At 40.0% G+C, this 104296-nt stretch overlaps 3 protein-coding genes across 4 annotated transcripts; all 3 read left to right on the top strand.

The window, feature by feature from the left end:
• Positions 1-1230: 1230 nt before the first annotated feature.
• On the top strand, positions 1231-15379 carry LOC113009363 (glutathione hydrolase-like YwrD proenzyme). 2 transcript variants are annotated; one of them, XM_026147625.2, is made up of 12 exons: positions 1231-1430; positions 4285-4438; positions 4516-4669; positions 5337-5543; positions 6794-6946; positions 7028-7118; positions 8173-8344; positions 9245-9401; positions 9994-10176; positions 12182-12266; positions 13359-13454; positions 14619-15379. In XM_026147625.2, exons 1-12 carry the CDS (start codon positions 1331-1333, stop codon positions 14762-14764), a joined length of 1698 nt encoding a protein of 565 aa, XP_026003410.2. In that variant the 5' UTR covers positions 1231-1330; the 3' UTR covers positions 14765-15379. The 2 variants fall into 2 exon arrangements, with proteins under 2 accessions (XP_026003410.2, XP_080147567.1); XM_080291441.1 differs by lacking the exon at positions 1231-1430 and adding an exon at positions 1534-1686.
• Positions 15380-17607: 2228 nt separating this feature from the next.
• Positions 17608-25062, top strand: tm4sf1 (transmembrane 4 L six family member 1). The gene is made up of 4 exons (XM_026148336.2): positions 17608-18212; positions 21159-21227; positions 21776-21918; positions 23865-25062. Exons 1-4 carry the CDS (start codon positions 18033-18035, stop codon positions 24061-24063), a joined length of 591 nt encoding a protein of 196 aa, XP_026004121.1. The 5' UTR covers positions 17608-18032; the 3' UTR covers positions 24064-25062.
• An 886-nt stretch (positions 25063-25948) lies between these two features.
• Positions 25949-40157, top strand: cp (ceruloplasmin). The gene is made up of 24 exons (XM_026147082.2): positions 25949-26262; positions 27910-28154; positions 28249-28461; positions 28721-28894; positions 29036-29127; positions 30244-30406; positions 30498-30636; positions 30726-30865; positions 32021-32161; positions 32248-32292; positions 32394-32608; positions 33157-33307; positions 33459-33671; positions 35152-35356; positions 35900-36039; positions 36236-36364; positions 36585-36691; positions 36776-36831; positions 36930-37001; positions 38504-38595; positions 38703-38842; positions 38926-38982; positions 39720-39825; positions 39914-40157. The coding sequence occupies exons 1-24, from the start codon at positions 26102-26104 to the stop codon at positions 39937-39939; spliced, it is 3222 nt and encodes a 1073-aa protein (XP_026002867.1). The 5' UTR covers positions 25949-26101; the 3' UTR covers positions 39940-40157.
• The last annotated feature ends 64139 nt before the right edge of the window (positions 40158-104296 follow it).

Below are 104296 nucleotides of genomic sequence, written 5' to 3'. Positions count from 1 at the left end.
GGAGTGGAACATTATTATGAGCAATGTTCATCATTAATCACTGTAGAAGTGTCAGAAACACCCAGTAGAAGTACAGTGGACCACAGCCTTTCTTGTAATAAATTATCTATCGATTAAATACGAAAGCTTGTCGGGTGAATAACATGTGAATTCTGTCTTTAATCAACTCTCATTGTAAATGAAGGCATCTATTGATGTTGATTGGTTAAATTTAATTTGGTCTTTTCAAGGTAATCTGGGTGAACTACTTAACAACAAGGATCTGGATTAGACATTGGTCTCTGATATCTATTTTTGTGTGAACCTGTCCCTGTGATTTTAGTTATGATAGAGACATTACAGAGAAGCATCAACTATTGGATCTTAAGCTGGCCTAAAAACCCTTCCACAACATCATATGATTGTGGATACCACACTATAACTTCCAGTTTTCATATCAAGACAAACAGTGAAATTAAAGACTACTTCGCAGTAACTGTTCAATTAAATTCCTGGAGATGTTTCAAGATGACTGCTGAGCAATCAGACTTGCTTCTGGAATGATTCTGGCTTTTAATATAGTGAATAAGAAGAAAACATGTTGACAAAAGACATCTAGTATCACATAAAAAGCATTCCTTGTTTGGCAGAAGTAAACAAATACAGTAAACTATATTTGGCTTCCTCAGGTGGATCTACAGTATTTGGTCAGTCTCTTTACACATTTTTAAATATACCTGTTACTATTGATAGCGACAATTCTCCATTACTGTAAGCTTTAAGTGAACTCCCAATAAAAGGCTAACAAATGTGAGTAGCTGTTAGATAACTATAAAACTTTAAACACTTGGATTGTGAATTGTATTTTCTGGCTGTTATTTTGTATTTAGTGAATTATTAAATTAAATTAAATTATTAAAATTCCATTCAAGTACAAAAGTGCATTTTGTTATTTATTTATTGTTTTAATAGTCCGATTTAACCTTTGTTCCATCTTTGAAAGAACCCACATATCTAATGGAAAAACAATTTCCATTAGATATTCCATTATGAGATTCCGTTGTAGTTTTTTCTGTTAGTGTTGAGATTGTGCCAGTTCTCAGTTTTCCGAGTGAAAACTTAACCTTAAAGCAATTCATAAAGTGGCACATAAACGCAGCAGTAACAACAAAAACAACAATAATACTGATTATCCCGCCGATCAATGATCGATGTTGTCTGCGATACGCTTATCTTGTCTGCCTTGTCGACATCAGAGCAATCGATCAGAGGAGTAAAGTCCAGCTCTCTTTTTTACTCGTCCGTCATTTTCACGTAGTTTCTGCCTCAGTCGCTGATATTTGAAACCAGAATGGGAACCGACTTGACTTTTTCCTCTCGTCGGTCCCCTGTTGTGTGTTTACACGGCTGCGTGGCCTCCAGCCAACCTTTAGCTTCCAGTATAGGACTGGGTAAGTGGGTGGAGTGCCGTGGAGAATTGAAACGAAAAGACAGCCAAAAACTTTTATATTCTTATTTCAAAGTATGAGCACAAAGAATCTGACTGCGTGACGCAAAATTTACCAACATGTTTGTAACCCAAAAGACAAAAAATAAAGGGTGACAGTAAAGATTCAGTTGGTATCGTAAGCGCTAATCTGATGCTATTAAACCATCAAATCTCAGCAACTGCTATGAAGACTATGCTGAGCCAAAAAGGGATTTCCGGTATGTGCCAAAACATCATTGCCCGTATTTAAACCGTTACTTGCCAATAATCTGTTAAACATATGTCAAACGTATCTCTCATGAAAGATATCAAGTCATTTTGAGCCACAAATAAGAGATCTGGCCAAGAGGGCGGCGGCCAAAAAGGGCTGGATTTATTATAGTATTGGTCACAAAGAGTCATAAAGATACTTTTCTTAATCGTATATATATATATCGATGTGCTGTGAATACTTAAAAAAAGAAAAATAATTCGACCTTAAGCTAGATGAAAACACAGGTGAAAATGTATATATATTTTTATATTGGCCACTAAAATTGGATGCACCTGTATTCCAGTCAAAATCCTTCTCCACCTATAAGCTATATGTTTGAAGCCACCTCAGTGTTTATGTTTTGTCTATAAGATGTTAGAAAGTCTTAGATACTGGTTTGGTCCAACCAGCAATTTAAGACTGAAAGATATTCAGTTCACCGATGGATCACTTTGTAAACCCTTGCAGCTGGATACCAGAACCTTATGTCAGGCTTCCTTGTGGGACTTGACAATGCATTAGTTAAAATAGATACAACAGAGCATATAGGTCAGAATCCCGATTATAGGTATAAAATTGTTATTGTGTCGATCATTTCTCGTAATGTCTTGTTTCACCTAGCTTGATTGTGATTGGCTGATTTGTTTTAAAAAATCAATACATCTCACAATATTGATTAGTATTCCAGTTAGAGTAGTATATGTATATGATCCCCTCACGGAGCCGGTTCTGTCTATGCTTTCATTTCTGTTTAATATACTGTATTCTGGTGCTTCTGAGATACAAATATAAGTAGAATATAGTTTGCAGAGCCCCGAAACTGACAATATCTGTGGAGTCCTCAGCCATTGGATATGGATCGTGGATCTTTTGAGCCAATATTGATCATGTGCCCCATCACATGAGCCAAGGTATGAAAAAAGGCGTAGGTCATTATCAGCAGAGGTTTCGGGTGAAACCATTGTAAAACTTTGCCTCACCCTGTCATGTGACCTATTGACAACACCTGACACAAGATGTGATTTGGGGTTGAGGTGAAGGTGACTCGGAGGGGATCTCAAAACTGCATTTTAGGTAAGCCACCTCCACTGATCTTTCCAAGATGGTCATTCACAGTGGACATAGATGGCCTCTTTCACTCCTCTTTTAAGCCATCTGTCTTCTCTGTCCAAAATGTGAATATTGGAATCCTCAAAAGAGTGACCTTTATCCTTTAAATGTCTTATCCTGTCAAGCTGGGGGCTGTTTGGTTTCTTCAGTGTAGAGGTCTGAGCACTCCAATGGGTAACCAATTTTTGTCTGAGGGTGTGGCTGGGTCTGAAGTGTACTGGGATATCGTGCTTGGAGATTCAGAGAATAATATCTGCATGATTAAGCTCTAGCAGTACTTAATCAAGAACAGGGAAAGGGAGCTGGTGGTTGAAGTCTAAAGCAAAAATGGTTTGCATGACATAAATGAGATGGTATTTAAATTTATTTTAAAAAAGCGTTGTGAACAGTAGAAAATTCTAAACACATTCCAGCATTACCATTTTAAAAAAGGAGTGTCAAATGAACTTATAAGAGAAAAGTGTTCAGTCACACATATTCACTTAATTGTATATTGATTATATAACCAGTTATGTGGGCCAAAAAAGGCTAAACAGTAATTACACATTTGCTTATAGAAGTGAGCATAAATCTGGTTTGTTGGTGTTTTGTGACATCTACAATAAATATATAAGCTCATTTGTAAATCTAAAAAGTTTTTTATTGGGCTGTGAGAAAAGAATTCAGCTAAAACATGATGTGGGAGTGTTCTTTTTGTCAAATTATGCTGGAGTGTATGGAGGTAAGGACCTAAATGCAAAGACGCTGAGAGTTAAATGTCAAAAGCTGTTTATTTGTAAGCTGTTGTAATAAAAAAGTGGAAAGTGGAAACAGATCGGTAACAAGAAACAGGTGAAACTAATCAAAACTAACAAGAGAGATCCACAAGTACAAATAGGCGCAGTGATTTCTATATGAATACTTTTAGAACAACAAAATTGTTGTAAAATTGCATGCAGCCAACAGGAAGAAAAAAAAAACAAACATACAAAAACCCCAAAGATGAGCATTATTACTGATGCTCATCAGGGATAAACAAAGACATTAGATGCTATTAAAAATATTTTAAACCCCCCTACTATCTGAGCACAGAGGTCAGAGGGGTTGTTCCAGGAATGGTGACACTGTGACTTGACTCATCATTAGGAGGTGAGTTTACATAACATAACATGCTTTGGACCAGGTTTGGTTTGCAGCATAAGTTACTATGGTGATGTACCCTGGTAAGAAAAGAACCACTGTCACAGTATAGAAAGCCCTGGGTTAGGTTATGTGGATAAAACCAAATCCAGCTTTGTTGTACAGGCCTCAGAACACCAAAATAAATAGTGAAGAATTAAAAGCCCAAGAAAACGCAAAACCCAGGGCCCAAGACCCCGGACCATGACAATTTCATGCTAGGAATGCTGTTGTGATCTAATATGTTGCACAAACCAGTCACATCCATCAGTCATGGGTACATATTTGTGTCCAGATGTCCTGAAGCGCGGTGGCAATGCGGCAGATGCTGCAGTTGCCATAGCAGCAGCCCTGGCAGTAACAGAGCCGTGCAGCACCGGCCCTGGTGGAGACGCCTTCTGCTTGTTCTACAACGGAAACACTGGAGAGATCAGAGGGATTAATGGCAGGTGGGGAATCCTTTGGTGCTTTCCTTGTTTTTCCCTATGTGTGCAAAAATAAACCGAACCTCTCTCTGTGTCCTCAGTGGTCATTCTCCCCGAGCACTGACCCTGGACTTCCTGGAAGGACAAGGTTACACCGCAGAGAAGCCTCCTTCAGTGTTTGATGCTCTGAATGTTACAGTCCCTGGGGCCCCAGCATGTTGGTGTGATACTGTGCAGCTGCTAGGAAGTCACAAGGTTTACTTATGTTTGTCTTCTATATCTGTGACATGGGAGTGTTTTATAGAACACTCTGGCAGCCCGTCTGAGATAAATCATTTGACTGAGGTAAATACCTATAAACCCTGCAGAAGTGACCAGCATGCACAAACATGCCTGGAAATAGGACTTGACTTTGAACCAAAGAGACATCAACAAAGAATGGAAAAGCTTATCATTGCCTCTGTAGAGATTTCCTTTATTTGGTCACAGCTGCAATAACTTGTCCATCTATGGTTAAATTTGATGCAGGTCCTTGAAAGTGGGGACAAAGTCTATCTAAAAAAACAAACAAAAAAGACTCCCATTATATTCAAAGACTCCCATTATATTCAAAGACTCCCATTATATTCAAAGACTCCCATTATATTCAAAGACTCCCATTATATTGGAAGCAACAGAGATCAATATGACTTGTTCATTACTTCTCACCTTATATGTAGGTTAAATGACGTGCAATGTAAATGGCGGTGAAGGAAAATCAAACACATTGCTTGATGACCAACATTCAAATTAGTGGAATTCCCTCAGAAAATTGTAAATTAGTTGTATCCTTTGCTTATTTTGTCACGGAGCAGTATCTCACTCTTCCTGTTCAGTTCAGTTTCCTGTTACATGCATGTGTTTCCTCTGCCTACTTTGCTAGCTGTCCTTACAGGAGGTCCTGAGTGGGGCTGTGGAACTAGCAGAGGTGGGGTTTCCTGTGGCTGAGTTAACAGCTCACCACTGGGCGAACTGGGTGTCTGCTTTGAGGGATGCTGGAAAGGAACTGGGTGTAGAATTGATGATTGACGGTCATGCGCCCAAATGTGGACAAGTATTCCAAAACACTGGCCTGGCTCGAACTTTGAAGGTAAATCCACAGGTCACTTGAGGAGCAGAAGGTCATTTATTTCTAATAACTTGTGTTATTCACACAAGAAGGAAACACAACAATGTAGAAGTTGTGAGAAACCCCTGTTTGTTCTGTGTCATTATAGGAGTTTTCTAAATTTAACTTAGCCTTTTATACTACAAGGCCTTGGATAAGCCCAGAGGTATCATAGGAAGTTAAATCTCTAAGAGAAGAGTAATGGAACAGTGGAGAGGAAGTAGTGAAAGCAGAACAACAATAGATAATGGGGATTAGATAGAAATGGATGGATGTATGTGATACTTTTAAAAGCTTGTCTTTGGGCAGAAAAGCCCCATCTGAGGATATAAGGGCAGCAAAATGGCTCATGTGGTGTCAGCATTCTGGCTGTACAGCTTGGCAAGACCTGGCAAAATTCGACAGGGTACAGTGTGTAACAAGATAGTCAGTAGAGGGAAAAAAGGATTTGTGTGATGTATTGCTTCTGACAAATAAAATGGTGATTATGTTTTAAGTGTAGTTTTAAAAGTTACTGTGAGTAATTTGTTATGACCTGAAGCCAATAAAGCTGAACTTAAGCTTTATTCAGCTACTGAAATGCGAATGCTGCTTTTTTTAGTGCCATGTGTCAGTACTGTAAGTACTCCACCTTCATGTGAATGTTCAGCCATGACTCTGTGTCTAATTTTGTATATGTAATGGCACATTTATACAACTATTGTCATTTCATAGATTCCGGAGTCAGTCAGACTAAAGAAAACCATGGCTTATGTCATTGTGTGTTTATCTGAGTGTGTGGTTGCCTGCTTGTGAGTCACCACTAAAATATGCATTGATTGAAATCAATTCAAACAATCAAGCGTTTATAATACCATAACGCAGGAAGATGGCCAAATGTGCCCTATCTCAACACCCACAGACACACGCACACACCTACACTCATGACCATGAGGCAGTGGAAAGAACAGCGATGACCTCAGCCTCATTGATGATTAGATTCTTTGATTGTTCTTCGATAGTTGTGCGTGACTTCACTGTGGGGCAAAGAAGTCACAAGCACACACACACACACACACACACACACACACACACACACACACACACACACACACACACACACACACACACACATTGACTGGAGTGAACTTTTAAACGCTGGACAAGTGTTCCTCGATATCATGTTAACCACCATCTGTAAAACGTTTTGTACTGTGGCTGAGTGAGCAGTACATGAGCTCATGTATCGACAGGAGCTCGGTGAGCGTGGCAAGCCAGCTTTCTACCAGGGCAGAGTGGCCCAGGCCATTGTTGACGTCATCAACCAAAATGGGGGAGTCATGACCTTGGGTGACCTGAGCAGCCATGACAGCGAGGTCATCACCCCCATAAGCACAGAGTACAAGGTCAGAAACCAAAGATGCCGGTCATGTGTGTATTTTAATAACATGGTCAGCAGAATGAACTTGACTTCACTGTGTGTTTAGGGTGTACGTCTGTGGGAGCTTCCTCCTAACAGTCAGGGACTGGCTGCCCTGCTCATGCTCAACATCCTGGAGAACTTTCCTCAACTCAAAGGTAACCACAGGGACAGTGAAGAAGTCCCTGCCAGGTGCATTATTGCCTGTTGTAAAATCTTAAGTATACAGTAAATATGAGTCTGGAGAAGTGGCTGAGTCATAAAAATAAAAACCATATATCTCCTACATTTTCATAAATCACATTTTATAACCCAACCCAGTTAGTTACAGTGTTCTGCCTGTTTGTCCCAGCCCAGCGCAGGGGAAATAAAAAGCTGCTCAGCAGAAAAACTAAAGAGACATTCAAAATATAAATAAAACAGTAAAATTAAAATGGATTTTCCTGCATTATGGAAGTCAGCTCGCTGGTGATTTCACTGGCCCGACCTGCCGTCCCTGTGCTGGAACACATCGCAGTGTGCTCTGATCTACCTTTGACCAAAAAGGGAAAAGGATATGCTTGTCCACAAAAACTAACCTCTATGAGGTTAATTTTTTTCCAAATAGCAGGGATGCCAAACATGAGGTCCCGGGGGCCAGAATCTGTCCAGCAAAGACTCTAAACCGGCCCCCTGGACCGCTTTGGAAAATATGAAGAAAGCTTTATCTGTAACTGTAATTGATAAGGACCTTCCCCGTGGCCATTTATACTCCACCAAAGTAATTATGTGATAGATATACAGTGAAAAGCTAGAAATCTTTCTGTTTTTTACGCTATTTACTACAGATTTTTTCCCCCCATGGGCTCCACATTTATAAAAAGAGATTTTTTTTGTGAATTACCATTTTATATTTACAGGAGAGACTGGACAATGAGCTATAGCAACTTTTTTCTATAGTTTTACACATTAATTTCTTCTAATTTAAGTCCAAAGAGTCCTAATTAATTCATTTCTTTCACTACAGCACCATTTCTTTATCACGTAACTTATGTTATCTTATGGATTAAATTTGTACTACTTCTTTACACTGACAGAAAGTAAATTGTAAAATAAGTAACTGTTTTTGTTTTTGTGCAGTCAGAGTTCATGAACCTACATACTTGGCTTTTCCTGGGCCCTATAATACATTTCTATGTGTTTGTGTGTGTGCGTATGTGTTTGTGTGTGTAGCTAAAGGCCATAACAGCTCTGACTATATCCATGTACTGGTTGAGGCTGTGCGATTGGCTCTAACAGATGCTCTGCGTTACCTGGGTGACTCAAGTCATGTGACTATCCCTTTGGAAACCTTGCTGGACAAGGGCTACAGTCACCAGCGAGCACAGCTCATCAGCACGGACAGGTGTGTGTTTCTGCGTGTGTATATCTGTTAGTACCAGTGTGTACCAGTCGTCCTCTGTTGACTTTAGATAGGTCTGTAGACTTATACTTCCCCTGACCTGAGCGCCCATCCCTTCTCGTCTCTTCCCTCACATTCACCCAGGGCGTGTGTCGTTGTGTGAGTGTATATTTTAGAAACAATGTGTTATATTGTTGAGGACTTTGAACTTGATCTGGTCTTTATCAGGGGAAAGACAAACAGACTATAAAAGTTAACAACAACACAATAATTGTATTAACATATATTGATGTATACCGGGTATTAAATCCTGCTTTTTTGAAATTGCCGAGTTCATTTCGGTGTCACTGCACCATCAAACACACAAATCCACACACTAATTCTACGTCTCGCTTCCATTGGTTGTCAACTTAACCTAAATGAGTCAACCAGGTCCAAACGAGGCGTCAATTTGATTCTGATGTCTTGTTATCCTCACAACCTCTTCACACTTTTAATGTTTAGATGCTTCTAATAAACTAGGCAATAATGGGAAGTCATATAAAAACAGGAAATTATAAATATTTTTTACTGCACTGCAATAATCTGGTTATTGTAAAAGAAATAGAAATCTACAGATAAAGGTACTTTAAGGCAGGAAAACTCCTCAACCCTCGTTCATACCTGTAATATTGTGTTTATGGAAACATTTATTGCATAAGTATGAAACCTTTCAATTATCTTTGCAAACTTGGTAGTTTGGTTTTGTTCTTAAATCAACACAAGTTTTCTTTTCAGTCTACTTGAGTCTTAATTTTTCTTTCATTTTCCAAATATTTTAATAAATCAATAGTAAAAAACAGACCTGTCAGGTGAACTTATTAATGAATATGATTGTTCTTGTATGTTTGTGTGACTCTGCAGGGCCATGGAGCGAGTGGAGCCCGGCCTGATGACAGGAAGTGACACGGTGTATTTCTGTGTGATAGACAGTGAGAGGAATGCATGCTCCTTTGTCAACAGCAACTATATGGGCTTTGGGACGGGGCTGGTCCCTAAAGACTGTGGATTCTCACTACAGGTCTGAAGGGTCAGAAAGAGAATGTCTTTATTTGTGCGCATGTAAGGTAGCAATGGCGTTTATCTGTTTGATTTACTGAAAGACTAGGAATTCTTCTAAATCATGGAAAAATGCTAAGAATTTAGTGTAATATGAGATTATGCTTCAAATAATTAGGGTCATTTTTAAAGTGATCAGCATAAAACAAGATCCTGCATTACCACACTTTCAGCTGATTTCTCAGCTTGCCTCTTATATACCGCATTAATAAAGCTCTATAGGTTTTTATAATTACAATAAACTTCCCAGTAACACAGCAGCACATATGTAAGAGAATTTTACATGAACATGAATGCTGCCGTGTGAAACTAAGGGAAAAAAGACATATAAAATGAAGCCTGGGTGGAAAAAGTTGTAGATTTTCATATTTCATTACCTTAATTTGCATGCTCACATTACCTTACAAGCTCATTTTTGTTGTGCATGTAAATGTATTGATGAAGTCATGAAGACATTGTAGCCTCCTAAACTGGAACCACATAGACTGAAGCATAAAACACAAGTGTTTAAGCTAAAAGGGTTGAATTCTGATTTCTTTGTTCTATCTCTGCAGAATCGCGGCGCTAACTTTTCCCTGTGCCGTAATCACATAAACTGCGTTGCTGGGAGGAAGCGGGTGTATCACACCATTATACCTGCACTCCTCACCGATTCAACAACCACATCACAAAAACCCCGGCTCCTTGCTGCTCTCGGCGTGATGGGAGCTTTTATGCAACCACAAGGACACGTACAGGTACAGAGTCAGCAAGCGTCACAGAGCAACAATGTGGGGCATAATTATATTTTTATTCTAATAATAGACACACACACACACACACACACACATATACATATATATATATATATATATATATATATATATATATATATATATATATATATATATATACATATATATATACATACATATATATATACATACATACATACATACAGCGGGGCAAAAAAGTATTTAGTCAGCCACCGATTGTGCAAGTTCCCCCACCTAAAATGATGACAGAGGTCAGTAATTTGCACCAGAGGTACACTTCAACTGTGAGAGACAGAATGTGAAAAAAAAATCCATGAATCCACATGGTAGGATTTGTAAAGAATTTATTCGTAAATCAGGGTGGAAAATAAGTATTTGGTCAATAACAAAAATACAACTCAATACTTTGTAACATAACCTTTGTTGGCAATAACAGAGGTCAAACGTTTACTATAGGTCTTTACCAGGTTTGCACACACAGTAGCTGGTATTTTGGCCCATTCCTCCATGCAGATCTTCTCGAGAGCAGTGATGTTTTGGGGCTGTCGCCGAGCAACACGGACTTTCAACTCCCGCCACAGATTTTCTATGGGGTTGAGGTCTGGAGACTGGCTAGGCCACTCCAGGACTTTCAAATGCTCCTTACGGAGCCACTCCTTTGTTGCCCGGGCGGTGTGTTTTGGATCATTGTCATGTTGGAAGACCCAGCCTCGTTTCATCTTCAAAGTTCTCACTGATGGAAGGAGGTTTTGGCTCAAAATCTCACGATACATGGCCCCATTCATTCTGTCCTTAACACGGATCAGTCGTCCTGTCCCCTTGGCAGAAAAACAGCCCCATAGCATGATGTTTCCACCCCCATGCTTCACAGTAGGTATGGTGTTCTTGGGATGCAACTCAGTATTCTTCTTCCTCCAAACACGACGAGTTGAGTTTATACCAAAAAGTTCTACTTTGGTTTCATCTGACCACATGACATTCTCCCAATCCTCTGCTGTATCATCCATGTGCTCTCTGGCAAACTTCAGACGGGCCTGGACATGCACTGGCTTCAGCAGCGGAACACGTCTGGCACTGCGGGATTTGATTCCCTGCCGTTGTAGTGTGTTACTGATGGTGACCTTTGTTACTTTGGTCCCAGCTCTCTGCAGGTCATTCACCAGGTCCCCCCGTGTGGTTCTGGGATCTTTGCTCACCGTTCTCATGATCATTTTGACCCCACGGGATGAGATCTTGCGTGGAGCCCCAGATCGAGGGAGATTATCAGTGGTCTTGTATGTCTTCCATTTTCTGATGATTGCTCCCACAGTTGATTTTTTCACACCAAGCTGCTTGCCTATTGTAGATTCACTCTTCCCAGTCTGGTGCAGGTCTACAATACTTTTCCTGGTGTCCTTCGAAAGCTCTTTGGTCTTGGCCATGGCGGAGTTTGGAGTCTGACTGTTTGAGGCTGTGGACAGGTGTCTTTTATACAGATGATGAGTTCAAACAGGTGCCGTTCATACAGGTAACGAGTGGGGGACAGAAAAGCTTCTTACAGAAGACGTTACAGGTCTGTGAGAGCCAGAGATTTTCCTTGTTTGAGGTGACCAAATACTTATTTTCCACCCTGATTTACAAATAAATTCTTTACAAATCCTACCATGTGGATTCATGGATTTTTTTTTCACATTCTGTCTCTCACAGTTGAAGTGCACCTCTGGTGCAAATTACTGACCTCTGTCATCATTTTAAGTGGGAGAACTTGCACAATCGGTGGCTGACTAAATACTTTTTTGCCCCACTGTGTGTGTGTATATATATATATATATATATATACATATATATATATATATCTCAAAAGAGAGAGCAGAAGGTTTGATTTTTAACATGAATATTTTGTCATTGGCAGAGCTAGTTTAATGTCACTACACTTATATCCAACTTGACTTCAGTGTCATCAGATATATGTCGTTCAATCTCGTGACCAATGCTGCTCTTGCGTTAGGTGCTGTTAAACATGATGGAGTTTGGGATGAATCCTCAGCAAGCCCTGGATGCACCTAGAGTCTATGTAGAGTATGACCACAAAAGTAGGCCTGCACAAAAACACACACACAAACACGCGCCGTTATAGCAAATGTTAGAATCATTTGCAAGCTTAAAGAGCAGAAGAACATTATGTCTTGATTAATGATCAGTAACATTGTGTGTTTAGTCAAAATATTGATTAGATAAGTCATTCGGACATTCATTTATGCCACTATAACAGATTGTTTGCATGAAGTGAAGCACTATCGCTTTGGATCAGTGCTGCCTGCTACACGGCGATGTGGAACTCGCTTCATTGTGGACAGTTATGCTGGTGTTGAGCCCTAGTGCTTCCTGGGTTGTTCTTGAACATGCTGACTGATTTCCTCTGATCTGAGGGTGACATTTGGCAAAGTGGTGACACATCAGAATAAATTGCACTTACGTACAGTCGTTTGAAATGATGATCTGATGAACTGTACTTGTGTGGAAATGGCTCAATTGGACCTTTCCAACAATTCTTCTTTTGAGAGTTTCACTGAGTTCTTGGCCTTTCTCTTTGTTCCCAGTATTGGTCAGACCAATCTTTTTATAGTGGCAAAGAGAAACCACTAGTTGTAATCAATCATGATCATTAAGTTAAATGATTAAAAGGCTCTTTGTCATGTTATGCTAGAAGATTCTTCAGCACCACAAGATTTAACTGCATTTATATTTGAACCTTTTTATCATGTGTGGAGAAAATCCAAAATAAATTCAAACTTGTGGACCCAATTCTTGCTTTTAGCCATTAAAGATGTATGCTGTACAATCAAGTGTGTTCAAGTGTATAATTGGCTCATGTGCTTGTGTATTTTTTATTTTTGTCATATGAAATGCACATTAAGCTGTTTGGTAGTTAATGTGCCATTGAAACACATGTAAACATAGCAACTAACTTTGCCATAAAATATGTTGCCATGCATTTTATTAAGTGGTTGGCTGGTAGTCAAATCAGCTGTTCAGCGTGATGTAACATCATTTGTTAAGTAGATGAGACTTTCCTTAAAAATGCTGATGTCATCTCTCATTTTTTTCTTTTGTTTTTTACTTTTGGAAACACTTGAGAAGAAAACTCCTCTAAATTATGTTGTATGTGGTCACATTTTTCCCAGCTGGTCAGTGGTTGGTTAACCTGGAGGAGGGGATCGACCAGAAGGTAGCTGAGGAACTGAAAAGACGAGGACACCGTGTCAACTGGCCAGTGTCAGGTACACATAATTAACTGTTTGCTCACTATTAATAGTTCCATTCAATTTTTCTGTGTAATTTATGTCATACTTCTAAAAAACTGATCATTCTTTTGAAAACGCTACATCCCGATGAACAGAATCAACTTTTTGGGATCATTCTCTTGCTCATTAATGAAAGCGATTGAAGAAAAGCAGGAAAAACACCTTTGTAGTGCAAAATGTCACCAAAACAGTTACTTTCGAAGGCCTTTGCTCTTAGTCGTAAGTCAAGGTAATACGTTTCAGTTCTTTAGTCACGACTTATGTCATTAAAAGTTAATGTGTGACATTAATTATTATATTGATGTGCAATACACTAACGGCAGTAAACAAATGAGACCATTTCTTAGAATAACCATGAGGTTCAAATCAGCGGCATTAGACCGCAGTTCTCATAAACCCTTTTGCTTCCTGTTGTTAACAGGATGTTTGTACTTGTTCCTCTTACGTGCTGCTTACGATGGCTCTCTGGTTTTTCTGAGTGTGAATATGATGCGTGCATCAACTTTTGCCTATCCAAGATTTTCCCACTGTGATAGTCGGATCATAGTGCGATCAGCTTCTTGTACAACTAGCAGCACAGAATATAAAATATGCTGAAGAGTTCACATTTCTGCATTTTGAAGTTAATTTTGTATCAAATTCCATGTTGTGGTTTAATGTTAATTTAAAACCATTAACAAAATTTATCATAAAAGACTCAGTTCAGGATAATTTTAATGAAATATTATTTGATAATAAAAGGTTTTAGCTAGAGGAATAAAAAGTCAAATAAAAACAATCCTCCCCACTGTCCTTGTGTTTGACTGTATTTTCTACAAAATGCTAACCAGTGAAGCCGGTTTTAACCTTTGAACTTTTTGTTTTAAGTTTTTGTGATTAATGATTTACAAATCTAAAATATCTAACTGTTCAAAACCTGTCAGTGAAGAAAAGAACAGTGCACGCATCTCCCTACTGCTCATCTTCATATCCTCTGGTTTACATGTTCTACCTATTTTCAGACTCTGACTAACACTCCAAAAACCTTGATTTCATGATGCTAGCATGCTAATTAGACTTAGAATGTATTTTCATTTGTTGTACCTACAGTCCATACAGCTCAGCGGGTTTTTGCATCTTCCTTTTCATTCACACACACAGGCCACAAGAGGTCTCAGTTTGGGCGGGGGCAGATCATCGCAGTGGGGGATTGGTGGAATCCGTCTGTCACCCAAGGGGATCGTCCTTCCAGGGTGCTTTGGGCAGGATCGGATCCCAGAGCAGATGGATGTGCTCAGGGGTACTAGAAAATGCTCTTGCCTTGTTAATGTTGTAATCAGAAGATTTCATCATAGAACTACTTGAAAAGAAATGCCTACAAATGTTGTGCAGTACACAGGTTGTTATTTGTCAGCTGATATTTGACAGTGAGCTTTATAACTCTTTCAAAAACCATTGTACCTTCAAGAAGTGCCTTGTGGAATCATGTTTTTATGCCTGTGTTCACTAGATGTTGAGTTAAAGCACATTTGCTGAATGTAGAGTTTAGTATAAATCAGCACAACCTCAGATTATTTATAATGTGAAAAGTGACAAACAGGAAGATCTTTATCTTTGCTGCATTGATGCCAAAGATGTCCTTCCTCAACTCTGTGTTTTGGCAGAGATAATTATCTGTTTCAGTCTCTTTAATTAGCTGGTGCTGATTTGAAGTTTGCTAGAAATGCAGTGTTGTTCCATACATAAACCTCCGTCCTCAATAAGTTATCATTCCATTTTTACTCTGCTCTGAATTATGTACATCAGTATTATAGTGTCATCGTTAAAAATTCTATTTTGCATAATGTTGCTTTTCCTTTTTTTCTGTGAATCATTTTCTGTTATTGTTAACATCTCATCAATTAAAACATCAGTATTTCAGATTTTCTGTCAGTGAAATACGCTTCATCAGTTCGCATTAACTTAAATCTGCCAAATACATATACGTGTGCATTTATTTTAAGTTGCTGTTTGAATCTTTGGTTCTAATTTTATAGTTGTTTCTGAATTGCTTGCAGCTTTAGCCCCTGATGTCAGAATCAAACAGCAGTACAAAACATATTTTATGAATTGTGCTTTTACACTGTTAGAGTAGAAGTACACCGATCAGGCATAACATTATGAGCACTGAGAGGTGACGTAAATAACACTGATTATCTCTTCATCATGGCATCTGTTAGTGAGTGGGACATATTAGGAAGAAAGTGAATATTTTGTGCTTGAAATTAATGTGTTAGAACCAGAAAAATGGGCAAGTGTAAGGATTTGAGCCAGTTTGACAAACTTTAATCTCCAAAACCACAGCACTTGTGGGCTGTTCCTGGTTTGCAGTGGTCAGTATCTATCAAAAGTGGTCCAAGGAAGGATGAGTGGTGAATCGGCAGCAGAGTCATCAGTGGCCAACGCTGACTGATGCACGTGACGTACGAAGGCTGGCCTGTGTGGTCCGATCCAAAAGACGACCTGCTGTAGTTCAAATTGTTGAAATTCCCAGTGCCCGAGATCTCAGTCCAATCGAGCATCTGTGGGATGTGCTGGACAAACTCAGATCCATGGAGGCCATGCATCACAACTTAGAGGACTGCAAAGATCTGCAGCTAACATCTTGGTGCCAGATACCGCAGCACACCTTCAGGGGTTTAGTAGAGTCCATGCCTCAATGGTTTAAGGCTGTTTTGGCAGGAAAAGAGGGACCAACTCCTTTATTAGTCAGGTGGTCATAATGTTATGCTTAATCAATATATTAGCTTATTTTCAAACCTACTTTTGTAGAGCTTGAGAGTAAAAACATGAAGCTGCAGAGCCTAATAAACTAGAAGAAAACGTTTCAAAAAGGGCTTGGATGTAGAGATGCTCGGGGTGATTCTTAATCATTGTTCTTGTAAGACGTTGGGACAAAAATCACAACAAATCTCTTCCCTCCTGGAAGCTGAACTTGCTTATTGCCTGACCTTTTTGGTCCGAGGCAACAAAATATATAAACATAATTATCAGAATCTCAAAGGCATTTCAGAGTGTGAGCCATTTCTGCATGTTTTCAGTGCCTGGTTTCAAGCAGGAAGGGTGAAGTGATTTACATTTGTGTATGAGCTTTATCTTTTAGTGAATTTTTAGCCCCTGGGAAACGCCCTGCTGCCTCCCAGTCTAACACACAAACAGAACACATAAAGACAGAGGCACAGTGACAGAATAAATTACAGTGCATGCTGTGGCTTCAAATCCGTGAAAAACTCTCAGCAAGTTGGTAAACATCTTGAGAACCACTTAGCTGCCAGTTCACACATACCCACCGCACAGATTTCTCTTTGTAGAATAACGATGTTGGACTTTGTTTCAGTGTTGATCTCCTTAGAGCCCCTGGAGCCACCCTGGTACCACGCATTTGCTCTCAAACATACACTCTGGTCTTACAAAATCTGCCTGAATCGATGCAGCTCCTTAGTCCAGGTTGTTAGCGGTCAGTACCAGCTTACCCTGCAGTTGATCTGGATGTGCTGAATTCCAGCTGGATTATAAAACAGCTCACAGTGTTGAGGGCATCTGAAACACACACATGTATCCATACAGAGGTCACATTATGCTTTATTGACCTATATACACCTGCTGACCTACGGCATCATTACCTGAAACAAACAGGTAAATTGTATCAAACGCTTTAAAGCCATGACTGCCTACTCTATAGCGTGGAAACCTTTAATACACATTTTGCATCCACCGATCACACAAACACTGCTGTTGTTGTCCGATGACAAAACGAGTTTACTTGTTCACAGATTTGAATATGTTTTCACCTCTTTTAGACTTTCAACTGGATTTTTTTCTCATTATGGGAAGACTGGAATTTCCACTCCCCTGATATACTAAAAATCTACACCACCGTGCAGTTTTAACCAATAAATAAAATAATTCGAGCAGCACCTTACATACCAACTAATACCAAAATAGATGTGGTAGGAAACTCAAAAAGTCCATTCTCAGCTAAGGCTGGTGCTTTGCAGTCCTGAAGGTTTTTAGAAAGCGATCTGGATTCCCACTAAAACTTCCCACTTCCCACTAAAACTAAATATTATAGACTATCCCAGATTATGGATCTGCTCTTATGATTAAGTCACTGTGAGGGAAAGTGGCTCCTTGCTGTGTAAGTATAAGAGTGCTCTAAAAGACCCTGCTATCTAAGAGGCTGTGGGAAACACACACACACGCACACACACATTTGTGGGTTTCTTCGTTATATTTGTGCCAGAGTTCTATTGGGTCACCCTCCAGCTTCCTGTGAGTGTGTACTTCCTCATACGTGTGTCATGGCAGAACCTTCTCAGCAAAGGAAGGAAAATCTAACACACTAGCCTAGCAGTTACACACAAGCACACACACACACAAACACCAGGGTCTTGTCACTTATTTTCGTTTCCTGCCTCCCCAGCTGCTCGGACCCTTCCCTCCCCTCTTTCACTCGGTCTCTGCCTTCCTCAGCCCATTCGAGCTCTCTCCTCTCCACCCTGTGGTTGTGAGCGTGGATTTTCTGGGGGGTGAGCGATGTGTTGTTCGGTGGGTTTTGCCAGGTCTCTGGGCCTGGCTCTGTTGCCTCTGGCCCTTTGCTGTATTGTGGCAAACCTGCTACTGCTGTTTCCCATGGGAGAAATCACCTACATTAAGCAGGACCGCCTGGCCAGCTACATCTGGTACTTTGGTGGCCTAGGAGGTGGGGGGCTGTTGGTGAGTACAAAAAAAAAAAACCCTCTTTGATCATCTTCTGTCATTTTTAATTTGTAACATTATAGTTTAGGGTTTAAGTCTGATTGGATCATCAGATATCTGGAGGTTTAAATCTGTTTTTAACTTCCGGTCATGATGGTGACTGTGCTCAAAGATTCATTTATTTTATACTTTGTATTACATGGAGAATTGCCAATCAATAATAGAAAAATTAGCTGGTTATTTATCTATATTTTTTGTATGTACGACATTTTGAGGTTTGAGGCTTTAGACAACACCCTGTCCAAATGCTCCAAAATAATTGATCGTAATAGCGTTTGTTTTTTCATTTTTTGCTGTTTGAACGGTTGGCAGCTGTAGTGGAGAAGAAGAAGAAACTAGAAGCTTGTGCGTCTGAAGGTTTATTTGTGTTCCATTTGATGAGCTGTTACTGAAAACGTGACATCACATGGTATAAAGTTCAATGTCCTTTTACTAAAAGTTCAGCTTGGATGCTATATAATAAGCATTTTTTTTCATACTCTGGAAAATTTAAAATATGTGGCAGCAATGTGATTTGGGACAGATGCCAGTGGTGTATCTATCTCCTTTAGATGAGGTGAAAGGGTGAAATTCAGTGATTCTCAGTGTAGTGAGATTTCCTTTTCATTTGTAGCCAGCCATTGTTTATCATGAGTCATTTTCACTGCCGTGTGTAAGAAGCATTCTCTCACCCCGTGACCATGTGACTCTGAAACACTACCCAGTTAGCAGATGAAATCCTTTAAAAGCGTGATTACAATTGCTGGATGCTTATGTCACCTTCCTGCCTCCCTCATTCAGCAGTAAGTGCAGCAGGTGCTGGCACATGTAGTCAATGGCAGTGCCACTGTGTGTAAGAAAGCCTCGCTTTTGTTGATAAGTTGATACTAGTCAGAACTCATTTATGCTTTCAACTTGCTTTTAACTTCTACTAAATTAGTTCAGTTGTAGTTGAGAGGATTTTGGTTGAGTTTTGATTTTACGTCAAAAGTTTGTTAAACTCTGGTCGTTTTCCCATCAGCACCTTTCAGACAGAGTGTTTGCAGTTGCTCAGTGAGAACAATGGAGTTTTGTGTGCATCCACAGTTAATCCGTCTGCTCTGCATGCCGCTGATCTGATGGGTTTATGCTCGGACTGAGCAGAACGGAGCTGTTCTTTTAATTTGGTTTTGTGGAGGAACAGAGGAGAGACTGTAATCCCCCCCAGACAAGACCGAGTGTGTTAATCAGCAGAACACGTGCACATTTTGAGTAAAAAAAATATGCTCAGAGTGTCTGTGAACGTGCTCAGGGTTTGTACAAGTTGTAGCATCAAGACTTTGTGAAGAACAACACGATAAAGACTGGATGTTGTGCATTCCACTATCGCCCTTGCCTATGTTTCTGGTTTTTCAGTTTGGTCTTAATTGAAATGTTCAAGCTTTCAAAAACAGGCACCACTTATGGCAGGTTTTGAACCTTTTTTTTAAAGAAAAATTCTGAGTGTGATGAGTCTGTACGGCGGCATTGATAGCTGTTGGTATGAAGGCCTGCATAGGATAAAGGAAAGAAGCCTGAAAACCATTCTGACTTACACGGTATATTCTCACTTTCCTGCTCTTTCTCTGTAATATGTCACGTCTTTAACTGCTAAAAGGTACTCAGTGTAATTACTTTTAAACAAGCCTGATAAAATACTTATAAAGGGCAGTCTGACTAAAATCCATCTTGGGCCTCTTTGTCTGAGAAAGGAATGATTTTTAGTCTGAGTTTGTGTCAGTCTTTCCCTCTCTGGGCTTTATCTTTCTCTGTGGAAATGACCAAATGCTGAGAGTCAAAGAGCAAACTGAACCAATCAGGGCATAATCTATTTTTGGGTTACTCCCTTCCTCTCCCTTGCTCTTCTGGCTTCCTTTTTCCTTCTCTTCCTTTCTCACTGTGCACCTCCCGCCGCTGCTTGTCGTCAGCCTCCCCTGCTGCCTCTGTTATAGGATGGGGCTTTAAGAGGGATGTCCAGGATGTGGAACAACACTCTGATCCCTCTCTTTGTTTCTGTTCATACGTTAATGTGTTAAACCAAGGGAACCTCCTTTCCTCTTTTACGATGTAGTAGGAGAGCAAAAGATACCGACACAGGGAAGAGGAGGACAGAAAATAAGGGATGAAGAAGATAAAAAGTAAATTCCTGAAACAAACAAATGTTGGATTGCCTTTAGTTCTTGAGTTGTACACACAAGTACACTATGTGGCAGCTGCCGCAATTCACACTGCACTTTAAATGGCCTGTGCTCATGTTTGCCCATCTCAAATTACTGGTACCATTGGGACGCAGAAGGGTCTGTCATAAAGTTATGTTTAATGTGCACTATTAATTAACTCCAGCTATAGCAAACGGTTTCTCTCTGTTAGGGCAATGAAGAGAAAGCAGGCTTATTTCATGTGGAGGTTGGCCATTTTGTTTTGGACCAAAGTCAAACAATGTATGATATGTATCATTAAAATCACTTTGAATTTGGATCTCAGGGAGAATAGTCACATTTTTCACCACCTACATGAAGCCAAGAATAGCTCTAAGACTAAGTCCCATTAAAAAACTAACAGCTGAATGAACATTACAGCTTCACGCTGATTGTGTTGAATATATGTGATTCGTTGTTAGGTGACATTTGTACAGTATTTAGTGCGGCAACATGACATTTGAGGATAGAGTGTGCCACATGTTGGCAAGATTGCAAAGCTCTTTGAGAAAACGTTGTGGTATATGCTGTATGAATGAAACACAGGATTTGACTTGTAAGCGGTGATCAACAGTAGGTGGCAGTAGAGATGCTGGTATAGAGCACTGAATTACTCTGGCAGCTCCTAGTAACCAAATGCAAAGATTGCTGCTATTGGGTGTTATTAATGGTCAATAAAACAAATAACAAATACTTTCTGTACTTTTAGATGCTGGTTCCAGCGGTTGCCTTCACCACGCTGGGGAAATGTAGTTGCTGCTGGAATGAGAGTTTAATGGTAAGAGACGTGTTAAGCTGTAAATAATGCTTAAAAATCTACAAAGGAGACGCTGTGCTGCACAGAAAATTGGGTTCACAACATGCAGGCCGTTATTTCCAAACTGCCGGCTGCCATTTTCATTTTCTAAATCTAAATGTTTTCCTTTTTTTTCTCACTACTTGCTTGATTACAAGGGTAAAGTTTTTAAGCTGCCCAACACTGTGTCCTTATGAACTGAATGCTAATTCTAAGCCAGCTATGATAACTCAACAAGGCCCCCATTGTTAGGTAACACTCAACAAAGTAAGCTTGGCTCACACCCTTCAGGCCACGGGCACAGCTGCAGATACACGTGTGTGTGTGTGTGTGTGTGTGTGTGTGTGTGTGTGTGTGTGTGTGTGTGTGTGTGTGTGTGTGTGTGTGTGTGTGTGTGTGGCAGCTGCCTCTGTATCTCATTTATGAAATGCATAAGTGAAGCAGCTTTTCATTCAGGCAGAAATAAAGCTGCACAAAAACACGAAAGCACGTGTTTAAAAATCCCTTTGTGTGCTGCTGTTCCTCTGTAGATGTGTGGGTCAGTGTTGGCAGCTGTGGTCGGTCTGGTGGGGTCTGCCTACTGTTTCATCGTATCAGGGTATGCACTCCTGCAGGGCCCCCAATGCTTCACCTCGTATGGATGGTCGTACCCCTTTGCAGACCAAAAGGGCAGGTAAGGATACATCCTAGCGCTTTGTGTATGAAGATGTAGATGTCTGCATAGGTGCGTGTTTTGTGCGGCGTTGTGTAACAATCGTTTCGTTATCAGTTAATGTTGTCTATGAAATGTCATAAAGTAAGTATTCAGGTAAGATTTTGAAATGACTTGTGCAGTCTTTCGTGCTTTTCACTTTCGTATTCAGTTTATTATTTCAGCTCTCTTACGTCTTCTGAAAGATTATCAGTATTTTGAATACAAAGGAAATTTTTTAATATAAATACCTGTATAAAAACAAAACAAACAGAAAACCAACTGTATTTTTTACTGAGCTTTCTAGTACAGATGAAAAAGTTGTAACTCTAACTTATATTGCTGCAACACTGGGTAATAAAAGAACGATTATTAAAAGCACGCTTTTACACAGAAACTGTGAAAAGAGATTATATCACATGCATTATTATTTACGCATTATTACTGTGAATTATATCAGGTAATTAAAATACAGAAGATCAGTCACCTTCAGTTGTGGGTCTCTGCCTTCACGTTTTTCTCCATTAACTGAAAAGCATGCTGGGATGAGATCAGTTAACTTGACCGTTGAAGAATATCCCGTTTGGTTACCTTGAGAAAATTTGCACTGTGCATTTGTGCTGTTCGATTAGTTTTGAAGCATTTAGCTGAAGCTGAGCAGAGTATAGCCATTTACTGGTATAGTCTGGCATTTTTGCTCCATAACCAGCAGTTTGTACATGTCTGTAAACCCTATATTTCTATATATTAAGGTCTTGACTATAGACTTGGTTAGATGTTGCAAAGTTGATGTTTTTCTGGAGTATAAATAATGTTGTCAATAATTGTATCATACACTTTAGTTATTGTCTGTGGCCTTTCAGGCTGAAATGATTTGTGCATTCATTTATTCTAAAAAAGCACCAGATTGTTGATTTGACCACTCTTAAAGCTTTTGCTCTGTCTCTGATAGTTTATTATGATTCTTCAGTCTACAAGTGACCTCCCTCACTTGCACTGTCCTCCCTTAAGGCCTCATCTTTAAAATTAGAGTAGGAAAGCTTTTAATTTAACACTTTGAATCAACTCATCACATTTTGTCTGCTTCATTTATCAGTTCGCTTCAGTTTTATTTATGTAGCACCAAATCACAACAATAGTCTCCTTAAAGTGCTTAACCCTTTCATCCATAATGGACAGCTATTCAGAGGCAGTTTTCTTGTATTTGTGTCAGTGTTGATGGTTTACTTGCACATAAAAAACCCCACATTGGACACTGATATGTCACTCCATACTATAGCCTGCTGCTCACTGGTCGTTTAAATTTCAGTCAGAACATGGTATATTGTGTTTAGGTGAAAACTAGAATTAAATTAAAGGATTTTAAGTGTTGCTTATAGTGCGGAAAATATGGCACCTAAGAAAAATTTGCAACAGTAGGAAGGAAAAAGTCAGGCAGAACCAGGCTCAGGGAGGGGCAGCCATCTGCCGTGACCAGGTCGGGGTGATTTCTGCATTTGAGTCTTTGCTGCCTTTCTGGAGAGAATGTAGCACAACAGCACTTGCTCTAATTTTCTGGATCAGTTATGCCAGGGGTGTCAAACTCAAATACACAGTGGGCCAAAATTCAAAACTGGAACAAAGTCGTGGGCTGACGTTAATATTTATTGAAAAAAAAAAAAATCTTTCTCCAGATATAAGAATGAATCTTTTCTTATGGACTCAAATAAGTTTTGCTGGAAAACTGAATATGGAACAAGCAAAGCTTAATACTAAACAATATATATATAGTAGCTGTATAATACCAGTAGGCCAGCTCTAATAGTAATTTGGTATGGCTTCGCGGGCCAAATGTAATTAAGCTGCGGGCCAGAGTTTGACACCTATGAGTTATGCCTTCACCAGTTTGTGACTTGCTCTTTGATAATCACACTTACTCTCTGTCCCAGGTATCTTCTGCAGCCAGAAACGTGGACACGGTGCCTTCAGCCGGTTAACATCATAGAGTGGAACATCACTCTGCTGTGTGTCTTACTGGGCCTGGCAGTGCTGGAGTTCATCATCTGTCTCCTACAGCTGGGAAATGGCCTAGTCAACGCTGTCTGCCGGCCCTGCTGCTACAAGCAGGAGTACAGTCTTAATGCTTAGATTCATCTGCACAGACATACCACAGATGCATATAGATACAACCATATCGTACATGTACATTACAGTAATGGACACAAGCACAAAAGGAAGTCTCCACACATAACTTCACTGCAACGTGTGTGCGTGTGTGTGTTTGATTACAGCACCACATCTCCAGTCAGCCAGGTTAGATTTGTAATCAGTTTATTTTCAAGTTCAGTCAAAGTCACCAGTGGTGCCGGGATATGTGTCTGCAACAATGTAGCTCTGTATGACTTTTTTTATTCCATAAGTAGGACATTGTAACTTACTTTAAAAGCAGGCATAGCAAGCCAACATGTACAGATAGTAAGAGAGGATGGGAGTATTAGGTTTACTGAAGTAAAGTCTGTCAAACGTGGTGCACAGGCTTGCTCAGTTTCTTCACTGTTGTTTTATGTTGTATGCTACACAGCTGTGTTAACATTTTTAAGGCCTGAAGAGAACTACGTTAATAACAGAGCAATCAGTATCAAATCAACTGCCTGATATTGTTTGATAATGTGAACATTACCTTCTTTTGGGTATTTCCTTTCCCTGGTTAATGGTGTTTTTGCAAGAAACAGTGCGTGTTGCCATGATTATAGTCTTTGAATGTGCCGTCTTGGCTAAAATGAAGCACAGTGATGTGCCCTTTATGTCTAATTTTATTTTTGTGGTCCCAGGACTTGCAGTGTGTTGGATCACACATGCAACACAAGCCGATTTTCTTTTTGTGCATGTGTGTGTGTGTGTGCGTGTATGTTTTTACATCTATTTTAATTTTCAGTATACTTTGTTGTAAATTGTTGTCTTAATGTTTCTCAGATGCTAGTCCAGTGTTAACAAACATTATATGTATATATATATATATATATATATATATATATATATATATATGTATACACACACACACACACACACATATATTTTAGTGGCATATTTTTATAATGTATGGTTTGTTTGTGCTGCCTTGAATAAAAACGAACAATTTCTGTTTTATATGTATGCATCCAGAGTTTTTTTATTATTTAAAAACAAAACAAAAAATCAAACTGTTGCTTCTGTAGAGGGGAAATATCCCAGACGCAAATGCAATCATGTCCTTTGAGGTCAAAATGTGGATTTTTTTGTGTGCAGCTCCTGTGGTGTGTTGTAATCAATACTAGTGAGTACTGAGTACTAGAGTTTCCAGAGTTGACTGATACTGATATTTATCAGATTGAGTAATTGTTGCCTTTAACCCTGAGAGCCATGCAAATTGGTGCTCATTTTTTTTTAGCAGTGTCCCCTCCCTAAACTGTGTGCACAGCGACCGTTTTCTCCTTGTTCTGAGAACCTTTACACAAAGATAAATTAGGAATAGTATTAATTAATTATCATAAACTGACTTTTAGCAAAGTAAACGCACAAGTAATGAACCCAAACACAGAGACATCTTTATTGGCTCAGTGAAATGAATCTGGTTGTGACACAAGGTCGTTTTCAACATTTAACCCCTTGCATTTAAAATCAAACATTTACTCAAAAGTCCACTTTTACGTAATTGGCTAAATATAACGTCACTGGACTTTTTTGCTGAACAGAAAAAACACTCCGATTTGACACAGATAAGAATCTTTGGATTCTTAAACGAACGATGTTGATTTTTAAAAACTTTATTTTGAGCTGTAGTGAAAATCTACAAGGGAGTAAATGATGAAGGTTAAGACTAATCTCTTGGTGTTTGGATTTACGAGAACAAAACTGTTTGTGTTCTTATGCAAGTCTCGCCTGCTGATCGAACACCTGGCAGTCTGATGGTCAGTGACCCCTCGGTCCTGCTTGGCTGACCTCAGCCTGCGAGTCATCTGACGCAGTATAAAGACACAGAGCTTTAAACGTCGCTGAGACACACTGGTTGACAAACATCCAAGACTTTTAATTCTCTGCGCCGTGGGTCTTTATCTTCAAGTTCTGCGAGAGTATTAATAATAATTCAAATAAAACCAAGAGTCATCATTATCATTATCACCACTGTCAGCTTTTATTTTGGACAAAAATGCTGAGGCTGGATTTAAGGGCTGTTTTGCTGTTGTTTTGTGTGGTAACATGTGTTTCCGGGATGAGACGAGAGTACTTTCTAAAGATAGAAGAGGTGTCGTGGAACTATGCTCCAACTGGGATGAACATCATCCAAAACCGCTCAATCCAGGACGATGAGTAAGTGCGCACGATACATTTTCCATTTTATCACAGAGTCATAAATCAATATGAAATAAAGAATCAAAATGGGTACAATTAACCCCCCCCCCCCCCCCCCCAACACGACATGTTAATATTTGCTTCAACAGCAATTGACAAACAGGAATGATCACATATGGTCAGCAGATACTAATATAAGAACACAGTTATAGCCTACTGAACGCATTGCACTGCATATGACAATATATAAGTTAATATGAAGACACTGTGATGAAAAAATGGCAACTATATATTTATAAATGTACTTCTTGGATAATTTGGTATCCTGGTGTTGCTCATGCTGAATCACTGTCATGGGTTATTGGTTCTTTACGTGTACCATCACAGTGTTGGTACACGTGCTTCATCTTGTAGTCACAGGACCAGACTTATCAGCATAAAATCAGTTTTTGGTGATAAAAAACTACTTATTATTTATTATAGAGGTGGAGCGTAAACTTTGCCCGGTGCTTTTGCAGCTGGCCTTTTGCACGTGTATTTGTAGGAGTTTTTCTTTATTTAATATTTAAACGAATCATGCAAAATTGATTCATTAAGTGTTATTCATTTGGAGCGAGAGGAAGGCTTGGAGCTGTTAGAGCAGTGTGAAAATTTTTAATCTGTCCCGTAACCCTTTCTTATTCCCAGAATCTCAGTTGTGCTCCTCTATGAAAACCTACTGGGCTTGTTACGAAATGATGAGAATCGAGCTGATCTGAACTTCACACGTATACAAAAGAGTTGTGTATACGTTGTTTTACTGTTAGCCAAGTTACTTTTTATAGTGAGCTGATAAGTTTGAAGTCTGACATTTTTACCCAATAAAACGTCTCTGCATGTCTTTCCTCGACAGTCACTCTGTATTTTTTTTCTGTCTTTCTTTACTTCTCTATGTCACCGCTGTTATATCACATATTGAAATGTCTGTCGGGGAATGTATGAGTGTGTTGGATTAAATGGTAAATGGCCTGCATTTGTATAGCGCTTTTCTAGTCCATAGGACCCCAAAGATTAATGTCTACATCTTGCAATAGCCTACATAGCAGGCTTTTCATATGCATCTCTACGCACAGCCTCACACAGCGCGCGTAACGGTGTTACTCAACACGTTGTCATCCCGACGCGTTGGTACGTTATGCTGTGGGAGTGAGAACGGTCTCGTTACTCGATGCGCACAGTCACGCAGTTGAGCACTTACTAACAGTATCATCATTAGCACTCAATTGTGTTTTATGTTCTTCTACACATCATATATCTTATTACAGATTTCGGTGTATTTGGGAAGTATTCGCCAAAGTGCAGCCTTTCTCTTGGATAAATCGCGCTCCAGTCTCATATATTTTATTTTATTCATATATATCAAAGCATAAGCATATATCAAACATATAGATTCTTTTCCAGCTTCCCTTCTCTTATCTCATTTGCGGTGCTATTTCAGGAAGAAAGATCCTGCGCATTTTTGCCATTGGGACCTTAACCTTTTAGTAAATCTGACCCATGATGTCATTTGCGAAAAAAAGAGTGTTAGAGACACTCAGTCTCTCTAGAAGCTTTACGTGTTTTAACTTACATAAGGACACATACACAAAACCACTCTCATGCATCTCTGCCTGAACCCCTCAACAGAGAAGCCTCCGTCTTTTTAAAGAGCGGTCCGCAGCGTATCGGCTCAACCTACAAGAAGGCTGTTTATAAGCAGTACAGCGACGCCACCTACAGGACAGAGTTGACAAAAGCAGAATGGCTGGGTTACCTCGGACCTCTGTTGATGGCTGAGGAGGGCGATACACTGATTGTCCACCTGAAGAACACAGCGTCCAGACCTTACAGCGCCCACCCACATGGTCTGAACTATACTAAAGGCAACGAGGGTGAGAAATGCACAAACGGACGTACTACTAGAGTGGAGTGGAAAGGTTAACACATGCGTGTGACTGTGACTGTGTTTGTGGGTTCACTCCTCAGGAGCACTCTACCCAGATGGCACGGGTCCAGAGCTGAAGCGAGATGATTCGGTACCTCCTGGTCAAACAGTGACCTATGAGTGGACCCTCGCAGAATCCCACAGCCCAACATCACATGACAGCAACTGCATGACCAGATTCTACCATTCCCACGTCAGCCCGCCAAAAGACATCAACTCAGGGCTGATAGGGCCCCTCATCGTCTGTAAGAGAGGTACATTTACTCCACTAAATTTACTTAAGTACAACTTTAATATATTTTATTTATAGTCCAGTGTCTTTCAGAGCCAAACATTCTACCTTTTACTCTTGTTAACATTATGTAACTATGTTTACATTATAGATTCATAATAGAACACAATAGACAGTTTTTAAAAACGTGTTTATTTTTATATTTATATCTATTTTTCATCCCCCTTTTCTTTTGTATTGTAAAGCACTGCCTGTCTTTCTAAATGTCCTCTCCTCTGCAGGAACTCTGGACTTACATGGCGATAGTTCAGCAGACTACCAGTATGCTCTGCTGTTCATGGTGTCAGATGAGAACTTCAGCTGGTACCTGGATGAAAACATCAGGACATACATCACAAATCCTGCCAGAAACCTGAAGGAGGACGAAGACTTCATTGAGAGCAACAAGATGCATGGTGAGAGGAAGCATCAGAATCAGAAAGACTTTATTTATCCCAATTAACATATCATGCTAACAATTAGCATATCACCAGCATGCACACTTACAAGCTTGCATTTGCATCCCTGCACCATTTTACCCTCGCTATGTATTACAGGTATTAATGGTTTGCTGTATGGTAATCTTCGTGGACTGAGCATGTGCCAAGGCAACAAGATCCAGTGGCATTTGTTTGCATTAGGCAATGAGGTAATCTATGTTATATTATCACATCTCTATTCTTAATATTACTGTTACAGAGAATATTTTCAAAATATTCAACTGAGCATTTAATCTAAACATTTAGTTCAATTTATAATGTTTACAAACATTTAGAAGAACAGGTTGGTTCTTTTAGGGGGTTCCAAAGTGGATCATTTGCCTCTATCTCACCCCGTTCCCTGCTCACACTGACCCTCCTCTTTCACTTTATACATGAATCTTCTCTGTTGTCTTCCTCTTTCTCTCCTGCCTTTCCTTCCTCTGCACATGTCCATAATATCTCCATCTCGTCTCTTGAACTTTGCCTCCAAACAGCTTAACCTGAGCTGTCCTTCTGATGAACTCATTTCTAATACGGTCCATTCTGGCCACTCCCCACAAAAATCTCAACACCTCCAGCTTGGCCTCCTGTCTTTTCATTAGTGCCACAGTCTCCAAACCATCCATCACAGCAGGTTTCACTACTATCTTGGAAACCTTCCCTTTCACTCTTGCTGCTATTCTTCTGTCACAAATCACCCTGGCACTCATCTCCAAGCACACTCCACCCTGTCTACACTCGCTTCTTCACCTTTCTTGTGTGCTGTCTGTTGTTTTGGATGGTTGGCTCCAGGTATTTAATTAAACTTGTCCATCTTCCCTCCCTCTACTCCTTGCATGTTCACCTTTCCACCAGCCTCACTCTCATTAACACACATGTTTCTGCTGACATTCCTCTTCTCTCCACCTCTCCAGGCTCTCTTCCACCTACTTTCAACTCTCAGGAGACAGTCTTTCAAAGACAGAAGGGGCTGTGGGCATTATCCTAATTGTTGCTAACTAAACCATGAGACACCTGCAAATACAGTCAGTCTCACAGCTTGTGCTTTCAAAGGTTCAGCTTTTTTAAGGATTTAAGTTTGCCTTGCTGAGACTGTTGCAGAAGTTTTCTACTGATAGTCTTTAATCAGATAAGGTTCAAGTTTAATAAAAATGTGAGCATGTGTTACTTTCTGTGGTACAGATTGCTTTCATTATTATTATTGCTAGTTTCAGAATTGCAAAAAGGATTTCTAGTACATTCACCTCCTTGTGTAACATTATTGAAATATTATTTATCTACAGGTGGACATGCATTCAGTCCATTTCCATGGTCAGATCCTGACCACTATGAACCATCATACAGACACAATCAGTCTTTTTCCTGCTTTGAGCACCACAGCGGAAATGGTAGCTGACAACCCAGGACACTGGCTGCTGGCATGTAGTGTCAATGACCATCTGATGGGTGAGATTATGAATTACAATTCAGGGAAGGATACATTTCTGCACACCGATTAATAATGTATTCAACATTGTTTTTTTGTGCTTTTGTCCAGCTGGAATGCAGGCTTTGTTTGAGATAAAGAAGTGCTTCCCCAATGTCCACAAGCCCCGGCCTTATGGAGAGCAGCGACAGTACTTCATTGCCGCTGAAGAAGAAGTTTGGGACTATGCTCCTACAGTGCCTACAGATGGGTTAGTTACTGTACAAACTGACAGGAATGTAGAGGACTGCTGGTCTGCAGAGATCTTTCTTAATTTGAACTTTGCTTTTGTGTGAGCAGTGCGGCAGAAACGTTTGTAACCCGAGGTCGAAACCGCATTGGAAGCCGCTATAAGAAGGTTCGCTATGTGGAGTACACTGACAACACCTTCATGACAAAGATGCTCCGCAGCCCAGAGGACCAGCACCTTGGAATTCTGGGTAATTCAAGCTTGCGTGGTTTTGGAAAGTTTGATGTTGCTAAAATCTGAAAACAACAACAACAAAAAAAAACAAACCCAAAACCCAGAAACGAAACCCACCCACACACACACACACACAGACACACACACACACACACACACACACACGCATGCACGCACGAACGCACGCACGCACGCACACGCACACACACACACACACACACACGCACGCACGCACGAACGCACGCACGCACGCGCGCGCACACACACACACACACACACACACACACACACACGCACGCACGCACGCACGCGCACACACGCACGCACACACACACACACACACACACACACAACAGAGCTTCTCTGGAACAAGTAATGAAATCATTTTTTGATTTTAATAAAGTGAGACAATAATTAGAGCAGCCAAGTGCCAATGTTAAAAATAAAAACACAAAACAATCCAGTTGTTTCTTAATTAGTAATTACCGTGGCTCGGTGCTGTCATTGATCAGTAAGTTACGGCCTCGCTTTATTTAATCAGTTTGACAGTTCGCTCTAAGCAAAGATTACATCAAATTTCAGAGTTCATTCATACTGTAGCGTTCCCATATGTTCTCAAGAACCAGACATTTTGATCTCAGTTTGTCCGTTTATTCGGTAACACAGGCAACTTCGGGGAGAGTGCTCTCGTACAACACCTCACTTCTGCCCCGCACAGTCACACAACAACATGGACCCCCCCTCCCCTTCCTGCACACATTAACTCCCTTTTTTCCTGCAGCACAACCAAACATGTATCTTAAAGAAATAACAACAGTGTCAACCTGTCACTGTAAAATAACATTTAACCATCGTTACAATACCTTTCGAGCTATTGCGTTTGCAGACAGAATGACACAAGCGCACAAACGCTAACAAAACCACAACTGCCTCAGTTAATTACAGGTTCTTTGAATGAATTGCTTGCCAGAAATAGAGTTATTGCAATTCAAAAGCACAGCAGAGTTGTGGAACATTTCCAAAAACTGCCTTAACTCATATTTGAACAAACTCATTTGGTTTAGTGTCTTAAACCATGTTGATAATCCCTCTAATTTTATGAGCTGTTATTATTAAAAACTATATTGCACCCTTACAGCATCTTATGCACGTTGCACGTTAATGTTTCCAGGTCCTGTGTTGAAGGCTGAAGAGAAAGACACTATCAGGGTGGTGTTCAAGAACAAAGCCAGTCGGCCTTACACAATACAACCTCATGGAGTACAGTACAGCGTGGAACAGGATGGCACACTGTATCACAATGAGTTGGAAGGTTAATGCATGTACATTCATAAGTAATGCTATCAGTGTTAATATCTGTTTCATCCATCTGAACTCCTCTTCTTTTCCTCTCTTCAGAGTCTTATACAGATAAGAAACTGCGGGAGCTGAAGAGGCTGCCAAGTAAGTGGAAGTCTGCAGTTGGAGTACCATTTAGCATTTTGTTGATGCTGTTATTATTGCTAATGAGAATTCGCCATTTCTCTGTGGAAATGCGTGAGTAGGGGTGGTGACTCCTCCCCCTGCTGCTCTGGTCAGACCTGGGATGGTGCACATCTATGAGTGGATGGTGCCTGTAGGTGCTGGACCCGTAGAAGGGGAGGCTGACTGTCTGACCTATCTGTACTACTCTGCTGTGGACCCTGTTAAAGACACCAGCTCTGGACTGGTGGGGCCACTTCTCATTTGTCGACCTAAATCGCTGAAGAAGGGAGTACAGGTGAGAGGAAAGACAAAAAAAACCCAGCAAGTCAACATATTGTGTGGTTCAGGTTACAGAGCAAGTTACATCCTCCTGAATTTGGTATTATAAAGGTAGATATATTTGGAATAAAATGATTCACACCAGGCTGTGCAGTGGACATATAAATGTTTTTTAAACTCAAATAGAATTATCAGTAAATTACACAGAAAATATTGATGACACAGGACTCGTTCTGCTGGCCTGAAACACGTGTCTTGTGTTAGACTGAAAAAATGTTGCAGTTTCTTATAACAAAAAGAATGAATCTTCCTGACATCCTGATATTCCTGACAGTGGCATCCAAAGAGGCGGATCGTCTTAAAATCAATAAAATGTGCTTTTGGCTTTAGTCATCGACTATCCACGGCTCCTGTCTCCAGCCTGGAAAATCTCTTCCTAACCTGAGTGTTCAGTCCCACTCTAACATCACAGAAAAGAAAAAAAAACAATGTTTTGTGGCCTTACTGGATTAATGAAGCAAAATCTGACACATCACCTCTTCACCTCTCTCTCTTTTCATGCAGAAAAACTATAATAAAGAGTTTCACCTCATGGCCACTGTATTTGATGAGAACCTGAGCTGGTATCTTGATGACAACATTAGGACTTTCACTACTGCTCCCAACACTGTCAACAAGGAGGACGAGGGCTTCATCGAGAGCAACAAAATGCATGGTGGGTACAGTGTGAAGTTTCATTTTAGTCACCATGTAATAGTTAAATTGGGGACAGCTATTATTATCAACTAATGTCCCTTTACTGGCTCAGCAATTCACCATAACGTACCTAATCTCTGTGTGTAATATTTCTGTGAATTTCTTTTTAGCCATCAATGGGTTCGTGTATAACAATCTCCCAGGGCTGACCATGTGTAAGGGCGATAAAGTATCATGGCACCTGTCAGGACTGGGGTCAGAGACAGACATCATCAGTCTCTACTTCCAGGGCAACCGTTTCATCTATGAGCAGAACAGACGGGACACCATCAGCGTATTCCCTCACATCTCACACACTGTCACCATGGAGCCGGACAGCATGGGTATGGAGCTTTGAACCCTTATTTATGTTGTTCTGTTTAGTTACACTTTAGGTGTGGCCCATGCATACAAAAAAGTAAAAGCCCAAAGTTCAAGTTCAAATGAAATATAGAGGAAGATGGGTTGAATTGATTTATTGGCAGCTACAGCAGCTGCCAATAGGAAACTTACATTAATCATTTGAAAATGATTGACACTACTCTCTCTTTTATTTTAAACAGAATGGCATCACAACAAAACAGATTAAACTTAATTAAAAATGTCCGACTATCTGCTGGTCTGACCTAGCAGACACATGGATTTACCTAGATGGGTGATGTCAAAGATGCACCCTGTGGGCCAGAACTGGTCTAATCAAAGGTCCACTGGATACTTTTTGAAATAAATAAATAAAATATAAATAAAACTGAATTGAATTGAAGTTGCCATGACAGCGGTGTTAAGAACCATTGAAGTGGACATGAAACACTAAATGTATTAAGGTCAATTTATCCCATGAGTGCCATGTCTGTGAAGCTGGGTTTAATAAATAAGTGCTTGAAGTTACAGTTTCTAGAGCATGTGTAGCGCCGTTTTGTCCGAGTAAAGAATGTGACATCACTGGGTTGGTCTAGTTGGCTGTTGCTATCAGTCTTACATTAATTTATTAGCTAACTACAGCAGCGACAGAACTGATAATTCAGTGGAAAACAAGACTAAAACTAAAAATCAGTCGAATGACCTTCATGCAATTTAACCCCCAGTTCTACTGAGGTTCTGTCTTTTCCCAAGCAAATGCAAACAGTTTACAACATATCATATTACTATGTGTGCATCATGCCATGAATATAAGTAGGTTTCCTACCGAAGCATGATTAGGAATCTTAACATCCATCAGCATGAGTCACTCTGATACATAAGCCTGAATCATTGCTGAATTTACATTTACAGCCTTCTTACTCAAAGACATTACCCTGAGGAAATGTGCTTAAGTCAGGGAGCTATGCTGGTGCATTTCTTTGATTTGTGACAGATTAGCATACACATATCCATTGATGGCTGCACACAAACATGCACACATTGATTTGTGACAGTAGGTTGCAGTTCTTAGTAGACTGACTCAGGGCACAAAAGCTAAAAGGTACTGTTGAAATGTTACATATTTTTAAGGCATCACAGACTGTTCATCATTTGTTTTGTTGGATAGTTCAGTAAATGGGAATGATTTCAGTAAACATGAAATACAATTACCCTTACTATGACCTTGGCCATTAAATCTTCAAGAAGTGTTGAGTGAGAAGACTTGAGAGCTAATTCCAAAAAAAGGACAAGTGTCATGATTTGGTGCATTGCAGACTGAGCTAGGAAGGTAAAAGAAAGTGTTAAGAAACAACAACATTTGGACAAAACAACAAAACCAGAGAATTTAGTCAAAAGAGCACATTTGTAAATCCAACAGTCACATTGTGTGTTACCGTATCTGCGTGTGTGTATGTGTTTTAGGTCAGTTTGAGGTGGTGTCTGCTACAGTGAACCATTACCGTAATGGGATGAGGGCCAACTACACGGTAGAGAAGTGCAGCATACTTCATCGTCAGAGTGAGATGATGTTACATTCAAAAACCTACTACATCGCTGCCATGGAAATAGACTGGGACTACGCTCCAAACCGCACCTGGGAGGTGGAGATGTTCCGCGGCATGGAGAGGTATCAGCTGTAGGGCACGAGCCTGAGAGCTGCCGTGGAAACAAATACAGTATACCAGCAGCACATATATGTAACTCTTGTGCGTCTACCTTTATACAGTATACATTATGTGTTTATTTTATGAAGCTTATGAAACATCACAGAAAACAATAACAAATTTAGTAAAGTTTAGGGAAAAAAGTGTCCCATTGTTACATGAGAATGCTCATTACTCTAAACATGCAGACTCTGAGTATCTTAATGCCTTTTATGGTAATAAACTGCTTTTGGACATTACAATAGGAACACAAAAATAACAGTGACCAACCAAACAGATGTCAGTATTATATTATAAAGTTTATTCTGTATATAGCAGAGCACTATACTATTTTTAGGATATGAAACTGTCGTAGATTGTGGTAGGAGCGCTGAGAAAGAATTAAATAGTAATGCTGGCAAATCGAGTTTTCTTTGGTTGCCTCTTATATAACAGTGAAAACTTGTTATAGTGGAACTGCAGCTGTTTTAGTAAATCAAAATGTGTTGGTGACTCTCTCGCTGCAGTCCTGCCCCCGTCTTTCTGGACAAGCAGGGTGGATTCATAGGCTCTCGTTACAAGAAGGTCGTCTACCGACAGTTCACCAGTGACAAGTTTACCAAACAGGTCGAAAGAACCGCTGACATGGAGCATCTCGGCATTATGGGTGAGTATATTGAAGAGACCACTGACACATACTGTACAAATTCATATTTTTCCATAAAGTTTTTGAAGCTCTGACGAGAATATATTGTTGGTGCAGTAAAAGCCACTGATTGTGCTACATATTGTAAATAACACATGATTAATCGTGTAACGTCTTAAGCTCCAGTTGGTACTTAAAACATTTGCCTTCTCTTTAGGTCCAATGATTCACGCTAATGTTGGAGACAAAGTTAAGGTGGTTTTCAAGAACATGGCAACCAGACCTTATTCCATTCATGCACACGGAGTCAAAACAGAAAACCCCAGCGTCCACCAAACCCAACCAGGTACAGAAATGCCTAGAAATAATAGAAGCGGATGGAACAAAGGGACACAATCAATAAACAATTTCAGTCACTGTGGAACTTTTTTATGACTTCAGCAGAATAAATGTGTTTTTTTGAGAACATAGAAAGGGCATACAGTATTCCCTCTCTAATGGATCATGCCATGTTCTTAATGTATAAATGGTGTCCAAAACATTGAAAACTACAATGTGTTTCTCAGGTGAAATTCACACCTACTACTGGTATGTCAACAAGAACACTGGACCAACAACAGAGCAAGAGGAGTGCTCTGTGTCAGCGTACTACTCTACTGTTGATGTTGCAAAGGTACGATGATGTAGGCAAGATCAAACACAGCACAGGCAACAACAAGTACTCACAGACTTACATGTTGTCCCCCTGCCCCTCCAGGACCTTTACAGCGGACTGATTGGTCCATTAGTCGTCTGCCGCCGTAGTTGGGGCAGGTGAGTATCTACATGTTCTGCTTGATGTACAGCACAGCACACATTCTGTTTATGCAGTACCACATAATAAAGTATGATAAAATATTTGCGTCTTCCAGGACTTTAGGACTGAAGAAGGAAGTGGAAGAGTTTGCACTGCTTTTCCTGGTTTTTGACGAGAATGAGAGTTGGTAAGTAGCAGATAGATTCCCTTTGAAACCTCTGCTTCCTCTATTCAGCAGGCAATACATGCTAAAATGACACAAATTTGAAGTAAAAGGATCCAACCCAATTTCTTAATTCCAATTCAAAATTACATAATCCTCCTTAAATTCACATGCTTGCAAACTCACGGAGGGTAAATCAGATGGAATGGGTGCAGCTGAGTTATGAGAGACAGGTGACATCAATCAGGAGAAGACACTTGAAAGTAAAACACAAAGCAAGGTAACTACAAAAGCAGAGTGGGACATGAACACCATAACTGAAACACGTGAAGACTGACACATGAATCAACAGAACAAAGGTTAATACAGCCATTTTTTTTTTTTTTGCCTTAGCTGGCTCGACAAAACCTAAAATTCCAGTAAGAGATAACAAGTATTATGATGGTGGTCATCAGCTTACCCTGTTAAGCAGTGATTTCCGCTTCAGGCTCTGTATGCACTCTGCGCATTTAAAGGGGCGTTTCACAAGCCACGTGACTTCTCAAAGGAGTCCACACAAAACGATTCCCAGGAGTGTCCCCTCCTGATAACTAGAGATGTTATCAGGTGATAAAATGCTGATAACATTACAATAAATTACAAATTTATGGAGATTGATTGTGCAGAAAAAACATCGCTCTTTAAAGAAAAAAAAAAACTTTACCCTGCACAGAGCTGTAAAATAAACATTTAAATTCAAGTTAACTATTTTATCACCGATTGAGCCTCTGTTTGTTTGTTAATAAGTAATCATAAGAAGTATATCAGTATGATAAGTAATTATTAGTTAATTATTATTAATTATTATTAGTTTCTTTTTTATGAAACAGAAAACTCTGACTTTAAACTCAACACAGCTCACTAAGCCATTAATCTCACTTTGTAGGACAGTCCTCAGGAGGACAGTGACTACTACTGCAAATTCATGAACCAAACCCCAAAAAACAAAAAGAATGAAACCCACTCCTAGAAAATCACAAGGTGATGGGGCGACCGTAGTTTATGTGGTTGGGAAGCTCATCTGTAACCGGAAGGTTGCCGGTTCAAACCCCCAGCTCTCTCTGTCCTGGTCGTTGTGTCCTTGAGCAAGACACTGTACCTTACCGCCTACTGGTGTTGGCCAGAGGGGCCGATGGCGCGATATGGCAGCCTCACATCTATCAGTCTGCCCCAGGGCAGCTGTGGCTACAACTGTGGTTTGCCTGCACCAGTGTGTGAATGTGAGAGTGAATGAATAGTGGCATTGTAAAGCGCTTTGGGTGCCCATATAAATGCAATCCATTATTAAAGAAAAAACAGAGCCTCAGTCACAAAAGAGGAAATAAAAACATCGATCCAACACTAAATACGCAAACAGAATTCTAAAACAGAAGCAGAGATCCACTCTGAGGACCAGGACAGCAGGATATGATGTTTAGCTGAATTTTCCTGCAGCGCCGCCTGAAACAGGAAGGGCTGTATATTTATGACTGCTGCTTAAACTACAGGTATCTGGATGAAAACATCAGAGCGCAGATCAGGAACCCTCGCCCAAATTTAAAGGATGATGAAGACTTTATAGAGAGCAACAAAATGCACGGTGAGACAAGCAGACACGTACAAAAGGATTTTTGAACGTTTTTGTTTTTTCATCTACACATAAAAATATATATTTTTTCTTTACAATGTGTGCATGTTTGTGTGCAGCCATCAATGGATATGTGTATGCTAACCTGAATGGTCTGAACATGGAGGTGGGCGATAAGGTGTACTGGTACCTAATGGGAATGGGCAATGAAGTGGACATACACACAGCACACTGGCATGGCCATAGTGTGGAATATAAGGTATATAGAAATGATTCAAAAATACCCTCTCACACAATCACACAGTATATAAACGCAGTTCACAAATGCTCTTTTCTCTGCAGCTGGGTGGAGGTGCTCACCGTGCTGATGTGTATGAGCTGTTTCCAGCCACCTTTCAGGTGAGATTTCAAAGGAATGGCTTCTTTTAAGAGCTGAGTCTTTCCTCTTTGACGTTAAGGTCTGGTGTGTTTCACTTTAACACTAGCATGAAGGTGGATGACTTTAATTGCATGTGGTCAACCATCCAAAGGAAGAGAGAAGAGAGGTTATGAAGAGAGTGCAAGCAGGGAGGAGTGGGCGGAGATGAGTGAAAGTTAGAGAGACACGGCTGAAATGCACTAAATATACACATAAGGTAACAAGGAAATGGCACACAGGATGGAGACACAGCTGAACCTAATTAGACAAGGCAACGGGGAAGCAAAACCAGATATGTGAAACATGGAAACACAAGACCTACACAATAAAACAGGAAACTGGGGAACATGACACAGGAGTGAAGAATAGGCAGACGAGAGACATGTTGGACCGGGGAAACATGGATAAACAACAAGGAGGAGAAACAAGACACAACACACATAAGCACAAACACAGAATGGGGGCAAAGACATGAGGGGAGCCTAAATGTACAACGGTAAACATGGTGGTAATCCTGAGGTTATTCTAAGAATAATAAACCATCACACAACAAGTCATAAAAACACAAGAGACACAAAAAGCTGGGTCAAAAGCACCCAGAACCATGACAACCACCTTAAAACACAAATTCTAAGCAATTTATCCAACAGAATTAGGAAATTGAACTCTAATTGTTCTGCTATTGAGTCATGTGATTTTCTATCTACTTTCTTTTCAGACAGTAAAGATGCGTCCTCAGTATCCTGGTACCTGGCTGCTCCACTGTCACGTCACAGACCACATTAAAGCTGGCATGGAAGCCATGTACACTGTTACTGAAAAACGTAAGGAACCAGTCTGAGCAGAAAAAATTCAGGCAAATAAAAACGAGGATGCTGTGTTGGTGATAACTTGTTTGTTTGTCTTTGACAGCAAAGAAGAGTGGAATCTTTGGCTGAAGGAAAAGTGAGAGACGAGTAAAAGGACGATGTCAGTGCCTCAGTTTACTAAATGCCTCCGTTAATGATGCATAGCAGAAACTTAACATGGAATCAAGCATTACCAACAGTTATTGTATAATAAAATGTCTTTTTTATAATCATTTTTGCTCAGTAACCTTTCTAAAGACTGCCAGACTGTAGTGAAAAAATAATTAAAAAATAAATTTAAAATCAAAGTTACTGTGTTTGGGTCTCAGTATCAGTACCAGGGGACACTGTGGCCTTACAGTTCACATTTATGGAGCCATCAGTCACAGTTGTCAAGATTGTCTGTTTGTGTGTGTGTGTGTGTGTGTGTGTGTGTAGTCTTTCCTTTTTAAGTATATGATTTGGTAATTGTGTTTGACAAAAAAAATATCTGATTTGATGAGATTATCAATTCGATTCGATTCAATTCAATTTTATTTATATAGCGCCAAATCACAACAAAAGTCGCCTCAAGGCGCTTCATAGATACAGAGAAAAACCCAACAATCATATGACCCCCTATGAGCAAGCACTTTGGCGACAGTGGGAAGGAAAAACTCCCTTTTAACAGGAAGAAACCTCCGGCAGAACCAGGCTCAGGGAGGGGCGGAGCCATCTGCTGTGACCGGTTGGGGTGAGAGAAGGAAGACAAGATAAAGACATGCTGTGGAAGAGAGACAGAGGTTAATAACAGATATGATTCAATGCAGAGAGGTCTATTAACACATAGTGAGCGAGAAAGGTGACTGGAAAGGAAAAACTCAATGCATCATGGGAATCCCCCGCAGCCTATGTCTATTGCAGCATAACTAAGGGAGGATTCAGGGTCACCTGGTCCAGCCCTAACTATATGCTTTAGCAACAAGGAAAGTTTTAAGCCTAATCTTAAAAGTAGAGATAGTGTCTGTCTCCCGAATCCAAACTGGAAGCTGGTTCCACAGAAGAGGGGCCTGAAAACTGAAGGCTCTGCCTCCCATTCTACTTTTAAATACTCTAGGAACAACAAGTAGGCTTGCAGAGCGAGAGCGAAGTGCTCTAATAGGGTGATATGGTACTACAAAGTCATTAAGATAAGATGGGGCCTGATTATTTAAGACCTTGTATGTGAGGAGCAGGATTTTGAATTCAATTCTGGATTTAACAGGAAGCCAATGAAGGGAAGCCAAAACAGGAGAAATATGCTGTCTCTTTCTAGTCCCTGTCAGTACTCTTGCTGCAGCATTTTGGATTAGCTGAAGGCTTTTCAGCGAGTTTTTTGGACATCCTGATAATAATGAATTACAGTCGTCCAGTCTGGAAGTAATAAATGCATGAACTAGTTTTTCAGCGTCACTCTGAGACAGGATATTTCTAATTTTAGAGATGTTGCACAAATGGAAGAACGCAGTCTTACATATTTGTTTAATATGTGCGTTGAAGGACATGCATGTCCTGGTCAAAAATGACTCCAAGGTTTCTCACAGCGTTACTGGAGGCCAAGATAATGCCATCCAGAGTAAGAATCTGGTTAGATACCATATTTCTAAGCTTTTCAGGGCCGAGTACAATAACCTCAGTTTTATCTGAATTAAGAAGCAGAAAGTTAGCGGCCATCCAGATCTTTATGTCTTTAAGACATTCCTGCAGTTTAACTAATTGGTGTGTGTTATCTGGCTTCACAGACAGATAGAGCTGGGTGTCATCTGCATAGCAGTGAAAATTTATGCTATGTCTTCTAATGATGCTGCCTAAGGGAAGCATGTATAGTGTAAACAGAATTGGTCCTAGCACTGAACCCTGTGGAACTCCATAATTAACCCCAGTGTGTGAAGAGGACTCTCCATTTACATGAACAAACTGGAGTCTATTAGATAGATATGATACCACATTATATCTGTGATATCACACAGTAAATATAAATTCATGAAATTCTCAAAAGAGGAAACTTGGATTAAAGGGATGTGGAAAAAAGAAGCTGAGGAGGCTGAAGGCCAGGTTCAGTTATGGTGCTGTGCCACATGAGTAAATGATTTGTTTCCCTGCATGCTGTGTGGTGCTGCTGGTATTTATAAGTTAAGAAAATGCGGAGCGATCCGTGTAAATTGTGTGCTGAAATCAGACCTATTATTTGCATGCATTTTGAGGGCAGTAAATATACTATATGATCCTTTGAAATAATCAACAAAAATGTATTTTAAAAAACTAAAAAAAATTGAAAATGTCCAGATTTTAGTCCTTGCATATTATTATGTTTTGAGTGACTGTGCATGTTTGTGTGCAGAACATCAGATATTAAATGTGTCTTCATTTAAGTTTTCTCAAGAAACAGTGAACAATCAGACAGTTTTGACACAATCAAATACTTTGAAGAAGGAAATAAACTCATATTAGAAAACAATAAACAAGTGGTTTGATTTTGGTTCTGAGGCTATGCAGTTGTGGCAGACTGAGGCAACCGAATACAAAATGCTCCTGTGCAGAAGGAATGGGTCACCCAGACTAGACAATGGAGGGACTCACCAAGCGGTATATTAAACAGCTCAGCAAGGCTGTGCAGCAAAACCCACAGTATACACTCAGTGGTGAGCAGCTGCTGGAGTACATCATTGTGTCAGAGGATCCAGCTGTGGCCATCACAGTTATTCAGTCTTTGAGGTAAACCTCTGTAGCTTGTTAGTCCCCATAGGGAAATAGTTCCTCTGCATTTAATCCATTCACCCAGTGAAGCAGTGGGCAGCCACCAGTGCAGCGCCCGGGGAGCAGTGTGTAGGGACGGTACCTTGCTCAGGGGTACATCAGGGTAGCCGTTCAGTGGAGTCGAACCCCCGACCTTCCGATCATGGGGCCACCACTCTACCTACTGAGCTATCCCTGCCCCCCCCCCCCCCCTTTTTTTTTTTTTTTTTTTTTTTAATTATAGGTCACTGGGTTTCCTTCTCTGAAAAGTTAATGTTTCAAAGAAACTGCAGGAACTTTTTTGTTTTACAACAATCATTACTTACTAATTACTGACCATAGGTCTGGTTTTTCTTTTTATGTGGCCTTTTTCAGCTTTATTAGATAAATTTAGTAAAGAAATGACAGGAAAGCAGGTGCAGAGAGAGAAGACATGCAGCAAAGGACTGTGGGTCGGACTCAGCTATATGGCATGTGGGTACCCACTCAACACGCTGAGCTAAAAACCCAGGTCTGGTTTTTTATCCAATTTCCAGGTCAAAATTTCTAGAAGCTAATTTCTTCTACAGATGTTAAAAACCGTTAACCGCTAAAACTTCTTAAGTTAGACTCATGCAAACATCCTCATTTAAATATCAGTCTAAGTAGACATAATGGGAGTTTTACATGTATGTTCATGTGTCATACTTTAATCATACAATCATGCTTTACGTTTAAATTAATGATTATGATCCAAAAATTGGTTAAGTAATTGTCTAAGATGTCACATCTCATTCATGTGGTTCATTTATGCTACAATTTATTTTTTAGCAAATAAAGCAAAAACATTAGTGGGAAAGTGAATTTCACAATCTAAGATCTCTAAATAATCTTAAAATATAAACAACGTTTGCAACTTTTGCACTGTTCTCTCCCGGTTACGCTTTTTAATTAGGCACTGTATTCCCTTTATCATACTTTATGTGATAAAGTATAATGAATGCCAGCTGTAAGCATGTCAGCAGTGAATGAAAACAAACAAACAAGCAAACAAACAAAAACGGGTCTTAATGGTTATGTCTGTGGGCATAGGTGTGCAATTGAGATAAAGTTCTTAAAGCACATAGAATAAACAACTTATTTAAATTTCTTGCTGTGAAACACAGCCAGTCATTTGTGACATGTGTCACAGCCAGTCATGCGGTTGTACTATAAAGCATTTGGAGTAACCAGTAAGACTGGAAAGCACTACATAAATGCCAGTCCATTGCAATACTTCAGTGAGGGCTCAGTCTGGGCCACCATTAGGTGGCAGGATTGCCACTTTAATGAATGTAAGAATTCCTGCAGAGCTGAAGACACAAATTAGTGTAAAGTAACTCAGACGTCCCAGACACGTTTATCTGTTTTACCAAGTATGAGGTCTCGTTTTCTGTAAACTTGTACATTTAATGTACATCTCTTCTTATTTCCTGCATTAAATTTACATGAGAACCATGGGAAATGTAGACTGTTTAATGCAGGTGTCACTATGCTGTATAGTATTATACTTCAAATTTCTTCTTCTGAAACCCAGGTTCCACTTTTCTTCCAGCTGATGTCACTGCTGCAGCTCACGGGGATTCTGTGATGGAAACGCAACCTTTTGAGCCTGTGTCCCACAGCGGCACCTTTAGGGTGGCTGGCTCCGCTAGCAGCAGTAAATCCACAGGTACTGATGAGAAATTCAAAACTTCAGTCGCTGCTCATCTGAAACACGCCACACAGAAGGGATCCAACAGCTCCTATAAAATGTGTCCAGAATTCTTGGAGACCATATGGTGCAAAGAAAAAAAATGCTCAGTATTCTTTAAACACAAAATGAGATGAGTTGCTTTCAGTATCCCAAACTCCTGTAGGACCCTCAAACACATTTTAAAAGTAAATATATGTTTTGACAGGCATGTGAGGGGCCAATTGTTCTCTGATTTTGCCCTTTTATTGTTGAGGGGATCTGAGATTATGAAGATTACCTATCACATTCACACAACTGGCACAAACCAGAAATGTATATGCCACACACACACACACACACACACACACACACACACACACACACACACACACACACACACACACACACACACAGACTCTGCCTTACTGAGTACAGATCAGTGTCTAAGCAGCCACCTGCAGTCCCCCATTAGCTGGCAAGGAAATGGAATTGAAAAGATTCAGACCATGAAATGTGGCCAATAATGCCAGCTCTGATCTAAACCTGTACTGAATCTCAATGATGTAGTAACAGCACTGACACATTCAGCTTGTGAAACCTTACCTGACACATCTCTCTAAGCTATGGATCTGTCCCTGCTGCCGAAGCTGGCTGAAGCTGTCACAGCTGTCCTCACTGATGCGGCTAATTTAATGCTGCGCATCAGACGGCAAACCAACAAAATCAGACGTGCTAATGTCGCAGCGGCAGCTTTATCCTTGGCATCATGGTGTTGGGTTTTTATTAAGTATTGGTAGAGATTGTGTTTCCCTTTGAGTTTGTTTGACACCTTGCCTTGATGTGCAGGTGTTATGAAATGTTGACTCAACAGTGTCCTTAAGTGTATTCTGATGTAGTTTTTTATAGTGGCCAGAGGTGGGACCAAGTCATTGTTTTGCAAGTCTCAAGTAAGTCTCAAGTCTTTATCCTCAAGTCTCAAGTCAAGTCTCAAGTAATGTCAGGCAAGTCAGAGTCGAGTCTCAAGTCACTGGTGTAAAAGTCCGAGTCAAGTCACAAGTCTGAAATTTTGAATTTCAAGTCCTTTCGAGTCTTTAAAAAAAAAAAAACGAAAAAAGAATGTTGCAGTTATGCTAAATGTAAATATTAGACCATGTAATTTTAAAATCTGTGTTTTTCTCAACACATGACAAAATAGTGAATGTAGAAAATATACACAAATTGTGAAATTGCACCTCTTTAAAATGCAGCTCAATTAAACCTAGCTCCAAGAATAATTTTCACCGACAGTTCTGAGATAAGCTGCATGTTATTCTTGGATGCGGTTGTAACTTCAGGTCACTGCAACAAGCCCAGGTACAGTTTACCGACAGATGGGTACAGGACCTTGAAATGCACCGTGTAGAACGAAAGACCATCGTACGTATCATAAGTTTACCAGTCTCACAAATCGTCTTCATAAATACACATTCGTTAACCGTTTATTAATATAACCTTTAAGCTCAACGGTAATTAATTAGTAGTGGAAATAATTTCTGGTACGCGTTACAGAAATGTAGCAGTGACAATAATATTGTATGCTGTAATCGTACTGGGCAATTAGTGATACAAAAAACCTGTTTTATCCTGTGAATAAAAGTATATGTTTTTGTCAGTGTACCATGGTAATAACAGAAGCGAAACACAATATTGTGTCAGGACAATTCACTATTTATGCACAATAAACAAAGGAGCATAGCGCGACAATTTCTGTTCAGCGCCAGACTTGCTTGTAACCTATGTCACCAATTATGTTATGAAAATGACGCATTAACTACAACAGCAGACTGACCTTTGTGGGAATGCTTGGAGCAGACTAACCTGTGAGCTGGAGTGTTCTGGGACGTTATATTTGGTCTTTGAATGGCTGCGATCCAGGCCATCCGTCGCCTCTTTGTTACTTCGGAAACATGGCTCGAACAATTTCTCTTCAACGACGTAATCCGATAACAACCGATCTCTTTACCCGTCGGCTTCCCGTGGCTGTCATGCGACCGGCTATTGCAGTTAATAATACAACAGCTTCTTGCCATTTTTGTGTTTCTTTTTTATCGCTGTGATTTCAATTGAAAGCCTGCATGCGCTAGTACCTCTTGCCACGAGTTCCCAGAATCCTTTGCGGTTTTACCCCTGAATGACGTCACATTTTCAATCTCTATATAATATGCATGTTAAATTTTATATTTGGGGTTAAATATCAAGTCTTTTCAAGTAAACCGTTCAAGTCCAATTCAAGTCCCAGGTCATTGGTGTAAAAGTCCAAGTCAAGTCACAAGTCTCAGAACATTTTTTCAAGTCAAGTCTAAAGTCATAAAATTAATGACTCGAGTCTGACTCGAGTCCAAGTCATGTGACTCGAGTCCACACCTCTGATAGTGGCTATATAAATACGGACCTCTCAAATATATTGTTTCATTAGCAAGGTTTGAAAAAGATTATAGCTTACCAGTCAAGAGAGTGAAGTAAACTGGTTAGGGAATGCAAAAATTAAGTAAAACTGATCACTATTCCTAAAATCCAAAAATGAGGACATAAATGTGGCAAGCCAAGTTACACTACAGTCTACTCTTCACTTTGATTGGCTTAATACGGATAATTAACTTCATTGTAGGGCACTTTGTTACCCACTTTACCAAGTTCATGACAAGCAGATTTTAATGAAGTAGCGCAACGTTCACGGATCGTTTGTTTGACAAATTGTTGAATGCCCAAAATGTATCTGCATATTATCGAGCTACAGAAAACGCAGCGTTAATTTTACATGGTGATCTGCATCACTCGACAGGTGCATTGATCACTTGGTTTTGTAAATGTTCACCACTTTGAACTGTGGATTCAGTGGATCCTCCTCTGAAGGAAGTAGTTAAAATGAATCACAGAAGCGCTTTTGCTTAGATTTTAAAGAATTTGACCAGCTAAGCAGGCATTTATGGGTCTCTTCACTTGATTCGGATCATTCTTAGCAATATAGACGGTTCAACCACAACCTCAGTATTGTGTCCCTCTGTCTTTAATAGATTGTCTCGTTATCCACCTGATTTTACTGCCATTCCTCGCCATCTAACTCCTCATTGCAGTTATTTTTGGATTGTGTTTGGATGGATTCTTCCAGTGTTTGCCGGACTTTTTTGTTTGTCATTAATTTCCATTAGATGTATTTTTGTTTGCATTTTGTTTGCGTAAAGTTTCTGTTCAGTGATCATTTCAGGACACATCAGACCTGGCTGGTTGTGCTTATCGCAGCATTTTTAGCACTTACTCAAAAAAACTCCAGTCATAGGCATACAGCCGCTTTTAATACTTCTTGGTCAGAACCAACATAATAGTAAAAAGGCTGCAAAATTGTAGTAGCAGTAGTTAAAGTTTAAACCAGTTCCCATCAGTTAACAAGTTCTTTGTTTGACTAAAAATATTTAAAGGTAGCAAGAGGTGAAGACAGGATTAAAAAACAAAAAAGAAAAGAAAAAAACAGCTTCCCTTCTCTCACCAATCCCACTTGGTAGAGCAGATTGCCTAGGCTCAGATGCATGTCAGTAATTAATTCATTCTGCGAACAGGAGAATTTGCAGAGAGATTTTGCAATAACAATAAACTTTCATACTGCAAACATTCAAATTCGAGTTTTTATTGTTATTTTTATTACTTTCTACATATGAAGCAAGAATATGGAATTATGTAGCAAAGAAAATATTGATAAATTGCTGTAAGTGTGTCTTATATTTTAGATTCCTCAATGACGTCGACTTTTGCTTTTTTGACCGTGCTGCAAACCCTTGGCCTTCTCTCAGTGAGCTTCATGACGTAGTTACCTGAAATGGTTTCCACTTCACAGGTGGGCCTTGTCAGGGTTCATTTGTGGAATTTCTTGCCTTCTTAATGGGGTTGGAACCATCAGTTGTGTACACAGCTGACAGTCCTATTTGACAGTTGTTAGAATTCATATTATGGCAAAAACCAGTCAGCCAAGTAAAAACAAACAACAGTCCATCATTACTTTAAGAACTGAAGGTGAGTCAGTCTTTGAATGTGTCCCCAAGTGCAGTCGCAAGAATGATCAAGTGCTAGGACAACACTGGATCACCTCTGCTGCTAAATCACCAGCCTCAGAAATCACAATTTAACAGGACCTCACGTTAGAGTCTAGATTAATGCCACACAGTGTTCCAGTAGCAGACACACCTCTACATCAACTGTTCAGAGGAGACTGTCCGGATCAGGCCTTTATGGTCAAATAGCTGCTAAGAAACCACAACTAAGGAAAAGGAACAAGCAGAAGAGATTTGTTTGGGCCAAGAAACACAAGGAATGGACATTAGACCAGTGGAAATCTGTACTTTGGTCTGATGAGTCCAAATCTGAGATTTTTGGTCCACCCGCTGTGTCTTTGTGTGATGCAGAAAAGGTGAACAGATGGTCTCTACATGCCTGGTTCCCACCATGAAGCATGGAGGTGTGATGGTGTGGGGGTGCTTTGCTGGTGACACTGTTGTGGATTTATTCAAAGTTGAAGGCACAATGAACCAGCATGGCTCCAACAGCATCCTGCAGCGACATGCATCCCATCCAGTTTGCATTTAGCCTTCAGGCTGTATAAGCGCTATTTGACCAAGAAGGAGAGTGATGGATTGCTGCGTCACATGGCCTGGCCTCCACAGTCACCTGACCTAACCCCAATCGAGATGGTCTGGGATGAGATGGACCAAAGGACCAAAGTGAAGGCCAAAGGACCAACAAGTGCTCAGCATCTCTGGGAATTCCTTCAAGACTGTTGGAAAACCATTTCAGGTGACTACCTCATGAAACTTATTGAGAGAATGCCAAGAGTGTGCAAAGCAGTAATCAAAGCAAAGAGTGGCTATTTTGAAGAACCTACAATATGAAACATGTTTTGAGTTATTTCACATTTTTCTGTATACTAAATAATTCCATATGTGTTCAGTCATAGTTTTGATGCCTTCAGTGAGAAACTACAATGTAAATAGTAATTGGAAGTGTTATCAGTGTTGCGGAAATTGGGCACCATTCACAGTAACTGTGAATGCATCAACATGTATGAGGTGAAAAAAAAGGGCACCAAAGAAACAACAGACTGAAATTCTGTACAAGGACCGGACAGCAGAAGACTGAATCAAAATGACTTTCTCTGTTGATGCCTCTTTTTGACCATTTGGGACAATATGCAAAACGTTGAGCCAACAGTGGAGCTTCCCTGCTCTCTCTGCAGAGTTGCATCTCATGCAAAACAAAGAATTTGGTGCTAGTTTTCCAGTTTGATGGAGCCCCTTGTCCCACTAGATAACTAGATAAAAAAGATAAAACAGGATCCTGTGAATTTTGATCAGCTTGGAGAACTAATAATGCAAGAATGGATCCTCATTAGTCTGGATTTGGCCCAAAGTTCTGATATCCATCATGTCACAGAGAACTGCAGAATGTAAGAAGAAGAAGGATCAACACTGTAAATATTCTTTTCATAACTTTGATTTAACTATCAATAAAATTCTTTGAAACATATGAAATGCTTATGATTGTTCTTCACTATAGTAAAGAGATCCATAAAAAATAATCCAAATAAAAACTGAATGAAACAAAATGTTTTCTTCTGCCAGCTTCTAGCTTCTCACTACTAAAGATGGATACTAAATGCTTGTTCTGGCTCCGGCTGGACAGAGGACCTATCAGGACTAATCACCTGCGACATCAGCATGTTAGAAGCAGAAGGCTGGTGTTGCCTGCAGTCATATCGCTCCCTCACCAGGCTCTCTGAGCAGATTCAACATGAGCTTAATTAATGATTTGATAACTGCAGAGGCGTTAAAAGGAGCATGGAGACGAGCATTAATCCCATATAAAAGAGCTAAACTGGTTAGTGATGTGTGGCTTCTTACATGCTCACGCTTATTCTGATTGGCTCAGTGTGAGCTCACCAGCATGCTGAGAGTAAGACCGAAGTAAGAACTAAAGAAAGCAGATGTTTACGGAAGGGTGTATCAGTGTGAACCTTCACACTGCAGGGAGCAGCGGGTAGTTATTAAATCTAGACGGAGATGCCATCTGTAAGATATGCAAGTCCGTTTGGATGAATAAAGGTGGGAGGATTGGGTGCTGTAAGGTTGTGACTGGCAGTTCAAAACACCATAGGTGGATTTCTGAAAACCTTCAATTTGCACAAGTGGTCAAGGAATCCACTGAGCTTCACCTGAGACCACAAAATGAACAGATGCGGATGGATGAAGTTTGGTTATTTCACTTGAGAGAATATATTTTTGTTGTAAAAACTTTTGCATGAAATACATTGCTATGAGTTTTTGGTACCAACCCGAGGACAATGATCACAGTTTTTTATTTGCATATGTATTTTTTATTACCTCCGGCAAACAGGTAATGCCTTTGGTAGCATTTACATGCATCTAAAACTGCTGAAGCTGCTGTGACAATCAAAGTGTAAATAACGGCTTTATAACCCATTAGCTTGACGAGTTTCAGTTTGTGGCCTTCGTCTGGATCATAAAAGTATTTGCATGTGCTTTATTAATATGTTGTTCTGTCTGAAAATACAATAGCTTGAAAAGTTTTAAATAAATTCTGATAAAACCTTATCAAATTTGGCTTCCATCCACCCAGGTGTTGAAGGTCTGCTTAACAAATTACTGGTTGAAAATTGACAAAAAGCCTTAAAACTTAAACTATGATTCTTACAAGTATGGTGTGTATTGTCAACATATAGAAAGCACTGTATTAAGATTTTAAAATATCAAGTCAGATTTCACCTCTGACCTCTTCTTCAAGGTCAGTAGATTGATCTGAATGTCAATGTGATAATAATGTTATATAGAGGAGTTTGAAATGCTGGTTCTTAATGCCGTTGTTTGTACTGACAACAAACGTGCATACAGGGAATGATATATAGTCAGAAAAGGTCAAATTTTCATAAACATTGTTTTATCTTAAAATTCTACTACCTTTGTTTGTATTGGACACGTTTAGGACATGATACTGGTATATGGAGATTCAAAAATCACATCACAGTTTGCCTCCAAATACGTCACATTCAAACCTCTGACCTCACTTTTACATTTCATATCTGTATTTCTTTGAAGTTGACCCCAAAATGTGTTATAAACAAAGTGAAAGAGAAAGAGAATGAGCTAAGGTTAGTTAGAAATGATAAGATCAGGTTATCCATGTCCAGTTGTTCTTAATTCAGTAGCTATTATTCATTATGGGGGTGACCGTGGCTCAGGGGTTGGGAAGCGTATCTGTAACCGGAAGGCCGCCGGTTCGATCCCCGGGCTCTCTGTCCTGGTCGTTGTGTCCTTGGGCAAGACACTTTACCCTACCGCCTACTGGTGATGGCCAGAGGGGCCGATGGCAGCCTCGCTTCTGTCAGTCTGCCCCAGGGCAGCTGTGGCTACAACCGTAGCTTGCCTCCACCAGTGTGTGAATGCGAGAGTGAATGAATAGTGGCATTGTAAAGCGCTTTGGGTGCCTTGAAAAGCGCTATATAAATCCAATCCATTATTATTATTAGGTACTTCTAAAATAAACATATCATACTACCCTTATCTGATTTTAACTACAGTACAAACTTCATAATATATGTTAAAAATGAAGAAACCAAAATAAAAATACATAAAATATATTATAATTCCCTTAAAACTAAATATTGCTCAGAGAGTCAGCTGCCTTTGCAGAGGTTGCAGAGTGCTTCTTGTATTTATTTATTGCCATTTAAGTCATGAATATTAATGGTTTAAAGTAAAAATAAATCACCAAACACTCCAATAAGCTTGAAGCCGAGAGATTTGACAGAGGGCAGGTGTGGTAGTATTACAGTGCGGCTCTGAACACATATTAAATGTACCACAGACTGAGCATTTAAACATTGAAAGAATGATGATCATTTATGTACAAATCTTCTTGCTGTAGAAAAAAGAGGGTTTTTGTTTGAGTCATAGAGCATGACAATGTATCGCATTCTGCAGCCAGACTGGAAGAAGCTTGGCACTTGCATCACTTCTGCTGAAACAGAGCATGGCAGATATCAGGGGGACAACATCTTTGTGGCTCTCTCATTGAACAAACCCAACGAAACACATCACATTAATTCTTTGCTTTGCCATGAGGAGGCAAAACACCAAACAAGCCAGCTGTCAGCGAAAGAAAATCCCCCCCAGGCCAGGTATAAATCTGGATAGTCCAAGAGTAAAACCACACACCAGCAGTCAGCAGTAAAATCCCTCCACCATTCAAAAGCATAATCGCCCTAATCCCACATGTATCTGTCTAGAGGCTCGAGACTTGGCCTGAATCTGTCCTTCCACTTAGCCATTCCTCTGTGTTTGTGCCTCTGCTCTGTTTGTGTAAATGCATTTGTTGTTGGGCATTATGTGGCGTCTTCATCATCAGTATGAAGCTCTGAACAAACACCTTCAGTGCTTCCCTTCACTTGACATTAAGTTCATCATTAAAATGTGTATAAAATCAAATAACCTCAGACAGAGTGCCTCTTCTTTTTAAAACAGATTTACGCTATTCATCCAAACGTATGCGGAAATAATACTCCTTGAGTAAGATTTACTCAATAACTTCATTCATTTTGAGATGCTTCTAGAATTTCTCCATTGCATATATTTTCCACTTCCAGAAGTTTTATTTCTACATAAATGTTATTTCTCTTTTTTAAGCGCTGCCTGGTTAATGTTTTATTTTGGAATGCCCGCGCCACCAAAAACAAGTTTGTGGAGAATCGATCCCAGTATGCAGAGTTCCAATGACTAATTGTGACCTCTCCAGCAAACTGCAATCACACAGTATTGACTCCATTTGTGTTTTGTCAGTCTTTGGTTGTGAGGACACTGCTGATGATCTCATTTAATCATCAGCGACATTTAAATGTCTAAATCTGGTCACATTCTAAATAGTTACTACTAATACATACACTTACTGGACACATTATTAGGTACACTTTGCTAGTACCACGTGGATCTTTTGTTTACTTTTGGAACTGCCTTAATTCTTGGCACAGATCTAGAGTTGGATGTCTCAAGACCACTTTTTCGTGGTCTCGCTCTTGTCTTGGTCTCGCTGTCTCGGTCTTGCTGTCTGAGATCAACATAGTGGTCGGGAGATTTGGAGTCAACAGTATCCATGACATACAACGTAACGTTCGATAGTGTGTCATGCGTAAAAGCATCAGCTCTAAGAGCTGTGCTTAGAGAGTGCTTTGTAGTGAATCAGAAGAGTCGACTCCTCACTTCATTTCCTTTCGCTGCTCAGCTCTCACACAGTGGCTCAGCTATGCTCCAATCCCTCCATATTGTGGCCAATCACATGCGAGGATATAGGATAATATCATTATGTGAAAAACAGAGAGGGTGAGAGATGCGACAGTCAAGTGGAGTGTGCGTCTGTCCTCTCAGTAAGTGAGTGAGACAGTAGACAGTGAGGAGGGCTTTGCAAGTGCATCGCAAAAACACATAAACATGCCTGACACCCGTAAACAGCGCAGCATCTGGCTGCAGTTTAAAGACTTTTTTGTCTCGGTCTGTCTTGGTCTTGGTCTCGATACCCCCTGGTCTTGGTATTGTCTTGGTCTTGGTTTAGGGGGTCTTGACTACAAGTCTACTCAGATCGTGGTATAGTTGAAAGATAATTTCAGTTTCTTGTTCTTAATAACAGGATTTGCACTTGGTGTGGTCTTTTGTTGCTTTGGCAGTTCTCCTTTGAAATTTGCTGCGTTGTGTGTTGAGAGATGCTCTTCTGCAAACGTTGGTTGCAAAGAATCTGCTTTATTTCTGTTCCGTTCCCATCAGGTCCTTTGACCTCTGGCTTAACAAGGCATTTTTGCCCAGAGAACTGACACTCACCAAATATTTCCTTTTATTTATTTATTTATTTTTTACCATTCTCTGTAAACCCTAGAGATGGTCCTGTGGCAAAATTCCAGTAGATTTGCTGTTTCTGAAATACTCAGACCAGCCTGCCTGGCATTAATAGCCATGCCACATTCAAAGTCACTTAAACCACTTTTCGTTCCCATTCTGACGCTCAATTTCATACGGGATTTCTTGACTATGCCTACGTGCATAAATGCTGCAAAGTGACTGGCTAATTAGACATTTCTAGCAATGAGCAGTTGAGCAGCTGGTTCTAATGAAGTGGCTGGTAAGTGTATATCATCATACAATCTGCCTGGATTCAATTTATAAATGTATACATTTAAATGTCCGCTGGGATTTGATTGTGTAGCTGGAGGGTAAATTGTGTGGTTGTCTTAGCACAAACATTTCGCAAGCAAATAAAAAATGTAAGTCAAAATTTGCTTGTAAAAGCTTTTAAAAACAAATGTGGATATTTTAAACAATGATGTCTCAATCAAATCAACCAAAATAATTTGAACCAAACAATTCAATCCTAATATTAATCTTGATGCCTGATGGACTGTTTAGACATATTTTAAACCTCAAATCAGAAGAAATAGCTCCTATGGAAAACATTAATTAATTGATGAAAGTTTACAATGGCTTTTAAAAGAAGACCATTCACCATTTTAAACCAGATTCAGACTGATTAGTAAAGGTTCTGGTCACTGTTTCCAAATTCAATTCAGTTCAATTCAGTTTTATTTATACAGCGCCAAATTGCAATGACAGTCGCCTCAAGGTGCATTATATTGTAAGGGAGACCCTACAATACAATAATGTGAATTATTCAACCACAACAAAGGCATCCAGTGAACCAGTGTTACACAAAACAGACGACCTTAAGAAACTTAAGGGACTTTGTTATTAGCCTTTAACAAAATCAGAATATTTCTTCCAATTTATTTCACTCAGTCTTTAAAAAATAACAAACATAACACAGTTTAAAAGGCATAAAATAGTCTTTTTCAACAGCAAGGTGACTCAAATAGAGGTATTAGATGAAAACCTGACATATCTTGGCATGGTGTGCAGTGGAGGACAAAAGAAGAAGTCGCAGGCTTAAAAAACAGACAAGTCTGAAAATCTTTACGAAATAGGAAAAAGAGACATGACACAGGACCTAAGATGAATCTGGATCTTCAGTTAACACATCTGCTGCTCACTGCAGTGTTAATTCTGGCAGAAAATTCAGATTCAGTTTCAGTCATGGTCTTGTGCCTAATATTTCACTTAGTTTTAGTCATAATTTAGGCATCTAAGTTTAGCTTTACTTGACTAAATAAGATTATCATAGACTACATAGTTGATTTAGCAGTCATAGATATTAAGTGTAAAAGCTTCTTATGTTTGTACCGGGTTTTGAGTTTACAAAGCACTTTATTTTCCTTCACATCAAATGCGGAGTGTGTCCGTATGTCTGCTCTTCTCTTCCTGACTTTTTGTCATGTTTTCATGAGAAAGAGGGAGCATGGAAGCTCCCCTGCCTCCCACACTGTTTGTTAGCAGCAGATCAAATGTGCACATCTAACCTTACTCAAGAAGGCAATTACTTTTGATTGGATCACTTCCAAACTCGTTCTGCCTTTCTACACAACTTAACTAGTTCTGATTGGATCTTGTCTCCAGAACATTTTCATCTTGTTTTATTAGCTGATGAAAGGGTAAATGCTTTTCATCATAGTTTCTGTCCTGGTGTGTTTTCATCTTGTTTTAATCAGAAACAAAAACTATGGTGATAATTATTGGTTAATGAAATTAAGACTGGTTCATTAATGGTGCTAAACATACTTGCAATAAAAGCATACCTGATTAGAAAAAGACACAGTGGGACACTATCACTCACTGACTGGCCTCCCCAGAATGTGGACATTATTGAAGCAACGTGGGAGAAAATAAACAGCAGCAAACATCCAAAGAGATTTGTCCTTCAAGAAACCTGGAGAACTATTCCTGAAGACTACTTAAAGAAATGACAAGAAAGCTTGACTAAGAGCGTTCAGACTGTCTTGAAAGATAAATGTGGTAATACCATACATAGACTTTCAAGTTCATTAGAGTTCTATAAACTCAAGGGTTCAAACACCGTTTTCAGGGTCAAATTCAAGCACTTTTTAAGCACGTTCAAGATCCATTTTCAAGCTTTTCCAGCACATTGCCAAAAAACACAATATATGCTTCACTTTGCATCACCTCAATAAGACAATGTAAAAATTTTAAACAAATCATCTTAGATTGACTTAAATGTACCTTTTCACCTTTGGTTAAAAACATAGAAAACGTGACACAAAATGCTGCAAAATTAATTCCCTATAAAACCATCAGTAAGATGTTTAACTGTGTTGCTGTCTGTATTATTGTTTAAGTCCTAAATTATGGCCTTTAAAGTATTAGTCCTAAATGCATCATGTACAGTAAGACAGGAATGGAGAATAGAGGAATGGAGGCTTTGAACAGATGACATAGCCAGTTCAATTCAACACATAAAACTTTAAGAATGCAAAAGCATCTGTCTAAAAGCTGTTTATTTCATCGATCATCTGTGATATTATTATATACAGTTATAATGCATTGTTCATCTCCCTTAAATAAACAGGCAGCCTCAAAATAGGAAACATTCATATACGAAAACACATAGATATTTGTCTGTTGTCTCAGTGGCTGATAGTGCCCCACAGGCCTCAGTGTGAGCTTGAAGCAATTTATAATTTTTAAGTTGTTTAATGTGTAAGCCCTGACAATAAAAAGATTTTGCATTAAAGCCAGGAAACTTGACTTTTCTTTGTGACCATATGGATCAGTCATATCACCCCTAAGGTGTTGCCAAAGCTGCCAAGTTAATAGTCGAAAAAGCTGCAGCAATACACAAAAATATAAACAGTATTCTGTTTACTTGGTGACAACTTCGATTTTACCTTTTACTTAGAAAGCCTTAAGTTGGCTAATTATGTATCGAGCTAACGTTTAAAGCTTTCACTTGAGGGAAGTAACTCACATTACTGCAACTGCTAAGTAATGTTAGCTAAGTACACAGCATATTCTATAAATTACCATGCCATAACTAACTGCTATACTAGCGCTGCTGTATTGCATCACACTCAGTGCATTTCAATAATGTATCCCCTGAGTTTGCTAGCTAGCAAAATAATAATCAATTGTAACATCAAATGATTCAAGAGTGGAAACTCCACCATTGTGAAAAAGTGCAAATCCTTTTTGCAGACTTTTCAGGTGTCTACTCATGAATTTGGTCCTTGTCTTATCCATGATTTGTATTTGTATCAGATAGTAATTTGTTGTGAATAAAGTACAATTACAATTTCAAGCAGTTTAAGCACCACATCTGAAACTCAAGCACTTTTCAAACCTTGAAAAGACAATATTAAAATCCAAGTATTTTCAAGGCTTTCAAGCACCCTATGAACCCTGAAACTCTGTTAATGTCTTATATACTGTATCTCCATGTATGTTTGCACGTTTTTATAAATTATTTCTATAAATTTGATGAACATAAAGAAATGAGGGGTATGTCATTAGGGTGATGGTTGGTCTAGTTTCTCCTTTCTTCTAATTAAACTTCCTGCAGTTATTCTCCTCTCTAGTGAGCGGAGTTCTGTTCCCACTCCTCAGGCTGACACTGTTGCTGATTGTCATCATTAACGCCACTATATGAGGACCAGGTGATCCATCTAGCCTCTGCCAGATAGTCTCCCTCTCTCAAGTGGTAACAGGCCAAATCTAACCTCCTCGCACTTACCTTTTGCTCAGTTCCCTGCGGTAACCATTTCAATAAAGACTACAAAACCTTCTCTGAGTCTCTTTTGGTTCTGCATTTAGTGTATACACTTAGTGTATTGTGTTGCCGTTCAATACTCTGGCCATATGATGAACCCAGGTAAAGTGTAGAGTGCATGTGGAGCCCTGAGGAGCATTCATTGAAAGCTGATTAAAAATGATCTGAAAGCAGAATATCTATTTTGCAATTGCTCTCTCCGGAAGAAATGTTTCGGATTATTAAGCAGATCGGTGCACACATACTCAAAACAGGGTAATTAAAAGATTTAATTTTAGATAAAGACAAGATCAGTACTTGTAACAACACATACATACATTGGAGAGATGAGGTTTTTTTTCCTTTGTAGTCGGTGCCAGATTGTTACCAAGAGACCACATCTTAAAGGTACACAAATATTGATTAAAGCAGTTTTCCCTTTAGAATTGAATCCTTGTTATCCACAGTTAGAGTAGCACCGCATAAAAAGAAAGGGCCAAAGAAATGTCTGGGGAAAGAAAGTCCAGCTGGAATTTCAAAGTTCGTTTTTTCCTTTCTTTTCGTTTTTAGTGCCAGCTGGCCATCCTGTCAAAAAAAAAAAAAAAAAAAAGACAGTCTGAATGGAGTTTAGCCAAGGACATATTTGCGTGCTGACATGTCTATTCTCTGTAGTCAAGCCTCTTGATGACAAAGAAAAAGAAAAAAATCCTACCTCGTGTTGTTGTGATTGAACGACCTTGGGTTTGTTTGTTGCTGTCAAACTCTTGAAACAATGTGTTGGAGAATCTGAGGACTTTGATTCTTAAGACTCAAATATTTCAGCGACAACATTCAACAAAAACACAGATTAAGACCCCCTGGAGATATAAGCATCTACTGCTGTCAGACTGCTGTCTGTTTCATGTTTCAGTTTTCCTTTTAAATAGTACGCGTGCAGCACACTTCTCGTACAGTTTTAAATACACTTGGTTCCGTTGTGGCGATCAGTTTCGTGTAATTGCAAATTCAATATCTCGGTGTGGGGCAGGGATAGCTCAGTAGGTAGAGTGGTGGCCCCATGATCGGAAGGTCGGGGATTCGATTCCCCTGAACAGCTACCCTGAGGTACCCCTGAGCAAGGTACCGTCCCTACACACTGCGCCCAATGGCTGCCCACTGCTTCACTGAGTGAATGGGTTAAATGCAGAGAGGAATTTCCCCACGGGGATCAATAAAGTACACTTTCTTTCTTAACTTCAGCATTATCTTGTATCTACTCAGCCCTCCAATAATTTCAGACAATGTCTCCAGCAATGGTCACTCTGATTCAGTAACGACCTTTCAGCCCCCCTTAAAGTAATTATGAACTCATTGCTGCAGGCAGCGTAAAGTCTTTTCTTCAAGCTGTGCTGAAGGTTTTATTCTTTTAAACCAGTGAATGACATGGAAAGTATTATAAGAAGGATTTAATGAATAATAAGCTTAAAAAATGAACATCAAGTGGATTGAAGGGCAAACTTTGGGAGTGCACGAATGACCCGTTTCAATCAGAGATTGTACATTTTGTGTCTCAACCTCCTTATATCAGCAGAGTGATGACATTGTATTAAGTTCAGGTAGACATAAAATCCCTGCTTCATTACTCTTAAACCTAAACTGTGTCAGTGCAAATTAAGTATAAGACTATTGAGATGATTTTTTCCCTTTTTTTGTAATTCACATGAGATACAGTACATGAATATAGATTTCCATATTTGTCTGCAGAAGTGGATGATGTGATGACATACTGTGATAATGTTGAAGCAAGAGTTATTTCAGCTGGGCTTATTTATGAATTGGGAGCATCTGGGTTTAGCAGAATGCACCACAGAGAGCTGAGATTGCTGGAGGTGACGCTTACATGGTAGTTGAGTCTGGCTGGTAACAGTGGTAGGAAGGTTCGCCACAGCAGGACAACCACATGCAAGATAAAATATTCTCCTCTTCTGTGCTCTACACACTGTTTTTGAAGGCCACTTGAAGTTTGGAGGTCTGCAGTGACTCTGCAGAAAGTTGGTGACCTCTCCCTCAGCACCCGCTGACCCTGCTCTGTGATTTTAGGTGCCCTGCCACTTTGTGGCTTAGTTTCTGTCGTTCCAAGTTTCTTCCACTTTGTTTTATTACCAGTAACAGCTGACTGTGGAATATTTAGTAGTGAGAACATTTCACAAATGGTCTTGTTTTGCAGGTGACATCCTATCATGGGATGATTCACTGAGCTCCTCCTAATGTTTGTAGAGGTAGTCTGCATGCCATAGAGGCTTGTTTTATACAGCTGTAGGCACAAAAGTGATTGGAATACCTAAAATGATCAATGATCTGGATGGGTAAGTGAATACGTTTGGCAATATACTCTGTATATTTCAAACTTAGAGGTTTGAATAGAACAGTTTTGTCCTCTATGGGTAAATTTTTTTCATAACTCTTCCAATTGAAGGAGCGTGGCCACTGACTGACAGTCTACTGGGCATCATCCACCGCTTTGTTTCATTAAACTGGGCCTCTTCTCTGTGTGTGCACAGTTCGTGCCTCTGAGGTCTTTTAAATTGATTATATGACTAATATTGTTGCTTACGACACTGAAAAAAGGGGATTGGCCAGCTCTTGGATTTACGTAAGCAAGTGCCTCATGCTTTAAAGTTAAGTGTAACTATATAGTGTAGAAACTACATGATATGCAGAGAGGGTAGATTAAATTGTTTATATGCACGGGTTTCAGACTCACGCTCTTTAGATCGTGGTTTCAGGAAGGCATCCATCTCAGTCAACTCGAGCAGCCGCCTCTACTTTTTTTGGTATACCGAAAAAAGTAAATTGGGTGGTTGTTACATTAAAAAAGTCTAACTTGTAATTTGAACACAATAATTTCATGTTTCTATGAACGTAATTAAATCATGAAGGAGCTGTACGAAATTCAACAACTTAATTTGTTCTTGTTGAGATGACATGATACAGTCTAGTGAGAGTGGTTAGTTGTCGAACTCGTGAAATTCACAAGATCGCACGAGATTTCAAACTGCAGGAAAATCACTGGAGTTATAAGAGGCAGAGAACTACACACACACCACATGCATGCTATTGCTGTTTATTGTGGATTAACCTGTCAAGGACAAAAACAAAAAAATTCTGCATCAAATACAGGAAATCATAGCTTTCCTGTATTTCCTAGATTGGTGGCATGGTGGTTCATGCTGTTGCTACACAGTAAGAAGGTTCTGGGTTCAAATCCACATTATGGCTAGTTTCTCTGGGTATTCTGGTTTCCTCCCACAGTTAAAAGTCATGCAGTTATTAGAGTTAGGGTTAACTGGTGGTTCTAAATTACCCGTGAATGTAAGTGCAAATGGTTGTTTGTCTCTATGTGATAGACTGGGGAGCTGTCCAGGGTGTACCCTGCCTCGTAACCTATCACTTCAGGGTTATTTCCCAGCCCCCCTGCAACCAGGATAAAGATAGGAGGATGGTAGTTGTTGTAGACCCGTTCAATTTTTATGGTAACCAGGATCTAGACTTTGTTGAACATATCATATGTAATATGAAGACAGCATGTAGTATTTAAGTGACCAAGTTGTATTGGGGTAAAAGTTATTGAATAGTGTGGAAATAAAATGACAAAACTGTGAAGGATTAAAATATTCCAAGAGCTCAACTTACTTCATCTGAACATGTTTCAATCACATTTTATGAACACAAAATGCACAGATTTATTGATTATGAATAAGTTGCGTTGATTTAACTCATTTGTTTAAGTTTCTGCCAAAGCAAAACATTTGTGTGCAACCAATGTCCACTATTGAATCAAATAAATCCAACATGGCTTTTTTTCAGTGTATGTGGTACAGTAAGCCATGATACAATAGCACTTGTGTTTACTCTGCCTCACTTGTTCCCTATCAGCTGTTTACATCAAGTTTCCATTTGTTCTGAACTGAACCTTTCCAAAGCTTTAGACTGTCTCATGAGCCACACACAGCTCTCATTTTGGTGTATGACCACTCCCTGCAAAATGCCACAAGATATTCAGATAAAAAAGGCACACACAAGTGACACTGCTGGTACACTTAGGTATAAACTGTAAAAGAGTCAGTGGAAATACATGATGATTGCTTCTAAAAAGATAAAATGAAAGCACAGAAATAAACCATGTATGAGAAAATGCCTCAAATATATGGGATTTCTATTTTTTCCATCTTCAGCTTTTTGTGACAAACAAAGAGCAAACCTGCAGTATTTCTTAAGAAAAACTCCCAAGTTGCTTCACTCATCTGAAGCCAAGAGAATACAATGGAGACTGGTGTCATCCAAAGATTTACAGCAGGCAAACAGCAACCTAAGCTTCACTGTACAATGGAAATGGCTTTGATTCAAGTTTAAATGTCCCCAACCCAATCCCAATCCATGCAACAATGACACAAATAATTTTACTTTATGTTGAAACCATTCATTTAAACCCTTTAAGCTGTAAACATTACTTTGACAGAGGCAGACAGCTAGAATTGTATTTTCCCCAGACTCCATATAAATGTGCAACTTTCCTTTGTGATTTGTTGGTAAGCAGCAATTCTGTGAGAGAAAACTCCCCTTTTGGAAATTACAACCTTCCCCGCTGTCCTTGGTTCATCCCTTGTGGCTTTTCTTTCATTAACAAGCTCTCATCCTTTTTACAAAAAGCTGATCTCATGTCACAAAAAATCTATAGTAGAGGAATGCAGGGAATAATAGAGAAGTTAAATTGATCTGTAAAGCTCTCAATTTGCTTTTGTTCTCTTTTTTATCTGGGCAGTCTTTAGAGTTTTATTTTGAAACACAACACTGCAACAAACATTTCTCTTGTGCAGTGCTTCTTAAACCACAGGTTAACATAGTAACATATTAATGCCGTGACTTTAATGTTGCTGAACACAGTGGCTGTTGGACATTATTGAAAAAGGTTGCTCTATACATTATTTAATATACTGCATTGAAACGGGTCGTGAGTATATCAACGATTATACATCATTTTGTTTTTTAGCTCTGCTTTAACATAACACTAACGCTAAACTATTACTATAACACTACATAACGCTATGGATGCTGGTTTTTGTTGATGTTAAACATGGCGACTCTGCTGGATCACTGTCATTAAGTCAGCACAGCCATGTGCTGTCACTCACCCAGCCAGAATATCAGGGAAAATTGGCACCTTTGCCCTGGATGCAGAGAGAATTAAAATGAAGTGATCAAACATTTACAGACCCGACACTTTTTGTTCTTTGTAATGCAGAGCAACCACTTTACTATTCTCTGCATGTTTTGCCTCGACCCATCTCAAACCTCAAAAACTTTTTAACTTTAAACAGAAAATACAAACATGTGACATTGCTATTCAGCTCATGTGCTCCTATTAGAAGCACTAGGTGAAGCATTTCAAGGATCTGAAGATCCCTTACAGATTATTGGACCAGATAATCTTTATTTTAATGAAGGGGCAATTTAATTTGCGAACAGCAGTCAACACAACATGCTAAATTAATAATAAACCCCCACCCCCAGAAATGCTAATATATTACATAACATAAATTAGATACTGTCACAATAAAAGCTGAAATGAGTTGTAGAAGCACTCAGCTAGATACTCAACAGCTGAGGGAACAAATGATCTCAGGTGCCTCTCCTCATAGAAGAGTGCCTCACTGATGCTGGTGCCAGTGGTCTTTTGGCAAAGTTTTCATGTCTTTCTTTTTGTTTGTTTTGGATTTTTTTTCTTTTTACTGTCTTCAGGGGGCCAAACAACAAAATAATCATGAGGTAAAACTAGGCGTGTGTCGTTACGATAAGTGAGGCTTTTCCCTGCAGAGTCAAGAGATTCACTGGATGAGGAGTCAAGAGAAAATTATTAATTTCTTTATTTGCAATTTATATGCATTAGAGACTTTTAACAAACTACATATTTTGGACATATTGGGCTAGCTTTCCCCACAGTCTGGGAAAACACCTTTGGATGTGTTCCCTACATGAGGATAATGTATGTGACCTCCTGTGAATCACTGCTTGTATCCAAATAAGGATTTATTTAGGAGAAAAGTTTAACGTTTTTTGACTTGCTCCATCTTGAACAGTTTGCTTTTTGCTGCTGCCTTTAACATTCAGCCGCTGATATTTACAGACCAGTCTAATCGGAAAAAGAAGCAATAACAATAAAATTGATTTTGCTCCATTTGGTAAATATGAAACTGGATTAAAACTAACAAAACATCAATCTTATACAAGGTATTTCAGTTAAACGAACAGATTCTAATTGTAAAACTGATTTTAAAGTGTTATTAACATCCACATTTTGATTAAGACCTGCTACACCATAAAAATGAGCAAACATATTTAGTGCTGTTCTGTATTTCAGAAATGAGGACCACAGCTGGAGACAGCACATGAAGCTCAGAACATTTGCTGAACAGAGCAGCAGTCGAAAGAAGCTGCTTCACCTCTTTGGGGATTTATTCAGATGCTGAACTTATATCCTTATTAATGTTCAAGGCTGCTTCAGATTGGCTCCCATTAGTGGTGTGTGATACCACTGATTTCATTTCCGATCTGATACCAAGTAAAATTCAGGGTGGTATCGACGATACTGATCCAATACCGATACTTTGTACAAAAACGTATTTTATATGTTGTATCTTTTATTGTATCTCAAATTATAGCATTATCATGATTACAGGACATCGTATTACTTATTCCTATCACTTAATAATGCAGAATTCATCATTTAGAAATAAACAAACTGAAGTTGTGCGCTATTTGAACATGGAGGACTCCGCAGAGATGTCTGTCCCCTAGCAGCACCTGTCCCTGTCCACTGCTCCTCTTCAGTTTGTCTCAGCATAAACTCATCATATTCTGTGATATGATTTACTCTGAGGTGTTTGACAAGGTCAGTGGTGTTGCCACAACACCTCACTTTCTTGCCACATGTATCGCAAACCACGTCTCGGCTGTTTGTGGAGGTAAAATACATCCGAACGTGACTCCACTTACGCTCAGCCATTGTGAGTGCGCACGCCAAGGGGCTGCAACACATTTCTACAGCTGGCACATGACAATGGAAGGCAGAAGAGAAAGTAGTTCCTTCCAACATAGACAATCCGAACGATATAGTTTCTTTCCACTGTGTTCCTGTTAATGATAAACTACAAATTTACCCTAAATTACTAAAATATCGATATTTTAATATGAGAATCGATTCTAGAACATAAATGGCTGGTATCGGAGGAATCGATATTGATCTGCACATCACTAGCTCCCATCATCAACATCAAACTAGCAGAGAGCAGAGCTCTGCAATTCAATTGTTTGCAGTCACAAACAACTGTATCTTAATAGAGATGCATGTGAGCAGCTGAATAAATAGTTTTGTCTCTGTGACGATTTGTGAAAGCAAATTATGGTCATGATTTAAAGCAAATGTCAGTGGTAACTTGACTCAGTCACATTCATGCAGATCTTTAATTAAAATAAAGTGTGGATTATAGAGATATATTGTATCCACGTAGTGGGAACTGAATTAGAAACAAAACTAATATGCAAAATTATTCATTGGATTTAGCTGCAAATCAAACCTGCTCTTGCTGTTGACGAAGGCGGTTGCACTTTTCTCCTCTCCTCCTCTCCCTTAGCTTCCCTGCTTAGCGTCTTATGTCCTTGTCTCGTGTTTTTTGTATTACTTTTCCCTAGAACACTCTCTCACAGTCTGTTCTCTAAAACCTAAAAGAGAAATTATGGATTTGATCAACTGGTCCCTAAATGCAATTGACACCCCTTTCTCAACGAGAAGTTTGGGCTCGGGTGAGCCTGAGTGCTGAAGATATCTACCTATTCGGAACCATGGTAACAGGGTTCTGGCAGATCGGAGCTGGCTTGGCCCTGACTTATCGAAGGAAGGAAGGAAGCGGCTGTTCAAACCCCCACAAGGCTGCCCGCGGGATTGAAACGATGGAACGAGGCGTGAGTTTCTCCAAATGGGCTCATTGAGTGCAGCACGGATAAGATCTTGGAGAAGCTTACGGCTGCCGTGAATACTCAGAATAAGATCTCTGAGTGCAGACTGGATGACATCTTGGGGAGGCTCACTGTGGTCGTGAGTTCTCAGAATCGGCTCTTTGCGCACAAGATTGACAACATCACAGAGCGCAAGTTTGATAACATCATGGAGAAGCTCACGGCTCTCCAACGGGAGATTGGGAGACCAGTGTTGGACTGTTAGAACAGCTTTGAAATTCATATGAGTTGTTCGCACTAAAGTAAAAAGTTAAAAGCACCATCACTTCATGCGGATACCCTTTCGGCGCCAGCTGCAGTCGCAAGGCTGGAGCCGAACAAAAACACCCTGATAATGGACTGTGTTTAGTCTGTTCCTTTCCATTCCATGCAAGGCCACCTGGCTTGGCTGGAAGACTGTTTTCTTAGCCTAGCAGGGCGAAGGACACTGTCTCAGCTGAACTCTGGACACGCACACACATACATATACACTGATATGCACACACTCATCCCCCCTCCCTTTCCAAACGCCTTCGATGCTTGTTCCCTCCTGGGGAACACGGCGGGTCTGAGCCCGCGCTGGAATGGTAGCGCTGGGCAGGATGGCTGCTGTGTTTGCTTCGGATTACTCCCCATTCCCCACCCGACCCTGTGGCTTGTCACGTGTTCCATAATGTTGTGCTGTGGACATTTGTGCTTTTTTGTGCAGAGGAGGTTTTTGTTTCCTGTTCTAATGCTGTCCTCCCAGGAGCCCAGCATGAGTAGAGGTCTCTTTTTTCCTCTTGTACTTTGTAGTGTATATTTCAGTGTTCTTTTTTTCTGTAACGGTACCGATCTCCGACCTGTATCCCCATGTGATGTCTGTGTTGTGATGTCCTGCACGTGGCGAATAAAGCCTTGATTGATTGATTGATGTGTGTATCTGTCTTGTATTTATATGTACTCCTACATACTCCTGTATTACTTACATTAGTAAGCAATTTCTGAACACAGACATAAATAGTTAAAAAATGCTACATCAAGTACAAACTAATAGTTTAGGCTCTATTAATAGTTAATTGTAAATCCATGTAAATGATTAACATCCCTTAACTTAAGAATTAAGCTTATTTATGTGATTAAGATATGCACTATACTTTGTGAATAAACAGTGGTGAATGGGGAGCAGTACATCGAGACTCAATTACTGTATGTCTCTGCTATATTCACAACAGAAAAATGAAAAAGATGAAGCACAAAGGGATAAAGATGATAAAAATTTAAAGGAAAAATGAAATGAAAGAGCAATGGAAATTCAGAGCTTCAGGGACGACCTGCCATTGCTTCATCAAGGAGAATCCCAAATTAAAAGGGTATTGATTTAAGTAGATTTGTTGCTCTATTGCTTCCGGTTTTACTTTCTTTTTTCCTGCCACTTGCTTGCTACCTGCTTTTCTCAATATCTTCCTCCTTTTTTTCTGTTCTCAAACTGATCTCCCTGTTGGAGCTCAGTCTGGGAGGAGTTTTTTTTCTCTCCTTATCTTTCCTCATGTTGTGCATTTTCCATCGTTATACCTCTCTGACCTGTCTCCCCCATGTGATGTTTTTGTGCAATGTATGTATGGTCGGAGGGTAAGATGGTGCCGCCATTGCGTGCAATTGGTTGGCAGCCTTAACATGAAATTTCCCAATAAAGGTATCTTATCTTCTCCATCTTTATCTTCATCTTTAATCTCTCTCCTTGCCCCCCCTGTCTTCACACCAATTTTTCCTCTCCCTATCCCCCTCCCTACATGTCTTCTTCCCTCCTTCTCTATCTATCTCACGTCTGGGAGTAGAAGAAGAAACTCTACTAACTTGCAGTTATGTAGTTATAGGTTTAAGTTTCTGGGTGACTGGATATGCCATGATGCGCCCAGCACTTCTTCTCCACCTCTGTTGTTTCACTCCCAGTGTGTTTATATACTAATACTGCATGCCATTAACCTTTTTGTCATGGTCCCTAGGATCTGTAGGATGTGTTGTGTTTTGCTGCCAAAAAACGTTTTGGTGTTTGTATTTGACATTGATATTAGTAGTCATGGGACAGAATTTTATGCCTTAAAAATGTTAATGCCTAAATGATACAATTTGAATAGCAAATGTATTTTATTCAAAATTGTAGATTTTAGATGATGCTTTCATTGTAGAACTTCCAACTTTCCATCCATCCATCCATCCATCCATCCATCCATCCATCCATTCTCTTCCCTTATCTGGAAGCTGTTCTCACAAACATCAGTGTAATTATGAACAAAACTGGGGAGAGAAACAGTGTGCAATCCACCCTTTAACAACAATGGCCATGGTCTTGGAAGTGGCCATTTTCATCTCAGCCACTTCACTGTCTGCTGCAAACTGCTCCAATGCAAGTCAATGACATCAATGTGAACACCACCAAAAAGCAAAGGTGTGATCCCAAGGCCACTGAATCTAAGAGAAAAGGTTTGAAATAAAAAGAAAAGCTGGCATACCAGAAGAAGGGGAAGAATGGAAAAAAATTAATCTCACCACACTACCTTAAGATGTTTTCAGTTACCATCAGAAAAACCTAATGGGGCTATAGCATGCTGATCATTTACTTCAAAGTGCATCTCCAGTAAAACTGACAGAGGTGGGACCAAGTCATTGTTTTGCAAGTCTCAAGTAAGTCTCAAGTCTTTATCCTCAAGTCACAAGTCAAGTAATGTCAGGCAAGTCAGAGTCGAGTCTCAAGTCACTGGTGTAAAAGTCTGAAGCTTTGAATTTCAAGTCCTTTCGAGTCTTTAAAAAAAAAGAAAAAACGAAAAAAGAATGTTGCAGTTATGCTAAATGTAAATATTAGACCATGTAATTTTTAAATCTGTGTTTTTCTAAACAGAAGACGAAATTGTGAACTTAGAAAATATACACAAATTGTGAAATTGCACCTCTTTAAAATGCAGCTCAATTAAACTTAGCTCCAAGAATAATTTTCACCGACAGTTCTGAGATAAGCTGCATGTTATTCTTGGATGCGCTTGTAGGACTGGCTTTAAAATCGCATGACAAAAATATCATACACATTAAAAAAAACTGTATCACCAACGTAGCCTGGAAAACATTTGCTAGTTAGATGAAGTCAGCTATCTCATTGTAGCAAAAGAGAACCTACCGTTCTTTATGCAACTTCAACTGTCGGACAAAGTTGGAAGTTGTTCCATCTCTGCCTGTGATTCTCTTCTTGCATGTTTTGCATATTGCATTTCTGTTTTTTGTTGACTACTTCATAGTTTATGTACCTGAAAAAAATAACTCCTTGCAGCATTTTTGAGCGTTTTTTTTTTTCTTTTCTTTTTAAAAAAAAATCTTGTTAATTTGATTGGCTGTGCTACAGCTCACGCACACATACGTACGGAGTGTGGTTTGAATGAATGAACTGAATTAATGGTGCACACTTTCTATATAATATGCGTGTTAAATTTTAGATTTGGGGTGGAATATCAAGTCTTTTCAAGTAAACCGGTTCAAGTCCAATTCAAGTCCCAGGTCATTGGTGTAAAAGTCCAAGTCAAGTCACAAGTCTTAGAACATTTTTTCAAGTCAAGTCTAAAGTCATAAAATTGATGACTAGAGTCTGACTCGAGTCCAAGTCATGTGACTCGAGTCCACACCTCTGAAAACTTAATGTTACCTTTAAATTTGTGACAGAGCTCTACCAGCTACAACAGGTAATGCAAAACCAAGACTGTGATGTTACAGCAATGGAGACTTTAAATATAGCTTGTTTGGACTGTTTTGTATCTAAAACCATACAGTACAGCGAGAAAATAAAGCATTCTGTGTAAGTGGTAGCTGAAGTTGTTAAGTGCTCTTAGAACAACTTTTCCAGTTTCCTTGGCTGTGTATCAACTGATCTTTCTACCTACACAGGCAGAGCTGACTGCATCTACTGATCTATGGACATGCACAGGACTGCCACCATTTCAGGATTAGAGCACAAGAGTGAGTTTTTTCTCAGTGGTGTCTGTGCAGACTAAAAGCTGCTACAACAATAACTGTTTTTCAAGGCTCTTAAGCTGTTTCTAAAACATGTCACCAGACAATGAGAGGCCAGAGCAGTACTCATTGTTAAATTATGTAATGTAGAGTTTCTTGCGCTACTTTGGTCTGAAATAAAAAACAAAACAAAAAAAACACAGATTTTTAAGAACGTGCATTATATTGTCAAAAATATTTACTTCACATGTATATGAACTGGAGTGACGTCCCATTCTTAATTCATAGGGTTTAATATGATGTCAGCTGTAACAGCTTGAACTGTTCTGGGAATGCTTTCCACAAGCTTTAGGAGTGTGTTCATGGGAATTTTGGACCATTCTTTCAGAAGTGCATTTGTGAGGTCAGACACTGATGTTGGATGAGAAGGCCTGGCTCACAGTCTCTGCTCTAATTCATCACAAAGGTGTTCTGGTTGAGGTCTTTATTGACTGTGCTTTGTGCAATGATGTACAGTAAGGGCGATCCCCAAACTGTTCCCACAAATTTGGGAGTATGAAATTGTCCAAAATGTCTTGCTTTACACATTGCATCCAACATTTTGCATTGCACTTGGTGATGTAAGGCTTTGATGAAGCTGCTCAGCCATGGAAACTCCTTCCATGAAGCTCTCTGCGCACAGTTCTTGAGTTAATCTGAACGCCACATGATGTTTGGAGGTGTGTAGCAACTCAGCAGTTGCCTCAGCATCCGCTCACCGTACACACAAACCCCATGACTGGACTGGTTACAAAGGTGCATCTTATCAAGGTACCACCCTAAAATTCACTGAGCACCTGAGAGTGACCCATTCTTTCACAAATGTTTGTAGAAGCAGTCTCCATGCCTAATCTTAATTTTTTACACATGTGGCCGGGGAGGTGATTAAAACAGCTGAATTCAGTGATTTGAATGGCTGAGTGAATACTTTTGGTAAAAGAATGTATATTTATGACATGATTGTTGTAACAAAATCAGGTCACTGTTGTCAGATTAGCATGGGTACAAGTCAGTTTTGTATCTTTTTCATTATATTATAATTTATTTATCCTGATGTTAATGTCACTGACATCAAAATTGTCCATTTCAAGAGTGACCTGTGCGGAGCGCCATGCAGATGCTATGTTGTGTTTGTCTTGTGTAGGATATACACTACCTAGCTCATCAGCAGCTGCCTTCCTGCAGTGTGTGCTATCAGTGCTAATTGTAATAATATGTTTAATATGGTTACTGCATAGCTGACTTTAAAATGATATTAATGTTGATGTATGATGTTATGTCATGATTTAATGCCAAACACATGGTTTGTGCTTCATGCTTGTCACCTCAGTGTGATGAACCCTCTGGTGGACTTAACTGCATGCCAACACATTTAACCCATCTGGCTTTTGGCATTCCCGCTGGGTTTAGAGCAGTGAGGTGTGCTGGTGAGCATCACATAAATCACAGCAGAGGATGTAATCATCATGCAAAGCTGATGCAAGAGTCAGAGGGGACGCCTTGTTTGACTGTAGATATCGTATGTGAATGTGTCAAGCTTTCCAGGGGTGGCTGTAGACCACACACGCACACACGACCACACACGCACATGTGCACACACACACACACGCACACACACACACACACACACACGCACACGCACACGCACACACACACACACACACGCACACACACACACACACACACACACGCACACACGATTATCTGACTATCAATGTCTCCTCCTCTATTATTAATGCTCCTCATAACCCTCCATCCATCCATTGCTGGCTTAGACTATATATTATGAAGCTGTTTAATGAAACATAAATGGATGCGGTGGAGTTACAATAACATGCCTCTCTGACTTCATCTCTGACGGAGAATCCTGACGGTTTTGTGGGGTGAGCCGCTGCAGCTGAATGGGCCATAATAACTTATTACTAATAAAACACAATATCTGTCAGAAATATCATCTTTAGCACTGAAGATATTAAGATGTGAATCATTCATTTCCTCCAAATACAAAAAACCTAATTGAGTCTCCTTTAGCATTTCCATTATTCATGTTTCTGTGGATTGTGGTCACATTTCCAAGGTAGGGTGGGAATCCAGAAGATCAGTGTAATTACAGTATGAGTAATGACCCAGCAGTGACTCAGACAGTGGTGATTTTCTCCCAAGGTCCCATGCATTATTTTGCTCCTTTATTCTTCAGCTTCTCGACCATACCAGCTACCTCGTATATCACACAACTACTGTATTACTCTGCCATTACTGAGCTGCACCTTCAATAGGGATCTTCTGCAGAATAACAAAGGACTCATGGCTAGATTCCAGCTTGCAAAGCACCAATAGCGCTTTGGTGAGAATAGTGTTTATTACCTACCTTGCAGGTGGTGGGTTTAGTAGATATAAGTCTACTCTTATCAGTGGGAAGCACAAAGAGGTGAACAAAGTGGTGCCCTGAAATGTTTGATTTCTGACTGAAGATGTGAGTCACTGTTAAATATTTTTTTTATGGTGGAAATGAGCTATGGGGAAAAATAGCAGCCAGATAAATTCAGTATTTTTGTTCTTTTTGACTCACCCATTAGGCATTTACAGCTGTATTTTCAATGCCATGACTCTATAGTCCAGTTCCAGTAACCATCATACCTAAATAAAGTGTGCCTTTTCATTGAGAACTCAATATATTATTTAACAATTCTAATAATACAAGCTATTTGTTGAAAAAGTAACTTTGGAAAACGTGTGAACCAGGCCCCAGTAGTACAATGCAACTTCAATATACACAGGGTGTCACTCTGTACTGTAAAATCTAATTAGTTCCCAGAAATAAAATAAGAAAAACAATTATGTAAACTCGTTGCATAAAAATTTAAGTCAAGCTTAATTAAGATGACAAAGTTAGGCCAACTTTTTCATTTTGAGTAAATGGTCTTGAGTAAATGGATAAGTGATCAATTTGTTAAGTTAACCCATGTTTTCCCTTGGACATTCAAATGAAAGGACTGGCACCAGTAGCATCTGACTAACCACAAATAGGAGCAGCTGATTCCACAAGGGAAGATAAAACTATACTGCCGATACACCCCAGGAAGAAGTGACACGGATACAAAATAAACACAAAATATCTTTGACAGGAGTCTTTTACTAGGACTCCCCACTTCAAAAACACCTCCAGAGGCCACTGAAACAGTTAAGAATAATATTAGTCACATAATTGTATTGAAAAATACTCTCCCTGACTTAAATTAGCTATAGTAGAGAGTAGCCAGCACCCTCCTGTGATCATCAGGATAGGCAGCATTAGCTGATTGGACAGAAAGAATGGACAGAATACATTTATTCCTCGCTGTATGGTCCTGAAACCCAAAAGTTCGACATCATCACCCAGACTAATGCATAACTAATAATGACCCACAGGTAGAAGGAATTTTCAGATTCCATAAAAGCTGAGATATTTACATTGTTTTTTATCAAAGTTTTAAGTTGCTGATGTTTATGTCAAAGCTTTAGATGTTTTCTTAGCCAAGTCAACTTTTAAGTCTTGATAAAATTGAAACGTTATGAAAAAAATTCAGAAGGGGAAATGAAATACAGAGGTAAACCATTTTTGTACCAGGCTGTAAACATTTTACAGTTTATTTTTGCTCTAAAGTCTAAAGTATTTTCGCATAGTTTGGGCACTGACTCGCTTCTGCAGCCAACCTCAAGTGATTTAGAGGAATCTGCAGAGTTTGCTTTTTCTTTTTTCTTGACACCCAGAGTACGAATAACAATGTCCGACTACCTCAGCCTGCGACTTGAAACATCCAGTGTCATTTTGGTTAGAGTTACAATCTATACCAATACTAATGTCCTTTAAAGATATCCATCTCATTATTTTTTTCTCAGCAAGTTGTCCCAATTAAATTTGTTCCAATTAAAATAGACTGTACATTGCTTTAAAATATAAAAAAATAATCATACCTGCATGTGTTTTTCAGTACACATTTCTCTTTCCACTAGCGGATAGCCCATTCATCATAATCTGGTAGCCTCTGCACAAAAGCAGAGAGAAAGAAAGAAATACTGTCAACGTCATCCAAAAAACTGTCCCAGGTTTCACTGTCTGTTTGATGGATGAGCCCATTTGATGCTTTGCTTACGTATCAGTTTCTCTTTAGCTACTGTCTGCCTCTGTTTACAGGTATGTAACATGCGGGCTGTTCTCCTGGTTTTTTTGCACAAAGTTTATCCATCTGTTTGTGCACATGCTTAGACATCCGACTGTCTTAGTTTCCTAATAGAACAATATCCCATCGAAGGAGATCACTTTGACAGGAGGATGGCTGAAAACCTAGCAACCTTCCTCTGCTTTTCTCCCCCCGCTGACCTTTCACATCGACAGTATCAGCATTTATTTTGTCAGAGCAGCATTTTGAACTAGCATCCCATTTGGTCTCGCATTAGAAAGAAGAGAAAAAAGGCAGAAAGAAGGAACAGACATCTGAGACAAAGGTGCTTCACAACATGGTTCCTGCTGATTAAAGAGAAGCAGGCCCGAGAGAGGCGAGCTTCAAAATCAAAGACACGGGATTAAGTTGACCTCAGAGGGAATCTCAGCCTAATGCCTTGGCTTTGTCCTGCTAGTCTTTGTCGGCGAGTAAACAGCTCACACAGAATCTCAAAGTAAATGAGGATGTATGCCTCGAGATTTTTCATCTGGATGCCATGTAATCACCATCACAAGTTCCCGCTGAGTGCACCAAGTGACTATTTTTCTGCACGGATTAATTTGTTCTGAGTGTTTTATTTTGCTCGCCTCCCACAGCCGGAGCTGTTTAAAAGGAGGACTCGCAGCTGTCCTACGCTCTGTACCCATAACGACTTTAAGCCTCAAAACTAATCTGAGCTTCTCAGTTGAATTTCTTTGTGACTGTGAGCAAAATGAGACAAATTCAGATTGTGTAATTTTTCTGTACCACTAATCTCTCATACAGGGATTGTGAACTGTGTCGACACTGAGCCAGAGAAAAGTAAAAAAGATCCAGGAAGACCTCGCCTGTAACTAGACATATAATTACTTAGCTTTTAACACAAAATAGAATATGAACTATTTAAAAAAAAAAACGTTAAAAACTTCAACACCATCTTGATGTTGATACGTGTGATATTGTGTTGAGTAGCTGACATTAAAAATGGTTTCAAAATGCAATGCAATACATTTCCCAATAATTCAAATGGAAATGACAGAATAGTAAAACAAAAATAAGACTTATAATGTGTAAACTGGATATGAGCTGTCAAAATGGTTGTGAGTTAAGAAACAGTCTGACCCTCTCATAAAAGCCCAGAGGTCAGTACTACCAATTTAAATTACCATTTTATTTTATTTTATTTTTGGAGATATGCTAACAGGAAAAACAATGTTCTCTTTGAGGGAGGGCATGGGAACAGAAATAAAGAGGACTTAATCCTCGTGTAACAGTGACACTGATCAAGTCTCTGAAATCCCAAAAAACCTCCAGAGGATTCGGAACATAAGAGTGAGACTGGCTTGGCGAAGAAACTTTACTGTTTTGTCTCAGTGATACAACACAGAAAGTTAGCATGCAGCATTGATAGCCCCCAGGCACATGAATGTAACAGAGCAGTTTCCACATTTGAACATTGCAAATGGAGACTAAGCATAACAAAGTAATATATGATCACACTAAAATCATGTTTTATTATCATTTAAGCATCAGAATAAGCTGCTATTTTGTTTATTCATAGAATAAAGCTAGAGAACATGTTGTAAAGGCTCACCTTTCAGCACATTCACTTCACCAGATGCACCTTGTTTCTTTTCCTCACCTTTGATTGGGGGTGGTGCTTGGCCTTAATTGCACTCACCTGTCACTTGTTATATAAGGACTGCACTCACCTACCCCTCACTCTTTCTTCACTCCCACATGGGGTGGCAGCTGAGGTGAGTTTCTCTTTGAGTCTCCTGAGTTCATGTATCATTTTGAGTTACTTAAATCATACTTTATGTCCTTTTTAGAGATAGCAGTCCATGTGTCTTTCCTTTACCCGTTATCCAATAAAAAGACAAAACCTGCAAATGATTGATGACTGCTTATTCTCATTCTAATCGGCTGAGCCCATGATGATGACTACTTAAACCCTGAACCTTCCTTCCTCCAAAACAGAACACAAAAGCTTTTTTTGGCACTCAGTGCAACAGGGTCGCAGTGGGGCTGAAGCATGACCCTGGACACACTGCCAGTCTGACAACAATTCAGAATGACCAGCACCATGTGCATGTCTTTGGACTGCTTGGGGGGAGGTGGTGTCAAACCGAGGATCTTCTGAATATGAATATATATAGAATTTGTTTCAAACATGCAAATATAGCTGAAATAACAAGAGGAAAAAAACCCTTAAAAACATCAAGTTTTCTTTAATATCTCTACACGTATACCCCTTATTTCAAATTTCATTGCTTGCAAATCAATATTCAGAATTTAACATATGATCCATACATTTGAAACTATAATCTACACTCGTATACAAGACATAAACACACTCATAAACCAATTTCAGCTTGTAAATCAAAACAACAAACTACATTTAAAGATAAACGAAGCACCCTGTGGTTAACACCCACTTAATCTCTGAGCTTATTTTATATCTATGTGACAAATACTTTAATGAACACTTTAAGCTTGGGTTACTCTTGCCTTGATCCATAAAAATGAGGACAAGGCTTCAATAGAACACAATGAGACAGCTCAATCACAGATTTCCTGTATTCATGGAATTTATTATTTTTAAACAATCGTGAATATTTGTATTGATGTACTTTTCTTAATTCCATCTGTACAGGTGTTCCACACAATAACTCCTGTGACTGTAACTTGTGACTTCTTATCACGAGGTGACAGTGCTAACAATATCACTGTACTGCCCTAAGAAAAAATGATTAGGGCTTTTGAGGCGAAATGATCTATTCTCAGTGGGTAAGAAGCCCAGCGTGCTGGCTTAACTTGGACGATGCATCCCTACTCCAACACAGCTGAATCAAATGGTTTGATCTCTTCAGCATGCCATCATGTTTGGCAAAGGCCTGATAACAAGCCATTCATTTGATTCAGGTGTGTGGGAACAAGGATGCATCTAAAAGCTGCAGGACGGTAGCTCTCGAGGACTGGGATTGGGCACCCCTGAACTAGACCATCTGTAAAATAATCCCCAGAGTCCCATTAGGCTTAAAAGAAAACAAAAGCGAGGGTATAGGGAACGGATTCCCATCTGAATTCACATCATTTTTTTAAACCATCCCTCTCCTTTGAGACAGAGTTTTGAAATGTAGATTTGGCAGTTATTATTACCGCAGCATTTACATATCATTATATAGTATATGGTTCATATTTCCCAGAGATCATAAAAATGTAAATGTTGAAGTCTACCAGGTGTTTAAACGACCAATGCTTTCAGACGACCAGGAGTCATTAAACAGCCAAGAACTTCCTGTCTCTTGCTCAGTTATTTGTTATGAGATTCTCACACTGAAATCACATTTTCCTTGCTTTCGTGAGACCTTGCAGTGGTGCAGTGGTGCCATGCTGCGTGAGCAGGAAGAACTTTGAAGGTGCAAAAACCATTTTTACAAGCAGCCACTATTAAATCGTACAGTACAGCTTCATTCTGTGAATACGCACACCCAACTCTCCGTGGAAGGACACGCTCTACAGCAGCATAATGTATGTCGTATCTGCATTCGGTCCATATGCTCCCTCTTTTCTCCACTGGTCAAGAGTATAGTCAGCGGTGGTCTCAGAAGGATTAATTATAAACCCTCTAACAAAACAGGCTAATGAAAACCTGTCAATCTGTCTGCTCGTCTTCTGATTCGCTGCCGCTCTCCTCCTCATTAGAAGAGCACGAGATAACAGTGATGAGCAGAGCTAACTGTCAACCCAAATCCATATTTTAGTCATGTTCATGTTAAAAAGCATTTACTCTATAGTTGACTTCAGTCAGATGTACTGATGCATGAGAATGAACACTGCTGTTAGGGCTGAAACTCAGGAGAGAGCTTACAGAATTATCATGCTGCATCAGTGATTCGGCGCTGTTTAATGATATTCTATACATCAGGAAAACACACACAGTTCGCTATCTCGCTGCTGTCCTCTGCAGCCTGGAGCCTTTTTGCAGCTATGACTTCATAACGCTTCCTCATTGACATTCATTGGAAACGTTTAGGTGGCAAACTATTGCTTGATGGTTTCACAGCAATGAGCTGGTGAATTCAACATGGCTTTTAAAAAACTACTCAAACACTGTTATTTTGTCCGTGTGAAATGCTGGAAAGTTTTTGGCATGCTGTTTCGGGAAAGAGAACCAAGCATTACGTTTCCTACAGGAATATTGATGTCTGAAAACTGTATGGTACATCTCAGTTTACTCTAAACTCAGGTGCATGTTTTGACTGATGAGCTCTTTCTCTTTCTACAGCAACATTCCTGCTCCTCTAAAGTGCTCTGCTCAAATTAAAACTTGAAAAACCCCAGGGCATTCTGATTGCCCGGGGTACCTGAAACTGTGTTGTTTTCATGACTTCTGGCTAATGAAAAAGGTGGTGAATGCACTTCACCAAAAGTCAAAAGGCAGGTGCTGAAAAATGCAATGTGAATTATGTGGAATAGAATCTGCAGGATGTGAGAGGCCACACGTTTGAGTGCCAGGCAAGACTTTGGAATCTATCCTGATAGAAAATTTCAACTTTGAAACAAGGTGTGAATATTTGAGTTTTTTCATTTTCCCCTCTTCATGCCATGACTCTGTTACATGAGCTTTATGCTGTCTATCAGTGAATACGCAATCTTTTTAGGAACTATTATAATTTTATATACAGTAGAGCCACACTACTGTGTATAATCACCAAACAATGTAAGATTTGTGCCTTAGCTGCCTTACATTAACAGCACTGATGTGATTACCCAAATCGTTTTTTTTCTCTAATTTTTAATCTAAAAATGTGCACAAGCTCTTACATGGAAATGATATTTTTAAAGCTAAAATATAATAAATAAAACACATTTGATTAAGATGTCAGCTTACAACATTTTTGAAAAGAAAGATTAGTTTTAGCAGATGAATATTATGCCTCATTCATTTCCGACTGCCCAGAGAAGTCCAGTGTGGACTTGGACAAATTGGGATATAAACATGTGAAATCAGTTTGTTCTTTGCCTAATAAATAACAGTTTAATAAGTTTGACAGATTTCTAAAATATTTGTGTCTTTGTTGTTATGACAACTTAAATTTGTTAAGAACTGTGTGCAATCTTTAGAAAATCTGAAATCCATCCATCTCTTTTCTACCACTTATCTGTGTCTTGGTCACAGTGGCTATAATCTAAGCAGAATCACCCAGACCTCCCACTCTATGGCCACCTCCTTCAGCTCTTCTGAGGGGATACCAAGGCATTCCCAAGGTACCCAAGAAACATGGTTTCTCCAGCATGTCCTGGGTTTCAAAAACCTCATCTAGGAGGTGAACAGAAGAGATCCTGGTCTGGTGTCTGAACGTATTCTACTGATTCCTTTTTTCATGGAGGAATACAGAGTCCCTCTAAAATGACTAAGCTCCTCATTCCATCTTTAAGGAAGAGCTCAAATACCATTTTCATGTCTACCCAAGTTATTCTAGGAGCTATGAACTTTTACGTCATTTGACTCAGTAAAACCAGGATCCCATTGAGGGATTTTGTTATTATTTGTCATGGACTGCTGGGGCAGACTGTGTGGAGTGAGTAGAGGACCCAAGAGCAGACAGAGACGAGGAGACAAAACTGGACTTAACAAAAGGCGAAGCTTTATTTAGGGCTGAAAACTCATGGAAAAAAACAACAAAGTAACTGAGGGAAAACCTGAACATAGACTAGGAAACTATGGCTATGTTCACACTGCAGGCGAAAGCGCATCAAATCCGATTTTTTTGACCCTATGCGACCCATATCCCATCATGCTATGACAGTGTGAACGGCACAAATCCGATATTTTCAAATCCGATCTGGGTCACTTTCGTATGTGGTTCTGAATCCGATACATATCCGATGTTTTAGAAAGCGACTGCTGTGTGAATGGTCAAGTCGCATTAAATCCGTCTTTTACGTCACTGACACAAGACAGACACCAATTATCAGCGCCCGAGAAGACATCGCGAACGCTTCCTGGCCATCCCGTGTAGATATCAGTGAAACTGTTGGGAAGACAACGTTGGAGAAATGTGAACATGTTATTTGTACTGTATAATCTGCAGATTCTGACAGAAATCTGCAACTATCCTTTGAAGCACCGCTCCTCTAAAACAGCAATAAGGATCATTATTAGGTTATTTACATAATAATGTAGATAACCTAATAACTTAAAGCAAAAATTGGGAAACGTAAAGCCTGAAGTCTTTATATTAACGGCCATCAGTCAAACAATACTGTTTGCTCTGGGTCTAAACAGAGCGCGTTGTGTGTGACGTCTTCTTTTGCGCATATGGGCCGCTTTGAGGGTTCACACTAGAGCGCGTTTGCTGTCGCATTTTATTTGTAGTGTGAACGAGCAGACAAAAAAATCGGATTTGATCAAAAAATCTGAATTGAGCATCAAGACCTGCAGTGTGAACGTAGCCTATGACTCTTACTGTGATTTTTTTACTATGACTTGACTGGGAAACCATGACAAGGAGTAGGGGAGATAACACAGACGAAGCAACGCTGAACACAGCAAGACTGAGGACTAAATACACACATGAAGTGATCAGGGGAAGTGGAGACACATGAGGACACAGCTGACTAGAATGAAACATGATGACAACACAGGGGAGAGTAAAACTAAATGCAGTGAACAAAGAACACCAGACTCTTTCAAAATAAAACAGGAAACACAGAGATATAGACATGAAATGAACTTGACAACAAGAGCCACACAGACATGATACATGACAGGTAGGCGCACGAACCAGGAAGACTGAGTACAGGGGGAGATGGCAAAAGGAATTTAACAAAGGACTAAACAGCAACCTGGAAATTAACTAGATGAGCCAAACTGAAACTAGAACACCAATGAATACAAAATGATACATTAAAAAAAAAACACATACTGGGTGACACGACCCAGTACCGTGACATTATTTGCTGCCTGCTTTGTGTGAAGAAAACAAAGAAATCATCATTAAAAATAATAAAATTAATCAACTAGAGCAAAATTTCTGAGATCAACATCATTCACTGACATTCATAAATGTGATCTTACTGGACAAATGGTTTCGTCAAAGTAGGCTGATATATCGGTGCAACTCTATACACAGTGTGTACATGTACAAACATTTAGAACGCATAAAATATTAGCATATCTAGCATGACATTATATAATTTTCAAACAACAAATAAACAAAAAGAATCACACTAATAATACTTATGATTGTTTACATTTTTGTGGTTTCACCACAAGTCCTGCAGCCTGAGAGTGTGCGGTAAGTGAGAGGAAGGAGGCCGGGGACTAGTGAGTGTCAGAACTACTATCCAGGATGAAACAATGAACATCCATTTGTACATCAGGAAGTGCTTAGTTAATACCTCAGACAGCAGAAACCCAAGAAAGAAGAGGAGGAGCCATCATGAAAGGACAGGCCCCTGCACAGTATGTAGTGGCTGACATTCAGTAATCCTACTAGTGGATTGAAACCTGGACTGAAGACAGCACAGAAACACTAATCATGTCAGCACAGGAACAAGGTCTGAGCACAAGATCCATAGAGGCAGGGGTCTATTACACCAGGCAAGATGTAAAGACGCCCCTGAGACAATCCAGCACATGGATACATGGAGCGCCATAACCAAGAGGCTGCCATAATATACAGAAACATCTGTGCCGAGAATGGCCTGGAAATCCCGAGGTCAAAATGGGAGACGCAGGAAGTCACATGTCCTGAGAGCAGGTCAAGCACGCAGGACCATGACAGGTTTTGCTATCATAATAAAACATATCTAGAAATGGTGTTTTTAATTTCACACAGTAGCTGCAACTTAACTTGAGTCCACTACACATTGCCCTAAATGTTGCTTTTTCCATGGAACATTTTTGAGCGTTGTGGAAAATGCTTCGGCTGCTTGTGGCTGAACTTTGTCTCCTCATCTTCTTCTAGCAAACTCTATTTTTATCCTTACTCACAGAAACCAGTTTCCATATAACACGGTAAAGAAAGCTCCTGTCAGAGTAGAGACACTAGCACAGTGTTCAAAAGCAATGCCTGTAGGCTAGATCTGGGAGCTCTGACTGTGAGCAAAAGCTGACAGAGACGCAGAAAAAAATCATGTAAATCCATTCTTCGAGGTTCCAGCTGAATCATATGACGACAAAAGAAACAAACAGGACCCTGCAGAAACAGGTCAGGCGGAAGCTGACATTTAATTTCAGTCTCTTTATAAACACCATGCATGGTCAGAGAAGTTATCTGAAGGATACAGAGTAATTATTTGATAGTACTGAAACTGTATCACCCAATGCAGACTGCTGAGTTTCCCTATGGTCTGTTATAGTTGGGCTGTTTCATTCCAGGATTAAACAGGGATCTGCATCTTGCTATAGACAGTGACATCTATCCATGGGGCATTTGGATACGTGTTCACAGAATCGGTTGTTTTCACTTTGCAAATTTAAAAAAGTAATCTAGAGCCAGACCAAAATGTAATGGGTTTTTCCAATGGCTATGCTCCACATCTCTCACAAGGTACTCAGCTGAAATCCAGCCGGGTACCTTTTGCACAATCTTACTGACACACAAACAAATGGCTCTTTAAACAGACGCACCTTGGCCTTGAAGAAAAAATAGTGCTCTTGAATTTATAACTGGCTGAGATCTGTTCATGCAGCCCAGTTCACCTCCAGATGTGGTCTATTAAATTCACACTGTGTTTTTCACACATTTGAATTTACATCTTTGTTTTTCATTGCCAATTACCAATTTATATTAATGTCATGATAATTGTACATGCGGCACAGAAGATAATAGAAGAAGTCAAGTATTTAAGTCAAGTGTGTTATGCACGCTGTGTTTGGGATATTATTAGCGGTATTTGAACATAGTGGAAGACCTCTGTGCCCTACTGATTGCAATGGCTGTCATGGAGTGAGATACTGGAGTTTGCAGGTCAGAGTGACCCGGTAGTGATAATGAACAGGAGTAAACTAGAAAATACCAGATCTTCTGAATCCCTGTTAGACAGTAGGTTAAAGAATGGAAATTTACACAGAGAGTGGGCTTGGTAAACTACTGTCTGTAAAAGTAAGAATCCCTGAAGGTCCATGTGTGTGCGTGTGTTCATCTTTAGTTGGGTTCATATCGTTTGTCTATGTCCTAACCTCTCTGAGGCACACTTTGTCTGGTTTTTCTGTATTTTGTGTACACTTCATGTTTTCAATAAACTATTTCTGCCATTTTAAGCTGTTTTCTTTTGTATAGTTTTGATTGTATTAGAAATCGTTTGACAGTCACGTTGGAGAGTAAATTTGGTCTTCTTCCAGCTTCCTCCAGACCCCCTGGCAACAAAACGTGAACTGTATATTCCATGGACTGGTGGCGAGTAAATGCTGGAGGTTGCTGCCAATCAGTTCTCCTTTTTTGGTTTGAGTGACTTTTTTACATTTGACAACTGCTCTGCAAATAGTTGGCCAGTGTTTGCAAACAAGTTGGTGCATTTTTTAATGCAAACATGTGAAAGTGTCAATCTGCTAGCAACAAATCAATCACAAGAAGGCTTTTGGTGCAGCACTTTCTTTCTAACTGATATCATATAGCCACTGTTGGCAACCTTCAGCAATCATTTGCTACCTAGTTGGGGAATACAGATGTGGTGGGGCGTGGTCTGCGGGGCCGTGCGGACGCACCTGCACGGCATCCGCAATCACGCCCGCCGTGTTAAAACACGGGGACTCAGGGGTTGGTGGTGGTGTGGTGTGACGTGAATCAAATAAAGTTGGCTCTGAACGTCGCTCCGTGGTCCCGCCGTGCCTTATTCATGCCACAACAGATTTTGCCTTAACACTTTAATTTGCCAGGCAGTCTCTGGGCTGGTGTGACTGAGGCTTGAACAAATGAGTTGATGTCAGCAAGAAGTAAAAAGCCCCCAAAACAATAAAACACTGGAAACCTAATATTCCAAACAGCAAAGCTTTTGGCTCACAGGAATTTCTTCAACATATGTTTACTTCATTTGAAAGTTTGGCCACATTTGTTACGCACATAACGTCTCATTTAAAGGTCTCTTTCTTCTGGGAATTTCAGATTTTTGGACCTTTGCTGTCACTCGAATAAAAAATTTTTCCTTCCAGACTCTCCACTCTGTGTTGCTATGGAGACCGCAGGAAAGCTTGACCTTTTTTGAGAACTAGGAAAAATGGGGCTGTCTTGTAGTATGAGCTGACCTTTCATCCTGAGCTCTCCTGTTTGGATCTTATAGCTCTAAGTTCTCCTTAAAATATTTCATCCGCTCATTCAGCAACATCTCTGGCTGCTGACTTGTGTGAGCGTGATGGGGAGTAAAGGGGCTCCGAGATAGACCAAGCTAACCTCTAATTACTCCCCAGGAGGGATGAAGCCAAACCCCTCTGTGTATGTGTGTGTGTGCATGTGTCTGTTAGACTAAATGAGAGTCTGGGGAGCAGACTCCCTAAACAGTACAAAGTATTCTGCCTTTCCAATACAGGTGGATGTCCCACCACCATAACAGCAGTTTTCTCCTGGATAGTTGAACAAAGATGAAAATAATTTAGTCCAGCAGGTATCTGTAGTCATGTTTTTTCCATTAATTTTCTTACTTACAGGTGGCCAAGGAAGTGCTGAAACAATTAAAATTGAACATAAATAAAGAAAAAGGGTGAAATAGAACAACTGAATTCAAGTACTATCAATTAGCAGAAGTGCAGCATTTATGGCCACGACTTCTTACTGCCAGCAGCAGAAGTTGAAATCTAAAGGGGTATTTGAGCAGAAACACATCATGGCATTTTCATAACCTTTTAAGCTGATCTCAGATTTGTTAGTAATGAAGCCTCCTGTTGGAGAGAATGAGTGTTAACGAACAAGACTGCAATCACACTTCATCACAAGCATACTTAATCTAGCTGCTGCTGCTGCCTCTGTCTTGTGCTGGTCTTTCTTGATTGAGCATTTTTGATCTCAGTGGGACTAATTTAGATTAAATAAAGCCTTAATTGGCTATGAAAAGCTTGTAAAACAGCAAAAGATTCAGACAGAATCCATGTTCAAAACTCAAAGGATTTGTTGTCCAATTATGATAATAATGGCGCCTATAAGTCTACAGTTTTGTTTTTGAGTGCTTGTTTTCACGCTTATCAGAGCCTCCTGAAGAAACAACCGATTAGTCTGCCCACAGTGAGAGTTTATCTGTGTTTTTAGGGGTCATTTCTTATCTTGTATGATGGTGCTCTGAATTGCAAGCGCACCTCAATAAGTCATGTCCAGTTGAAACACAGGAACCAAGTTGATAATGTGTTTTGCTTTTGTATATAAATCTACCTTTTTAGTACAAAAATCTGTTTTGCTTTATTTAGTCACTGGCCATTTTATCAGGTACACTTTCCTAGTACTGGGTTGGACCTTCATTTGACATGATAGCATCACACAGTTGTTGCAGATTTACATGTTGACTGGCTATGATGCATGACCCCGTTCTGTCACATCTTGAAGGCGCTCTGTTGTTTTGAGATGTCGTGACTGTGAAGGACATTTGATTACAGTGAACTCACTCTAAAGGTGAAGCAACCTGTTTGAGATAAAGAGCTTTGTGGCATGCTAGCCATCAAAGGATAAATTCTGACTTTACCATCCTAATGTCACAGTACAAATCAAGACTCAACAGACCACACAACATTTTCCCAGGTTTTTATTGTTCAGTTTTGTTGAGCCTTTGTAAAGTGTAGTCTTAGTTTCTTGTTCTTAGCTGACGGGAGTGGTACTGAGTGTGGTCTTCTGCTGGTGTAGTTCATCTACTTCAAAGTTCGATGTGTTCAGAGATGCATTTCTGTACCTTGGTTGTAACAAGGGGTTACTTGAGTTACTGCGTAGTTGCAATGAAGAAGGCGAAACTAAATCATCACTGCTAAAAATACATTTTATCAACAGTTTAGCTACATCAGAATTTGAATAAAAAGGGTTAGCATAACTCTTAAAAAGCTTGTGAGGCACTGGATTCAAAGCAGGAAAGGGCAGTTTGCTGGCATTAATATTTGCTTAAATTCTGTAATAAATACTTACTTAGCACTTAGTTCCTCCTATGCAGAGCGGCGCATCGGGCAGCTGACGATCTCCATCGACGTCGGTCAGCGGGAACTGCTTCATCTTCATCCCAGGCAATGTCGACGGTTTTTATTATCATCCATAAACGTTTGATGCCACGTGATCCTTGGTCAGCCTTGCTTTTGCTTGCCACAGCGCGGGAACCATATAATGGGGACCTTGGCCAGGTGATGAGGGGGTAGACGTAGAATATGGCCCGCAAATCGGAAGTGCTTTTCGGCAACAACATCAGCTAAAGGGCGAGTGCCCGCTTTTTGTAAGGCCGCTTCGTTCATTATCCGGTCCTGGTAGGATTCGCCACAGGCCAGGTTGTTGAAACACGTTCAGGAGCAGAGTGTAATAAATAGAGATGAACATAATTTTAATGTAAGCAGCTAAGCTGTGGGTATTGATCAATTGATTTTCAAAACATGCAGACAAAATATTTCACAACATTACTGTCCTTCCTGACTGTGTGTACACTGATATTTAAAAAGGCAGTGCATCATGTGGAAAACACACTCTCCCAGCTAGTGTTCATAAAATCACAGGAGTCTATTTGCATAAGCTCCGATGCCCAGATGGCTGACACTAACTTCACCTGACGTAGCAGAACAATAACCCTTAAAGGGAAGGCCTTCAAGTTCAGTAACTGTCCATAAATCCACTGATTAACCTCACAAATGGTCCACACTGTTGCCTTGAAGCATTTATTCCAAATCATTAACCAAGAGTGCATTTTTCATCACTGTAAATTACTTTTGTTACCACTGCGTCTTTTCCATGGGACTCCACTTTGAGCACATCAGGCACAATAGTAAACAATGTTCACACGTCCCCACAGTGCACCTCTCCTCTCATAAGGTGGTGGACCATAACTCCCTGAAATATGTTTATATAAAGTCAAGCAGAGAAGAACATAAATTTTCAAGCCCGAAATGCATTATGGTTGGCAAAAGTTGAGAGTATGCAGAGCTATGTAAAACCCTGGTGGGTAATAATGAATAGAATGGTCATAAATAGGGACCATAGCCAGCTTTACAGTCAGTCATATTGGATAGGAAAGAAACTACTTTGTGCTTGACATTAACATGCATCTTTGACACGTGAATTGGATTTATTCAGTTTATCCATTTTGTTTAAATCAGAAGAAATGCATGAAGTGAACTGATTATGCATATCCAGACCTACAACAGAGGTGAGTACATCCATGGGCGATATCCTTTAAATGTCAAGAGTAATGCAATTATGGATAGGTGATGCAATTTTGAATAATTTAAGCATTTAAGTATAATGTAAGTATTTTATTTGCTTTTATGTAAAATGAAACATGAACACTTCAAATTTGCTATGTAGAAATACAGCCGCCACAGAGGGAATCTCAATGCAGCAAAGTCAGTATACTTTACATTAACCGAGTTTCCCATCTTTTACTTTTTTTTTTTTTTTTTTCGCCTGTCCCGTTTGGCTCTTTTGCCATCAGAATTGTTGTCTAAAGGCAAAGAAAGATGCCCAACGGATTTACTTTACCAAATTGACCATCCCAGCCTTGCCGTAATGGTCCATTTGATTCACCTTTTATTGTTTATTTTATTTTCACTTACTGAATACGGGACAGACTTGACTGGGGGAAAGAAGGGGAGAAAGAAAGAGGGAAAGGGAAACAGCAGAGAAGAGGGACGGGGGAGAAGGGCAAAAAACAAAAACCAACAGAACGGGCAGAGAAAAAAAAAATGCATATATCAATCACCTGGATCACCTGCTGAGAAAGAAAAAAGAAAACAAGCAGAAGAGAACAAGAGTAATAGAATAAACAACATCACAATGATATATGGGAATATGACAGTAAATACTAAATGTTAAACATTATTGTGCAGCACATAAGATCAACAGAACACAGTGTGCTTTGAGGTAGGAGCCAAAAAGGGTGTAGTTTGTGGGTGCGATCACCCGTGTGTACACCTGTGAGCATGGACGCGCTTGTTTTTTGTTTTTTAAAAGGTTCCTTCATGTAATAATCTGCTAGAGGGTGTGGGGGGGCCATAGCCCCGTCCTCCAGGGCATGAAGCAGGTATGGAGGAGATCAAAACTCCAGACATCCAGAGGCCCCCAGAACACAAGAGACCAAGGAAGACCAACAGAGGGGCAGCTGCGCCACTGTCCCAGAAAGAGCTGAGGAGAGTCCCAGATGAGGGCTCACTCAGCAGCCGCGGAGCAGAAGCCAGGGGGAGTTGCAGTGACGCGCCCGTGAGCTCCGCCAGCAGCCAGCCGCGCCTGAGTGACCGAGCCCCAGGCCGAGAGGTCGGGGGCACCCCACCTCCGAAGTGGCCCGAGCGAGCCCCAGGCTCCAGGCCCCGATAAGCGGCCGCCAAGGAGTGAGCCGGTGTGTACCTGGACGCCCATCCCCGGACACAAAGAACCACCAACGCACCGATGTCTGAGGGGGTCCGCCACTGGCAGGGGAAGTGGTGGTAGGGGGAGATAGGCCTCCAAACCTTGGAGGGCCTGAGATGTCCCCAGAGAGGTGGCGCCTGACACCCAACCTGACATATAGACACAGACATACAGGCACACACAGATACAAACATCCATTCCCACCCTCATGCTCTCATATGCACTTACTCCACACTCAACCAACGTGGAGACAGACATAAAGAGACGCTGTACACACGATCACACTCCCCAAGCGCACTCTACAAACCGGGTCTAGGTGCCCTTGCCCCTGGAGGGGGGAACTGCACCCAGACCCAGGTGGTGTTACCCTTTTCCCTGCGGTGGGGGGAGGCAGACCGCCCCGACTCCGCAGCAGCAGGAAGGCCCCACACTCCAGACCGCAGTCGGACGGCCAACTCCTCCTCCTAGCCCCCCCGCTCCAGCAGGTCGCAGAGAATGGGGGTGAGAGAAGACTCCAAACCTCCCTCCACCCGCTCATTGTAGTGTTGATGCATGTGTGTTCTAAGGTGCATTTAAAACCCAGGAGGGCATGGAGCTACCTGCCAGAGAGCAGCAGGTAAGCGCATGGTCCCTCCTGCTAGCCCTCAATGTCTACGTGTATTTAAAATTGAGAGGTGGGCAACGATGCCAGGGGTGGGGTGTACACCCTGATGGTACTTTGGACTCCGTGTATCGTGCCCACCCCCAAGATCCTATATGTATGTGTAATGAGAGTGTGAGTAATGTGAATGTCTAAGTTGTGGGATAAAATTGAGGCAGAGGCAGCCAGAAGGGGACGGGGGGGGGGGGACGGGTAGCCTCCTCTGCACCCTGGTGACATACCCCTACTCCAAGGTCCTGCATGTGTGGGTGGTTGTGGTGGAGCGGGAAGAGGGAGGCAGCTGGAGATGGGGAGGGAAGGAAGGGAGGGGCAAGTGACCCCTCCCTGGGGCCAGCTCCCCCGCTGACCCCAGTAGGCACCCCCATACTCCGCGACCCACCAGGGAAAGGGGGCCCAGGCCCATCCAGACCGGGGCCCAGTGCAGCAGCGCCTCCCAGCCCCATCTTTTACTTTTGCCGGTGGTTTGTATTTAGTTTACAAGATACCCGTGTTTTGTTAACCTGTGGTGAAATATTCACCTCTGGGTCATATGTGTTCATATTTTGCCTCTTTACAAACCCTTGTGTGTTTTGGTTGTGAGCTTTGGGTCATTGTCTTGCTGAAATACTCCTCTTCTGCAAAGCTTCTCAAGAACACCTTTGCATTCTAACCCGCTAGCAGTGGTTGCAGACCTGGTCCATGTTTTTAAAGCAAGCATTTCAAAGGCAGCAAGACCACAAGTTCATTGTACACAGTCACATCATTTTGGGTCATGCCATGGTCTGTCACCACTTTTTACACTAGTTTGACTGCTAGCATGAAGTTTATGAAGAAGGAATATGATTAAAAATGTTCTTCTGGCCACGTTTTGTTGCAGCAAGTCAAGCCTGATTGCCTTAGCACATTACATTATATTTCAATATACACAACTCACTATTCACAAACATAGTGTGAACTACATTATATTCTTCTTCCCTGGATGAATTGCATTGTATTAGTTCTCGATTGTAATCGGATTATGTTCTCTGTTTTGGTTTGTTTTTACATCCATCGGGGCCTGTTCCTATTTCTGCATGATTTCTTCATTTTTTGCCCCCAGTATTGTTTCTAATTTCAGAAACGAGTCCATCAAACCTATATTTTCTTTTCTCCACTTCTCCTGTGAGACTAATTGCATTTCTTCTTTGAAGCTGTTTTAACTGCCATATGTGATCATTTAAGTGTAAATCATCTTATATGCAAATGATGAAATAAGGGAGCACCTTTGTATGATCATGGCTGAGGAGGAAGTGGCAATGAGGCTTGTGCTCATGAGGAAACCTGAACAAGACCATGTATATAAATGACCTTGTAATTTTGATGAAATGCATGCTTCCATGCTTTTTTGCTTAGTACACTCAGCTGCAAATCTATGCAGGGTTTTATGCATTTATATGCTACTGTGACAGGCCCTCTGATGTCAGATGATCAGAACACCAATACTGCAATACTCTGGAAGGACGGCCAGTCTAGTTCATATTGATTAATTCTATGATTCCTTCCATACAAAGCTACCAAAACCTCCCTGACCCAGTGAGAAAAAAGTAATTATATTAAAAACCCCAAAAAGAAACCATCATGGCAACACTCAAACATTGGTGGTGGTGGTATCACAGTCTGGGACTACTTCAGGACCTGGACAATGTCCTAACATTGAAACCATGAAATCCTGAAGGGGAATGTCTGCCTTCAGTTCATGTTCAAGCAGGACAATGATCAGAAAAACACACCAGAAAGTCCACATTTGGATGGCTAAAGAAAAGACAAAATCAAGATTAATCAAAGCTTTCACAGCATGGTCTCCTGATTACTGTTTCATCTTTGTGAAGTCAGCACAGCTGTGTGTATTAACAAAAAAAAGTAGTGCCTAAAACTAAAACACTGAAAGTTTAGATAAATATATTCACATAATTTACCTAATTACTCTGTATCTTTATGAATTCTTATTATGAATATAGCTCTAGGACACAGGGTTGCTCATTGCAATATAGTCATCAGCTAGTAAATTTATATCAGTACATGATGAATCAGGTTTGTAATCACCCAAAAAGAAAACTGACAGACACAGAGAGAAAGAAAGATTTTTTTTTAAAAAAGTTGCTCAGCGTGTTTTCACAACTCTGGCTGAATGTGAGAGCTGGCTCATGAATATTGCATGGGATCTTATGACTCCATTAAGTGTGATATATTCAACTTTGAGTCAGTCAGCATGAAATGATGCAGTTTAATGCGGCTTTAAAAGAGTATTTATCATGTTCACATCAGGGAGTCTGTCTATAAGATAGAACTGTTGGTAGGTAGACAACCTTTTTACATCAGCCGGCTAAGGGCGTAACATTTCTACAAATGTAATAGGTGTTAAGTTCAAATGCCGTATGAGCCTTTTGACAAAACAGTGTTTGTGAGGCTTTGTGAGCTCACATTAAACGCCTATTGAAGAAAAAGATATGAGCACAAGCAAAGAGGATGATCATGTATTCATGTTAAAAATGATAAAATATGGAATTATCCTTGTCTTAATGCATTTTTCTGTGGCTATTTAACACCAAAGTATGTATCTATATATCATTTACACAGTACATTTAGAATGCACACCATGAGCCATTTTGAAACGGTTGATGTGTTTAGCTCATCCGCAGAGCAGCTCACTGTTCTATCAGAGCAAAACAAAACAAAAACAACTGAACTGTACGAACCCGGTAATTAAAGTTAATTTCACGCATCTGCAGTTTGTGATCCACTAGACACGGAAGCATTAATCATAATTAGTTGAGATGCTCAGATGCCCTCCAGACCTATCAATCAGCAGGCCACCTCTGGCCCCGATGGCAAGCTGCAGAGTGTTGTCTGCACTGCTGAGTGGGTCATACGCTGTCAGCAGCAGCCGCTCATCGAGTCAGGAAGAAAAAAAGGGCAGCAAGGATTGTCACCAACCTTTTTCACCCCGGCAAGCACCTGTTCGAAAAGCCTTCTTCTGGGAGACAGAAACCGTCCAGATCCACCAAACCCACCTCCTTCACTCTTCTTGCCAAAAATTGCTATCTAACTGACAACCAGCCCTCAAAGGACTCACACAGTGTGGACTCATACAGACCCACCTGTTAGCCTTGTTACTGTCATAAATTATTACCCTTTTTGTAAACAGCATGACACTACTCACTGTGGAACATATTCACTAAGCTCTATATAATTTATTCCCAAGAGAAATACCCTCATCCTTTAGAGGCTGTAAGCAGCAAGGGAACAATGAGATGGGCAGTAAGTAGTGTGTTTACTTATTTGTCTGTCACTCCATACTTATAAACATAACTTCAATCTATTTTTCATTTTTCTCCTTTTTCAACCAAATATAACAAAATATTGACAGTATTCCCACAAAATATCTTCGTAACTTCGTAACTGAATTCAAAGTCAATAGGATCCATTAGAAAGTAATCACGTAGAAAATATGCTCTTATTTGTTATTTTTCATGGATCCCTCAGTTTTTTTCTGTATTTAAACAATAAGACCAATAAGAGGTCAGGACGTATACTCGGTAAATTCTCTTTCTTTCCTCACTGCAGAATTTTTAAGGATAGCACACAGGAATACTCTACTGTGCTGCACACCAGGAACGCTACTTTGATCTCACTTCACCTGTGGATTTAAGCACATTTCACAATTGAGGAGCTGAGTTATTTCTCGACAGGGAGTACTGCTGGTGGATTTGCAGGCAGATGCCTGCTGAGGACATCCCTGTGTTTTATTCTATGCCGCAGATTGAGTTTCTTGCTGTCATTAAAAACAACCATTGAGGTGGAAATTGAGTCCCTGTTGTGTGCCCTTTGTCACATAAAAAAACTGCATTGCAAAGTTTTGTCTTCATTTTTAAATCATCTCTAACTCTCCTTGTTTCCATGTATCAATCTAGAAACAGTCGCACTTGTGCTGTGGGTCACCCTATGACATGAATTTGACCAAGTGAGGCTCTAAATCTCAGCACATAAGAGCACATTGCAATATCTATAAGTTATGGTTGTGCTGAGCATTTCTTACTACAATGTTCATAGTGTGTGTTTGTGTGAACGCCTCTATGCACCTGATCTGCTCTTTAACGGTGTCATGGTCCTGCGACCATGACTCAGTGACTTTATGTTTATGTTCTTTATTGTTATTACTTTCATTATTATTCATGGCTGTTTTGGGATGGTTTGTGTTTGGGATTTTAGACACTGGGTTCTGGGTTTGTGCTCCCTCTGTTGGTCCCTGGTGTTAGTGTTCCCCTGTCTCGTCAGGTTAATCAGGTCCAGCTGTTTCCCCCACCTGTGTGTGATTTCCCAGTGTCTCTTTGTGTATTTATAGTGTGTGATTTCCTCTGCTCCTCGTCGCGTCGTCTGTGTTCATACCTGGTGTAATCCCCTGCGTGCTCTCCCTGCTGGTCTCCCTTCATGCTCAGGTTTGCTATTTCTTTGTGTAGTTTCTCCCAGTTAGTTCATCCTTAGTTCTGTTTTACCATCCCCACTTTATATTGGATACTATCAATAAATCACCCTCACACCTGAATAAGTGCTGCGTTTTGAGTCCTCCTTCCGCTCTCCACACGGCCGCTGCCCCGGACCGTGACAAACGGGTCTGCCAATCTGAACAAAACTTTGCATGTACATCGTCACACTGTAGATAACTTAATGGTCACCAAAATTTATGGAATTTGGTTTCAGTCACCACTAAATATATGATGAAGAATATAAAAAAGTGTCTGTCTGTATCTGGAAGTCCAACAAGATCACCCTTAGGGGACATCTCCCATTTTGACCAGGGGGCTTCGACTCCTTACTCAGCACTAGGGATGGGTATCGTTTAGGTTTTATCCGATACCGGTGCCAAATCGGTACTTTTGAAACGGTGCCGGTGCTCAAACCGGTGCTCAAACCGGTGCTTAAAGAATGGAGAACACAAAATTGGTCCAAAAACCTCTCATGTTCAGCTGTTTTTTGTAAAAAGATAACAATGTTAGCCTTTTCTGCAGCTATGGGGCATATATGGTATCACTCTTGGCTGGAAGCAGTGCTTAAACAATGGAAAAAACACAAACTTTGTCCAAAAACCTCTCATGTTTAACTGTTTTCCACTTTTTCTTTGGTCATTTTAGCCTTTTTAGCCAGGGTGAAGGGAGCATCTGCCATCAAACAAGAGGACAGCCGCATGTAGCTATGATGATGTTTGCTAGTTCACCTTACATGCATTAATGTAATAACGTGGTTAGCCTACTCAACGTAAATTAGCTACTCACGCAGAGAAGAACGGCTGCTGCCACCATCATCCGTCATCATTTCTGCTACACTGGCAGGGCTAGGGGCCAGGACTCTCCTCTTCGTGTTTTTGGGGGATGTTGCATAACAGGCAACCCACCGGCAGTAGATGTGCTCGGTGTGAGGTCTCGCGGCAAGCTATCAAATACGGCGCATTTCTGGGCTTTTAAAAAAAACGCTATGCGTCGCCAGGTGTTTCATCGGATTTGAGGTGTTACCTCCTTTGACAGTATCACAGTATCAGCTTAAAGCACTTGTTGCAGGCTGCTGAGTTTGCATCTTTTGCTATGAAGTACAGCCAGACTTTTGACCGCTTCGCCTTGGACATTTTTAATCTGTAGCTCTGCTCTAACAGAACGTACGTACCTGGCCCCGCCTACTATCCTCGGAAACGTAAAATGATTGGCTAGAATCTAAAGTGTATCACAGCTCAGGAAAAAAAAGCACCGAAATAAAGCACCGAAATGTGCGCTGCTTTTCGGTCTGGTTACTACTGTTTATGTCAGAACCGGTGCCATGATGGCACCGGACACCGGTACCCATCCCTACTCAGCACAGATGTTTCTGTACACTATGCCGGCCACTTGCTTATGCCGTTCCATGTATACCCTGTCTGCTAGCATCTTGCACCCTGCTGTTATGTGCTGGATGGTCTCAGGGCCACTTCCTCTACCTGCCTGTGATACATACCATGCAGGGGCCTGTCCTTCCATGATGGTTCCTCCTCTTTCTTGGGTTTCTGCTACCTGAGGTATTCAGTGAGCACGCAGTCGGTTGGAGCCATCCTCCTGATGTATTCGTGGATGTTTGTTGTCTCATCCTGGACACTGTTATGGACACTCACCAGCATACAGCGTACAGCCTCATGGTGCTGGACTTGGGGTGAAACCCTCCATACTTGGTCAGGAGCTTCCTCGTTTGACTTCTCAGGACTTGCCTGACCCTCTGTAGGTTCTTGGTGGTTGAAGCTTTCCTAGCAGCCTTTTCATGGTTCCGATTTGCCTGTGGGATTTCCAGGTACTTGTAGCTGTCATCTATGTCTGAGGTATGGACAGCTTGCTGTACTTTTTAGGCACCTTTTTCATTGCACCTTTCTGCAGCTCTGATAGTTGACTAACCTCCCTCCGTGCTACCTTGATCTTGGCCTATAGTCTCCTTCCATATGGAGGGTACTGCTGCTTGTGGCTGTTCAGCTTGTAGCCAAGCATCTCACTGATGCTGCTGTAATGTAGATCGGTAATGGTCGCCGTAGGTATTGTCCGTAGCGTTGCATTCACATCATCTAATAGATCTTCTGAGATTACTTCATGTAGTCTTGGTAACCGTCTATGGAGGATCCTTGTTTTTAAGCTTTGATGTACACTGCAGGCTGTGGTGTGCATTCACTCAGCTTTAAGTCACTCTGGGTACTTGGCTAGCTTAGCGTTAGCATACTGTCTGCGTAGGTGTTTGCAAGGGACAAAGTTGTGTTAGCATTATAATACAGTTGTTTCTAATCTGGAGTTTTCTATCTGCCTGGTATGCAAATTACTGAAGAAACTTGTAATGTGATTACAGTAACAAGTTACCTTGTAACACGTTACACCGAAGACTGAAGAAGAAAATGTGTGTATTTTTTTCTGTTGTATTCTTTCCTATCTGCAGTCATATGAAAAGAAAATTTTAACAGGACTGTATGCAGCATGCAGTCTGCATTGTGCATATATTCACCCAGTACTCATTTAGTACCTCTGCATAGACTAATGGCTGTGGCCCGTGGTTTATTTTGTGGTGAATAAAATCTTAACCTGTGTTCCAACAGCAAACCACATAAACCCCCATCGACAATTTATGTGTGGATTCACTGTGACTGGTTTCTGTGCAAAAAGTTTTTGTTTTGAAGTGATTGATTTTTTTTTCTAAATTGCATTTTGTTATAAACAGTATGCATAACACTCTCAAATAACTCCATTTTTAATGAGGGAGATGCAGCAATCATCATGAATCCTGTGAAGTTTCTTCAGAAGCTCATAATTAAAAGTTTTTTTTACACATATATTTAAAATAACTTTTGCTGATGCCAGTGTGTAGATTTAAAATCTATAAAAAAATAATCATATTTTGTGTTTTTGTTTTTCCACTCAAACACTTGACTGCCCCAAGGACAATTTAGACACAGATGACCTGCAGATATAACATGATACTTTAATAGGTGTTAGTTGCTCATGGCTAATGAGTCCAAACACAAATATACACATACATCACTATATACATAAGAAAACAGTAATTTATTAGACAATAACCACAGCAGGAGTGCCAAAATAATTGCTGTCACATCAGCATGATAAGACTGCAATATTTGTGGGAAATCTAAATGCATGTATTCTTTTTGTTTTGTCCTCAGCAAGAGAGGAGAAAGATGGGATTGAGGGCATGAAACTGGAGGCTTGTGGTGAGCCACAACACACTTTTCTTTCCTACTGAAGGCAAACCGTGTTTAGTTTATTAAAATGCAACACACTTAGTGTTCACAGAGCACCGAATACGAATCATCAACGAAGGTTTTATTTTGTAGAGATGGATTAAAGTAATAAAATAAGGCATAAGCAGCTGCGAGAGTCAAATTCAAACAATGTGTCAAAGGACCACAAAACATACAAAGAAATGTAGAAATTGATTTGTGCTTTCTTCTGTTGAAATCTAATTGTGTTTACTAGGTTATTCTTAAAATCACAAAAGATCAAACAAATCCCATCCACAAAACAGGGATCTGTTTTAATGAAAAAACAACATTTGTGAATAAAACTGTTGAACCTTGAGGGCACCCTGACAGGGCTGACAACTCATCTCACGACTTGTTCCACAGCGCACAAATCCGTGCTTCAACTCCTGGCCTGAATCCAGCATTTGTTCTCTCCACCCAAAACTTTCACATTAAACTTTTGCACACCTTCAACTCCTCTGTGTGGCACTCCTGAGCAGCCTTTTCTTTACTCAGACAACCTGTGAATTTACACATGTTTCTCCCCAAGTCCCTGTTTCATCTTGAACCCAAGTCATCACCTCCAGCTCTAAACCAAACCACTCTGCTGGGACTCAACCTTTTAGTTTTTATTTTTTCTCTCTCTGTACCCACCAAGTATTTTTGCTGTTAAACTTAACAACACAAGTCAAACAAAAGCAAAATGTCATTGGAAACATTTTCTATTTGTCCTCAAACTGGTAAATGAAGAGATTGTTTTCTCTCAGTTTTTAACAACATCCATTTCACTGCCGAGATAAGATCCAAACCATCAATCTATACTCCCTACCGGTCATCACATAACAGCTGGAATAACAAGCTGGTCAGAAGAGGAGATAGATGCCACTGATGTGAAGACATGAAAACTCATCATAATGCATGGAGGTTTCCACCCGAAGTCCAGCAACAGAAAGAGGGAGGATTAGTGAGTGTTAGACCCACGATTCAGGATGAAATGAATACAAGACAATGACCAAAATGAGCTGCTCTAAGAATGCCTCATTATGCTGCAGAGAGAAGGTGATAAGGAACAGGAAGAGGAACTATCAAGAACATCATCAAGAAATGCTGGCAGTTGCTAGAAAAAGGCAAAAAGAACTCTGACCATTGTAGGCAGAACTGACCCTAAGTACCAGATCCATAAAGACAGGAAGGAATTTAACACACCCAACATGACCCAACTGGCTGGAATAGTAGGTGTGACAGATATAGACTGAAAGTCTATTAGCTGCAGACAACCAACCAACCCTGTGAAGCCAAGTTCTGTACTAACACTAGATGGACAGACATGTTCTAAAAACCTTAGGCACTTATTTCCTAAATCCAGCTACACTCGGTTAGATCTATGTCAGTTTCTTCCTTTATATTCTGTCTATACTTTATACTCTTTATACTCATGTTCTGGCCACAACAAACTCTATCCCATAAGGTGGTTCATAAATATACTTGATAGAAGAGAATCGTAGGCCTAAAGTTGTTTTTGTATCTGATCTGATCTGGAACTGTGATAAACTGCATCAGATGGTAGGGAAGTCTGTCAGACAGACCTAAAAAAAACCCAAAGAGCTGTGAAAATGTGGTAGAGACCTTTTTTTTGAAGGATCTTTAACTGTCGTGTCTGGAAAGATTTCTCTTGCAAAGTGGTAGAAAGTGGAGACAGAGTCTGAATGGGGTATTTCCAAGACCTCCATTGCTGAGGTGGCTGCAGAGTTGTGGTTATAAGGACATCAGTGCCTGTTATGGTGGCAACTTGAGGAGTGCTTGGTGGACACTGGTGGTGGGAGGCAGTCTTGTTGAAGAAAAAGAGCTTTCCAGGCTTTTGACTGGTATTGGAGAGCCAAGTGAGAAGTCCTTTCGATAATTTCAGAAGTAAAACTTCTGTGGGAGGAGTTCGAGTAGGCACATGGAAGGACTTTTGGCAGGCCTCAGAAAAGTTCTGGTGAGAAAACTTGTAATTCCTCATGACAAAAATGATTCTGAAAGATGATATGAATGTCCAGGAGGAAGTTTTGTTTTTTTGTTTTTTTAGCATATAGCAACATCTTGACAACATTTTATTTATTTGGAAAAACCAAAAATTCAAGTACCCACTGTGTGTTGTTGCCTTTCTCTGTGTTTATAATAAAGCTTGTGAAAAACCTTATGACTCTTCCGTCTGTGTCTGCATTTGGGTCCACTCCCACCTACTGGCCTCCGGGCCTTCTTGACAAAAACATTGTTTGCAGTAAACATTTATCTAAAAATATTATTAATGACACAGTTTAATTTTAATTTTACCAAAATCCCTTTGTGATAGAATAGTTGGAAAGATGACATACTGTCTGTCTCTGGTAGCAGAGATAAGGACAATTGAAGGTGATGCAGAATTACCTGAAAATAAGACATGACACCAGGTGGGCAGTCTGGTCTGATAACAGGTTCATGGTAAGGGCAAGCAAAGCCTTTTGGATTGCTGTGATTGACAGTTCTGTCAGACAGTGTGGAATTATAGAAAATCCGAAGCAAAGCCCAGAGAAGAGACAGATAGTGTTGGGCAGAGGAAGATAGTTTTTAAGATGTTGTGTATTGTACAAGAGATGCATTGAGCTGTCATGAGGTTGCACCGGACATCAATGAGGAAATGATTAAAAAACAGTATAGTGTCTCTTCACTCCATCTGCATCCTCGCTTCTGTCCATCAAATTCCAGTAAAGACTGCATGAATGACAGGAAAACACTTGGGACTTGTTGTGTTCTCTGTTTGTGCTCTTGATTATAATTAAACCACATTTTTGGTGTAAAAACTCTTTTCTATTTGTGCTGTGCCTCCAGAGCATGAACTGTACAGCATCCTATAACTGTTTGTACTTTTTTTGTGGCACGATGGAACTGTGATTTGTTGCATTCTTGTTTCTAGGCTTGATTTGTTTGTGTCTGTTTATGTCATTAGCCAGAGTTACTTTGTTGTTACACAATATTGAATCTTACTGGTAGATGAAACAGATTAAAACTGAGTGCTGGCTCAACTGTAATGTATAAAAACATTAAATACCAGAATCCCCATTGACTTTTCATTAGAGTCAAGGTTTAATACAGGATTTCTGATGAGATTAAACATTAAAAGATTAAACATGTCTTAGAGAAAGAAATGAACTGAAAACTTTTCAGCATATAGCTATGCAATGTATTTCAAACCATCAACCTCAAGTGGCTGGTGAATGGGATACAGCAGCCTGTAAATATATTGACTTATATTACTAAACTAAAGACACTGGCACATCAAAACTGAATGACATTATGCCCAAGTTGTGTTTTGAAAATACAACTTGGGCAATAGTGACACATTTATCACTCCAAATCCTGTTTTACCCCAATCCATGATTTCTTCCAAAGATAGACAAGTAGTTTTTGTTGCAGAAGGCTAACAAATGTGAAAAAAGTAAAACAAATGAGTAAAGACTAGACAATGAAATATAAAAGAAAGGAAACCAAATACAAAAAGCAAAGTTCCTGAATGGAACATGAACCATCAGTGCACCCCTTTAAATGGACTTCGGGACCAACAAAAACACCTTGCTCAATTTTGGGTTCACTTTTCTCGAGCCCAAATGTATTTCTTAAATGCTGAAACGCATTGCTGTTTCTCTCCAAACATCCTAGCTGTCAAATGCTTAGAAAAGAACTTTTAAATAATTACACATGCTAGATGAAAATGTTTTTTTTTTTTACATTTGAAGTCAGCAAGTGAGATTTATTAAAGTACAGGTGAAAGAACGTCAGAAGCAAAATGCTTGTTGGCCAGTGTAATCGCACATATAACTGTGTACCAGTAACATCTCTGATGTAGAGAAGCAACCGATTACTGAAAAAAAAACAATCTTTTCTCTTTTACAACAGCCAGTATATTTTCTAAGAAATGAAATGCTACATGTATAAGAAAACAACTTTATGACTGCATATCCCCAAACAGCTCACTTTCAGTGCAAAATGTCTGGAAAGAGCCTTTCTGCAAATGTATCTTTTTTTCTTCCTGGGATTTTGCCCTACCTGTGACATCAGCGGACATCACCAGATTTTTGGGGTAAATAGTACAACATTGTGCATCTCTGGTGTAGTATCAGAGCTTGTAACCAGTCGCATCAGCTGATAGTTTTTGTTATCTGTTCATTTTTAAGCTGTTAAAACTAATTTTAATATCATACTATTAATAACTATTAAAGCTAAGCATAGTCTAAAACTCAACATTTTATTTAAAAATAGCAGTCAAGAGATTAAGACATGTTCACTGTCTGTTTCTTGTGGTGGCTTTGCAGTGACAGAGTGTGGGCTCCCCGAAGATGAGCACAACACAAAAAACCTGTCATTCCACTTTCCAAACCTGCTTGTGCATGAACTCCTGCTGACACAGGGAAACGTTTCCAAAAATAACTAATGAGTCATGCACACACTAATTCATGATCAATACTGTGGTTACTATTTTACCTGATTATTTTTATTATTATTATTTCTCCCTTTTATCCTCCTTTTTCCTTTTTTTAACCATTGCAGCCACATTAGGCAGAACAAACAAATCAGGTAAGCCATCAAGGGAATCCGTCTTTTACCTTGACTGCTGCTGTCTTATCATCTCTTGTACATTTCCTTGTGCAGCCTGTAAGGGAGAAAGGGTCACAGGTGGTGTTCTGCCTCACAGCACTCACTTTAACTTCATTATGCAGATTTTCCCCCATTTTGTTATTCACCCAGCTTTGCAGAGTCTGGAGATGAATCATTAATGGTCGGCAGTGATATCACAGCAATCAGTAATCAGTACGTCAATACATCTCTTGAGACTAATTTCAGAACCAATTTCAGAACCATTTATCGTTCATATAATCGCTGAAGACTGAAAAAGGTTCAAATTTAGTTTTGACCAAAGGAAAAAAAAACCCTGTCTCTGCGTTTGACACTGACTTATCAAAGATTGAAAATGGTAATTATTAAAAAGAAGTAATGCAAGCCTCACATTAGCGCTCTCAGTAAGAGGCATGAACTCACGGTTTGCCATCAGCCTTCTGCACAGGAGAATGGTTACTTTAAAAACTATGTGGAGACGAGGCTGAACGATAGCAAGTGGCAAACTGCAGGCTGATGATATTAATTATCACCATAGTTGGCAGTTGACCCCAAGCTTCAGGGATGTGCACATAACAACATTATTTAATGTGTTGCTCATGAATTTTATTGTTTTTTTCAAAATAAACATGAATTCCAATTTTGGTTCTTGCAACACATTTCAAAAAAGGTTGGAACAGTAAAGCATTTACCACTTTGTAATGTTGCCATTCCTTTTCACAACACTTAAAAGATGTTTAGGGACTGAAGACACCAAGTGATGAAGTGTTTCAGGTGTAATCTTGGCCCATTCTTCCTGCAAACAGGTCTTCGTTGTCGCATTTAGCACTTCAAAATGCAACAACTCTATACCATGACAGACCCTGGCTTTTGGACTTGTTGCTGGTAAAAGTCTGAATGATCCTTTTTGTCTTTGGTCCGGAGCCCAGGGAGTTCATTTCTCCCAAAAAATACCTGAAATACTGATTCATCTGACCACAGTACACATTTCCACTGTGTGATCGTCCATCCCAGATGCCTCCGAGCCCAGAAAAGTCGATGGCGCTTCTGGACACTGTTAACATCGGGTTTCCTTTTTGGCACAGTACAGTTTTAATTGGCATTTGTGGATGTAACTACTTTTAAGGTTCAAAATTGAGGAGGGAGAGTACAAACCACCCATGGTCCAGGAGCTCTTGGTCAAACAATGATTTTAATGAACACACGTGTGGGAAGAACACTCTGTACGCTGACAGCAAGTGATCTCCGACTTCCTCAAAGCATACACAGATTTTATACCGTCAGGGCTTGTTTACTGACGCCCCTTCATGCGTCACAGAAACATTTTATACATAGATCAGATCAACACCACAATGACTTTTAACCCAGAAGATCATCTTCTATTTTCATGGCTGGTACTTTCCGTTCTTGTCTTAAAGTGAATTGTTCCTCTTTCTTGCCGAGACACGACTAATCTCTCCTCTAAATAAATCTAACTCATGTGTATGTGTCACGACCTCACATGCTCTTTCTCAATTCACCTGTTGCACTTCTGACCTTTCACCAGACCAGAGGCTCACTGAGACTATGTGTATGTCTTCTACTAAATAAATGTTTTAATCAAGAACCCCTACTAAAACCTTAATATGAAATGACCTGATATATAAGTGTTTTGTAAGCATGTACTGCAATTCCTTCTATGGCTCCAAGTCACTTGCACAATAGATTGTCCGGACATCGCGCCGAACAAAGCTTCCAACCCCCAATTAATTGACCGAGCTCCAACTCTTTAATAAGCACAGATATGCATTGTGTATAAAATAGTTATAACTGCATCTGAAATACAAAATTAACATCATCATAAACATCTTAAGGCCATCTTAAAGCTATCTGTTACATTGTTAAAGCCTCGTCTTAGCCTGCTGCTCAAAATAACTTCCTGCTTCTGCAAACTCTCTGCAAGCCTGTTTCCTGTCAGCCTGTGACTTTTAGCCTTTCTGAAAGACACACACTGTTCAACCCCTGAATGCAATATAAACTCCAGATTATATTATTAATGCAATGGTAATAATGATGATTATTTAACAATAGCAGTAAAATAATTTCCCTGCTCCACACTCCCTCTCTCGACCTCTGGAACACCAGAGGTCGCAATACATTGTGTCCTCGCTCAGACCCTCTCTAGCCGTCCTCTGGCTCAACCAGCTCCCATTCGAGAACACTCCATGTGTAAGCTAAGGTTTTCTCAGTCCCTCTCTTTTGGTTCATGAGGCCTCGAGATCTCCAGCATCCTCGCCCCTCCTGTGGTCGCCGAGATCTTCTGCAAAGGAAACAAAACACCTTTTCCTGCACCTCCCTAACTTATCCTATTTGGGACTCTGTAATCAAAAGCATGATCCTAATTATGTTCTTAACTTATTGACTTGTATTTATATATATTCTTCAACGTTACTCATCCCTTTAAAACTCTTTAAGCCC

The sequence above is a fragment of the Astatotilapia calliptera genome, chromosome 17 (assembly GCF_964374335.1).
Source record: "Astatotilapia calliptera chromosome 17, fAstCal68.1, whole genome shotgun sequence".
In the NCBI taxonomy this organism is placed as follows: Eukaryota; Metazoa; Chordata; class Actinopteri; order Cichliformes; family Cichlidae; genus Astatotilapia; species Astatotilapia calliptera.
This window is presented reverse-complemented; position numbering and strand designations above follow the sequence as displayed.

Bases quoted from the DNA above. Each gene is read 5' to 3' on its own strand.
- tm4sf1 (XM_026148336.2), top strand. From the start codon at position 18,033: ATGTGTTGTTCGGTGGGTTTTGCCAGGTCTCTGGGCCTGGCTCTGTTG. The intron at 18,213-21,158 runs GTGAGTACAAAA...CTGTACTTTTAG, and splicing joins TAGGAGGTGGGGGGCTGTTG to ATGCTGGTTCCAGCGGTTGC. The intron at 21,919-23,864 runs GTAAGGATACAT...TCTCTGTCCCAG, and splicing joins TTTGCAGACCAAAAGGGCAG to GTATCTTCTGCAGCCAGAAA.
- cp (XM_026147082.2), top strand. From the start codon at position 26,102: ATGCTGAGGCTGGATTTAAGGGCTGTTTTGCTGTTGTTTTGTGTGGTA. The intron at 28,155-28,248 runs GTGAGAAATGCA...TTCACTCCTCAG, and splicing joins CTATACTAAAGGCAACGAGG to GAGCACTCTACCCAGATGGC. The intron at 30,637-30,725 runs GTTAGTTACTGT...TTGTGTGAGCAG, and splicing joins CCTACAGTGCCTACAGATGG to TGCGGCAGAAACGTTTGTAA.
- LOC113009363 (XM_026147625.2), top strand. From the start codon at position 1,331: ATGGGAACCGACTTGACTTTTTCCTCTCGTCGGTCCCCTGTTGTGTGT. The intron at 7,119-8,172 runs GTAACCACAGGG...TTGTGTGTGTAG, and splicing joins GAACTTTCCTCAACTCAAAG to CTAAAGGCCATAACAGCTCT. The intron at 8,345-9,244 runs GTGTGTGTTTCT...GTGACTCTGCAG, and splicing joins CAGCTCATCAGCACGGACAG to GGCCATGGAGCGAGTGGAGC.